Consider the following 144,179-nt stretch of genomic DNA (forward strand, 5'->3'; position numbering starts at 1 on the left):
GTGTTTGAGCCAATCAGTTCTGTTGTGACAAGGTAGGGGTGGTATACAGAAGATAGCCCTATTTGGTAAAATACCAAGTCCATATTATGGCAAGAACAGCTCAAATAAGCAAAGAGAAACGACAGTCCATCATTACTTTAAGACATGAAGGTGAGTCAATACAGAAAATGTCAAGAACTTTCTAAAGTTTCTTCAAGTGCAGTCGCAAAAACCATCAACCGCTATGATGAAACTGGCTCTCATGAGGACCGCCACAGGAAAGGAAGACCCACAGGAAAGGAAGACCCAGAGTTACCTCTGCTGCAGAGGATAAGTTCATTACAGTTAACTGCACCTCAGATTGCAGCCCAAATAAATGCTTCACAGAGTTCAAGTAACAGACACATCTCAACATCAACTGTACAGAGGAGACTGCGCGAATCATGCCTTGATGGTTGAATTGCTGCAAAGAAACCACTACTAAAGGACACCAATAATAAGAAGAGACTTGCTTGGTCCAAGAAACACGAGCAATGGACATTAGACCGGTTAACATCTGTCCTTTGGTCTGATGAGTCCAAATTTGAGATATTTGGTTACAACCACCGTGTCTTTGTGAGACGCAGAGTAGGTGAACAGATGATCTCCGCATGTGTGGTTCCCACCATGAAGCATGGAAGAGGAGGTGTGATGATGTGGGGGTGCTTTGCTAGGACACTGTCAGTGATTTATTTAGAATTCAAGGCACACTTACCCAGCATGGCTACCACAACATTCTGCAGCGATACGCCATCCCATCTGGTTTGATCTTAGTGGGACTATCATTTGTTTTTCAACAGGACAATGACCCAACACACCTCCAGCCTCTGTAAGGGCTATTTGACCAAGAAGGAGAGCGATGGAGTTCTGCAACAGATGACCTGGCCTCCACAATCATCCGACCTCAACCCAATTGAGATGGTTTGGGATGGGATGAGTTGGACCCCAGAGTGACTGAAAAGCAGCCAACAAGTGCTCAGCATATGTGGGAACTCCTTCAAGACTGTTGAAAACTGTTGAATGAGTAGGTGTGTCCAAACCTTTGAATGGTACTGTATACAGTTGAAGTCAGAAGTTTACATACACTTAGGTTGGAGTCATTAAAACTCGTTTTTCAACCACTCCACAAATGTCTTGTTAACAAACTATAGTTTTGGCAAGTCGGTTAGGACATCTACTTTGTGCATGACACAAGTCATTTTTCCAACAATTGTTTACAGACAGATTATTTCACTTATAATTCACTGTATCACAATTCCAGTGGGTCAGAAGTTTACATACATTAAGTTGACTGTGCCTTTAAACATCTTGGAAAATTCCAGGAAATGATGTCATGGCTTTAGAAACTTCTGATAGGCTAATTTACATAATTTGTGTCAATTGGAGGTGTACCTGTGGATGTATTTAAGAGCCTACCTTCAAACCCATTGCCTCTTTACTTGACATCATGGGAAAATCAAAAGAAATCAGCCAAGACCTCAGAAAAAGAATTGTAGACCTCCACAAGTCTGCTTCATCCTTGGGAGCAATTTACAAACGCCTGAAGGTACCACGTTCATCTGTACAAACAATAGTACGCAACTATAAACACCATGGTACCACGCAGCCGTCATACCGCTTAGGAAGGAGACGCGTTCTGTCTCCTAGAGATTAACGTACTTTGGTGCGAAAAGTGCAAATCAATCCCAGAACAACAGCAAAGGACCTTGTGAAGATGCTGGAGGAAACAGGTACAAAAATATCTATATCCACAGTAAAACAAGTCCTATATCAATATAACCTGAAAGGACGCTCAGCAAGGAAGAAGCCACTAATCCAAAACCGCCATAAAAAAGACAGACTACGGTTTGCAACTGCACATGGGACAAAGATCATACTTTTTGGAGAAATGTCCTCTGGTCTGATTAAACAAAAATAGAACTGTTTGGCCATAATGACCATCGTTATGTTTGGAGGAAAAAGGGGGATGCTTGCAAGCCATAGAACACCATCCCAACCGTGAAGCACGGGGGTTGGCAGCATCATGCTGTGGGCGTGCTTTGCTGCAGGAGGGACTGGTGCACTTCACAAAATAGATGGCATCATGAGGAAAGAAAATTATGTGGATATATTGAAGCAACATCTCAAGACATCAGTCAGGAAGTTAAAGCTTGGTCGCAAATGGGTCTTCCAAATGGACAATGACCCCAAGCATACTTCCAAAGTTGTGGCAAAATGGCTTAAGGACAACACAGTCAAGGTATTGGAGTTGCCATCACAAAGCTCTGACCTCATCCTATAGAACATTTGTGGGCAGAACTGAAAAAGTGTGTGCGAGCAAGGAGGCCTACAAACCTGACTCAGTTACACCAACTCTGTCAGGAGGAATGGGCCAAAATTCACCCAACTTATTGTGGGAAGCTTGTGGAAGGCTACCCGAAACGTTCAACCGAAGTTAAACAATTTAAAGGCAATGCTACCAAATACTAATTGAGTGTATGTAAACTTCTGATCCACTGGGAATTTGATGAAAGAAATAAAAGCTTAAATAAATCATTCTATCTGCTATTATTCTGACATTTCACATTCTTAAAATAAAGTTGTGATCCTAACTGACCTAAGACAGGGACTTTTTACTAGGATTAAATGTCAGTAATTGTGAAAAGCTGAGTTTAAATGTATTTAGCTAAGGTGTATGTAAATTTCCGACTTCAACTGTATATACACACACATACACACACACACACACACACACATACACCACACACACACACACACACACACAAAAATAAAGTGCCTTCGGAAAGTATTCAGACCCCTTGACTTTTTCCACATTCTGGTAGGTTACAGCCTTATTCTAAAATTGATTAAATAGTTTTTTCCCCTCATCAATATACACACAATACCCCATAATGACCAAGCAAAAACATGGAATTTAGAAATTGTTGCTAATTTATAAAAAAAATAAAAAAATGTTTTTTAAAAAATGTGTTATATTTACATAAGTATTCAGACCCTTTACTCAGTACTTGGTTGAAGCACTTTTGGCAGCGATTACAGCCTTGAGTTTTCTTGGGTATGACGCTACAAGCTTGGCACACCTGTGTTTGGGGAGTTTCTCCCATTCTTCTCTGCAGATCCTCTCAAGCTCTGTCAGGTTGGGTGGGGAGAGTTGCTGCACAGCTATTTTCAGGTCTCTCCAGAGATGTTCGATCGGGGTCAAGTCCAGGCTCTGGCTGGGATACTCAAAGCCATTCAGAGACTTGTCTCGAAGCCACTCCTGCGTTGTCTTGGCTATATGCTTAGGGTCGTTGTCCTGTTGGAAGGTGAACCTTTGCCCCAGTCTGAGTTCCTGAGCACTCTGGAGCAGGTTTTCATCTAGGATCTCTCTGTACTTTGCTCCATTCGTCTTTGCCTCCATCCTGACTAGTATCCCAGTCCCTGCCGCTGAAAAACATCCCCACAGAATGATGCTGCCACCACCATGCTTCACCGTAAGGATGGTGCCAGGTTTCCTCCAGAAGTGACGCTTTGCATTCATACCAAATAGTTCAATCTTGGTTTCATCAAACCAGAGAATCTTGTTTCTCATGGTGGTCTGAGAGTCTTTAGGTGCCTTTTGACAAACTCCAAGCGAGCTGTCATGTGCCTTTTACTGAGGAGTGGCTTCCATCTGGCCACTCTACCATAAAGGCCTGATTGGTGGAGTGCTGCAGAGATGGTTGTCCTTCTGGAAGGTTCTCCCATCTCCACAGAGGAACTCTAGAGCTCTGTCAGAGTGACCAAGGACCTTCTCCCCTGATTGCTCAGTTTGGCCGAGTGACCAGCTCTAGGAAGAGTCTTGGTGTTTCCAAACTTCTTCCATTTAAGAATGATGGAGGCCACTGTGTTCTTGGGGACCTTCAATGCTGCAGAAATTGTTTGGATACCCTTTCCCAGATCTGTGCCTTGACACAATGCTGTCTTGGAGCTCTACGGACAATTCCTTCGACCTCATGGCTTGGTTTTTGCCTTATATAGACAGTTATGTGCATTTCCAAATCATGTCCAATCAATTGAATTTACCACAGGTAGAAACATCTATGCAATCCGGTTTCCGAGCTGGTCATGGGTGCACCTCAACCACGCTCAAGGTCCTAAACGATATTATAACCGCGATCGATAATAGACAGTACTGTGCAGCCGTCTTCATCGACCTGGCCAAGGCTTTCGACTCTGTCAACCACCGCATTCTTATTGGCAGACTAAATAGCCTTGGTTTCTCAAATGACTGCCTCGCCTGGTTAACCACCTACTTCTCAGATAGAGTTCAATGTGTCAAATCGGAGGGCCTGTTGTCTGGACCTCTGGCAGTCTCTATGGGGGTGCCACAGGGTTCAATTCTTGGGCCGACTCTTTTCTCTGTGTATATCAATGATGTCGCTCTTGCTGCTGGTGACTCTCAGATCCACCTCTACGCAGACGACACCATTTTGTATACATCTGGCCCTTCATTGGACACTGTGTTAACAAACCTCCAAACGAGCTTCAATGCCATACAACACTCCTTCCGTAGCCTCCAACTGCTCTTAAACACTCGTAAAACTAAATGCATGCTCTTCAATCGAACGCTGCTGGCACCCGCCCACCCGACTAGAATCACTACCCTCGACGGGTCTGACCTAGAGTATGTGGACAACTACAAATACCTAGGTGTCTGGTTAGACTGTAAACTCTCCTTCCAGACTCACATTAAGCATCTCCAATCCAAAGTTAAATCTAGAATCGGCTTCCTATTTCGCAACAAAGCCTCCTTCACTCATGCTGCCAAACATGCCCTCGTAAAACTGACTATCCTACCGATCCTTGACTTCCGCGATGTCATTTACAAAATAGCCTCCAACACTCTACTCAGCAAATTGGATGTAGTCTATCACAGTGCCATCCGTTTTGTCACCAAAGCCCCATATACTACCCACCACTGTGACCTGTACGCTCTTGTTGGCTGGTCCTCAGTACATATTCGTCGCCAAACCCACTGGCTCCAGGCCATCTATAAATCACTGCTAGGCAAATCTCCGCCTTATCTTAGATCATTGGTCACCATAGCAACACCCACCCGTAGTATGCATTCCAGCAGGAATATCTCACTGGTCATCCCCAAAGCCAACACCTCCTTTGGCCGCCATTCCTTCCAGTTCTCTGCTGCCAATGACTGGAACGAACTGCAAAAATCTCTGAAGCTGGAGACTCTTATCTCCCTCACTAACTTTAAGCATCAGTTGTCAGAGCACCTTACCGATCACTGCACCTGTACACAGCCCTTTTGAAATTAGCCCACTCAACTACCTCATCCCCATATTGTTATTTATTTTGCTCATTTGCACCCCAGTATCTCTATTTGCACATCATCTCTTGCACATCTATTAATTTCACTGTTAATACTAATTGTAATTATTTTGCACAATGGCCTATTTATTGCCTTACCTCCATAACTTACTACATTCGCACACACTGTATATATATTTTCTGTGGTATTTTTGACTTTATGTTTTGTTTTACCCCATATGTAACTCTGTGTTGTTGTTTTTATCGCACTGCTTTGCTTTATCTTGGCCAGGTCGCAGTTGTACATGAGAACTTGTTCTCAACTGGCTTACCTGGTAAAATAAAGGTAAAAAAAATAAAAGGATGATCAATGGAAACAGGATGCACCTGAGCTAAATTTAAAGTCTTATAGCAATGGGTCTGAATGCTTATAAGGTATTTCTGTTTTTCATATTTTATAAATTTGCAAACATTTCTAAAAACCTGTTTTCGCTTTGTCATTATGGGGTATTGTGTGTAGATTAATGAGGATTTGATTTGATTTAATCAATTTTAGAATAATGCTGTAACGTAACAAAATGTGGAAAGGGGTCTGAATACTTTCTGAATGCACTGTATATCTTTTTAATATATATTTTCCTTGATTATTTTCCCCTAACCCTACCACCCCTCCACTAATTGGAGTGAACTAATGGACAACAACACTTAAACATTTTCTTGTTTGCTTATGGCCCTATACAGCTCGTTGAGTGCTGTCTTAGTGCCAGCGTCGGTTTGTGGTGGTAAATAGACAACTACGAAAAATATAATTAGTATGGTCTACAGCTTATCATGAGGTATTCTAACTCAGGCGAGCAGAACCATGAGACTTAATATTAATATCCTCCTGGAATTATCTGTGCAAATCATTTTGTGATGAGAGGTGTGTTTTATTACTAAGCCTAGTTATCAGATCTTTACCTTGATATCCAGATTGGCTTTCATTATTTTGTTGAACAGCTAATTTACCAAGGGAATGTTGTTATACGAATATGTCACTACAGTATTGTCCTAATACTCTATCATCATTAGTAATAAAAACAGCCCGGAAGTCAGAGAGGAAAATCTAATCATATTCTCCTGGATCTGTTGTGGGGGATGTCTGTCCTTGGGGACCTGACAAGCTTTGTAGAGCAGCCACTCACTCTTTTCTCTCATTACTAACAGCACCACAAGAACTGCTATCCTATTAACATAGCACTGATATATTAACACAAGTTGCACTGATCTCCCAGAGATGGAGTAGGAGGATATAAGAGAAAACAAAAGGACTGTGCACAACGCTAAGACAAGAGACATTCCCTCCAATTTTATTGTCAGCCTACACACTCTCTGTTTGTATTTGAGCAATGACTGAATACTCTTCTAAGAATTTCAAATATGAAAAGACACGCATCATCTTTATTCTTTGGTTAGTGGTGACTAGCCCGTATATGCCCAGCTTCTGTTATTATTGTCATGGGGTCTACTACTTATTGGAGGCTAGGCATATCAGGAACAAGCGTTGACATGGTAACCCCAAAATCCTGATGCAGACTCTGACTTCAGTGTCCCCGTTACAAGTATATAGTGTAATACATACGTCGTTCCAAGGTTGCTACTGATAGAAGGCAAACTGTAGTTATCTATAATGATAACTATCCTTTCTCCTCCTACAGGCCAACCTTCCTCTCTGACCACCAGTCAGCCAGACACAAGTCCCGGGGTTCTTAAGGTTCTCATGACCACAGCTCCACATGGCCTGCATCACCGAGACGCGCGTCCCGTCCCCCTCTCTCTCCGAGTTCAACACCCCCCTCTCAGAACACACCCCTCCCTTCCGGGGACGGCTGGAAGAGTCCCCCGTCTGCACCCCTGAGATGGACCTGACCCCCACCCAGTGTGTCCTGCGGAATGTACTATCCATCGACACCGGGGGTGCTCCGGTGCCTGAGGGCGGGGGAGGTGGAAGAGGTGGCCATAATGAAGAACACACCTGCGGGGGACACAGCCCCACGCCGAGCGAAGAACAGCAGGAGTACTTTGCCAACAGCGTGCTGAAACTCCATGAGAATGGGGAAGGAGGGGGGAGGACAGAGGGAGAGGGCCAGGACGCAGAGGGAGGGGCAGTCCGGAGCAAGGCTGATGATGTGAGACTGCTGTCGGGAGGAAGTGGAGGGTTTCTGGAGGGACTGTTTGGGTGTCTAAAGCCAGTCTGGACCATGATCGGCAAGGCCTACTCCACCGAACACAAACACAATTTGGAAGGTAAGAAGAGAGATAGGGATTGTAGTTAGGGTCAGGAGCTTCTCCTGACCACATGACTTGACCAGGAAACAATACAAATATTGACCCTTCTTGCACACTATTGTGTGTGATCACAATTTGAACAGATGTAATGATAGCTTTTTGGTATGCCTTTTCAGAAAATGCTTGCTTTTAAAGACATGCTCTGGAATTGTGGCGACTAGTAAATATTTTTTCAACCTACCGCTTTGGGCTGGATGTGTCAATGAGTAGTTCATACATGCATAATCTATGAGCAGAATTACTGGCTTACCTCAGCTAGCCACGAAATCCCTAGTTTGAAAGCGACTGTTTACTGGAAGCAGTGCGGCACCATTTTCCCTACATTTTCCCCCAAGTGGGCCAGCCCCCTAGCAATTCGAGTTCCAGCCAATGAGCTTTAGCCCCTTGCCATTTGAGTGACAGCTAGCAAGATGCACACACAGTAGAGTGAGCGAGAGAGTGCAATGATGTGGTGCACATATCTGCACATATGTGACGTAGTACACAATTTTCAGGGATCACTTTTGGCTCGTGAGCATTACTTTCAGAACTACTGGCTAAAAAGAATACAAAAGTACTGAAGAATCTCTTTAAGTATGGATGAAAGCGTTGATACACAACAAAAGTATGTGGACCCCTGCTCGTTAAACATCTCATTCCAAAATCATGGGCATTAATATAGAGTTGGGCCCTCCTTTGCTGCAATAACAGCCTCCACTCTTCTGGAAAGGCTTTCCACTAGATGTTGGAATGAGGGGACTTGCTTCCATTCAGCCACAAGAGCATTAGTGAGGTCGGGCACTGATTTTGGACGATTAGGCCTGGCTCGCAGTCAGCATTCCAATTCATCCCAAAGGTGTTCGTGAGGTTGAGGTCAGGGCTCTGTGCAGGCCAGTCAAGTTCTTCCACACCGATCTCGACAAACCATTTCCGAATGGACCTCACTTTGTGCACATGGGCATTGTCATGCTGAAACAAGAAAGGGCCTTCCCCAAACTGTACAGAATCATGTTGAATGCTGTAGCGTTAAGATTTCCCTTCACTGGAACTAAGGGGCCTAGCCCGAACCTTGAAAAACAGCCCCAGACCATTATTCCTCTTCCACAAACTTTACAGTCGGCACTATGCATTGGGGCAGGTAGCATTCTCCTGGCATCCGCCAAACCCAGATTAGTCCGTCGGACTGCCAGATGGTGAAGCGTGATTCATCATTCCAGAGAACGCATTTCCACTGCTCCAGAGTCTAATGGCGACGAGCTTTACACCACTCCAGGTGACGCTTGGCATCGCGCATGGTGATCTTAGGCTTGTGTGCAGCTGCTCGGCCATGGAAACCCATTTCATGAAGCTCCCAACTAACAGTTATTGTGCGGACAATGCTTCCAGAGGCAGTTTGGAACTCAGTAGTAAGTGTTGCAACCGAGGACAGACGATTTTTAAGCATTGGAAATACTTTTAGCGGATGATCTGCTTCTGTTCTGTGGGTGGCACTGTGTGCTGTTTTCGAAGGATGGGTCCTGGCCCCTCGGGGGGCCTAGGGATCCGGGGGGACGGGAGTGGTCTGCCGGTCACTGGGAAGACGGCCCAACTTGGGATGGGGGATTTAGCGGGTGGAATAGTGGAGAACAATTGGAGGGTTACTTAGTAGCAATGCAAATATCATTGTACAGCTATATGGACACTCAATCACAATGGTACTTTTTAATGGTACATTTACAAACATATAGTATGATAAATAGGTTTTAGGTGAAATAAGTATAGCCAGTTATAATTGTAATGGCTTAGCAGATAATAAGAAAAGAAGAACAATATTTACCTTGCTAAAAGAGAAGGAATATAATATCTATTGTTTACAGGAAACTCATTCAACAATTTTTTGTGTGGAAAAAGGACTGGGGGGCGAAATATACTTTTCCCATGGGAAAGAAACTCGAAAGGGGTGATGATATTAATTAACAGTAATTTTGATCCGAATGTGCAAATTGTCCAAACAGATCCGCAAGGTAAATAGATGATTTCAAAAATGTTATTGGACCATAAACAGATATGGCTCATTAACCTTTACTGACCAAATAATGATGATCCACGCTTCTTTGAAAATATATACACTACTCGTTCAAGGGTGTTTCTTTATTTTTACTATTTTCTACTTTGTAGAATAATAGTGAAGACATCAAAACTATGAAATAACACATATGGAATCATGCAGTAACCAAAAAAGTGTTAAACAAATCAAAATATATTTTATATTTGAGATTCTTCAAATAGCCACCATTTGCCTTGATGACAGCTTTGAACACTCTTGGCATTCTCATTCCATCTCCTTTAACCGAAGCTAATAATATGGATTTTGTTTCTATTCATATTGTAAAATTAACAACCATACAGAAAGACTAATGTGAAGGCGAAATTACAGAGGAGGAACTTCTTGATGCAATTAAATCCTTTAAGTCCGGGAAAACTCCAGGGCTGGATGGCATACCAGTTGAGGTATACCAAACCTTTTTTGATATACTCAGAGGACCGTTATTAGCATGTTTTAACAACTCCTATGTAAATGGTAGATTATCAGACTCTCAACAAGAGGGGCTGATTTAATTATTACTGAAACAGGATACAAGTGGGAAATATAAAGATCCAGTCCATTAAAAAAATTGGAGGCCCCTTACACTTCAGTGTTGCGATGCAAAACATCTAGCAAAATCTATAACGCATAGAATTAAAAGGAATTGTCGCACAATATTCATTCTAATCAGACAGGTTTTATACATGGACAATACATTGGAGATAATATAAGGCAAGTACTGGAAACAATAGAACACTATGAAAAATCTGGGAAACCAGGCCTGCTATTAATAGCTGACTTTGAAAAGGCTTTTGATAAAGTACGACTGGAGTTTATATATAAATGCCTGGAACATTTCAATTTTGGAGAATCTCTTATAAAATGGGTTAAAATCATGTATAGTAACCCTGGGTGTAAAATTGCAAATATTGGCTACTTCTCAGAAAGTTTTAAACTGTCAAGAGGACTAGAACAAGGATGTCCACTATCGGCATATCTATTTATTATGGCCATATTAAAATCAGATCCAACAATAATATCAAGGGATTAGAAATCCAGGGCTTAAAAACAAAGGTGTGGTACGCTGATGATTCATGTTTTCTTTTAAATCCAAAACGTGGGTCCCTCCACAGCCACGTAGAGGATCTAGATAATTTTTCTAACCTCTCTGGATTACAACCAAATTATGATAAATGTACTATATTACGTATTGGATCACTAAAAAATACAACTTTTACATTACTGTGTAGTTTACCAATAAAATGGTCTGATGGTGATGTGGATATACTCGGTATACATATCCCGAAAGAAAGAAATGATCTCACTCCAATAAATGTTTATAGAAAGTTAGCAAAAATAGATAAGATCTTGCTACCATGGAAAGGTAAATACCTGTCTATTTGTGGAAATATCACCCTGATTAACTCTTTAGTAATATCCCAGTTTACCTATTTGCTTGTGGTCTTGCCTACACATAGCGAACCGTTTTTTAAATTATATGAGAAAAAAATATTCCATTTAATTTGGAACGGCAAGCCAGACAAAATTAAATGGGCCTATTTATATAATGAATATGAATTCGGAGAGTATACATTTTTAAATATTAAAGCATTAGACCTCTCACTAAAGGCTTCAGTCATACAAAAGTTATACTTAAATCTGAACTGGTTCTCCAGCAAATTAGTAAGAATGTCTCACCCTGTGTTCAAGAATGGCCTTTATCCCTTTATTCAGATTACAACCTCTCACTTTCAGTTATCTCCCAAAAATTGCTATTTTTAAAACAAGTCATAGAAAGTTGGTTGCAATTTCAATTTCATCAACCAGAAAGGACAGAACAAATAATGCAACAAATATTGTGGTTAAACTCAAATATACTAATTGATTAAAAAAAGGCATAATTTTCGTAAATTATATCATAGGTAGGACTGGTGGAGTTATGTTGCACATGCAGCTAACAAAAACATATGGAAATGTCTGCTCTACGCAAAATTACAACCAACTAATTGCAGCATTACCGCAAAAATGCAAGAGGAAAGTGGAAGGGGGAAAAAGTAAGGAACTTATCTGTCGGCCCTACATTAACGACTATCATTGGTTAAAGAAAATTCGGATAAATAAAAAAGTATACCAGTTTCATTTAAGGACCAAAAAATGGACAGCTGTGCCATATAGATTGCAAAATAGTTGGGAAGAGATTTCTGACGTACCAATTCCATGGCACAGGGTTTATGAACTGATACGCAAAACGACACAGGATTCAAAACTTTGAATTTTTCAATTTACAATATTATACAAAATTCTTGCAACCAATAGAATGTTATTTATATGGGGGATACAACCTTCCCAGCTCTGCAGAGTTTGCTGCGAAGAGACAGAATCATTAGATAATTTGTTTTGGTACTGTAGCTCAGCTGGTAGAGCACGGCGCTTGTAACGCCAAGGTAGTGGGTTCGATCCCCGGGACCACCCATACACAAAAATGTATGCACGCATGACTGTAAGTCGCTTTGGATAAAAGCGTCTGCTAAATGGCATATTTATTTATTTATTTATTTTATATATTTTTTCAAAAAACTAAATGGGGGATTGAAAGTGATGCATTGATCTACACTACAATCTATCTGCAATATTAAAGCTGATCTAACCCCCGCTATGTGCTTCAGCAATCGGCGGTCCCGTTCTGTGAGCTTTTGTGGCCTACCATTCGCGGTTGAGCCATTGTTGCTCATAGATGCTTCCACTTCACAATAACAGCACTTACAGTGAGGGAAAAAAAGTATTTGATCCCATGCTGATTTTGTACGTTTTTCCACTGACAAAGACATGATCAGTATATGATTTAAATGGTAGGTTTATTTGAACAGTGAGAGACAGAATAACAACAAAAAAATCCAGAAAAACGCATGTCAAAAATGTTATAAATTGATTTGCATTTTAATGAGGGAAATAAGTATTTGACCCCTCTGCAAAACATGACTTAGTACTTGGTGGCAAAACCCTTGTTGGCAATCACAGAGGTCAGACGTTTCTTGTAGTTGGCCACCAGGTTTGCACACATCTCAGAAGGGATTTTGTTCCACTCCTCTTTGCAGATCTTCTCCAAGTCATTAAGGTTTCGAGGCTGACGTTTGGCAACTCGAACCTTCAGCTCCCTCCACAGATTTTCTATGGGATTAAGGTCTGGAGACTGGCTAGGCCACTCCAGGACCTTAATGTGCTTCTTCTTGAGCCACTCCTTTGTTGCCTTGGCCGTGTGTTTTGGGTCATTGTCATGCTGGAATACCCATCCACGACCCATTTTCAATGCCCTGGCTAAGGGAAGGAGGTTCTCACACAAGATTTGACGGTACATGGCACCGTCCATCGTCCCTTTGATGCGGTGAAGTTGTCCTGTCCCTTTAGCAGAAAAACACCCCCAAAGCATAATGTTTCCACCTCCATGTTTGACGGTGGGGATGGTGTTCTTGGGGTCATAGGCAGCATTCCTCCTCCAAACACGGCGAGTTGAGTTGATGCCAAAGAGCTCGATTTTGGTCTCATCTGACCACAACACTTTCACCCAATTCTCCTCTGAATCATTCAGATGTTCATTGGCAAACTTCAGACGGCCCTGTATATGTGCTTTCTTGAGCAGGGGGACCTTGCGGGCGCTGCAGGATTTCAGTCCTTCACGGCGTAGTGTGTTACCAATTGTTTTCTTGGTGACTATGGTCCCAGCTGCCTTGAGATCATTGACAAGATCCTCTTGTGTAGTTCTGGGCTGATTCCTCACCATTCTCATGATCTTTGCAACTCCACGAGGTGAGATCTTGCTTGGAGCCCCAGGCCGAGGGAGATTGACAGTTATTTTGTGTTTCTTCCAACTGTTGTCACCTTCTCACCACGATGGTCTTGTAGCCCATTCCAGCCTTGTGTAGGTCTACAATCTTGTCCCTGACATCCTTGGAGAGCTCTTTGGTCTTGGCCATGGTGGAGAGTTTGGAATCTGATTGATTGCTTCTGTGGACAGGTGTCTTTTATACAGGTAACAAACTGAGATTAGGAGCACTCCCTTTAAGAGTGTGTTCCTAATCTCAGCTCGTTACCTGTATAAAAGACACCTGGGAGCCAGAAATCTTTCTGATTGAGAGGGGGTCAAATACTTATTTCCCTCATTAAAATGCAAATCAATTTATAACATTTTTGACATGCGTATTTCTGGATTTTTTGTTGTTATTCTGTCTCTCACTGTTCAAATAAACCTACCATTAAAATGATAGACTGATCATTTCTTTGTCAGTGGGCAAACGTACAAACTCAGCAGGGGATCAAATACTTTTTTCCCTCACTGTACATATGACCGGGGCAGCTCTAGCAGGGCAGAAATTTGACGAACTGACTTGTTGGAAAGGTGGCTTCCCATGACGGTGCCACGTTGAAAGTCACTGAGCTCTTCAGTAAGGCCATTCTACTGTCAATGTTTGTCTATGGAGATTGCATGGCGGTGTGCTCGATTTATTCACCTGTCAACAACGGGTGTGGCTGAAATAGCCGAATCCACTAACTTGAAGGGGTGTCCACATACTTTTGAATATATAGTGGATGTTAATGGGATGATAGGCCTACATGTGTTTATGTATAATTATATCAACCAGTCGGTGGTAAAATTTCTCAATAAAATAGAACACACCAGCATATTGTAAGTACACCCTCGCTCTCTGACTGGAGAGCTGGAGAGAGAAAGAGAGAGAGAGAGGGTGGTAGGGTGGGGTAGAAGATGGAGATAGATCAAAAAGCAGAGGGCAGAGAGAGAGAGGCGGAATAAAACATCCGTGCACCTCTCTGCCAGATAGTGTTTGGGTGTTTGAGTGTGTTTTTGTGTGGGTATGTGCACGCCTGTGTCTATGTGAGAGTGTTTGTGTGTGCGCATGCCTCTGTGTGTGTGTGTGTGTGAGAGATGGTTTGCTGTGGCTGCGCGTGTTAATAGAGATGAGAGGTGCAGGGTCAGTGTGTGGTGTTGAATAATGTATGAGTTAGATTTGGCGGAGGGGTCCCAGGGGAGAGGAGGGCTATTGTAGCAGCCAGACTGCAGACATAAACAGGCCTGTCTCCCTGCCTGCGTCTCACACACACACACACACACACACACACACACACACACACACACACACCACACCGGTGCAGGCGCACACACACACACACACACACACACACACACACACACACTCTGTAGTCTTCTGGGTAATACGTTTTCCACTCTAAATCCTGCCATTGTGGCAAGGTGACTGTAACAAGACTTCTGTGCTCTGGAGGGGACAGAGAGAGGGAACGGGAGAGGAGGGGATGAGAGGAGGAGGAGGAGGAGAGGGGGAAAGGAGTGAGAGAGGGAAGGGGAGGAGAGGGGAAGAGGAGAGGAAGAGGGGGATTTGGGAGGCTATTGTGGAAGAGTAGCAGAGGAGAGGTGAGAGCGAGGGAACATGAGGCGAGTGTTGAGAGGAGGGGAAGAGGGGGATTTGAGAGGCTAATATGGAAGGATAGCAGAGGAGGGGTGGGGGGGATTCCCCAGGGATGGGGGTGATGGGGGTTGGGGATGGGGAGTCTGCCTGATAAGGGGAGACAGACAGACAGTTAACACAGGATGCCGAAATTACTGCTGTTCTGCTGTTCCCTTCCTTCACAGGGAGAATTTTCTGATACATTTATCAAATTAGCCAGGACGCTACGAATGATTATTGATCTACCTTGATGGGATTCGTTTTTCAGAAGTCTATAAATTATTGCCAAATGGTTGCCATGAAGTATGATTATTATATTCTGTTGTTGTTGTAGTTGTCTTTCTTTCATGCATGGTTTGCAGTGCAACTCTATTATTTGTTTATCCGGATCCCCATTAGCTTTGGCAGAAGCAGCAGCTACTCATCCTGGGGTCCACAAGAAACACAAAACATAACAAGTAAGAAAACACTGATACACTGAAAGACAAAGACAGTCACCAAAATGTTAAATACAACAATATAAAAACAATACAACAACAAAAATAAGTGTGTGTTTGTGCGTGTCCCCTCACAGTCCCCACCGTTCCATGAGATGTTGTTTAATCCATTTTTTAAAGGGAATTTTGCTGTTTGCTTGAGTAATTGGAGATGGAAGGGAGTTCCATGCGATCATGGCTCTGTATAGTACTGTGTGTTGCCGTGAATTCGTTTTGGACTTGGGGACTGTGAAGACCCCTGGTGGCATGTCTTGTGGGGTATGTATGGGTGTCTGAGCTGAATGTTATTTCATTATGCAGACAATCTTGAATTTTTAATCACAGTAATATTTCCCATGAAAACTAGATGAGAAGCAGTTAATCTCTCGTCAACCCTCAACTAGGAAAGACTGGCATGCATGTTGTTGATGTTAGTTCTGTGTGTGCAGTTAAGGGCAAGGCATTCTGCTCTGTTTTGAGCCAGCTGCAGCTTTGCTAGGTCTTTCTTTGCTGCACTTGACCATATTAGCGGACAGTAATCAAGATGGGACAAGCCCAGAGCCTGAACAACCAGTACAATGGATTTTTGTGTCAAAAAGGCAGAACATATTTTTATAGCAGACATACCCCTCCCCATGTTCACAACAGTTTTGTCAATATGACTTGACCATGATAATTGACCATCCAATGTTATACCTGGGAGTTTAGCTTCTTCAGCTTGCTCAATGGTCACACCCTTTATGTACAACTCCAGTTGAGGTGTAGGTCTTAGAGAATGTTTTGAACCAAATACAATACTTTTAGTTTTAGATGTATTTAAGACCAGTTTTTTATTAATCTCCCATTCTGATACTGACTGTAACTCCTTATTTAGAATTTCAGTGAGCTCACTGGCTTTGGGTGCTGACATGTAGTGTGGAATCATATTGATAATTTAAAGGTACAGTATGTACATGTATACTGTATGTCAAGGAATGGTGTCCATCCTAGATGCAGTAATATTGGAAATATTTGTTTTCAGTTACTGTCATTCTCAAAGCAGTGACTCACTCACTCATTAACAGGATGTGTCTCACCCCGACCCCTTTTTTTCTGCCAATACTGTTTCGCTGACCTCTCTCTTTTCTCTCCCTTTCTCCGTGTTCTCTCCCCCTTCCTCCTCTCCCCTCTCCTCTCCAGAGTTGTGGGAGGTACCATTTGAGGACATCTCAGAGCTGCAGTGGGTAGGCAGCGGGGCCCAGGGGGCTGTCTTCCTGGGGAAACTCCACGGACAGGAAGTAGCGGTGAAGAAGGTCCGAGACATCAAGGAGACAGACATCAGACACCTGAGGAAGCTCAAACACCCCAACATCATCACCTTCAAGTGAGAATACTAGCAAAAATATCAGGGGTTTTCTTCTTCATCTGCTCATGTCGTCCCCAGTTTCCTATTTTCCTTGCCATTAGTCCCCAGATCTTTGTGTTCTGATCATGTATGCCTGTGTCTGGGTTGTCCATGTTTTTGTCTTATACTGGTGACAAACCACATTTCCCCTCAGAGAATCCGTAAGTTGTATTCATTAATTCCCTCCAGGGGTATGTACAGTAGGTTGTAAATAGTGATGATGTGTTCAGGGTCTTTCTGGCTCATTTCCTCAACCCTTCTATCATCCCACTGTTCCCTCTCTTCCCTACAAAGACGTAGATCGGTTATAAAAATAGATGATATGTTGAGTCATGTCTTTACTCACCCCCCTTCTCTTTTTCTCCTACCTATCCTCCCTCTCTCCCTCTCTAGGGGTATCTGCACCCAGGCTCCGTGCTACTGTATCCTAATGGAGTACTGTGCCCAGGGCCAGCTGTATGAGGTGCTAAGGGCGGGCAGGAAGATCACCCCCTCCCTGCTCATCGACTGGGCCATGGGCATCGCTGGGGGCATGAACTACCTTCACCTCCACAAGATCATCCACAGGGACCTCAAGTCACCCAAGTGAGTTCTACCTACATTGATAACTATACTTTAACTTCATTGTAGATCTGTTTGTGCTTGAGCCAACACCTCTGTTGTGTTCATTGTCATGCAAACATATGGTCATACACAAAGTAAATATCAAATTCTACGACTTATTTCCATTGAGGTTGTTTTAGTGTCCGTGTATCACGGTACCAGACCTCAACACCATATTCTCGTTAATGTCGTTTGAATAGTTATAGGACGGCTGGCGCTGTGGCTACCGTACATTTTCCTGACTGTGCCTGTTCCCTCCAGCATGTTGATTACGTACGACGACGCGGTGAAGATCTCCGACTTTGGCACGTCTAAAGAGATGAGTGATAAGAGCACCAAGATGTCATTCGCCGGTACGGTGGCCTGGATGGCCCCGGAGGTCATCAGGAACGAACCCGTCTCAGAGAAGGTCGACATCTGGTAAGAGTAAGGTCTCTCTCTCTCTCTCTCTCTCTCTCTCTCTCTCTCTCTCTCTCTCTCTCTCTCTCTCTCTCTCTCTCTCTCTCTCTCTCTCTCTCTCTCTCTCTCTCTCACTCTCACTCTCACTCTCACTCTCACTCTCACTCTCACTCTCACTCTCACTCTCACTCTCTCACTCTCACTCTCACTCTCACTCACTTGGATTGGAACCAGGTGCTATGGTCTTTGGCCACGCACACAAGTGGTGGGTTTGGCATCGAAAGCAGGATACATATGCAGAAAATAACCTCATACCTACTGTAAAATATGGTGGTGGATATTTGATGTTATGGGGCTGTTTTGCTTCCAATGGTCCTGGGGCACTTGTTAAGGTCAACAGCATCATGAACTCTACCAAGTACCAGGACATTTTAGCCATAAACCTGGTTGACTTTGCCAGGAGGCTGAAACTTGGCCACAAGTGGATCTTCCAGCAAGACAATAACCCCAAGCACACATAAAAATCCACAAAGAAATGGTTAATTGATTTTAAAAAATATTAACATTTTGCATCACAGTATCCGGACTTGAACCTGTGGTTTTAATTGAAGAGGGCAGTCCATGAGCGCAGACCAAAGGATACCAAGGATCTGGAAAGATGCTGTATGGAGGAATGTTCTAACATCCATCCCAATGTGTTCTCCAATTTCATAAAGCATTATAGAAAAAGGCTTAGTGCTGTTATCCTTGCAAGGGGAGGGTGCACAAAGTATTGAAAATGGGTGGCAATACTTTTGAGACATACTGTATCTTTGAGATTTGTTTTTATTACTTGTTAAACAAAATATATTTCTCTGAGCAATTGTATTAGTATAACATAGTATCATTTTCTCATTTTTGGAGCATTACACAGTCTTTTTTGCTCATCTTTATCAAGGGTGCCAATAATTTAGAAGTGACTGTATGGTCAAAATGTTGGACTCTAAAAGGTTTTAGAACCGGGCAAAGCACCCTTGTTTTTAGCAGTATACTGTATCTGCTTTATCTATCTAATAGCACTACATCTCTTGGCCTCATGGTTATCTGTTCTGAGAGAAGGGATGATTTGAGGCGTTGTGTGTATCCTCTGTCCTGTCTGCACTAACACCTTCTGACATTTGGGCCAGAGAACTGGCTAAATATAAAAGAACATTGGGTTCTTTTTTGTTAGACAATAAAATGGGAGGACTCATTTGAGTGAGTGCTCCTTGTCTTTGGAAATATTAGACATATGCACTGTGACTATATGTGGTAGTGAAACAGCAAGGTTAGAACTTTCCCTCCCAGTACTTTCCTAATCCCTACCCTGTGACAGGTCTAAACTATCGTCCTACTCAGTGCCCTGTGCCAGGTATGTACCAGGTCTCCAGTACCTCCCTGCCCTGTGCCAGGCCTCCCCATGCTGCACCAATAATTGTCTCTCTCCAGATTAAACATTGAAGCACAAATTGAGCTACAGATTTAGGATCTTAAATTGAGCCAGTTTGCTACGGCAGGAAAATAATCCTGCAGCAACAGGAAATGTGAATTATGTGGATTATAATTAATGGACATTTCTGTCAGGGTTGATACATTTGTTGTAAGGTCAAATCAGGTCTGAAATTTCAAAGTGGAAATTACAAACTTTACAAGGCTTTTTCAACCTCAAATACACTACAAGTTTAAAATGTCCTGCACTGCTCTCTCCCTCCCACACAAAGCTATTGGTGCTTTCTCCCTCCCACACAATGCTATTGGTGCGCTCTCCCTTCCACATGATACGATTGGTGCGTACCAGAGTCACCATGGCAATATAAGGTGCCATCAACAACAACACTTCCATAGTCCCTCAGCCTGCGTGTTATCCCCCAGCCTCTCCCCGACGATAGGGGCTGAGCCACACACTGGCCCTGAGCCAACCAAGCACCCTGACACCAGACAGGCTAGGGCATGGGTAGGCAACCCTGTTCCTGGAGTTCCGCAGGTACTGCAGGATTTTGTTCCAACTAGGCACCACACCTGACCAACTGAGCTAATTGATCAGTTCAGTGATTGCCTAAATTCAACACACCTGGTCTTCCAGGTCGGCACTCCAGGACCAGGGAAGGCCAAATCAAATTTTATGTACACATATTTTGCAGATGTTATCGCAGGTGCAGCAAAATGCTTATGTTTCTAGCTTCCACATTGCAGTAATACCGAACAATAAAAAACAATACACACAAATCCCAAAAATAAAAAGAAAGAAATTAAGAAATAGCAGAGTCCGGAATATAAGTATATATGTATATGATGGTGTGTATAGTCAGTATGGACAGTATATGAATAGAAAAGGTTTGTACAGCAGTAGTTATAAAGGATGAGCCTTGACTAGAATACAGTATATACAAACGAAGTGGGTAAAACAGTATGTAAACATTATCAAAGTGACCAGTGTTCAATGACTACAGTGGGGAAAAAAAGTATTTAGTCAGCCACCAATTGTGCAAGTTCTCCCACTTAAAAAGATGAGAGAGGCCTGTAATTTTCATCATAGGTACACGTCAACTATGACAGACAAATTGAGGAAAAAAAATCCAGAAAATCACATTGTAGGATTTTTTATGAATTTATTTGCAAATTATGGTGGAAAATAAGTATTTGGTCACCTACAAACATGCAAGATTTCTGGCTCTCACAGACCTGTAACTTCTTCTTTAAGAGGCTCCTCTGTCCTCCACTCGTTACCTGTATTAATGGCACCTGTTTGAACTTGTAATCAGTATAAAAGACACCTGTCCACAACCTCAAACAGTCACACTCCAAACTCCACTATGGCCAAGACCAAAGAGCTGTCAAAGGACATCAGAAACAAAATTGTAGACCTGCACCAGGCTGGGAAGACTGAATCTGCAATAGGTAAGCAGCTTGGTTTGAAGAAATCAACTGTGGGAGCAATTATTAGGAAATGGAAGACATACAAGACCACTGATAATCTCCCTCGATCTGGGGCTCCACGCAAGATCTCACCCCGTGGGGTCAAAATGATCACAAGAACGGTGAGCAAAAATCCCAGAACCACACGGGAGGACCTAGTGAATGACCTGCAGAGAGCTGGGACCAAAGTAACAAAGCCTACCATCAGTAACACACTACGCCGCCAGGGACTCAAATCCTGCAGTGCCAGACGTGTCCCCCTGCTTAAGCCAGTACATGTCCAGGCCCGTCTGAAGTTTGCTAGAGTGCATTTGGATGATCCAGAAGAGGATTGGGAGAATGTCATATGGTCAGATGAAACCAAAATATAACTTTTTGGTAAAAACTCAACTCGTCGTGTTTGGAGGACAAAGAATACTGAGTTGCATCCAAAGAACACCATACCTACTGTGAAGCATGGGGGTGGAAACATCATGCTTTGGGGCTGTTTTTCTGCAAAGGGACCAGTACGACTGATCCGTGTAAAGGAAAGAATGAATGGGGCCATGTATCGTGAGATTTTGAGTGAAAACCTCCTTCCATCAGCAAGGGCATTGAAGATGAAACGTGGCTGGGTCTTTCAGCATGACAATGATCCCAAACACACCGCCCGGGCAACGAAGGAGTGGCTTCGTAAGAAGCATTTCAAGGTCCTGGAGTGGCCTAGCCAGTCTCCAGATCTCAACCCCATAGAAAATCTTTGGAGGGAGTTGAAAGTCCGTGTTGCCCAGCGACAGCCCCAAAACATCACTGCTCTAGAGGAGATCTGCATGGAGGAATGGGCCAAAATACCAGCAACAGTGTGTGAAAACCTTGTGAAGACTTACAGAAAATGTTTGACCTGTGTCATTGCCAACAAAGGGTATATAACAAAGTATTGAGAAACTTTTGTTATTGACCAAATACTTATTTTCCACCATAATTTGCAAATAAATTCATTAAAAATCCTACAATGTGATTTTCTGGAGAAAGAAAATCTCATTTGGTCTGTCATAGTTGACGTGTACCTATGATGAAAATGACAGGCCTCTCTCATCTTTTTAAGTGGGAGAACTTGCACAATTGGTGGCTGACTAAATACTTTTTTTCCCCACTGTATGTACATAGGGCAGCAGTCCCTAAGGTACAGGGTAGAGTACCGGGTGGTAGCCGGCTAGTAACAGTGACTAAGTTCAGGGCAGGGTACTGGGCGGAGGCCGGCTAGTAGTGACTATTTAACAGTCTGATGGCCTGGAGATAGAAGATGGTAGCGGGGGGAACAGGCCATGGCTCGTGTCGCTGAGGTCCTTAATGATCTTTCTAAAGGCAATTCACAATCCAATTCCAAACTTGCCTTGATGCCACAGGTAGGTGATGCCGTAGTCAGACGAGCTTCCAAAGCAACCACAGAACAGGGACTCCAAAGCTCCAATAGTGTAAAAACAAACATTTAACAAAAGGTAATTTCATAGGCTATATTCCATCGATGAACAAAGTCAAAGCGATCAGATTTAAACTGTAAACAAAAGATATAGACTAGTAGCAGCTTTCTTAGTTCCAAGTCGTAGTGTAACAGTAGAAAACAGTAAGGTACCACCATACCTGAGGCCTAGTAGACCCATACTGCAAAAAAACAGTAAGGTACCACCATACCTGAGGCCTAGTAGACCCATACTGCAAAAAAACTAAAAAGGGAAGGGGAACATGGGGAAAAAAGGGGTGTGTCCAGGAAAGGCTCCATAATGCTTTTAAATACCCATGATAATCATAATAGAAAACCCAAAACATGAGTTCATCAACCATAATTCATAATGAAATATTTATACTTATATTCAATAATATAATTTTTCTAAATGGATTAAAAAAAACAATAAATATAGCACAAAGGAAGAAAATGAGAATTTGGCTCCAACAATCTTCTTGGCCTTCCTTTGACACCAGGTGCTGTAGATGTACTGTAGGGCCAACAGTGCGCCTCCGGTAATGGGTTGGGCTGACCGCACCACCCTCTGGAGAGCCCTGCGGTTGCGGACGGTGCAATTGCCGTACCAGGCGGTGATACAGCCCGACAGGATGCTCTCAATGGTGCATCTGTAGAAGTTTGTGAGGGTCTTAGGGGCCAAGCTGAAATTCTTCAGCCTCCTGGGGTTGTAGCGCCTTCTTCACCACATTGTCTTCAGCCTCTCCACTGCGACCCCGTCGATATAGATGTGGGGTGTGCTTCCTCTGCTGTCTCCTAAAATCCACGGTTAGCTCCTTCATTTTGTTGACGTTGAGGGAGAGATATTTTCCTGTCATCACTCCGCCAAGGCCCTCACCTCCTCCCTGTAGGCTGTCTCGTCGTTGTTGGTAATCAGGTCTACCACTGTTGTGTCATCTGCAAACTTGATGATTGAGTTGGAGATGTGCGTGGCCATGCAGTCATGGGTGAACGGGGAGTACAGGAGGAGGCCCAGCACGCACCCTTGTGGGGCCCCCGTGTTGAGGATCAGCGTAGCGGAGGTGTTGTTGCCTACCTTCACCACCTGGGGTCGGCCCATCGGGAAGTCCAGGACCCAGTTGCACAGGGTGAGGTTCAGACCTAGGGCCCCAATCTTAGTGATGACCTTGGAGGGCACTATGGTGTTGAAGGCTGAGCTGTAGTCGATAAACAGCATTCTTACATAGGTATTCCTCTTGTCCAGATGGGATAGGGCAGTCTGCAGTGTAATGGTGAATGCGTCATCCGTGGATCTGTTGGGACGGTATGCAAATTGTAGTGGGTCTAGGGTGCCAGGTAAGGTGGAGGTGATATGATCCTTAACTAGCCTCTCAAAGCACTTCATGATGACAGAAGTGAGTGCTATGGGGCGATAGTCATTTAGTTCAGTTACCTTCGCTTTCTTGGGTACAGGAACAATGGTGGACATCTTGAAGCAATTGTGTACAACAGACTGGGATAAGGAGAGATTGAACTGGTCTGCACATGCTCTGAGGACACGGCTTGGGATGCCGTCTGGGCCGGCAGCCTTGCGAGCGTTAACACGCTTACATTTCCTACTCACGTCGGCCACGGAGAACGAGAGCTCACAGTCCTCATGATCAGCGGTGGCCTGCGTCAGCGGCCAGGGGAACACAGTACACACATAAACACAGGCTGTCTGACTGACCCCTTTACTACTCACAATCAAACATGTACACCGCTTTATGTTCATTGTGTGTTAGTTCAGAGATGAAAACAACATTGGAAAAAGCACGGAGGGTACATAAAAGAGGAGACAAACACAAGGGGAGGAGTGATGTGTTGTCTTATAAAACGTGTGTACTAGATTGGTTTCAGACTGTCTTTATTGTATAATAATAATTTATTGCATTTACATAGTGCCTTTCCACCTACAGTAGGTGCTAAAAGTGCTTTACATGGTAAGGGGGGAAACTCACATCTTCCACCACCAATGTGTAACACCCACTTGGGTGATGCATGGAAACCATTTTGTTCAAGAACACTCACCACACATCAGCTATCATGGTGGAGAGGTGAGGCGTGATATATGCCAATCAGGAATCAGTGAGATGATTGGGAATTTGGCCAGGCACCCTACGCAGAGCAATGTCCCCTTCACTGCCCTGAGATCTCAGACCAGAGGGAAGAGCCCTCTACTTGCCATCCAACACCACTTCCAGCCCCATCTGGTCTCCCATCCAGGGACTGACCAGGACCAACCCTGATTAGCTTTAGAGACAGTCCAGCAGTAGGATGCAGGGTGGTATGCTGCTGGCATATGCTATGGTATGGAAAGGTTAGTCTTAAAGATTAGTTGGAGCTCATGCATGTCTCTCTCTCTTTCACTCTAGGTCGTTTGGTGTGGTGCTGTGGGAGATGCTAACAGGAGAGGTGCCGTATAGAGATGTGGACTCCTCGGCCATCATCTGGGGAGTGGGCAACAACAGCCTGAACCTGCCCGTCCCAGAGACCTGCCCAGATGGATTCAAAATACTGCTGCGACAGTGCTGGTGAGATAGAGGAATGGGAGGGAGGTAGAGAGGTAGGAAGGGAGGGGGAAAAGGGTGGGAGGTAGAGAAATGGAGAGATGGATGAAGGGGAGGAGGAGGGAGGTGTGGAGGAAAGGCCATAAACATGGCAGTAACTGAGGAGGAGATAAAACATTTTTAAGAGTAGCTTTCATGAAAAAACTGTTTTTTCATCGAAAACCAGATGTTTTAGGCTTAGTTATAGTAAAATATGTCAATTCTGGTCTTCATTTTGACAGTTTGTTGCAAAAGTGATATACACTACATGGCCAAAAGTAGGTGGACACCCTTTCAAATTAGTGGATTCAGCTATTTCAGCCACACCTGTTGCTGACAGGTGTATAAAATCGAGCACACAGCCATGCAATCTCCATAGACAAACACTGGCAGTAGAATGGCCCGTACTGAAGAGCTCAGTGACTTTCAACGTGGCATCGTCATAGGATGCCACCTTTCCAACAAGTCAGTTCATCAAATTTCTGCCCTGCTAGAGCTGACCCAGTAAACTGTAAGTGCTGTTATTGTGAAGTGGAAACGTCTAGGAGCAGCAACGGCTCAGCCGTGAAGTGATAGGCCGCACAAGTTCACAGAACGGGACCGCCGAGTGCTGAAACGCGTAGCGCGTAAAAATAATCAGTCCTCGGTTGCAATACTCACTACCGAGTTCCAAACTGCTTCTGGAAGCAACATCAGCATGATAACTATTCGTCGGGAGCTTCATGAAATGGGTTTCCATGGCCGAGCAGCCACACACAAGCCTAAGGTCACCATGTGCAAGGCCAAGCGTCGGCTGGAGTGGTGTAAAGCTCGCAGCCATTGGACTCTGGAGCAGTGGAAACGCGTTCTCTGGAGTGATTAATCACGCTTCACCATCGGACGGACGAATCTGGGTTTGGCGGATGCCAGGAGAATGCTACCTTCACCAATGCATAGTGCCAACTGTAAAGTTTGGTGGAGGAGAAATAATGGTCTGGGTGTCCACATACTTTTTGTTGGTCTTTCAGTTGTAAATCTAGCTCTTTTTGCCCGTAGCGGTTCAACTCTACCATTGAAATCGTGATGTAGAGGCACCTTGAGATGGTGCCTCTACGTCTGGGTTCAAAAACAGGTCGATTGCAAGCTACCTGCTTTTTAAATATTTTATTTACAATATTCATCCGATGTGCACACACATCTTTTTCTGAAAGTGAAAGCATACCTGTGAGAGGGGTGGTAGTAGTTGTAGGTTGTTATACTGTACCCATTACCAATCTGTGAGTAATTTGACCATTGGAAAAGAAAGCTACTGTGTAAATACTGCGGGTTGGATTGAATTGAGCCCCTAATCTTAATTCTCACAGTGATGATAGCATTTTTCTTCCTAACACAATACTGCAATAAATGTGAGTCCCCAAGATTTTTTTTGCACCCATGGGGCATTCGAATTGGCAATAGATGTCAGGAACTCGCTATATTACCACTGTAAGCTAACTATCCAGAGCCATATTTGCTTGTGACGCACATACGTTTATTATCAGAGTATGCCAGTGGACTTCTGGTATGTATGCTAGTAAGAAACTGTTGGGATCAGGTACAACTACATTTACCCATTCCCAAAATGTGTATTTATGAGCATTTCTCCCCACCCACAACTTCTCACCTGAATGCATTTTTTTTATTTATTTGAAGTGGTTGTGCAAAGGCTGAAATTGGGGTTGATAGTTACCCTTTAAAGGTAGAAGTAGACATGTTCTAATGTTGTTGTTTTTTCTGGTCCCAGGAGCTGTAAGCCCAGGAACAGACCTTCGTTCCGTCAGATCCTCCTACATCTGGACATCGCTTCAGCTGACCTGCTGTCTACCCCACAGGAGACATACTTCAAATCTCAGGTAAAGTAGAGCCCAGTAAAGTACAGTAGATTACTGCTCTCTAACCCTAACCCCACAAGAGACATACTTCAAATCTCAGCTACAAGTAAATAGAACACTAGAATCGACATTGGCATTCCGGCAACATTACTACAGGATGGCCATTTAGAAATTAAACTTTCATTGTACAGTTGAGTAAGTTAGCATTTTGTCCACAAGTGTACCCACATTTCTATTATATGTACATTTTACATTACATTTACATTTTAGTCATTTAGCAGACGCTCTTAACCAGAGCGACTTACAGTTTTAGTGAGTGCATTCATTTTCATAATGGCCCCCCGTGGGAATCGAACCCACAACCCTGGCGTTGCAAACGCCATGCTCTACCAACTGAGCTACAGGGTAAATAGTTTATGTTTAGTGAATGCCATAATATAGTTATTTTGTTAGATACTTCTCCCTATTAGCTGAAATCTCAAAGCCATTTGAGCTGTCGCGATAGCTGTTCGGTCCAAACAGATTCACAAATCATGGGAATTTGTGGGAATTTGTCAGGTTAGAGGCAAATTACCCACAAAATGTATTTGCTAGATTCATGTCGTTTTATTGGGATTCGCAGCTGTTGTTGGTAAGTAATGACTCTTCTGAAATAACTTACTCATCCTTTAAATGCCCACACCAGTAGAAATCTACTTTTTCAAGCTGAAAGACGATGGCCAGAGCTTACCCATGATGTTGCACAACGATTTAAGTCAATTAATCATCATTTTAGTCAACGTATGATATATTTGGGCTTGAAGTGACAAATCCTAACTGCCCACTTCTTGCAAATCCACGTCAATGTTGTGTCTTTTCCTATGAGATGAAATACAAATTATTTTTAGCCTACGTTTTGTTTCAGGGCTGGGTTTTATTTAAATTTTACCACCCACCAGCATGGTCTGAATGTTTTTATATTAATTAGAAACACCTGCAAAGTTATTCCTCTTCACGACTGAGCCAAACAGCCTTTCGATGTCCACTTGCTATTGCTCCTGCTTTATACAGCTACTTTGCACTCTATTTTGCACTCTATATCTATATATCAATCTGTCTATCTGTCTAAATCCATTTGTCTGTTTGTAGCTTTGTCCAAGTTTATCTGTCCACTTCTGTATCTGTTTGTCTGTTTGTAGCTTTATACGTTTGTCTGTCTGTCCATTTGTGCAATGCCCTGCGGCTACGTTGCGTGTAGGGTTGCCGGTTGAAACATCAAAGACTGGGGTTTGTATGAGTTGCCCTCCCCATGTCTCCATCCTCATGTTTACCGCCAGTGGATCACTTTCCTCAGCTTGGTAGAGTCGGAAGAAACTGTACGTGTGTCAGTCTGCAATGCGCATATCACCTGGGATTCCATTTTGAATTACTTGCCGGTGGAGCTGGGCTTTCAAATGAGGCTTTGACTCAATGAAGATGCTGTTCCGACCATCTACCCGGACGGCGAGACTGTAAGTAAAAGAGAGCTTCTCAGCTAGCTAGTTAGCTGATCAAATGTACATTCTAAACTTGCCTCTTCTACAATAGTTAGCTACATCATTACATGAAATGCTTACGTAATAAGCTAGCTAGCTAACGACGTTAGCTCAGCTGTGATAAATGTATGATATCAAAACATCCGAATGAAGTGAGTTCAGTTCAAGTTAGCTAGCTAGCTACCAAACTATTTGGTTTAGGGCAAAACGTATCCAAAACTTTCGAGGTTACAATGTACATATATTTACAGGTTTCTAGCACAAGAGAGATTGCTCCCAGACAGACCCGCCACAGGTTTGTAATTTCTCTGCGAAAGCATCCCCACAAAGGAGGAGCAAGGGTGAGTTTATGACGCTCAAGTAGAAACTACAGTGGTGCTGATAACAACACATCAACAAGAATAATTAACTAGTTGGCTTGGCTATTCCCTTTGCCTCTCCCCACCTATTCAGATGTAATGTTACCTCATGTTACTGTTGTTACTGACATACTTAACATTCAGATGACTTCAAATACAGGCATACTGTGTAATGAAAACCAAATTAAGCAGCAATATCAACACAAATCGCTATCTGAGGTAGGGTTCAGTGGAGCTGTGGAGAGTGTGAGAGGGACAGGCTGCACTCGGGTAGGGAAGGGCTTTGGGGGCAGACAGTTTGACTGGACTTGCCAATGGGAATGAGATAATTAACTGCCTAACTTCTGTAGCCTACAGTTCACCAGATTATCAAACGTGTCATTTTGCCTGTTTATCACCACAAAGAGTTGCATGTGGATGGCAATCCATGATTGGAGTATCACAGAGATACCAAAAAATCAGTCTTTCTGCATAATTTACAGCCACCCAGTTCCAGCCAAAGCAGAAGAGCGTGTCTTGCAATATAGCAAAACTGCTGTGCATGCCTGAAACCTCAGCTCCTTGCATTCCAGTAAAAAGGCCAAGAGTGGACTATTCCAGCGATGACTCCAGTTATCACCCTGATGATGACACAAACACCATCTGCGATGGCGAACTGTAAGATGACACTGTAGTGAGCTTGTAATGTTATTTTTATGATTAGATGTGTTGTAGTACTGACCCATTTGATTAGTGAACTGTATTGCTGTGCCAAAATACTACATGTAGACTAATGTAGACAGGGAAAAAAGTGTACCTCATACCGGCAACTTTTTATCACTATTACAGAGTCCTTAACACACCTGTTCACATGTTGAGGAATTACATTGTGTTCGAAGACTGTCTGCTGCAGCTTTTCCACTCCTGTCCGGTTTGCACCAGAACATACAACATCACAAAGCGGTTCAGAGGCACCCTCATCTCCATTGTCCAGATATGCCCTCAGTGCGACCACACCAAGACGTGGAAGAGTCAACCGTATGTGCCCTGCAGGCAACCTCTACCTGACTGCAGCTATTGCTTTTAGTCCTCTTCTTTTGCTCAGACAAACAAGATAAAGCAAAATATGTTGTAGTGTAATCTAAAACCTTTAATGTAAGTACATAATGCTGAAGTACTTTTTGATGTGCTTTATTTCTGAGCTAGAAGTGCAGACCATATCTGAATCGACTTTCTACAGCCATCAGAAAACGGTCCTGCTTCCAACCATATATTGGCAGTGGAAGTCAGAGCAGAGAGTCGTCCTCCAGAAGTCTGTCGGGGAACCTGTGGATCTTGGAGGGGATGAGAGCAGACTCGCCTGGCCACGGTGCAAAATTTGGTTTGAAAAATGTTTTTGCATGCTGTCCACTATTGAATTCCATGTGGAGAAAGGCACACATGCCTGCATGTCCCACGCATATTTGACCATACGCGCGCATATACAAATGTCCACAATTGTCTTGTGTTGGACTGACATTGATTGTCACAGATCGACACCCCTAGATCCAGAAGTACCTGAGGGTGGAGAGGCCTTACATCAAGCTCAACTACGATGGGTGGCATGTGGCTAAATGTATGTAGTTGTTCAATTCTCATGTTTCAGAAAGTGTGGGTACTGTGGGGGGGAGGGACTGCACAGGCAAAAATTGTGTGTAATACTCTGCCTGTTATTTTGTATCTATTCAGCTGTGGGGGAAAGAGGAAGGAGAGAAACTGTGAGATGGTGAGCGGCTGGTGGAGGTCCATAATCAACCATTATGTACCGGTCGGCCTCAACATCAAAGTGTGGTGAGGAGATAGTGGCAAAGTGGACATCGGTAGCTAACCATATCCAGGAGAGCATGGTGGCTCAGTTGGTAGAGCATGGAACTTGCAACGACAGCATTGTGGGTTCGATTCCCACAGGGGACCAGTACCAAAAAAAAAAGTGTGTTCTAGTCCACTATAATTTTGCTCAGGGGTTAGATTTCCCCATTGACTGGGGATTCATTGATATTTAAGTTATTATAGGGATGTCCAATCTCCCTATAATTAGAACCCTTCCTGTGCTCTAACATAGCATACTTTGCATTTACCTACCCATATATTTCAGCATCCATGTCCCCATGTTCATGCCTGTAAGCATTGCATACAGCCTGCAGGGCATATGGGTTGAGGCATACAGGGCAAAACCTGGGTGGTCAGTAGCATGCCACCAACACATTTCTGCACTTTTCCATCACCTGTACAGTGCATACATACACTACAGAGATCCTATTAAATGACTAATTCCTAATCCTATGGCATACACATTCTGCTACAGGACGACCATTGCTATTACTTTGTAGAACACTAGTTAGCCAACTAATAATGTTGTGTAGGTGCATGAACAGTGTACTCAAAGATTATTATAAACCCTTTACCCATTCATCTGTGTTGTGTGATGGTAGATATATCATTGAAAATAGGTTTATTGTGTGAACAACAAAATGTTCATAACAACAACTATTTGTAATTGATGTGTCTCTGTTATTTTTCCTTGCATGATTGATGACTATGTACTGAGAAGGAAATGCAATCAGCAACATAAGCTTCCTCCTCTACCTCTTTGCAGCACAGATTCTCACTGGCAGTGGACCCAAGAACACGCATTTGGAGTAACATAGATGGCGAAGTCTTCCCTAAATGCTTATGACAAACCATCTCTAGAACCAGCCATAGCCAGTGTTATGGCTAATCTTTTGAACACTAGCCTTAGCCTAAAGATGGAATGTGTTTTTGTTTATCGTTGCCTAGTTATGAGGTCATCACTAGAGCATCATGAGTAGGTCAAGTTCACTCTGAGGTATCTGGACGTACCAGTACCGCCACAGAGTTTCTAAACCTAGAGGTGCTTACGCTTGCGAAACAGACCAAGCAGACAAGGCCGGGGTTTGGAGTTTGAGAAGTCAATGAGAGAAGTGAAAAATGATTCCTTGGTTGTTAATTTTCTTGAAATCTAAAGGCACAACCTAGATTCGAGCCAATGTCTCAAATAGTTGAACATGTTATTACTCCAACCTTGTGACATTGACAAAAACTACTTTATATCGAAGGAGTGTCTTTGAATTGACGGCCTGCACATTCACAGTTCGGCGTGAGACGAACGTTAGGCCCGATGGCTTGTTTCTTTGCAGTAGCTTATCAAGCCAACATCGCCTGGCAACGCCTACAAGTGTAATCAGGGATTTCTATTGGAGAAGCAGTTTCTGCCTATCTTCATACTGTACTGTCTTTGGTACCACTGTACCAAAGGAGCATCTGTATGTGAATAAACCACCAGACTTTGGCAAGTGAAGTTACAACGTGTGTTTATCTTTATGCACATCTACATGGTGTCAAAAGCGACACTCTACAAGCTAATACTTCTTGCTGCTGTCACAAGAAAAATACACCGAACAAAAATATAAATGCAACATGTAAAGTGTTGGTCCCATGTTTCATGAGCTGAAATAAAATATCCCAGAAATGTTCCATAGGTTATTTCTCTCAAATGTTGTGCACAAAATTTGTTTACATCCCTGTTAGTGAGCATTTCTCCTTTAACAAAATAATCCATCCATCTGACAGGTGTAGCATATCTAGAAGCTGATTAAATAACATGATCATTACACAGGTGCACCTTGTGCTGGGGACAATAAAAGGCCACTCTAAAATATGCCGTTTTGTCACACAACACAATGCCACAGAAGTGTCACAAGTTTTGAGGGAGCGTGCAATTGGCATGCTGACTGCAGGAATGTCCACCAGAGCTATTGCCAGAGAATTGAATGGTAATTTCTCTACCATAAGCTTCATCCAACGTCATTCTAGAGAATTTGGCAGTAAGTGCAACCAGACTCACAACCGCAGACCGCGTGTAACCACGCCAGCCCAGGACCTCCACATCCGGCTTCTTCACCTGTGGGATCGTCTGAGACCAGCTACCCGGACAGCTGATAAAACTATGGGTTTGCACAACCGAAGGATTTCTGCGCAAACTGTCAGAAACCGTCTCAGGGAAGCTCATCTGAATGCTCGTCGTCCTCAACCTGACTGCAGTTCGGCGTAGTAACCCACTTCAGTGGGCAAATACTTCCTATTTGGTGTTAGTCGTTTAAGTTTACACTGAAAGCGTTTTTCCATTCTGAAAATGTGTGTGTACAATACCGGTCAAAAGTTTTAGATCACCTACTCATTCAAGGGTTTTTCTTTATTTTTTACTATTTTCTACATTTTAGAATAATAGTGAAGACATCAACACTATGAAATAACACATATGGAATCATGTAGTAACCAGAAAAGTGAATATGTTTTATATTTGAGATTCTTCAAATAGCGACCCTTTGCCTTGATGACAGCTTTGCACACTCTTGACATTCTCTCAACCAGCTTCATGAGGTAGTCACCTGGAATGCATTTCAATTAACAGATGTGTCTTTTTAAAAGTTAATTTGTGGAATTTATTTCCTTCTTAATGCGTTTGAGCCAATCAGTTGTGTTGTGACAAGGTATGGGGAGTATACAGAAGATAGACCTGTTTGGTAAAAGACCAAGTCCATATTATGGCAAGAACAGCTCAAATAAGCAAAGAGAAACGACAGTCCATCATTACTTTAAGACATGAAGGTCAGTCAATCCGGAAAATGTAAAGAACTCCTTCAAGTGCAGTCGCAAAAACCATCAAGCGCTATGATGAGACTGGCTCTCATGAGGAACGCCACAGGAATGGAAGACCCAGAGTTACCTCTGCTGCAGAGGATAAGTTCATTAGAGTTACCAGCCTCAGAAATTGCAACCCAAATAAATGCTTCAAAGAGTTAAAGTAACAGACACATCACAACATCAACTGTTCAGAGGAGACTTTGTGAATCAGGCCTTCATGGTCGAATTGCTGCAAGAAATCACTACTAAAGGACACCAATATGTCAAGGCGTCAGTGTATGCGGTAGACGAAGTCAGGCGCAGGACACAGAGCTAATCGAAAAAGCATACTTTACTCGTAGGTAAATGAATGAATCAAAACCTCCACGCAGGGAGGAACAAACCCGCACACTAACGACCACCAAAACATGAACAAACACGCACAACACACAGTGTGAGACAGAGGGTTAAATAGGGAAGACATAACTACATGATGGGAAACAGGTGTGACCAATGAAAACAAAACAAGTCGAACCTAGACACATGGATCGGTAGTAGCTAGTACTCCGGAGACGACGAACGCCGAAGCCTGCCCGAGCAAGGAGGAGGGGCAGCCTCGGCTGAATTCGTGACACAATAAGAAGAAGAGACTTGCTTGGGCCAAGAAACACGAGCAATGGACATTAGATCGGTGGAAATGTGTCCTTTGGTCTGGAGTCTAAATTGGAGATTTCTGGTTCCAACCGCCGTGGCTTTGTGAGACGTGGTGTGGGTGAACGGATGATCTCCGCATGTATATTTCCCACCTTAAAGCATGGAGGAGGAGGTGTTATAGTGTGGGGGAGCTTTGCTGGTGACACTGTCTGTGATTTATTTAGAATTCAAGGCACACTTAACCAGCATGGCTACCACAGCATTCTGCAGTGATACGCCATCCCATCTGGTTTGGGCTTAGTGGGACTATCATTTGTTTTTTCAACAGGACAATGACCCAACACACCTCCAGGCTGTGTAAGGGCTATTTTACCAAGAAGGAGAGTGATGGAGTGCTGCATCAGATGATCTGGCTTCCACAATCACCCGACCTCAACCCAATTGAGATGGTTTGGGATGAGTCGGACTGCAGAGTGAAGGAAAAGCAGCCAACAAGTGCTCAGCATATGTGGGAACTCCTTCAAGACTGTTGGAAAAGCATTCCAGGTGAAGCTGGTTGAGAGAATGCCAAGAGTGTGCAAAGCTGTCATCAAGGCAGAGGGTGGCTATTTAAAGAATCTCAAATATAAAATATATTTTGATTTGTTTAACACTTTTTTGGTTACTACATGATTCCATATGTGTTATTTCATAGTTTTGATGTCTTCACTATTATTCTACAATGTAGAAAATAGTAAAAATAAAGAAAAACCTTTGAATAAGTAGGTGTTCTAAAACTTTTGACCGGTAGTGTGTATATATATATATATATATATATATATATACAGTACATTCAGAAAGTTTTCAGACCCCTTGACTTTTTCCACATTTTATTATGTTACAGCCTTATTCTAAAATTGATTAAATTGTTTTTTTTTGTCATCAATCTACACACAATACCCCATAATGACAAAGCAAAAACAGGTTTTTTTTAAATAAAAAACTGAAATAACACATTTACAAAAGTATTCAGACCCTTTACTCAGTATTTTGTGGTCCTCTGTAGCTCAATTGGTAGAGCATGGCGCTTGTAACGCCAGGGTAGTGGGTTCGATCCCCGGGACCACCCATACGTAAAAATTTATGCACGCATGACTGTAAGTCGCTTTGGATAAAAGCGTCTGCTAAATGGCATATTATTATTATTATTATTTTGTTGAAGCATCTTTGGCAGCGATTATAGCCTCGAGTCTTCTTGGGTATGACGCTACAAGCTTGGTAAAGGAGATGATTGTGGACTACAGGAAAAATAAGAGGACCGAGCACGCCCCCATTCTCATCGACGGGGCTGTAGTGGAGCAGGTTGAGAGCTTCAAGTTCCTTGGTGTCCACATCCCCAACAAACGAACATGGTCCAAGCACACCAAGACAGTCGTGAAGAGGGCACGACAAAACCTATTCCCCCTAAGGAGACTGAAAATATTTGGCATGGGTCCTCAGATCCTCAAAAGGTTCTACAGCTGCACCATCGAGAGCATCCTGACTGGTTGTATCACTGCCTGGTATGGCAACTGCTCGGCCTCCGACCGCAAGGCACTAAAGAGGGTAGTGCGTATGCCCCAGTACATCACTTGGGCCATGCTTCCTGCCATCCAGGACCTCTATATCAGGTCAGAGGAAGGCCCTAAAAATTGTCAAAGACTCCAGCCACCCTAGTAATAGACTGTTCTCTCTGCTACCCCACGGCAAGCGATACCGGAGCGCCAAGTCTAGGTCCAAGAGGCTTCTAAACAGCTTCTACCCACAAGCCATCAGACTCCTGAACATCTAATCAAATGGCTACCCAGACTATTTGCATTGCATCATTTGATTTGGGGTCTTTCTCCCATTCTTCTCTGCAGATCCTCTCAAGCTCTGAGAGGTTGGATGGGGAGCGTTGCTGCACAGCTATTTTCAGGTCTCTCCAGAGATGTTAGGTCGGGTTCAAGTCCGGGCTCTGGCTGGGCCACTCAAGGACATTCAGTGACTTCCCCCGAAGCCACTCCTGCGTTGTCTTGGCTGTGTGCTTAGAGTTGTTGTCCTGTTGGAAGGTGAACCTTCGCCCCAGTCTGAGGTTTTCATCACGTATCTCTCTGTACTTTGCTCTGTTCATCTCACCCTCGATCCTGACTAGTCTCCCAGTCCCTGCTGCTGAAAAACATCCCCACAGCATGATGCTGCCACCACCATGCTTCACTGTAGGGATGGTGCCATCTTTCCTCCAGACGTGTCACTTGACATTCAGGCAAAAGAGTTCAACCTTGGTTTCATCAGACCAGAGAATCTTGTTTCTCATGGCGGGCTGTCATGTGCATTTTACTGAGGAGTGGCTTCCGTCTGGCCACTCTACCATAAAGGCCTGATTGGTGGAGTGCTGAAGAGATGGTTGTCCTTCTGGAAGGTTCTCCCATCTCCAGAGAGGAACTCTGGAGCTCTGTCAGAGTGACTATCGGGTTCTTGGTCACCTCCATGACCAAGGCCCTTCTCCCCCGATTGCTCAGTTTGGCCAGGTGGCCAGCTCTAGGAAGATTATTGGTGTTTCCAAACTTCTTCCATTTAAGAATGATGGAGGCCACTGTGTTCTTGGGGACCTTCAATGCTGCAGAAATGTTTTGGTACCCTTCCCCAGATCTGTGCCTCGACACAATCCTGTCTCAGAGCTCTACGGACAATTCCTTTGACCTCTTGGCTTGGTTTTTGCTCTGATATGCACTGTTAACTGTGAGACCTTATATAGACAGGTGTGTGCCCTTCCAAATCTTGTCCAATCAATTGAATTTGTCACAGGTGGACTCCAATCAAGCTGTAGAAACATCTCAAGGATGATCAATGTAAACAGGACGCAACTGAGCTCAATTTAAAGTCTCATAGCAAAGGGTCTGAATACTTATGTAAATATGGTATTTATGTTTTTTTATTTTCAATACATTTGCACAGATTTATAAAAACCTGTTTTCGCTTCGTCATTACGGGGTATTGTGTGTAGATTGATGAGGGAAAAATATAATTTAATCCATTTTAGAATAAGGCTGTAACGTAACATAATGTGGGAAAGGTCAAGGGTTATAAATACTTTCCGAACGCACTGTATATTCAAATAATAATTATACTTTTTTGTAATGCACCAACCCACAGTTTGGAAACCACTGCTCTACTGTACCCATAGAGATACACTGTTAACTGTGAGACCTTATATAGACAGGTGTGTGCCCTTCCAAATATTGTCCAATCAATTGAATTTGTCACAGGTGGACTCCAATCAAGCTGTAGAAACATCTCAAGGATGATCAATGTAAACAGGACGCTTATGTCATAAACCTTAAACCAGAGGGCAATGTCGCCCGTATTTCGATATAATTCCTGTCTTACAGCAGAAATGCTTATTTTAGTTCAGCCACCGAAGAATGATGGGGGCTACTAATAGATATGCCTGAATTGGGGGTGTGCACACATATCATTGTTGGGAATTCCACTTGGAGTGGAGAGAAACAACAACAAATAGGGAGGAGAGGGCACTGACACTGATAGCTAGCTGATATGGAGGGCACCATAGAATTAGGACATTGAATACTATTTAGAATGGACATGAACCTTCTTATGATGGGACACAAGTCAGCCATTTTGGTCAGGGTGTTGGTGATAAGATATTGTGTAAAATAATGAATTTGAAGAATATGTCTGCACTGTATGTTTGTTAGCTAGCTAGCCAGACAGTTTTAGAGGAATTAGTCCATTGATTGTTCTAATTAACTGCCAATATGACAACATTCCATTCAAACAATGCAGTAAAGCCACAGCTATACAATGGCTGAAATCAGTTGATGATAGGACTTAGACAAGTTGTTAATGCAACAAGTACTGATATTGTATCATATAATAGCACTCACAGCTTTCCGAGAAAACACAAATGTTGACATTTATGGTCTGTGTACATGGGCCTACATTTTAGAGGCTATTATTTATACAGAAAATGTTTTTCAAACCCATATAAACTGTATTTATAATTACATGACAATATTTGAGCTTGACAATAATTAAATTGCACAATTTCTGATATCACATGCCTTACTTTTATTTTCCTGCATAAGTAAAATCAGGATTATGCATCTACTGCCATTAATTCCAATTAGACTGGTTTGAATTTTCCCTGACCATTATGGCTGCCATTTTCACCCCATTCTGTTACTTTGAGGATTGATGACATAGCCCTTCTTGTAATTTAATAGGATCTATATGGAGGGCACTGACAGCTAGCTAGCTTTCTAGCTAGTAATGTTATCTCTTATTTTCGTCAAAGACGAAAAGATCAATGCGTTTGAGTCCTTATGCCATAGCTAATCTCCGATTGTTTTAATGGGGACAAGAGGCAGGGAGGAGAGGCAGGGAGGAGAGGCAGGGAGGAGAAGAAGGGAAGCGGGGAGGAGAGATGGAGAGGAGGGGCAGGGGAGAAGAGGCAGGGAGGAGGGGAGAGGAGGAAAGGCAGTGAGAAGAGGGGGGGTGGGAGGAGGGGTGGAGAGGCAGGGAGAAGAGACAGGGAGGAGAGAAAGGGAGGAGGGGATGGGAGGAGAAGCAAGGAGGAGGGGAGGAGAGGCGGGGAGGAGGGGCAGGTTAGGGGGGGAGAGGAGAGGCAGGAAGGATGGGAGGGAGGGAGGAGGAGGCAGGCAAGAGGGGAGGAAAGGCAGAGAGAAGGGGAGAAGATGAGAGGCAGGGAGGGACATAGAGGAATGAGGGATGGCTGCATTAGCTTAATAACAAGAGCCACACACACACACACACACACACACACACACAGAGGGACCGTGATGGACGGACATGCACGCGAGCACACACACACTCACTCACTTTCTCTCTCTCGCTCTCTCTCCTTAAAACCTTTCTGTCCTTGTAAAAACAGACAGACAGCAGCTAGAGGGACAGGTCAGAATGATACACAGGCAGGAAAATGTCCACTGTGTCCTTTCAGAATGTTTTCACTGTTTACTGAGCACAGTTGAGATGCTCTGTGCCATGGATTGTTGTATTGACTGACACATGGTATGTCTATGCTGCTGTCTGTCTGACTGTTATGACTGAGATACTATGGTCTGTGTTGCTGAGTTTTAACTGACACATGGTCTGTTGCTGTGTCTGTTGTGCAGGCGGAGTGGCGAGAGGAGGTGAAGCAGCACTTTGAAAAGATCAAGTCTGAGGGGACGTGTATACACAGATTGGACGAGGAGATGATCATACGACGCAAAGAGGAGCTCAGGTACAGGGAGAGTATTATGGATGGATGAATGAATATTTGAGTGAGTGAGTGAGTGAGTGAGTGAGTGTGGCTTAGTGGTAAAGAGCGTTGTGCCAGTAACCGAAAGGTCGCTGGTTCTAATCCCCAAGCCGACTAGGTGAAAAAAATCTGTCGACGTGCCCTTGAGCAAGGCACTTAACCCTAATTGCTCCTGTAAGTCGCTCTGGATAAGAGCGTCTGCTAAATGACTAAAATGTAAATGTAAATGTGAGTGAGTGAGTGAGTGAGAAGGCAAGGGAATGAACATACAGTAATAATCCTACAATAGATACATACAGTGGGGGAAAAAAGTATTTAGTCAGCCACCAATTGTGCAAGTTCTCCCACTTAAAAAGATGAGAGAGGCCTGTAATTTTCATCATAGGTACATGTCAACTATGACAGACAAATTGAGAGAGAAATAAATCCAGAAAATCACATTGTAGGATTTTCAATGAATTTATTTGCAAATTATGGTGGAAAATAAGTATTTGGTCACCTACAAACAAACAAGATTTCTGGCTCTCACAGACCTGTAACTTCTTCTTTCAGAGGCTCCTCTGTCCTCCACTCGTTACCTGTATTAATGGCACCTGTTTGAACTTGTTATCAGTATAAAAGTCAGCTGTCCACAACCTCAAACAGTCACACTCCAAACTCCACTATGGCCAAGACCAAAGAGCTGTCAAAGGACACCAGAAACAAAATTGTAGACCTGCACCAGGCTGGGAAGACTGAATCAGCAATAGGTAAGCAGCTTGGTTTGAAGAAATCAACTGTGGGAGCAATTATTAGGAAATGGAAGACATACAAGACCACTGATAATCTCCCTCGATCTGGGGCTCCACGCAAGATCTCACCCCGTGGGTTCAAAATGATCACAAGAACGGTGAGCAAAAATCCCAGAACCACACGGGTGGACCTAGTGAATGTCCTGCAGAGAGCTGGGACCAAAGTAACAAAGCCTACCATCAGTAACACACTACGCCGCCAGGGACTCAAATCCTGCAGTGCCAGACGTGTCCCCCTGCTTAAGCCAGTACATGTCCAGGCCCGTCTGAAGTTTGCTAGAGTGCATTTGGATGATCCAGAAGAGGATTGGGAGAATGTCATATGGTCAGATGAAACCAAAATAGAACTTTTTGGTAAAAACTCAACTCGTCGTGTTTGGAGGACAAAGAATGCTGAGTTGCATCCAAAGAACACCATACCTACTGTGAAGCATGGGGGTGGAAACATCATGCTTTGGGGCTGTTTTTCTGCAAAGGGACCAGGACGACTGATCCGTGTAAAGGAAAGAATGAATGGGGCCATGTATCGTGAGATTTTGAGTGAAAACCTCCTTCCATCAGCAAGGGCATTGAAGATGAAACGTGGCTGGTCTTTCAGCATGACAATGATCCCAAACACACCACCCGGGCAACGAAGGAGTGGCTTCGTAAGAAGCATTTCAAGGTCCTGGAGTGGCCTAGCCAGTCTCCAGATCTCAACCCCATAGAAAATCTTTGGAGAGAGTTGAAAGTCTGTGTTGCCCAGCGACAGCCCCAAAACATCACTGCTCTAGAGGAGATCTGCATGGAGGAATGGGCCAAAATACCAGCAACAATGTGTGAAAACCTTGTGAAGACTTACAGAAAACGTTTGACCTGTGTCATTGCCAACAAAGGGTATATAACAAAGTATTGAGAAACTTTTATTATTGACCAAATACTTATTTTCCACCATAATTTGCAAATAAATTCATAAAAAATCCTACAATGTGATTTTCTGGAAAGATAATTCTCATTTTGTCTGTCATAGTTGACGTGTACCTATGATGAAAATTACAGGCCTCTCTCATCTTTTTAAGTGGGAGAACTTGCACAATTGGTGGCTGACTAAATACTTTTTTCCCCACTGTACATACAAACATACATACATAGCTACATACATACATTGCTACATACATACATACATACATACATACATACATACATACATACATACATACATACATATAGTGCATTCGCAAAGTATTCAGAACTTTTGACTTTTTCCACATTTTGTTACATTACAGCCTTATTCTCAAATTGATTAAATAAATATTTTTCCTCATCAATCTACACACAATACCCCATAATGACAAAGCGAAAACAGGTTTTTAACATTTTAGCAAATGTATTAAAAATGAAAAACTGAAATACCTTATTTACATAAGTATTCAGACCCTTTGCTACGAGACTCATAATTGAGCTCAGGTGCATCCTGTTTCCATTGATCATCCTTGAGATGTTTCTACAGCTTGATTGGAGTCCACCTGTGGTAAATTCAATTGATTGGACAGTATTTGGAAGGGCACACACCTGTATATATAAGGTCTCACAGTTAACAGTTCATATCAGAGCAAAAACCAAGCCATGAGGTCGAAGGAATTGTCCGTAGAGCTCCGAGAGAGGATTGTGTCGAGGCACAGATCTGGGGAAGGGTACCAAAACATTTCTGCAGCATTGAAGGTCCCCAAGAACACAGTAGCCTCCATCATTCTTAAATGGAATAAGTTTGGAAACACCAAGACTCTTCCAAACTGAGCAATCGGGGGAGAAGGGCCTTGGTCAGGGAAGTGACCAAGAACCCGATGGTCACTCTGACAGAGCTCCAGAATACCTCTGTGGAGATGGGGGAACCTTCCAGAAGGACAACCATCTCTGCAGCACTCCAGGCATAAGCCACTCCTCAGTAAAAGGAACATGACAGCCCGCTTCGAGTTTGCCAATGAGCACTTAAAGGACTCTCAGACCATGAGAAACAAGATTCTCTGGTCAGATGAAACCAAAATTGAACTCTTTGGCCTAAATGCTAAGCGTCACGTCTGGAGGAAACCTGGCACCATCCCTACGGTGAAGCATGGTGGTGGTAGCATCATACTGTGGGGATGTTTTTCAGCGGCAGGATCTGGGAGACTAGTCAGAATCGAGGGAGAGATCCTTGATGAAAACCTGCTCCAGAGCGCTCAGGACCTCAGACTGGGGCAAAGGTTCACCTTCCAACAGGACAACGACCCTAAGTACACAGCTAAGACAATGCAGGAGTGGCTTCCGGACAAGTCTCTGAATGTCCTTGAGTGGCCCAGCCAGAGCCCGGACTTGAACCAGATCGAACATCTCTGAAGATACCTGAAAATAGCTGTGCAGCAACGCTCCCCATCCAATCTGACAGAGCTTGAGAGGATCTGCAGAGAAGAATGTGAGAAACTCCCCAAATACAGGTGTGCCAAGCTTGTAGCGTCATACCTAAGAAGACTCGAGGCTGTAATCGCTGCCAAAGGTGGTTCAACAAAGTACTGAGTAAAGGATCTGAATACTTATGTAAATGTAATATTTCAGTTTTTAGCAAAAAGTTCTAAAAACCTGTTTTTGCTTCGTCATTATGGGGTATTGTGTGCAGATTGATGAATCAATTTTAGAATAAGGCTGTAACCTACCAAAATGTGGAAAAAGTCAAGGGATCTGAATACTTTCCGAAGTCACCGTAGATACATACATACATACTGTGGCAGATCAGGGGGTTGGGTCAAGACGTTTACACAGATCAGACACGGACAGAGTATGATTAGCTCGGTTTCAAGGGTGTTTATTAATAAAATAATCAAAAGAAAAGGTTAGGTCTCCCCCATGAGACCCTCTCCAGGATACCGTCTCCAACTACACAGAAGTTACCTTACTTCCCCCAGTCCTCCCTCATGTGCTGCCCTTCTGTCAGCTTTATGGGCCTTGCACAGCTGGTGAGCAATCCGCCCTTAATTACTCACCAGCTCCCAATCAGCCCCAATTAGTCCTGTCCGGGGAGCCCGTCGAGACCTGGCACGTCCAGCAGATGGAGCCACCGCCTCGTGATGTATACTCCATCTGTTACCAGGCCTCGACGAATCTCCCCCTGGTGACTGACCTGCTGTACACCCCCCCCCCCCCCCCCCCCCCCCCTTTAGCTCTGTCGGGGAGGGGGCGGTCATCTGTGCAACATCTGTCTCCCTTCTCGATAGGGCATCCGCGTTTCCATGCTTCACCCCTGACCTGTGCACAACAGAAAAAGAGAAGAGTTGAAGGGACAAGAACCACCTGGTGACCCGATCGTATGTGTCTTCACTGTGACCAGGGTGAAGTGGGTACCTAACAGGAAATACTTGAGAGTGTCTAGCGCCCACTTCACCGCCAGACACTCTTTCTCAACAATTGAGTATTTTTTTTTGCTCTTGGTATCAGCTTTCGGATGATTTACATGATGGGGTGCTCCTCCCCATCATGTATCTGGGACAGAACGGCCCCTAGTCCCCTGGTTAGATCGGTGAGGGGGGAAGCTATAGCCGCAATGTTGGGGATAAACCGGCTATAGTAACTTGCCAGTCCCAGGAAGAACTTGACCTGTGTCTTGGTGCGTGGAACGGGCCAGTCACGTACCGCGTGAACCTTCCTCTCCTGGGGCTTGACGTCCCCCCGTCCAATCAAATACACCAGGTACTCCACCTCCTAGAACCCTAGCTTGCATTTCTTGGGGTTTGCGGTCAACCCAGCTTGTCTGAGCGCGTCCAGCACCGCCTGGAGGCGCGTCAGGTGCTCCTCCCAACCTTGGCTGTGGATGATGATATCATCCAGATAGGCCGCTGCGTACTGCTGGTGGGGTCGAAGCACTCTGTTCATCAGTCGCTGGAATGTGGGGGGAGGGGGGCTCCGTGGAGACCGAACGGGAGCACCCGGTCCTGGTATAGACCGTCTGGTGTCGAGAACGCCATCTTCTCCCGGGAGGAGACTGCCAATGGTACCTGCCAATATCCTTTGGTCAGGTCAAGGGTGCTGATGTACCGGGCCTTTCCCAATCGGTCGATTAGCTCGTCTACCCTCGGCATGGGGTAGGCGTCGAATATGCTTATGTCGTTCACACCCCAAAAATCATTACAGAACCGGAGGCTACCATCCGGTTTGGGCACCAACACGATGGGGATGCACCATGCACTGTGGGACTCTTCAACGACCCCCATCCTCAGCATAGCCTCCACTTCCACGGCCCTCCTCATCCCGGTCCAGTGGAACCGGGCGGTGACCCGTTCCCGGGTCTTCTCCATTCCCAGGTGCACTCCCAACAGGTGGGTGTGGGCCAGCTGAAGAACGGTTCCTACGTACCGTCGGGGCGGCAACAATACCTCTCGAAGTTCCCCCTGTTGGCACGACACCTGATACAAAAGGTTATTCTTAATTTGGAAATGGGGGTATCGCCAGTCACTCACCCCCGGAAGTAGCTGTCCATCCACCGCTATCACTTGGGCTGCGGCAGCTTTCAATTTCGGATCCTCCCACTGGGCCGTCCCGAATTGTCCCCTCAGTTGGCCCCCAACGGGGGTCTCGACTGGCCCCTCGAAATCGAGAAGGGGGAGGCTTGGCTCCTCCTCCAGTGGTTCCCCAGGGGGTTCGGGTTCCGGCTCCCCCTCCCCCTCCGACTCCGGACCCGTAGAGTCAGGTTGGTTAACTGGTGGTGCCTGGCCGCACTGGCGAGGGGTCGTCCCGCTCTCTTCTTTGGCCGGCTCGTATTTTTTTTCAACTCGTGCCACCATAGGGCCGTGAACAGCGGACAATCCCGTCCCACTAGGATAGGTACCGGCAGCTCTGGTACTGCACCCACCATCATCTGGCAGCTCCCTTGTGGTGTCACGATGTTGGTCCATACGGCGGGATACCGCTTTTTGTCACCGTGAACACAGGAAATGGACATCTCCCTACCCCATTCGGTCTCCTGGTACAGCAGGCTCGTGGTTACGAGCATAACCATGCTTCCGGAGTCAAATAGCGCTTCCGTGTCGTGTCCGTCAACCTTCACCGGGACCATGGGTGCAGTTGATTCATGGTGCGCCCAACAGGAGGTGACATAGTTCACGGCGTGACCCACCTGGCCTCCGGTGCTAGCTGATGGCATCGACTCCTATCGAACAGGGCAATTCCAGGCCATGTGCCCCCGGGCACCACACTCAAAACACCTCCATTGGTCTCCATCTACCTGGGGTCGTCGGTGGCGGGTCGGCCATGCCCCAGCCGTCTCTCCACGGGTTTGCGGTCCCTTGGCCCTGCCGACTGTCGGTTCGGGGTACACCGCGGTGGGGTTGTCCTTCCGTCCCCTCGCACAGGTCGCCGACTCGTCCCGGCTCCCCCTCAGTAGGGCCTGAGTGTTCTGATGCGTCTCCACTGCTTCCAGGAGGCCCTCCAAGGTCTGGGGCGCTCATAGGTTCGCTGCCCTCTTCATGTCGTGGGGCAGCGCCCGTACGAAGCGATCCAGGACCACTTTGTCGAGGAGGGAGAGGGTGGATACGTCGGTTAGGACCCATGCCCTGGTGACGCGCAGAAGGTCGCTCTTCGGGTACGAACCTCCAGTCGTTGAACTGTTGAGCCCGATGGGCCAGACTGTACCCATAGCAGCAGATGGAGCCACCGCCTCGTGATGTATACTCCATCTGTTACCAGGCCTCGACGAGTCTCCCCCTAGTGGCTGACCTGCTGTACGCCACAATACATATATAGCTACATACCTACATAGCTACATACATACATACACATATACGTAGCTACATACATACAGTTGAAGTCGGAAGTTTACATACACTTAGGTTTGAGTCATAAAAAACTTGTTTTTCAACCACTCCAGAAATGTCTTGTTTACAAACTATAGTTTTGGCAAGTCGGTTAGGACATCTACTTTGTGCATGACACAAGTAATTTTTCCAACAATGGTTTACAGACAGATTATTTCACTTATAATTCACTGTATCACAATTCCAGTGGGTCAGAAGTTTACATACACTAAGTTGACTGTGCCTTTCAACAGCTTGAAAAACTGAGTTTAAATGTATTTGGCTAAGGTGTTTGTAAACTTCCGACTTCAACTGTACATACATACATACATACAACAAAAGCTGTTCTGTGTGTGTTGCTTATGGCTGTCCATTGATGTTAATGATGTTGCTCCCAATTGTGGTCATTGCGCCTTTGCAGACAGTAAATGAATAGCTAGCTGTAATGTGTGTAATAACGCTGTCCGTCCCTTCCATTCTCTTTCTCTCTCTCTCTCCCTCTCAGGCATGCCCTGGACATCCGTGAGCACTATGAGAGGAAGCTGGAGAGAGCCAACAATCTCTACATGGAGCTCAATGCTGTCATGTTACAGCTGGAACTAAAGGAGAAAGAGCTACTCAAGTAATATTCATATTTATTGTTGCACACCTTACAATCAATATCCACCTGTGTATACAACATTCATGGTTATCTGCCAAAGACACATGGAGGGAGAGGGAATAGCAGACATAATGTAATACATAATACAGACGTTTGTGATGAATAGTGTTTGTTGTGTTCAGGGAATGAATGAATGAATGAACAAACAAACAAACAAACAATGTTGTGTGTGTGTTTCCCAGGAGGGAGCAGTCCCTGGATAAGAAGTACCCAGGATGCATCAAACACCACAGCTCCAGACAAGAACGCTCACCCAACTCCATGGAGAAACTCATCAAGAAACGCAACGTACCTCAGAAACTGGCATCTCACAGCAAGAGGTGAGACTGAGGAGGGGGAAACCATTGAACCATTCACACTCACTAATCCCACATATTCAATCCCTGTCTGTATATACTGTATGTGTTTTGGATTAAATAGCATGTAACACTTATAGGGCATACAGTTATTATGTATTATTACTTGTTGTAAGCATGCACAGTATGCGCCTTCAATGTATATAGTTTATTTGGATACAAAGGGAAAGGCTGTAGCTGCATCCATTTCTCTTGACTTGACTTTGACTTTATTGATTCAGTGTACAGAAACTATATACTTTACTCACTGTGTGTTCCAGTAGGCCAGACCTGCTAAAGTCAGAGGTGATCCTCCCCAAACTGGACTCCTCCATGACCCAGGTGACCATCCCCTCCTGCCCCCAGAAGGGCTCCACGTCCCCGGGGAGGTCGCGCCGGGCCAAGCCCCGCTACAGGAAGGCAGGGAAGGGCAGCAGTGGAGACCTGGCTGGGCTGAAGGCAGCCTTGTCCTCTACCCTGGGCTTGGCTAATACTATGTCACTGACCACCACCAACACCACCTCCACACCCAGGTATTTACACTGAGTGTACAAAACATTAAGAACAACTTCCTAATATTGAGTTGCACCACCCCCCCATTTGCCCTCAGAACAGCCACAATTTGTCATGTCATGGCATCAAAACCCAGCAGCGTTGCAGTTCTTGACACAAACCGGTGCGCCTGGCACCTACTACCATACCCGTTCAAAGGCACTTAAATATTTTGTCTTGTCCATTCACCCTCTGAAAGGCACACATACACAATCCATGTCTCAGTTGTCTCAAGGCTTAAAAATCATTATTTAACCTCTCTTTCCCTTCATCTACACTGATTGAAGTGAATTTAACAAGTTACACCAATAAGGGATCTTAGCTTTCACCTGGATTCACCTGGTCAGTCTATGTCATGGAAAGTTAATAATGTTTTGTACACTCAGTGTATATTGAAAGCTATCCTCTACTTGATGTGTAGTTGTGTGCATTTGTTTTTATGTGTCCAGTCTGTGTTTCTATCTCAATTAATCTTTCCTTGATTCCTCGCAACCTCTGTCAAAGAAGAAGAAGGTTTGAGGGGAGGGACCTTGGACCTTCTCCTCCAATACAATTGAGAAAAATGTGAGGAATCGCAAAAAGACGCATTGAGATGGAGCCAGGGTGTAATTTTGCTGCAACCAAATCGCCCTTCAGGGCCCACAATAAAGATGTATTCTCCCCCCCAGCAGCAAGCAGCACCTGGACCCCAGCGCAGCCCTAAGAGGTCTCCAACATGACCTGCTGCTGAAGAAGATGTCCTCGTCCAGCCCAGACCTTATCTCCACCACTCTGGAGGCAGAGGGCCGCCACAGGGGACAGGAGAAGCCCGGCCTGGAGAGAGGGGGCAGCCAGAGCGCCTCTGCTGGCCTGGGAGGAGGAGGTGATGAATAGTTATAATAATGTCCCATAGGGAAATTTGCTAGTAATATACAGGGATACATTGCATACATATTATCTACGTCCCAAATTGCAACCTATTCCCTACATAGTGCACTACTTTTAACTAGAGACCTATGGTAGTGCACTATAAAGGGAATAGTGTGCCATTTGGGACACATCCATAATAGATCACATACAACACTTCAGTCACAGGACATAATACACAAGACATGATCAGACAGACATTCGTTATTAAATACACTGTAGATGTTGGGTTATGGTGTATAGTCCTTCTGTATTTAGGAAATAAGGAAACTGACGCTGGTTGGTATGAATGACTTGCAGGTCGAGGAGGAGGTCGAGGTGGAGGAGGGACAGACGATCAGACAGAGACCCCAATTCGTAGTGACACCCCCAGCGAGGAGGCGGCCTCCATCCCGTTCTCCAGTAGCCCAGATTCATCCTGTGGGAGGGGGGCGACAGCAAGTAGGTCGGTGCTGGGAGGCCCAGGGAGAATACCCCAGGATGGGGAGGAGAAGGAGGAGGAGGAGACAGGGATCATAAGGTCACCCAGGAGCCACCTCACACCTGCAGCACTGCTCTACCGGAAACAGGTCACACGCAAACAGGTAGGTCTGTCACAGTACTGTAATAAAGATGCTGGGCCAGAAAAAGCTGTTTCGAATAAGAAAATAATGCATTGTCTGTAGTGCATGCGGTGCTGGTTCTTTTCTTTAAAATATTCCAACAATGTTCCAAATAAATTGAGAAAAAGGTTGTAAGATGAAGCTGATCCCTTTCTAAGTCTTATCATATCTCTTCCCTGTCTCCTCCAGAGACGTGGTGTGTCCTCAGAGGAAGAGGAAGGGGAGGTGGACAGTGAGGTGGAGTTACCACGGAGACGGTGAGAATATACATCTTATACATTATACTGTATATAGTCAAGATTATAGTGTATTATTGGTGTGATAAAAAGAGCTTGTGTCTGAGTTTGAGAGCCCCATTATTTCATCTATTTCCTCTCTTCCCCATGCAGTCGGCCAGTGAGCATCAACAAGTGCCAGTCCCTGTCTACCTTCAGCTCTGAGAACCTGTCAGCAGTGTCCGTGTCGGACGGAGAGGAGGGCAACACCAGCGACCACTCCCACAGTGGCACGCCGGACGTGGTCAGCACCAACACAGATGAACGCCTGGACGACAAGAGCGACGACCTTCTGTCCCAGGGGTCGGAGATCCCTGCCGACCCTGCCCTTGACCCAGCTGAAGGCCTATCAGAGGAGGCCACCATCCGCCAGGTCAAGACCCACCTCAACACAGAGCAGAACTATGAGGTAGGAAGGGACAGGGTTACTATGGGAACTGTAGAACTATGAGGTGGGGTACCGTGACAACTAGAGCTATGACCAAGGGTTACCGTGACAACTAGAACTATTGTAGGGTTACCATGAGAACTGTTATGTTTAGCAATAATCGACCGAGAAATGATGAGAGACGGAATCCCCATTATAATGCATGCTCTGATCATTAAGGCTGCCATCACTATAACAGAATATAGGTCTACATTTGGATTTTGCTCTTGAGTAGGGATCAGTGGCGGCCGCTGATTGGCTGGGGGGTGGGCGTGGGGGTGGTCGTGGTTGAAGTTGTCAACAAAACAGCATGACAGAAATATGGCAAGTTTTAGAAATACTGGTAGTTTCTTTGAGAAGATATTTAAAGCGATCTGTGCATTTGAACAACAGCATAAATACACCTATTTCACTTTTGCATGTTAAAAAACAAATGACCAATGCTGCACATGCTGCCACTGTTTTGAACAGATTATATTATATTATATAGAACGAGCAGCCAGCTCACGAACAAACAAGTGCCCCAGGGAGAACGCAACAAGTATGCAGATGCAATAAGTGAAAACACATGATCTAACTGGGATAGCTAATGTCACAAACCTTGATGTGCTAGCCAGTTAACTTTCATTATGAAATAACTTCACATTTACGAGTAAGTCAGATATTAGTTTAGATAGACTTGAAATTGGCATGGGAGCTAACTAGATAGCAAGCTACCAGCTAGCTATAGCTAGCTAACTACTTATCAAAGGTAGATAACTGGTTAATTTGACCAAAACATTTACCAAACTATTTTTCAATGTTTCTCAAAATTACTGTAGCTGGCTAATTAATTTGATCATGCTTTGTGATACACCGGATTTATGCTGTTTTAGTCCACCCAACATGCCGCCCTGTCACCTACAGTAGAACCTGATGAACACCGTGGGGGGGAAACAATCAAATTGTCTAGCCACAGTCATGCTTTTTTGTCCTACTACATCCGCAATGAGAAAGTTCTAGCAAGTGTATCCATCTGTCCTTGGACTCTTGTTGGATGTAGATGTCCCGTTTATCAGGTCCCAGGCTCCAATGACTGTTATGATTATTTATTTCCAAGTTAATTACAATTAGCTCTTTGTTTTAACGCCATCTGTACCTGATAGAGCAGATCTAGTCTCATGTGCGGAAGAAAGCATTCTGGTGCGAGAGACTCATTAGGAGGGAGGCTAGAGCAGACCCAGAAGTTCTGACTGAGCGCACATTTGAGTGCCCCAGGACGGTCCATTTACCTTGTGCTGTCAAAATTGATGCTATGCGATTTCACAGCTTGTTTTGAACAATATACACTCTATATACAAAAGTACAGTGCATTCGGAAAGTATTCAGAACCCTTGACTTTTCCCACATTTTGTTACGTTACAGCCTTATTCTAAAATTGATTAAATTGTTATATTCCCTCATCAATCTACACACAATACCCAATAATGACAAAGCAAAAACAGTTTTTTTTACAATTGAAATATCACATTTACATAAGTATTCAGACCCTTTACTCAGTACTTTGTTGAGGCACCTTTGGCAGCGATTACAGCCTTGAGTCTTCTTGGGTATGACGCTACAAGCTTGGCACACCTGTATTTGGGGAGTTTCTCCAATTCTTCTCTGTAGATCGTCTCAACCTCTGTCTGGTTGGATGCACAGCTATTTTCAGGTCTCTCCAGAGATATACGATCGGGTTCAAGTCTGGGCTCTGGCTGGGCCACTCAAGGACATTCAGAGACTTGTCCCGAAGCCACTCCTGCGTTGTCTTGGCTGTGTTGTTAGGGTAGTTTTTCTGTTGGAAGGTGAACCTTCGCCCCAGTCTGAGGTCCTGAGTGCTCTGGAGCAGGATCTCTCTGTACTTTGCTCCGTTCATCTTTCCCTCGATCCTGACTAGTCTCCCAGTCCCTGCCGCTGAAAAACATCACCACAGCATGATGCTGCCACCACCATGCTTCACTGTAGGGATGGTATTGGCCAGGTGATGAGCGGTGCCTGGTTTCCTCCAGACATGATACTTGGCATTCAGGCCAAAGAGTTCAATCTTGGTTTCATCAGACCAGAGAATCTTGTTTCTCATGGTCTGAGAGTTCTTTAGGTGCCTTTTGGCAAACTCCAAGCGGGCTGTCATGTGCCTTTTACTGAGGAGTGCCTTCAGTCTGGCCACTCTACCATAAAGGCCTGAATGGTGGAGTGCTGCAGAGATGGTTGTCCTTCTGGAAGGTTCTCCCATCTCCACAGAGGATCTCTGGAGCTCTGACAGAGTGACCATCAAGTTCTTGGTCACCTCTCTGACCAAGGCCCTTCTCCACCGATTGCTCAGTTTGGCCGGGCGGCCAGCTCTAGGAAGACTCCTGGTGGTTCAAAACTTCTTCCATTTGGAGGCCACTGTGTTCTTGGGGACCTTCAATGCTGCAGAACTTTCTTGGTACCCTTACCCAGATCTGTGCCTCGACACAATCCTGTCTCGGAGCTCTACGGACAATTCCTTCGACCTCATGGCTTGGTTTTTGCTCTGACATGCACTGTCAACTGTGGGACCTTATATAGACAGGTGTGTGCCTTTCCAAATCATGTCCAATCAATTGAATTTACAACAGGTGGACTCCAATCAAGTTGTAGAAACATCTCAATGATGATCAATGTAAACAGGATGCACCTGAGCTCAATTTTGAGTCCTATAGCAAAGGGTCTGAATACTTATGTAAATAGTATTCAAAATTGAAAAAACTTTTTTCACTTTGTCATTATGGGGTATTGTGTGTAGATTGATGAGGGGGGAAAAAGTATTTAAGCAATTTTTGAATAAGGCTGTAATGTTTTTAAAAATGTAGAAAAAGTGAAGGGGTCTGAATACTTTCCGAATGCACTGTATGTGGACACCCCTTCAAATTAGTGGATTTGGCTATTTCAGCCACACCCGTTGAAGACAGGTGTATAAAATCGAGCACACAGCCATGCAATCTCCATAGACAAACATTGGCAGTAGACATTCAACGTGGCACCGTCATAGGATGCCACCTTTCCAACAAGTCAGTTCGTCACATTTCTGCCCTGCTAGAGCTGCTCCGGTCAACTGTAAGTGCTGTTACTGTGAAGCGGAAACGTCTAGGAGCAACAACAGCTCAGCCTCGAAGTGGTAGACCACACAAGCTCACAGAACGGGACAGCCGAGTGCTGAAATAATAATAATAATAATAATAATAATATGCCATTTAGCAGACGCTTTTATCCAAAGCGACTTACAGTCATGCGTGCATACATTTTTTTTGTGTATGGGTGGTCCCGGGGATCGAACCCACTACCTTGGCGTTACAAGCGCCGTGCTCTACCAGCTGAGCTACAGAGAAGCGCGAAGTGTGTAAAAAACGTCTGTCCTCGGTTGTAAAACTCACTATCGAGTTCCAAACTGCCTCTGGAAGCAACGTCAGCACAAGAACATGCTCGGGCCATGGAAATGGCTTTCCATGGCCCGAGCAGCCGCACACAAGCCTAAGATCACCATGCGCAATGCCAAGCGTTGGTTGGAGTGTTGTAAAACTCGCCGCCATTGGACTCTGGAGCAGTGAAAACGCATTCTCTGGAGTGATGAATCACGCTTCACCATCTGGCAGTCTGGCGGACGAATCTGGGTTTGGCAGATGCCAGTAGAACGCTAGCTGCCCCAATACATAGTGCCAATGGTAAGGTTTGGTGGAGGAGGAATAATTGTCTGGGGCTGTTTTTCATGGTTTGAGCTAGGCCCCTTAGTTCCAGTGAAGGGAAATCTTAACGCTACAGCATACAATGACATTCTTGACGATTCTGTGCTTCTAACTTTGTGGCAACAGTTTGGGGAAGGCCCTTTCCTGTTTCAGCATGACAATGCCCCCGTGCAGAAAGCGAGGTCCATACAGAAATGGTTTGTCGAGATCAGTGTGGAAGAACTTGACTGGCCTGCACAGAGCCCTGACCTCCACCCCATCGAACACGGATGAATTGGAACGCCGACTGGCCTAATCACCCAACATCAGTGCCTGACCTCACTAATGCTCGTGGCTGACTGGAAGCAATTCCCTACAGCAATGTTCCAACATCTAGTGGAAAGCCTTCCCAAAAGAGTGGAGGCTGTTATAGCAGCAAAGGGGGGACCAACTCCATATTAATGCCCATGATTTTGGAATGAGATGTTCGACGAGCAGGTGTCCACACACCTTTGGTCATGTAGTGTATTTTTTAAACAGGAAAATGTACACATTAACACACTTTTATGAGCATTTAAAACATAATCCATGAATTATTGAATCAATTGTTTTCAATACAATTTATTTTTCAATTAATTTTTCTCCATAACGCCTTAATGGGCAGGCCGCCACTGGTAGGGCCCATCATTTTCCCTGATCACTAGGACCCAGTTTTAGGTGAAATGATATTTCCAGGTCAGGTAATACTCAGGTGGCATGGCTAGGAAAAACTGTATTAATAACCAGTCGCAATGCAGTAATGCCCATCCTCTAACTCTAACTCTGCCTCTCCTCCTCACTCCAGAGTCTGTATGATGACTCTGACTGTGACAGTGCTGAGCTGGACTACTCAGGCTGCACAGAGCCCCAGCCCCAGAGGCCCCCCAGCACCAACTGGTGAGGAGGCCAGGCCCCAGCCTCAGACTGAGACCTAGGCCCACTCCCCCCAGACCTCAGCCCCAGCCTCCTCGACAGACCTATGTACAGCCAACCAAGCCCCCCCACCCTCACCTCAACCTCATTTCCCAGCCCCAGCCTTGCAAAAACACTTCAACAAGCCAACTCACCTCACCTACAGGGACCTCTGCAACACCAGACTACGGATGTAACTTCTACATGTTATAGGGATTCTTTCACTATCCAGACCGTAGTTTGTTACTTCTATTTTTTGTCAAAAAATTGTCAAACTTCATTATCTATTCTATGTAAAGTCTCCCATTCAGATTTTGTAAATATAATATGTCAACATTGTCAGAGGCATCTGGTGTTGTTTTCTGCACTTTGTTTACTTGATTGGTACTGATTATTTTATGTCCAAAATCCTTTGTTTCCTCACAAGCGTTATGCACTGAGTGTCATTTAATTTATTTATTGGGTATTAGAGAGAAAATCAATGTTTACATTCTTCTTCTTTACATTTTCACATGTATTTATAAATGTTTTGCATCAGAGATTTTGTTGTCCTAATCTTTTATACAATCTGTATTTTATTTAACATAACATTAACTGTATGTAAATATTTGGACCTCTTGACACACTTTACAATTAATAGACATATTTGAATGAGTTGAAATGCAAGACTGTATCATCTAATGGTGCTGACTGATGTTTTACACTAGAGGGCGCTATTGAATTGTACCGGACAACAGAACTCAGGAGCATTCAGCAGGGCACAACGTTGTGGATAGTTCAGATAGAAATAGATTATGTAGAACAAACATACCTCTCTGACATGTAGAACAAATTAATCATGTCAGCTCTATTCATGACATTTCTATCTGAAACATTCAACGTTTGCCTACTGAACCTGGCCCTGAACATATATTCTATTGGTATGGTACCGGAAGGCATTAATAAGCATAGAAATAGAATCTAATCTAATAATTATATATATTTCTATGGCAGTAAAGACACAGGTTGAAGGGAACAGAACAATAATAGCTAAAGAACAACACCAAGCAATATGTCCACTAACTCTGAATCATTCCCCTGGCTGCACCATGGAGTACACTCAAACTACAGCCCCTTTCTTTCAGGGTCTGACAGCACTTGTTTTTGTAGATTAACTATTGTATTTATTTGGTATTGCAGTGTTTATACTGTATTAAAATGCAATACTACCTACTAGGATATCTTTGAGAACAAAACCTCAGGTCAAATCTCAAATGGCACCGTAATCCCCACAGCTCTGGGTCAAAAGTAGTGCACTTCATAGGGAATAGAGTGCCATTTGAGACAAAGCCTCAGTCACCGACCATGTGCATTGCCATCTAGAAGTGTAAAGATACTTGAGCAGTTCACTAAAGCATGGTTGTAATATACTTGTATTGTATTTTTGTCCAAATGCAGATGTTAGTCAGAGCATGAGGCTCAGATCAAAGGGACTTAGTCAGCCATAGAAACAGAATCTATAGAAAAAAGGGATTCTACCACTCACTAATTAACTATCCAACTCATGAGCAGCAGACTAGTTTGTTCCTAAACTAACTAATTGTCTGGCAACTAGTTAGTTTCCTGTCAACTAAGGTTGCGTCCCGATTCTAAATCCTTATCACCTAAATGCGCACTTGTTCACTTCCCTTCTTGGATTGAAAAGGAAAGGAATGCTGTAAGAAATATGGTGGAACCACCCTCTGCCAATCCAAATATACTTTTTTTTATCCATGGGGAGGAGTGAGCAAGTGTAAACTTGGGCAGAATTGGGACGCAATAGAGGCCTATGTTTAAACAGCCTCCTTTCCGTCCTCTCCTGTAGTGTTGGCAGAATTCTGTTCTGACTAATCTATCGAATGACTCAGCAGGTTCCATTTGATAAGCTATAAAATGGCAGCTCCTGTGTTCTTTAATCTGTAAGGTTTTATAGATCCACTAGTGTTTATTTTATGTAAAAGCATCGATTTATAAAAAATTTAAAATCTCAGAATCTATTCTGTCCCCTTCAGTCAAACAATTGTTAGACAAATAAGTCTTATACTGGATGTCAACCAGACATATACAGTCAGGGCCATAATTATTGGCACCCTTGATAAAGATGAGCAAAAAAAGACTGTATAAAGTAGATACAAACATTGAGCTATATTGTATGCAACAAAACAATAGTTGAAATGATATTATTTTATAATACAATTGCTCAGAGAAAAATATTTAGTTTAAGTACGGTAATAAATAAACGAAAGTATATATATAGGGGTCAAAATTATTCGCACCCATTTTCAATACTCTAGCACCCTCTCCTAGCGAGGACAGTGAGACGGAGCCTTTTTCTAAAATGTTTTATGAGATTGGAGAACATGTTGGGAGGGATCTTGATATCGTTTGTCTGCTCTTATAGCACCAGTTCCAATCCAATTGCCAATGCCATTTATCAACCTCCAGACAGTGCTTTGGTCAGATAACATGGAAATAGAGCTCTTTGGCCACGCACACCAGTTGTGGGTTTGGCGTTGAAAAACAGAAGCATATGCAGAATACTATGTCATACCTACGGTAAAATATGGTGGTGGATCTTTGATGTTATGGGGCTATTTTGCTTCAACTTCTCCGGACTTGAACCCCATTGAAAACCTGTGGTTTGAATTGAAGAGTGCAGTCCATATCCGCAGACAAAGGATATTAAGGATCTGGAAATATTCTGTATGGAGGAATGCTAAGATCCCTCCAAATGTGTTCTCCAATCTCAAAACATTTTAGAAAAAGGCCAGTGTTGTTATCCTCGGAAAGGGGAGGGTGCTGGAGTATTGAAAACAGGGGTGCCAATCATTTTGACAATCTGAGATTTTGTTTTATTTTATTACCTGTACTTGTTAAACACAATCTCATTCTCTGAGTGATTGTGTTAGTATAAAACATAATTCCCCCAAAAAATTGCACATGCAAAATAGCTCAGTATTTGTATTATTTATTTTAGTCTTTTTTGTTCATCTTTTTCAAGGGTGCCAAAAATGTTGGACCTGACAAATTATTAATTGTTTTGCCAATACAGCAAAATACCACTGCCCCGTTGTGACTGGAGAAAGAGGCTCTTTCTTGTATGTTTCTGATTAGCCTGCTTCCAGATCTGTTGATTTGTCTTATCAAGTCTCTATGGTCAATGTCACGTTAATGTTTGTGCAGAACAACACTAACAGATTTGGCTTCAGGCTAGTTTTCAATATGCTGAATCAAAAACAGACTTCTCGTTCCTTTGAAAGTAAATGTTTGTTTTTATATTGCATTATGTATTGTATCTGTGTACAATAAATATATTTAAGAAACAAATTAAGACAAATAAAAATCACTGTTCAAAAACTGGAAATGTGGGTGTCAGGTTTTAATTCTGGGTAAGTGTTATAGGTTTTCATAAAAGCAATGACCATTCCAATGAACTTCAGAGTGCCCAGTATAATAACTGTATTGCACATTGTGAAAAATGCCACACACACACACGACTGGGAGCAACACAAAGAACGAGAATTTGTAGTTTGAGCATTTCACATTTTATTTCTGTAGTTTTTTTTTTAACAATGTTGTGGCACCCAAGGTCTACATTATTTCCAAAACGTGCACAAAAGTGTTATTATATTTCCTGCAAATAATACAAAATTAAATATGCCTTGAGCAAAGAAAGCAAAGAGCAGGAAATTAATTAATTTATCGCCAGGTCTTAGTTTCAGCTCATCAACGATTCATAATATCTTAGTTTCTCTCCTCACACTCACAGACAGACACACCAGTCAGTCATAGTTCAGGAGTTTCTCTCCTTTGGTAGTTAAAACAAATATTTCCTCCATTTAAGAAACATATGATCACACTGGGGGGGCAAAAGTCAAGGTGGAAAAATAGGAATGACACAAACAAAAAAAGTTTAGGTGACATGAGTACATACAGTTTGAAATTATTTCAACAAATGCAATATCCACGTCTTCTAGTAGTGTTAGAGCTGTTTGTCATACCCAAAATACCAGCAGTGACGACAGCACAAGGTACGTATCCCCCCCCCCCCCTTATATTCTGCGAGCATTGTGACATAACAGGAAGTGACAATCAAATCAAGGTGTGTTTTTGCAGAAATTCAATGGATAAAATTACTAGGGGGATGCAGGATGGTTGGGTGGGAGTGGGGGATAAAAAAGCCCATTAAAAAACAGTCAATCTATTTTTTGTTTGAACTAAACCTATTCAGATTTTCCCCACCTCTACTCTTGTGATGCTGTAAAGAAAGATAGGGAGAAAGTTCTCCATCCAACAAAAAAATTATCTAAGAACAAATCATTAAAAACTTCCAACCGGGACTCAAAGGGACTTAAGAATAATAATTTTTAAACAGAAAAATGAAAGCAGATCAAAATAATCAGGTGGGTGGCGTTGGATAGTTGCATTGACCACTTTAAAAGGAGAACGCTGACTGATGGATCAATTGGTGGTAGAAGGTAAAATGTGGGGGGGGGGGGGGGGGGTTAGTGCAGATCACATCTATGCAGTCTGTTCTATCAGTTGGCCGCCAGTCCTGTCGCTTCAGAGGAGAGCCTGGAGAGAGACACATTGAGAGATCGAAGGGGGAGAGAGTAAGCCATGCTGTGCGTTTCAAATCAGATCGATAAAATCGGAGAATTTAACCTTTTACAAACCTCCACAACCCTTTTTTCAGTTCAGAAAATGTCTACCCAATAGATAAGCCTCGAGGTGTATTAACTATCAATGGATAAGAGGATGTTTCCTTGACATCAACCTCTTCAAGGAGTGTATTCCATGTCCTTCCATATCCCCTTACGGTCACTGACCTCTGATCAGTGCTAAAAAATTGTAGTGCAGCGGTGATTGCCAGCGAAAGGCTAAAGGAAGCAGCTATGGCTCGATTCAAGAGTCCTAATCTAGGCATTACGAGGACATCCATTTCCTGAAATTGTACAGGTCCAACAACCCATGAATAGCGGGGCGATATGATACCTGAGGGCAAACTATTATAGTGATTAAGCCCAACGTCACACCATGTGGCAGTTCGATACATAAACAAAACAAGATTTTAGCATTATAATGAACACTTTACAACAAATACAACTAGCTACCACACACATTATCCAGGACAAAGTTAATATTGAAATAAATGAAATATAGCATGAGATCTTAATATAAAGATGGCATGAAAGGTGCTACCTGAGCTTACAGCAAGAGAGAAAAACCAACCAAAAGCTTTTCAATTAGTCAAGTTGAAGTCTGTCTGAGACAAGGGTGTCCATGCTGATGCAGTGTCCTTAGATAGAAAGAGCAGGGACTCAAGTGTCCTTCAAGAGGGTGAGGGGGGGGGGGTATGGGATAGATAGACGTAAACCAAAGCAGTGGACCCAAAGAACATGGAAGAGAGAGGCCATATCTGGGCGTGTAACCTTTTCTTTTTTGTTGATGAATTGTATAGTTAAGAAGCATGTGGCATAGGGCACAGCCAGGTACAGAGCAGTGCGGACCAAGTACAGACAATGCTAAGCTACATCCCAAATGGCACCTTATTCCCTATAAAGTACACCACTTTTGACAAGGGCCCTGGTCAAAAGTGGGGCACTATATAAGGAATAGTACCATTTGGGACACACTTCACGTCTGTACTGTAGTTTCTATTATGGCCGTAGCTTTAGTAAGGAGAGAGCCTTCGCCTCTTAGACTTGGAGCCCAGCTCCGAGGAAAGCTTTGGCTCGGGATTGGCTGAGTGGGCAGGGTTACTGGAGGAGGTGGGGCCAGTGGAAACAACATGGAGGGCCAGGAGGGGGAGGGACTTAAGACTGAGCAGACTGGAGACACAGGGGACAGCAGGGGAGCTGGGGGAGATTGGGGAGTCAGAGGGTCCTTGAGGAGCCAACAAGGACAGAGAGATGGAGGCGGAGGGGGGCGCCAAACAGGAGGAAGAAGAGGAGGAGGAGGAAGCAGTAGAGGAGGTAGCGGCAGGAGAGGAGGTGGTAGTAGTGGAGAGAGGAGGGCAGAGGAGGCTGGTGCTGTGGGTCTGTTCAGGGTTCGAGGAGGAGAATTTAGAGGACTCTACGCTGTAGAAACGAGACAAGAAGGAAAAAGAGGGACACACAGTCGGGATGGGTTACAGGATAGGCTGGTGAGTATGGAGGGAGGGAGGAGGGGTAGACATCAGGGTTGGGAGGGTGGATGAGGGGGAATAATAAGCACAGACTGACAGTCAGGGAGGGGTGTGAGAGTCGGACAGGTATAACACAACTGACCATAGTGGGCCATCAGTGAGTAAACATCATTAGAAGACTGACTCATGTTTCAATAGACAATGTGCGTGTTTGAGCTCGACTACGTTCCAGCCGGACTGCGCAGGATCGCTGATCTACAAATCACCTTGCATCCCCGAATAACTACTCATTATGTGATCAAGATGAGCGATTCTGTGCCTCATCTTGTTCAAACTGATCCCCTCAAACATGGTGAACTATTCAGAATAGAGCCAGTAGAGTACAACACATGCCATGGATAGAAGTTGGGGGTTAGGCAGTCATCTAACACAAACACTGGACACATTGTACTGTAGGCAGACTAACTGGGAGGTACCCAAATCTCAAAAGGAAGTACAGTGGTGTGGGGTAGATGAGAGTGGTGTGGGGTAGATGAGAGTGGGTGGATTCTCAATTATACAGAAAATACCAAAAGGGGCTTGGTAGAATACTGGGCTACCTTAGTTCTGGAGAGCTGTGTGCTTTTGTTCCAACCCAGCTGTGTTAGTTTGTGTTGGGCTGGATCAAAAGCCTCCTGCACCAACCAACTGTGGTGCTCCAGGACCAGAAACAAAATTACAGAAAGTTCCCAGGTTTTTCAGAAAACTTGGTTGGAGGATTTCCGGAATCAGGAGTTAACATGCAGGGAGGTAATCCTCCAACTGGGAATCATCCATCCCAGGAATTTGGGGGATGTTTCTGGAATTTTGCAACCCAAAGACAATTTATCCCCGACTCTTAAGAGGACAACAGTTGGTAGTTGGTTAAAAAGCGTGTGGTAAACTAATGTTGTGTCTGACCTGGCGTTGATGAGGTACTCTGCCAGGCTGATGGAGGCGGGGGAACCAGTGATGGTGACCTGTCTGTCCGCGGAGCCCTCCACGGAGTTGGCTATCTTTATCTGGGCACCCGACATCTGGCGGATCTCATTGATCTTAGCACCCTGGCGACCGATGATGCAGCCAATCAACTAGAGGAGGAAAAACAGGAAGTCAGTTACGCCAAATCAACTCCAGGGGAGAAAACCAGGAAGTCAGTTAAGCCAATCAACTAGAGTGGATTGGATTGATAGTGTGAAATGTCTAAATCGCTGGAGGGAAATGGAAGGGGAGGGTCAGAGTCATCACTGTGGAAATACTTACATCATTTGGAATGGTCATCTCATGGGAACTAGTTTGGGCAGAGGCATCCATCCCTCCTAAATCAACAAGCCAAAAATACATCAACAAAACAAGGATCAAGAGGAACATGGCACTCTTCATGATATGTAAATGGCATTATTGTAGTGGCATGTTCCATGGAACAAAATCTTAACTGACATTTCAGCAGGTAAAGCTGAAAGTCAAGGAGTTCTCTTTCTATCAGTGTGACACACCAACGATGGCCCGACAGCCAAAACGTTTCTATTTTGCTAGTTGCCTCAACAAATAAAATAAGCATTAAATAACTTTTGAGCGCAGACCTACTCTATGTTTTTATTTAGTCAACACACCAGTTCTGAGCGCAGTAGTTTCAATAACCTTTACAAACTATATTCTCAAGTCCCTAGTACCTTGGAATCCTTGGTTGCTGGGGGCCATTGGGAAGGGGCTCTGCTGCATGGCCAGCTGGTGTAACTTGGTGAGCTGTGGAGAGATAGAGGAAGACTGTGAGGGCAAGAGAGGGGGCAGGGAGGGAGGAGAGAAATGGAGAGAGAGAGACGGGACAAGAAGCATGGTCAGTACGGTACCGAAACCATTTCATTCACCACAACATTCATTCATTATAGTAGTTGGAGTAGTGTTCATTACGTACCAAACTGACTGAAACAGGGAGGGACTACCTGTTGGAAAACTCTGTTGCATGCCCTAATGAACACACGGCCCAGCTATCTTGACCAGTTGTCCTATCTTATTTTCTTTCTCTAAAATGGACAAGTGTTGGGTGGGTTGTGGAATCATTCTTAGTCATTTGTACCCCATGGTCTTTCCACTGTAGCTCAGGAGAACTTGGGACTCAGTTTGGAATGTTTGCTTGTAGTCTTCTGGCAGATGGATATGATCTTTCCTTGCCCCTACCAACCAGGCCCACACATCAACTACAGGCCATGGTATAATCAATACAGTATCACTTAAGACAATAATACAAGATCAATAGTGAACATATACATCATTTCTTAAGCCATAACCCAGTGCTATGTTGAGAATAACATGATTGGTTAATACACTAACTCCTCTAAATTGGAGTGTCTAATAATGTCATCTCTTCACCATGATGCTCGTTGGAGTTTGTGAACAAATCCTTCCTCTTTAGGCGTCACAACTAGGCTGGGTTTGGAGCCTCTGACCTAGTCTATCCCACACCTTTCCCTAGCGCACTGGTTGGAGTGAGGGTAGGTTGGGAATGGTGGGCAGGGAGGTCCATAGGATAGGTAACTGGGGGGCATAAATTGAGAGGTGAAGGGTAGGGATGATAGCGTAAGGTAGGAAAGGTACGGACAGTTAAGGATGTTAGGGAAAAGACAGAGGGTAGGGAGGATACGGACACCAGGAGGAAGAAATTGTGACAACAGCACTTACATCTGGCTGGGGTATCGCATGTTGTCCTTGAACGGCGTACGCCTGAAACAAGAACAAAGTGTTCATAGGCATCCTGTCAACATGTCACAATTCGCAGCCACAAGAGTAGGCAGGACAAACGTATGTTAGAAGGTTCAAAGTATCATTTGTATTCCTAAAACACGTTGAAAATGATGCCGTTGCTGCTTCCTGTTGTCATGGATTTATAGCCCAGTGTCAAAACAATGAATATGCTGAAATAGGTTGTGATATTTTGAAGACCAAAACATAGAAAGTAATCTACACATACAGCACCAGTCAAAAGTGTGGACACACCTACTCACTCAAGGGTTTTTCTTTATTTTTACTATTTTCTACATTGTAGAATAATAGTGAAGAAATAACACATACAGTGCTATGAAAAATTATTTGCTCCATTTCTAATTTTCCCTACTTTTACATATTTGTGATACTGAATGTTATCAGATCTTCAACCTAAACCTAATGTTAGATAAAGGGAACATAAGTGAACAAATAACACAACAATTACATATTTATTTCATAAACAAAGTAATGCAACACCCAATTCCACTGTGTGAAAAAGTAATTGCCCCCTTACACTCAATAACTGGTTGTGCCACCTTTAGCTGCAATGACTCCAACCAAATGCTTCCTGTAGTTGTTGATCAGTCTCTCACGTTGCTGTGGAGGAATTTTGGCCCACTCTTCCATGCAGAACTGCTTTAACACAGTGACGTGTGGGTTTTCAAGCATGAACTGCTCGTTTCAAGTCCTGCCACAACATCTCAATTGGGATTAGGTCTGGACTTTGACTAGGCCATTCCAAAACTTCCAATTTGTTGCTTTTTAGCAATTTTCATGTAGATTTGATTGTGTGTTTTGGATCATTGTCTTGCTGCATGAACCAGCTGCGCTTCAGCTCACAGACAGATGGCCTGACATTCTCCTGTAGAATTCTCTGATACAGAGCAGAATTCATGGTTCCTTCTATTAAGGCAAGTCGTCCAGGTCCTGAGGCAGCAAAGCATCCCCAAACCATCACACCACCACCACGCTTGACCTTTGGTATGATGTTCTTACTGTGGAATGCAGAGTTTGGTTATCGCCAGGCATTACTGGAACCATGTCGTCCAAAAAGTTATACTTTTGAATCATCTGTCCATAGAACGTTCTTCCAAGAGTCTTGATGATCATCCAGGTGCTTTTTGGCAAACTTGAGTCAACTTTTTGGACGAGATGGGTCCCATTATGCCTGGCGAAAACCAAACACTGCATTCCTGCAAGACAAATTAGCGATTTTTGGTTCCAACCGCCGTGTCTTTGTGAGACACAGAGTAGGTGAACGGATGATCTCGGCATGTGTGGTTCCCACCGTGAAGCATGGAGGTGGTGTGATGGTGCTTCGCTGGTGACACCGTCAGTGATTTATTTAGAATTCAAGGCACACTTAACCAGCATGGCTACCACAGTATTCTGCAGCAATATGCCACTCCATCTGGTTTGCGCTTAGTGGGACTATCATTTATTTTTCAACAGGATGATGACCATAAACACACCTCCAGGCTGTGTAAGGCCTATTTGACCAAGGAGAGTGATGGAGTGCTGCATCAGATGACCTGGCCTCCACAATCACCTGACCTCAACCCAATTGAGATGGTTTGGGATGAGTTGGACCACAGAGTGAAGGAAAAGAAGCGAACAAGTGCTCAGCATATGTGGGAACTCCAAGACTGTTGGAAAAGCATTCCTCATGAAGCTGGTTGAGAGAATGCCAAGAGTGTGCAAAGCTGTCATCAAGGCAAAGGGTGGCTACTTTGAAGAATCTCAAATACAAAATATATTTTGATTTTGTTTAACACCTTTTTGGTTACTTCATGATTCCATTGGTGTCATTTCATAGTTTTGATGTCTTCACTATTATTCTACAATGTAGAAAATAGTAAAAATAAAGAAAAACCTTTGAATAAGTAGGTGTCCAAACTTTTGACTGGTACTGTACGTCACACTTGTGTTCAGATTACTTTTATTTTGCTAAATTAGTACCTTAAAAGTGCACACACGCCAACTTTTGCCAAACATCCACTCTAAACTGGAACTGATTAGCTTATTCAACTGTAATAGCACGCGCAAATTAATCACTCGCATCGATATTGCAATCAATGAAACTGGGACAATAACCGCAGCGACATGTACCATTTGCGCTCTTCTTACAGACAAAACCACAACGAACTATACAACGTATACCTGTCGATAGATAAGAACCTGTAGTAGCCATTTATCAACCCATCTCCTTGTGCCAAAGTTTACGGTAGATGGCGAATACAAAAAAAGTAACTGACTGGATAATTTCAACAAATCAGTATATTGTGTAGATCAGTGGGGTAAAATCCCAATTGAATCCCTTTTTAGATAGAAATGTAAGGCAACAAAATGAAAAAACTTTGCACGGGTGTGTAGACTGTCACTAGGCATTGTACATCCATCTCACTCATTCAACAATTTAGAGTTTCAAAATGTTTTGAAACAATTTAACAGACTTGAGCTTCCATAGTGTCTGTGCAGCGCCTGAACGTTTGACGTCCCTAACAAGAGTCTATTTTGCTTCAACACACACAGACCCTATAGGTCTACGTCTAAACGCTCTCAAGTACATTTTAAAGTTACCAAGTCTTGAACAAAGTATCCATATTATCGTGAATGATGCAATTTCTAAAGGGATGTTAAAGCGATTGAAAACAAAGTACGTTTCCATTCTGCCTAGCGCACGTCATAACTTCATTGAACGGTTGTTTTATTGAATTTATAATTTGAAATGTCATGGATATATTAAATTTTGAAAAAGGCTTTTTTCCGTGTTAAAATAAGCCACTACATTCTTGCCCACAAAAAGGAATACTCACGTACGTTCGGATATTCGAATAACAGTGCACATCCCTATTTCTGTTACTAACCACCAGAGATGCCATAACAGTAACATAAAACCAAAGGCTAGGGAAAAGTACCATACACAGAGGTGAAATGGCAAAAACCTACTTGCAAACCCTAACCCTATAAAAATACAGCAAGACAGATAGTCTTATACTCAACTGGCCCTCCACGGATTTTGTGTTAAACGCTCTACAACAAAGCTTTCTTAGTGTCCAACAAGCTTTCTCTGCCCTTAACCTTCTTCTGAACACCTCCAAAACAAAGGTCATGTGGTTTGGTAAGAAGAATGCCACTCGCCCCACCGGTGTGATTACTACCTCTGAGGGGTTAGAACTTTAGGTAGTCACCTCATACAAGAACTTGGGAGTATGGCTAGACGGTACATTGTCGCCCTCTCAGCACATATCGAAACTGCAGGCTAAGGTTAAATCTAGACTTGGTTTCCGCTATCATAATCACTCCTCTTTCACCCCAGCTACCAAACTAACCCTGATTCAGATGACTATCCTACATTACGGAGACGTAATTTATAGATTGGCAGGTAAGGGTACTCTTGAGTGGCTAGATGTTCTTTACCATTCGGCCATCAGATTTGCCACCAATGCTCCTTATAGGACACATCACTGCACTCTATACTCCTCTGTAAACTGGTCATCTCTGTATACCCATCGCAAGACCCACTGGTTGATGCTTATTTATAAAACCCTCTTAGGCCTCACTCCCCCCTATCTGAGATACCTACTGCAGCCCTCATCCTCCACATACAACACCCGTTCTGCCAGTCACATTCTGTTAAAGGTCCCCAAAACACACACACATCCCTGGGTCGCTCCTCTTTTTAGTTTGCTGCAGCTAGCGACTGGAACGAGCTGCAAAAAACACTCAAACTGGACAGATTTATCTCCATCTCTTCATTCAAAGACTCAATCCTGGACACTGACAGTTGTGGCTGCTTCGTGTGATGTATTGTTGTCTCTACCTTCTTGCCCTTTGTGCTGTTGTCTGTGCCCAATCATGTTTGTACCATGTTATGCTGCTACCATGTTGTGCTGCTGCCATGTTGTGTTGCTACCATGCATTTGTCATGTCGTGTTGCTGCGTTAGTCCTAGGTCTCTCTTTATGTAGTGTCTCTCGTCGTGATGTGTTTTGTCCTTTATTATACCCCCCACCAGTAAGTTGATGAAATTATCCAAAGAAAAAATAATGTATATAAATAAAAAAGACCAAAACATACCTGTCCTCCGGCGAAGATGACAGGGGATCCTGAAGGTTTTGGTCGGTATGGGATGGTGACCCCCTTAGGGGGAGACTGGAGAGAAGGAGGGACGGGAGAGAAGGAGAGACAGGAAAATGGGTTTAATTCAGACGTTTTCAAAACACTTTTGTATAAGTGAGTAAAAGATGGGAACCAAAGAGGTTGCAGGGGTAATTTGATCAATTAAGAAAATGATTCATATTTAAACTGAATAAAAATAGATCAACGATCTGAGGATATTACTTACACTTACCTCAAGCATAACCACGCAGATTTGCTTGACACACTCGATTATGGACTGGGGGGTCCCTGCAATGGTGATGGCCCGTTCTGTAGAGTTAGGAAGCATGTCCCCTGCCACCTGTACCTGAGCACCTGTTGACTAGAGAGAGAGGAAGGGGAGAGGGAGAGAGAGGAGAGATTGACTGGTCTGGACTTACATTTTACAGTAACATTTTAGTAATTTAGCAGACGCTCATATCCAGACAAACTTACAATTAGTGCTGGGAACTAAGGTAGGTAAAACGACCACCGATCACAATCACTGCAAGTCAAACCTTCCAAATAGCCACTTTCTGCTAAATCTGTGCTAGTAAGAAAAGACAAGTGCAAATGTGAGTACATTTGTTCTCCCACCCACCTCTCTGATTTCTTTGATCTTGCAGCCTCCCTTGCCGATGAGGGACCCACACTGGCTGGCTGGCACCACGATGCGGAGGGTGACCGGGGGCTTGCTGGTGGCCGTGCTGTTCGTCATGGAGCTGCTGATGTCCTGGGAGAGAAGAGAGGAGAGTGATTGATCAACTAACTTACTCCAGAACTTCCACTTGACAACATCATTGATGGATATGCGAGAGGTGTTCAGCCACTCTTGGAGGACAATTGGAAACAAATGTATTGTTAATAAATAACCTTTTTTCAAATCAACTTCTAATAGTCCTCTAGGATTAGCTGAACACAGCACACATCCAGTCGGTTCCTCTATTCATGCACCTTGGCTGTACTGAGAGATAGAGTGAATCAGTTTCGTAAAAGCAGCCAAATCACATTCCATACAGATGCCAAAGTGACAAATAAACAGTTGGGCCTGGACAAGACAGGGTAACTAAGTTACCTCTTCCAGCTTTTCGATGATCATGGAGAATGCTTTGAAGATGGCGGTCGTGGGGCCTGCCAAAGTGATGATCCTCTCAGGACAGTTGCCCTCTGAGATGTTGATGCGAGCGCCGCTCTGGACACAGGGGGAGGGGAAATTCACCATTAGTTATATAAGACGTGCAACTAACAGAACACAAAAAGCTTTACTGTCTTTCAGAAACAGAAGGCATCTGTTCCCACCTCTTCTCTCATCTTCTTCACAGATTCACCTTTCTTGCCAATGATGCTTCCAACTTCCTAAAAGAGAAAAGGAAAAAATATGCATTTAGAAATGTAATGCCTTAGTCACCTGCTGTGGGAGCTCACTCACCTTGCATCAGCAATCTAATGGTTAGCATGACATTACCTAGCCTTTAGCTCAGTGGGCTAACAGTCTCACCTGCTGTGGGAGCTTACTCACCTTGCCGTGCATTAGCAATCTAATGGTCAGGGTGACATTGAGTCCTCCTTCAATCACACCGGAGTCCATAACTACCACTGGATGGGAGAGTAGCTGCTGCAGAAGGGTCAAAACTGGAGTCTGGTCACAAAGATGGGATCTGGAGGTCAGACAAGAGAACAGTAAGAAAAGTAGAAAAAGTTAGAATAGTGCATAGGAAGATGAGTAAAGAGGCTGAGGGAAGAGCAGGAGAACAATTGAATATAGAATGTGAACAGAATATGACCGCTGGTTTTGGTTTTTAATTCAGCCTATGACTTTGTGCAATAATACTAAATGGCTAGCGAACTACTGAACTCATGAAACTTGATAGGAAGGTAACATAATATTACTGTACAAGTAAACGATACAAGCTGCTGAAACCATCCAAATAATGCTATGTTTCTTCAAACAGTAGCTGCTTTAAGTTCAATGGAGGAGATTATCTGTGGACACTGATGTTCTTACAAACTAATCAAATACATGCATAACACCTGACCTAAACTGATTATATTATTATAAGAGTGATAAAATTCAATTTGCAGCGCGTGAACTAGCTAAGTAAACTCAACTATGTCCATACAGCCTGCACCTCTACGGTGTAGAGTTGCGATAAGTGTTGGCGGAGAGTACCACCAACTACATCGAATCATGGATGTAAAAATGTACATTATTCTAATGCTTACCTTGTACCTATGTTTGTCCTATGTAACTGTGGGCTTATCTTTGGCTGTTGAATTCCATTGTTTTTTATTAAAAAGTCATTTTATGTGAGGTTGTCATATTGCGCCCTTTAATCCACGGTGTGTCCCTTGCCAAAACTAGAGTAAGAATCTGCAGTGAAATGACGGTCTGCTCCTTCTCAACAACAGCTACCTCTGCAGAGGTCGCATCAAATGCTACTTATATCTATTTTTTAAACTACGGATTTCAGCACCCAAAGAAAAGGTAGTACAAGGTAAGTATTAAACAATATATATTTTTACGAGTATCGACTGATAGCATGGTACACTCCGCCAACACTCAACTCCGTAGAGATATAGCTAACTTTATATGGACAAAGTCGAGTTTACTCAGCTACTAGTGACCCAAACAAGAATGGGGCCTTTTGTGAGGTTGCGTGCATGATCATCATTAGTACTGTATCATGATTCATGCAAAGTAACCTGCCATTAGACTAAAAGTAACAATCAAACTTAGTTGGAGTGGTCATCATAGCAATGATTCACGTGCATCTTTTAGCTTGCTAGTACTAGTAGCACACTGCTGGCTAGTCAGATCAATTTCAATGGATAGCTAGCTAGCATGCTAGACTAACTAACAAACAGGTTAATGGTCCCAAGAGTGAATCCCGAGCGAAACTAACTTGGGGTTCAGTTCGTAAATGAATGAACAATGTGTCCGATTACTTGGCTGCAATGAATTTAACTTAACTCATAACTAATGCATGTAGTTTAGCCTCACCGGCCGGCTCTAGTCTAGCGTTTAGTTAGCTAGATTTACGACCTAGCATAGCGCGCTAACTAGCAAGTTAACTGGGTGGCTAGCATCTGTATGTGGAGCATGTGTACATTGTATGAATGGCTGTCCAGTTGTCATTCACGCTAACAATGTTTCAAGAATATATCGGTTACAAACACCAACACTGGTCATTTACAAATGTACACGCGTAAATAGCAGCCATTTGACTGACAAATAAGCTCGTGTGAGCTGCGTGCAAGTAGTGCGGCCTGGCAAATTCACGTGAAGCCTGACTGTGTGTACTAGTTAGCCAGATCCAAGATGCGGTGTGGGTTTATTTGAGATTTTATTGCACACAAATATATAAGATGCTCTTACCTGATCCGTGTTTTGGGATGTGTTATCGGGGGGAGGGTGGGGTTGTGAGGGTAGAAGGGGAGAGGTTCGGGAGGGTAGAAACCCGGGGGAGAGTTTTAAAAGGATTCGGGGAAGAGGGAAGTGTGAGATGATGATCGGGTTCTCTTCTTCTTCTTCTATGATGTATTGGTGATCCGCAAACAAACGTTAAAGGTGCATGCTGCCACCTACTGTTTTGGAGTGTGTGGTCAATCACGGTTTACAACATTAGCTCCACATTTCTAAATCCTCCTACCTAACTCAGTTCTAATGAGAAAATAAAAAAAGAGCCCTACTAACTAAATTACCCTACATTTCAATCTTAACCTCTCTCCCGAGTGGCTCAGTAGTCTAAGGCCACTAGAGATCCTGGTTCGAATCTAGGCTCTGTCGTAGCCGGCCGCGACCGGGAGACCCATGGGGCGGCACACAATTGGCCCAGCGTCGTCCAGGGTAGGGAATGGCCGGCAGGGATGTGGCTCAATTGGTAGAGCATGGCGTTTGCAACGCCAGGGTTGTGGGTTCGATTCCCACGGGGGGCCAGTATGAAAAATAAATAATGTATGCACTGGATAAGAGTGTCTGCTAAAAATGACTACAGTTTCATCGACCATACACAAACCATTCGCTTGCCAACCAGATGTAATGACGAGTTCAATGTACAATGTCCTAGGCGCAATCGAACATACACCACCTGTTCCTTCCTAATGACCTTTGAATCTTGGTCCACTGACCTTTCTTCGGAGGCCCATCTCTTCTACCACACATCTATCAAAATTACTCTGATCTTACATTTGGCCTCACCTCTACCCAGTGGAACATTAATATCAATTATATCTCGTTTTAAAGCTATTTTGGCTATCTGGTCTACAATTGTATTCCCTTCCAAAAATGAAAAAAAAAATGAATAAAAACATCTACTAACGTAATTGTCAACCAGTTTCCCTATATCACTAACTTCTGACCAATCTTTTCTCTACTAAAGTTAGATCAACAACAAGATCTGAGAGTAACCACGGAGGAACATCTATCACCACAGAAGGGCCAACCTCCAACTAGGGCTGTTAAGGTGAACGTATTACCGCCACACCGGCGGCGACGAGTTATGACGGCAGTCAAATTCCACGTGACCGTTTAGTCACGGTAATTAGGCTTCTCCAAGCTCTGATGCTGCTAATGGTCATTAGTAGCCTACCAAACTTGCTAACTGCCTGGTACTCAGCACTCTATTGTCCCTCTAATCACTCTGACATCAATGCAAATGTTATCAAAAATCTATTCAAACACTTCATGAGTGCCCATGAGCTCATGTTGCGCAACATTTTTATTGGCTATCAATACAACAATACAGTCATTTAGCAGACGCTCTTATCCAGATCTCTAGTGGCACAGCTAGCACTGCGATGCAGTGCCTTAGACCACTGCGCCACTCGGGAGGCTATGCAATTGCTTGAGAGTTGATGGCCTCTATTAAAAATAGCTTTCTATAGGCTAAGCCTACTATATTTATTTATCAACATTCCTAATATTAAGGACATTGCTTTGCTTTACAACAGGAGTATAGCCTACCTGGATCTTATGAAAATGAACCATGGGTAAAGCGTCCTCTATTTGCTATTTAAGTGCATAGATTACTTGTATTTCCCCCCCCCCCATGTCTCTGTTCCGAGACAGTTGCATGATAATGGTCCATTCTAAATAAAAATAAATATCACATATATAAAACAAACAAAGGATAACTATTGTAAAATACATTGTGTCCGTAAAATGTATATAGTATGTATAAGCTGGAAGTAGAAGCTTAAGTGTTGTTGTCCATTAGTTTGCTCCAATTAGGGAAGGGGTGGTAGTCTTAGGGGAAAATAATAAAGGAAAACATATTTTTCAAAGATATGTACAGTGCCTTCGGAAAGTATTCAGACCCCACTTTTTCCACATTTTGTTAAGTTACCTCCTCATTCTAAAATGGATTAAATAAAACAAAAATCCTCAGCAATCTACACATAATACCCCATAATGACGAAGCGAAAACAGGTTTTTAGAAATGTTTGCATATTTAAAAAAAAAAAACGTAAAAACAGAAATAACATATTTACATAAGTATTCAGATACTTTGCTATGAGACTCGAAATTGAGCTCAGATGCATCCTGTTTCCATTGATCATCCTTGAGATGTGTCTACAACTTGATTGGAGTCCACCTGTGGTACATTTAATTGATTGGACATGATTTGGAAAGGCACACACCTGTCTATATGAGGTCCCACAGTTGACAGTGCAATCCGAGAGGATTGTGTCGAGGCACAGATCCGGGGAAGGTGGCAGCATTGAAGGTCCCCAAGAACACAGTGGCCTCCATCATTCTTAAGTGGAAGAAGTTTGGAACCACCAAGACGCTTCTTAGAGCTGGCCGTCCGGCCAAACTGAGCAATCGGGGGAGAAGGGCCTTGGTCATGGAGGTGACCAAGAACCCGATGGTCACTCACAGAGCTCTAGAATTCCTCTGTGGAGATGGGAGAACCATCCAGAAGTACAACCATCTCTGCAGCACTCCACCAATCAGGCCTTTATGGTAGAGTGGCCAGACGGAAGCCAATCCTCAGTAAAAGGCACATGACAGCCCTCTTGGAGTTTGCCAAAAGGCACCTAAAGACTTGCAGACCATGAGAAACAAGATTCTCTGGTCTGATGTAACCAATATTTAACTCTTTGGCCTGAATGCTTCTGGAGGAAACCTGGCACAATCCCTATGGTGAAGCATGGTGGTGGCAGCATCATGCTCTGGGGATGTTTTTCACTGGCAGGGACTGGGAGACTAGTCAGGATCGAGACAAAGATGAACGCAGCAAAGTACAAAGAGATCCTTGATGAAAACCTGCTCCAGAGCGCTCAGGACCTCAGACTGGGGCGAAGGTTCACCTTCCAACAGGACAACAACCCTAAGCACACAGCCAAGACAATGCAGGAGTGGGTTCGGGACTGAATGTCCTTGAGTGGCCCAGCCAGAGCCCGGACTTGAACCCGATCAAACATCTCTGGAGAGACCTGAAAATAGCTGTGCAGCAACGCTCCCCATCCAACCTGACAGAGCTTGAGTGGATATGCAGAGAGTAATGGGAGAAACTCCCCAAATACAGGTGTGTCAAGCTTGTAGCGTCATACCCAAGAAGACTCGCGACTGTAATCGCTGACAAAGGTGCTTCAACAAAGTACTGAGTAATGTGTCTGAATACTTATATAAATGTAATATTTCAGTTTAGATTTTTTTTATAAATTAGCAAGAAATTCTCAACCTGTTTTTGCTTTGTCATTATGGGGTACTGTGTGTAGATTGAGGAGGGGAAAAAAACGATTTAATCAATTTTAGAATAAGGCTGTAACCTACCTGTCACGACCGTCTAATGAGGGAGACCAAGGCGCAGCGTTGCGAGTGAACATATTCTATTTATTAAATGCTCACACGAACAAAACAATAAACAACGAATGCGTGACGTCTATGGTACAACACGTACACACACGAACAAAATCCCACAACCCGAAAGAAAAACAGACAGATTAAATATGGCTCCCAATCAGAGACAACCAGCCGACAGCTGACACTCGTTGCCTCTGATTGGGAGTCACACCGGCAAACATAGAAAATAGACAACCTAGAACACCCACCAAAGAAACAGAAAACATAGAATGAACACACCCTGGCTCAACATAATGAGTCCCCGAGCCAGGGTGTGACAGTACCCCCCCCTAAAGGCGCGGACTGCGACCGCGCCTAAATACGAGCAAAAACAGGGGAGGGCTGGGTGGGCATTCCTCCTCGGCGGCGGCTCCGGCTCCGGGCTTGATCCCCACTTCCTCTCCAACCCCCCAAAGTACCCCTGGTCCTGTCTAGCCCCGCTGGCCGGAGCCGGACTGACGACACGCGCCCCTGGCTTGGTGCGTGGAACAGGAACGGACCGGACCGGGCTGACGATACACACCCCTGGCTTGGTGCGTGGAGCAGGAATGGACCGGAATGGGCTGGCGACGCGCACCACAGACTTGGTGCGGAGAGCAGGAACGAGCCGGACAGGGCTGACGAAACGCACCACAGACTTGGTGCGGGGAGCAGGAACAGGCCGGGCCGGGCTGGCGACGCGCACCACAGGTTTGGTGCGGGGAGCAGGAACAGGCCGGGCCGGGCTGGCGACGCGCACCACAGACTTGGTGCGGAGAGCAGGAACGGGCCGGACCGGGCTGGCGACGCGCACCACAGACTTGGTGCGGGGAGCAGGAACAGGCCGGGCCGGGCTGGCGACGTGCACCACAGGTTTGGTGCGGGGAGCAGGAACAGGCCGGGCCGGGCTGGCGACGCGCACCACAGACTTGGTGCGGAGAGCAGGAACGGGCCGGACCGGGCTGGCGACGCGCACCACAGGTTTGGTGCAGGGAGCAGGAACAGGCCGGGCTGGGCTGGCGACGCGCACCATAGGCTCGGTGCCGGAAGCAGGAACAGGCCGGGCCGGGCTGACGACACGCACCACAGGCTCGATGCGAGGAACAGGAACAGGCCGGACCGTACTGGGGACACACACCACTGGCCCTACGCAGGGATCAGGAACGGGCCGGACCGGACTGGTAACACACCCCAGTACCTCTCGCCGTGCCTCCACACTTTCCCTCTCCTCTGTGACCAGTGGCCCCCTTAACCTGGCGGCCTCCTCTTCACACCCGCTGGACCGCTCCCTCGCGGCCTCCTGCTGCCCCGTCGTCCACGTCGTGAGCCCCCCCTAAACATTTTCTGGGGTTCTCTCCTCCCCGTGGACCAGGCCTCCCTAGCTCTCGCCAGACTCTCACTCTTCTGCTTCCAACTCCCGCTATTCAGCTCCTCAATTGGCTTGACCCAGTCGAAACTCTTGATCCATTGCTCCATAGACCAGCCTCTCTTCTCTTCACTTAGCGGGGCCCAGCCAAAACTCCTACTCCACTGATCCCAGGTCCTTCCTCTCTCCTCTTCACGCTGCTTGGTCTGGTTTAGGTGGGATTTTCTGTCACGACCGTCTAATGAGGGAGACCAAGGCGCAGCGTTGCGAGTGAACATATTCTATTTATTAAATGCTCACACGAACAAAACAATAAACAACGAATGCGTGACGTCTATGGTACAACACGTACACACACGAACAAAATCCCACAACCCGAAAGAAAAACAGACAGATTAAATATGGCTCCCAATCAGAGACAACCAGCCGACAGCTGACACTCGTTGCCTCTGATTGGGAGTCACACCGGCAAACATAGAAAATAGACAACCTAGAACACCCACCAAAGAAACAGAAAACATAGAATGAACACACCCTGGCTCAACATAATGAGTCCCCGAGCCAGGGTGTGACACTACCAAAATGTGGAAAAAGTCAAGGGATCTGAATACTTTCCTAAAGTTTTAGAACACCTACTAATTCAAGGGTTTTTCTTTATTTTTACTATTTTCTACATTGTAGAATAATAGTGAAGACATCAAAACTATGAAATAACACATATGCAATCATGTAGCAACCAAAAAAGTGTTAAACAAATCAAAATATACTCTATATTTGAGATTCTTCAAATAGCCACCCTTTGGCTTCATGACAGCTTTGAACACTCTTGGAATTCTCTCAACCAGCTCTACCTGGAATGCTTTTCCGACAGTCTTGAAGGAGTTCCCACATATGCTGAGCACTTGTTGGCTGCTTTTCCTTCACTCTGCGGTCCGACTCATCCCAAACCATCTCAATTTGGTTGAGGTCGGGGGATTGTGGAGGCCAGTTCATCTGATGCAGCACTCCATTACTCTCCTTCTTCGTAAAATAGCCCTTACAGAGGCTGGAGGTGTGTTGGGTCATTGTCCTGTTGAAAAATAAATGATAGTCCAACTAAGCCCAAACCAGATGGGATGGTGTATCGCTGCAGAATGCTGTGGTAGCCATGCTGGTTAAGTTAATTTAAAATAAATTGAATAAATCACTGACAGTGTCACTAGCAAAGCAACCCCACACCATAACACCTCCTCCTCCATGCTTTACGGTGGGAAATACACATGCAGACATCATCCGTTCACCCACACCGCGCCTCACAAAGACACGGCGGTTGGAACCAAAAATCTCAAATTTGGACTCCAGACCAAAGGACACATTTCCACTGGTCTAATGTCCATTGCTCATGTTTCTTGGACCTAGCAAGTCTCTTCTTCTTATTGGTGTCCTTTAGTAGTGGTTTCTTTTCAGCAATTCGACCATGAACGCCTGATTCATACAGTCTCCTCTGAACAGTTGATGTTGAGATGTGTCTGTTACTTGAACTCTGTGAAGCATATATTTGGCCTGCAATTTCTGAGGCTGGTAACTCTAATGAACTTATCCTCTGCAGCAAAGGTAACTTTTATTTATTTATTTATTTTTTATTTCACCTTTATTTAACCAGGTAAGCCAGTTGAGAACAGGTTCTCATTTACAACTGCGACCTGGCCAAGATAAAGCAAAGTAGTGCAATAAAAACAACACAGAGTTACATATGGGGTAAAAAACATAAAGTCAGAAATACAACAGAAAATATATATACAGTGTGTGCAAATGTAGCAAGTTATGGAGGTAAGGCAATAAATAGGCTATAGTGCAGAATAATTACAATAGTATTAACACTGGAATGCTAGATGTGCAAGAGATTATGTGCAAATAGAGATACTGGGGTGCAAAAGAGCAAAATAAATAACAATATAGGGATGAGGTAGTTGGGTGGGCTAATTTCAGATGGGCTGTGTACAGGTGCAGTGATCGGTAAGGTGCTCTGACAACTGATGCTTAAAGTTATTGAGGGAGATAAGAGTCTCCAGCTTCAGAGATTTTTGCAATTCGTTCCAGTCATTGGCAGCAGAGAACTGGAAGGAATGGCGGCCAAAGGAGGTGTTGGCTTTGGGAATGACCAGTGAGATATACCTGCTGGAGCGCAGACTACGGGTGGGTGCTGCTATGGTGACCAATGAGCTAAGATAAGGCGGGGATTTGCCTAGCAGTGATTTATAGATGGCCTGGAGCCAGTGGGTTTGACGACGAACATGTAGTGAGGACCAGCCAACAAGAGCGTACAGGTCACAGTGGTGGGTAGTGTATGGGGCTTTGGAGACAAAACGGATGGCACTGTGATAGACTACATCCAATTTGCTGAGTAGAGTGTTGGAGGCTATTTTGTAAATGACATCGCCGAAGTCAAGGATCGGTAGGATAGTCAGTTTTACGAGGGCATGTTTGGCAGCATGAGTGAAGGAGGCTTTGTTGCGAAATAGGAAGCCGATTCTAGATTTAACTTTGGATTGGAGATTCTTTATGTGAGTCTGGAAGTTGAGTTTACAGTCTAACCAGACACCTAGGTATTTGTAGTTGTCCACATACTCTAGGTCAGACCCGTCGAGAGTGGTGATTCTAGTCGGGTGGGCGGGTGCCAGCAGCGTTCGATTGAAAAGCATGCATTTAGTTTTACTAGTGTTTAAGAGCAGTTGGAGGCTACTGAAGGATTGTTGTATGGCATTGAAGCTCGTTTGGAGGTTTGTTAACACAGTGTCCAATGAAGGGCCAGATGTATACAAAATGGTGTCGTCTGCGTAGAGGTGGATCTGAGAGTCACCAGCAGCAAGAGCGACATCATTGATATACACGGAGAAAAGTGTCGGCCCAAGAATTGAACCCTGTGGCACCCCCATAGAGACTGCCATAGGTCCAGACAACAGGCCCTCCGATTTGACACACTGAACTCTATCTGAGAAGTAGTTGGTGAACCAGGCGAGGCAGTCATTTGAGAAACCAAGGCTATTTAGTCTGCCAATAAGAATGCGGTGGTTGACAGAGTCGAAAGCCTTGGCCAGGTCGATGAAGACGGCTGCACAGTACTGTCTATTATCAATCGCGGTTATAATATCGTTTAGGACCTTGAGCGTGGCTGAAGTGCACCCGTGACCAGCTCGGAAACCGGATTGCATAGCGGAGAAGGTACGGTGGTATTCGGAATGGTCGATGATCTGTTTGTTAACTTGGCTTTCGAATACTTTCGAAAGGCAGGGCAGGATGGATATAGGTCTGTAGCAGTTTGGATCTAGAGTGTCACCCCCTTTGAAGAGGGGGATGACCGCGGCAGCTTTCCAATCTCTGGGGATCTCAGACGTTATGAAAGAGAGGTTGAACAGACTAGTAATAGGGGTTGCGACAATTTCGGCGGCTAGTTTTAGAAAGAAAGGGTCCAGATTGTCTAGCCCAGCTGATTTGTAGGGGTCCAGATTTTGCAGCGCTTTCAAAACATCAGCTGTCTGAATTTGTGTGAAGGAGAAGCGGGGGGGGCATGGGCAAGTTGCAGCAGAGGGTGCAGAGTTGGTGGCCGGGTTAGTGGTAGCCAGATGGAAAGCATGGCCAGCTGTAGCAAAATGCTTGTTGAAATTCTCGATTATTGTAGATTTATCGGTGGTGATAGTGTTTCCTAGCCTCAGTGCAGTGGGCAGCTGGGAGGAAGTGCTCTTATTCTCCATGGACTTTACAGTGTCCCAAAACTTTTTGGAGTTAGTGCTACAGGATGCAAATTTCTGTTTGAAAAAGTTAGCCTTTGCTTTCCTGACTGCTTGTGTATATTGGTTCCTAACTTCCCTGAAAAGTTGCATATCGCGGGGCTATTTGATGCTAATGCTGTACGCCACAGGATGTTTTTGTGCTGGTCAAGGGCAGTCAAGTCTGAGGAGAACCAGGGGCTATATCGGTTCTTAGTTCTGTATTTTTTGAATGGGGCATGTTTATTTAAGATTGAGAGGAAATTACTTTTAAGGAACAACCAGGCATCCTCTACTGACGGAATGAGATCTATATCCATCCAGGATACCTTGGCCAGGTCAATTAGGAAGGCCTCCTCGCTAAAGTGTTTTAGGGAGCGTTTGACAGTGATGAGGGGTGGTCGTTTGACCGCGGACCCGTTACGGACGCAGGCAATAAGGCAGTGATCGCTGAGATCCTGGTTGAAGACAGCTGAGGTGTATTTAGAGGGTATGTTAGTCAGGATGATATCTATGAGGGTACCCATGTTTACGGATTTAGGGTTGTACCTGGTAGGTTCGTTGATAATTTGCGTGAGGTTGAGGGCATCTAGCTTTGATTGTAGGATGGCTGGGGTATTAAGCATATCCCAATTTAGGTCACCAAGTAGTACAAACTCTGAGGATAAATGGGGGGCAATCAATTCACATATGGTGTCCAGGGCACAGCTGGGGGCTGAGGGGGGTCTGTAGCAAGCGGCAACAGTGAGAGACTTATTTCTGGAAAGGTGGATTTTTAGAAGTAGAAGCTCAAACTGTTTGTGCACAGACCTGGATAGTATGATAGAGCTCTGCAGGCTATCTCTACAGTAGATTGCAACTCCACCCCCTTTGGCAGTTCTATCTAGACGGAAAATGTTATAGTTGGGGATGGACATTTCAGAATTTTTGGTGGCCTTCCTGAGCCAGGATTCAGACACTGCTAGAACATCAGGGTTGGCAGAGTGTGCTAACGCAGTGAATAACTCAAACTTAGGAAGTAGACTTCTGATATTTATGTGCAAGAAACCAAGACTTTTGCGATTACAGAAGTCATCAAATGATAGCGCCTGGGGAGTAGGAGTGATACTGAGGGCTGCAGGGCCTGGGTTAGCCTCTACATCACCAGAGGAACAGAGGAGGACTAGAATAAGGATACGGCTAAAGGCTTTAAGAACTGGTCTTCTAGTGCGTTGGGTACATAGAATAAAGGGGGCAGATTTCCGGGTGTTGTAGAAAAGATTCAGGGCATTATGTACAGACAAGGATATGGAAGGATATGAGTAAAGTGGAGGTAAACCTAAGCGTTGGGTAACAATGAAAGAGATAGCATCGCTGGAGGCATCAATTGAGTCGGTCTCCGCGTGTATAGGGGGAGGGGCAAAGGAGCTATCTAAGGCAGGTTTAGCTAGGCTGGGGGGTCTACAGTGATATAGTACAATTAGAAATAACCGAAACAACAATAAACTAACCATGTTTGGGCTGAGGCTAAACATAAACAGGATGTAGTACCGTAAAAAGGAACAGTCCAGCAGATATCAGCTGTATAGCCAGGGGCGGTGTGTTCAATAGGGCGATATGGGCGACGCACTGCCAAACGGGAAAAGGAAGGGATTTTTTTTCTAATCAATTATATCACGGCAACAGTAGTTATCAGTGTTCTAATCTGATCTGACTGCCACTAAATGTCAAATCAGGCTAAAGTCGTGCTTCAAATGGCCCCGCCCGTTTTTGGGGCGATTTCAGTCAAGTTGAAAATCGCACAGAAGTCTGTCATAGACTCTGATGTAAAATCTATTTTTTTCAAATTTCAAAGCTTTCAATACAATCTCTATGTGTTTCTGAGGGCTTGCACTTACGCGCTTTCGTCATACGTGACGTAACCATGAACGTAACTAAGAAAATAGCGGCTAGCAGCGTCTCTGTTGCGACCTGCAGTGTGGCGTTATCTTATGTTTTTAATTTGTACACTTAGTGGCGTTATTTTATGTTTTTAATTTGTACACTTAGTTTACAAACATTCTGCCAACCATGGATTTCCAGTGGTGGGTTTTGGACTGATCTTGTTGATCGTGTACATACCCGCTACGAACGGACTAAATAATGAAAACGCTGCTGGCAGCGGAATCCAATACAGCTGGGAGACTTGGCTGGATGACAGAGACAGTCACAGGGAAAATCGATCCTGGTAAGAGAGCGACTCTGTACCCCCGACATTGAACTGCTTTCTGTGTCACTGCGACCTTACTATCTGCCCCGTGAGTTCCCCCAATTGTTTGTTACCGTTGTGTACTGTTGATAATCACAAGTTTACTGGAGAACTGAGACCAAGTAGAGACTTTGGACAGGGTGGATATGGTATAATAAAGGCAGTTTATTCAGAGGTAAAGATATCTGGAATCGCGTGCACGGACTCGTTCGTCAAACTCTTAGGGAGCTATCTGAAGAGAGCCCCGAAAACATTGTGTGCAGACATTTTATACAATAAATGATGTAGGTTGAATCTAGTAGTTCTGATCTTCTGATTGGTCCTGATGAGTTGGGCGAGGTCCCCTCCACTGTTGCATTGGCTCTGAGTCGGGTTCTCTGTCTTCAAATGTTCAGCCTAAAGAGAGGGGATTTTTGTGTGTGTGTGTGTGTGTGTTTAACAGTGATGATGTGTGTGTGTGTTATCAGTGATGATGTGTGTGTGTGTGTGTGTGTGTGTGTGTGTGTGTCCTCAGAGCAAGAACTCGTGAGTTGGAAGAACTGAGAGACCTATGGCGTGGGTGTTGTCCTTGGCCACCTGCTGACAAGGCTGACAAGATAGTACTCTTTTGTCCATTGTTATAGGATAGGAACAGCATTGATTGAAAACAAACGCCCAACACAAAATGGGTCATGCACAAGATTTTAGTCAGACCAAGCTATAACATTATATATTTACTACGACAGTACATTCAACCAAAAGCTAATATAACAAAGGCATCAGAGATTATTTATAATCTGTCACAGAAACTGGAATCCATCTCCCCAGATCAGTCAATAAATGCTTCTGGTATTGACTTATATGCTGCCCCTGTCTTCATGTTGTTGCTGGACATATCTTTTTTAAAATGTGTGTAGGTCACCTAAATCATCAGAAAAATTGCCCCTCCTGAGAATTTTTTCAGGAGCCGCCACTGTGTATAGCTGAGTTATCATAAGGTCCGGTGGTGAAGCACTAGTGAGTAAGAGGCCACGGCTAGCGTGTGCTAGCGGGCCAGGGCTAGCAGATGGATGGAATCTTCGTGGTTAACGTCGTAACCACATCAGACGATTTCGTCGGCAGACCAGTCGTGTAGGATCGTTTTTTTAACAGACATACGATAAAAACACAACTGCACTACTACGCCATCTTGGAAAGCCTGGGTCTTCCATTCCTGTGGCGGTCCTCATGAGAGCCAGTTTCATCATAGGACTTGATGGTTTTTGCGACTGCACTTGAAGAAACGTTCAAAGTTCTTGAAATGTTCTGTATTGACTGACCTTCATGTCTTAAAGTAATGATGGACTGTTGTTTCTCTTTGCTTTTTTGAGCTGTTTTTGCCATAATATGGACTTGGTCTTTTACCAAATAGGGCTATCTTCTGTATACCCACCCTTCCTTGTCACAACACAACTGATTGTCTCAAACGCATTAAGAAAGAAATACATTCCACAAATTAACTTTTAAGAAGGCACACCTGTTAATTGAAATGCATTCCATACCTCATGAAGCTGGTTGAGAGAATGCCAAGAGTGTGCAAAGCTGTCATCAAGGCAGAGGGTGGCTATTTGAAGAATCTCAAATATAACATACAGTGGGGAAAAAAAGTATCTAGTCAGCCACCAATTGTGCAAGTTCTCCCACTTAAAAAGATGAGAGAGGCCTGTGATTTTCATCATAGGTACACGTCAACTATGACAGACAAAATAAGAAAAAAAATCCAGAAAATCACATTGTAGGATTTTTTAATGAATTTATTTGCAAATTATGGTGGAAAATAAGTATTTGGTCAATATCAAAAGTTTCTCAATACTTTGTTATATACCCTTTGTTGGCAATGACACAGGTCAAACATTTTCTGTAAGTCTTCACAATGTTTTCACACACTGTTGCTGGTATTTTGGCCCATTCCTCCATGCAGATCTCCTCTAGAGCAGTGATGTTTTGGGGCTGTCGCTGGGCAACACGGACTTTCAACTCCCTCCAAAGATTTTCTATGGGGTTGAGATCTGGAGACTGGCTAGACCACTCCAGGACCTTGAAATGCTTCTTACGAAGCCACTCCTTCGTTGCCCGGGCGGTGTGTTTGGGATCATTGTCATGCTGAAAGACCCAGCCACGTTTCATCTTCAATGCCCTTGCTGATGGAAGGAGGTTTTCACTCAAAATCTCACGATACATGGCCCCATTCATTCTTTCCTTTACACGGATCAGTCGTCCTGGTCCCTTTGCAGAAAAACAGCCCCAAAGCATGATGTTTCCACCCCCATGCTTCACAGTAGGTATGGTGTTCTTTGGATGCAACTCAGCATTCTTTGTCCTCCAAACACGACGAGTTGAGTTTTTACCAAAAAGTTATATTTTGGTTTCATCTGACCATATGACATTCTCCCAATCCTCTTCTGGATCATCCAAATGCATTCTAGCAAACTTCAGACGGGCCTGGACATGTACTGGCTTAAGCAGGGGGACACGTCTGGCACTGCAGGATTTGAGTCCCTGGCGGCGTAGTGTGTTACTGATGGTAGGCTTTGTTTCTTTGGTTCCAGCTCTCTGCAGGTCATTCACTAGGTACCCCTGTGTGGTTCTGGGATTTTTGCTCACCGTTCTTGTGATCATTTTGACCCCACGGGGTGAGATCTTGCGTGGAGCCCCAGATCGAGGGAGATTATCAGTGGTCTTGCATGTCTTCCATTTCCTAATAATTGCTCCCACAGTTGATTTCTTCAAACCAAGCTGCTTACCTATTGCAGATTCAGTCTTCCCAGCATGGTGCAGGTCTACAATTTTGTTTCTGGTGTCCTTTGACAGCTCTTTGGTCTTGGCCATAGTGGAGTTTGGAGTGTGACTGTTTGAGGTTGTGGACAGGTGTCATTTATACTGATAACAAGTTCAAACAGGTGCCATTAATACAGGTAACGAGTGGAGGACAGAGGAGCCTCTTAAAGAAGAAGTTACAGGTCTGTGAGAGCCAGAAATCTTGCTTGTTTGTAGGTGACCAAATACTTATTTTCCACCATAATTTGCAAATAAATTCATAAAAAATCCTACAATGTGAATTTCTGGATTTTTTCCCCTCAATTTGTCTGTCATAGTTGACGTGTACCTATGATGAAAATTACAGGCCTCTCTCATCTTTTTAAGTGGGAGAACTTGCACAATTGGTGGCTGACTAAATACTTTTTTTCCCCACTGTATATTTTGATTTGTTTAACACTTTTTTGGTTACTATATGATTCCATATGTGTTATTTCATAGTTTTGATGTCTTCACTATATATCTACAATGTAGAAAATAGTAAAAAATAAAGAAAAACCCTTGAATGATTAGGTGTTCTAAAACTTTTTACCGGTAGTGTATATATTTACAAAACATATATAGGGGTTTGGAAATGATGCAGACAATTACATTGATGGAAATGACAATCTAATCAAATCAAATCAAATGTCACATGCGCCAAATACAACCTTACCATCAAATGCTTACTTACAAGCCCTTAACCAACAATGCAGTTCAAGAAATAGATAAGATAAGACGGACGCTTGCAGTTGCGTCTTCATTCACTTGTAGCCTACTTCTTAGCTGAAATGCCTGTGAGAAGGACCCGATCACGTTACGGGCATTGGGTACATCTGAGAGAGCCATGTGAGTGAGAGGTGCTTCGGAGCACGGCAGCCGGGAGAAGGGAATTGTAATTAGCCTATTATATTCAGCCCAAGGGCCAAAGCCATTGATTTTTTAGGGGGCATTACGGCCACACAAGGGGAATTCTAAGCAAATCTTGTCTGCTAAATGAACTAGTGTAGCCCACAGCCATATGGCATAGCTAGATCAGGGCCTAACATAAGATCAACTCAGAGTATGCTATTCTGTTCTTCTGAAATAGACTACATTTTCTTCATATCATGTTTCTTTAGACCTGTCTAAAATAAATAATGGATTTATTGTGACGGTGTAGGCTATATTAAATTGATTTATTATACTTTTTTAAATGTAGATGTTCTAAAAGGTCTGCATCAGTGGCTTGGAGGCTATGCGTGGAAGTCAGGAGATGTTAAACGTGTTTATGCTAATTAACGGTCAATTACCGTGAGACTGGCAATTATTTGCTTGACAGTCACCGGCTGACAAAGTTTCATGACCACTAAAGCCCTACCTCCAACTCCCTCAAACCACTCTCATCAGCAAGCTTTCCAACTGTCCAACCAAAATCACTGCCTTGTCTACTAGTATATTCCCAACAGTCATCTAGAGTAGTAGCAGTGGGATGATCAACCTCACAGCCTTTCAGCCTAACCCAATAAGCTAATGACACTTTTTTACACTGTATATCCAAAGGCATCTCACCTGCCTCCACTAGTAAGGCACATACAGATGTTGATTTAAATGCACCAATACATATCCTTAAAGCTATATACTGGATTCTGTCCAGCCTCTGAAGCCAAGTCTTCGCCGCTGTTCCATAAACTATACACCCGTAATCAATTGTCGTCCTGATCAGAGCTCTATAAATATCAATCGATTGTCTGTCAGCACCCCATTCATAACCAGAGACCGAGCGCATAAGTTTCTTACACTTTGTTTCAACATTTATGACATTATGTACTCTGCGCCATCGTCTTGGAACACCTTACAAAATAATTTTAAATTGGAAGAACTTGTCCCGATTGGTGTTTTTAAATCTCTGATGAAGGATTTTGAGGCTGATTCCCTGACCTGTCAATGTTTTTAATTTGCTGTTTTTGATATTGTTATACTCTTGTGAATTCATGAATGGTTTTTACTAGATTACTTGTAGTTTTTCATGTTGTCTGTCTGTAATTTTTTGTAATGACTTGGTGCTGCCTATCTTGGCCAGGACGCTCTTGAAAAAGAGATTTTAAATCTCAATGAGCCCTTCCTGGTTAAATAAAGGTTGAATAAAATAAAAAATAAAAATAATCTTTCCATGTATATCGCTCATTGAACCATATACCCAAACATTTCTATTTAGAAACCCCATAGGATGTCCATATAGAAACAACTGTATATTATCAGCAACTTTCTTCATATAGCAAGACTTCACCACTGATAATTTAAAACCCAAGTCAATCGACCATAGCTTGTTGAATAGATTTGGTCACATGAGAGCCATTCAATCCCCTCTTCCAAATAGCTCCATCATCAGCATATAGGGAAGCCCCAATACCCCTACCTACATTCGAAAACACATTGTTAATCATAATATTGAACAAAATAGGTCTGATAGCACTGCCTTGAGGAATATCATTGTCAACTCCATAGGCATCAGATAAAATGGATCCTATTTTAACTCGAAAGGAGCGATTTAAATAAGAAGGCCAAAACTCAGTTATATAAACTCCAACCGATACCAAGTCTTTCCAAAAATAGGATCCATTTTAATCAGTAGGCCTTCTCTCCACATAGTGTCATATGCCTTTTCAATATAAAAAAAGACAGTAGCCATTACTTCCTTCATGACCAGAGTTTTTTCAACTTCATTGCTCACCTTTACTAATGCATCCAAAGTAGACTCAATAAACCTCTATGTTCCAGGAAATATGACAATCATCTTTTCCATCAGTTTACACAAGTAAGAGGTCAGTGCTATTGGTCTGTAACTATCAGCACATGAAGGGTCCTTACCAGGCTTTACAAAATATAATATTACTGCACGTTTCCAACCAGAAGGTATAACCCCCTCACTCCAAATCGTATTAAATAATCCCAGGAGAACATTCATGACCTCATCAGGTAGAAGCTTAAACATTACATAGCACAACTGATCATGACCTGGGGCTGTATATCCACAGCCTATTAAGGCTGAACGCATCTCATGTATGGTAAAATCAGCATCCAAAGAAGAGTCAACAGTATCCCTTTTCTTATACACATTAATACAATAATTTAAAATCTCACACCTGAATTGCTTATATACTTAGTCTAAAGTAACCCACATATGTATCCTAGCAAATGTCTTCCCCAACAAGTCAGCTTTTTTTTAACCCACACCCAAAACTGGAATTCGAGTGGACTTGCTTCTTCCAGTCATCTTGTTCAACATAGATCATACATCCTCCAGCTCAGTACCCCTGCCTATTGTAGAGCAGAATTGTCTCCATGCATTTCTCTTGACAGACTTAATGACCCTACGCAATAGAGTTCAAAGCCAGTGTGAGGTCTAGGCAGGATGTAACGCCTCTAACAACATCAACTCTTGTACCACATCCATTGTTAAGACATACTAATGCTCTTGTTTCCATCATATCTTCCATAATAATACCATTAGCATCTGTATGTGTGCTTCCTCATAAACTATTATGTGCATTAAAGTCGCCGCACCATATCTCTCTAGAGACCAATTCTCCTGATATTTCATCAAACATCGCTACATATAGTTAACAAGGTTTGTAAAAGTATTGCAACTTAATATTACTACCTGCACTGTTGATTTCCACCATCACACATTCATATTCAGATGGTACAGGTATATTACGATATACAAGACCTTCCCTTATGAACGTAGCACAACCACCACACTGTCCAATTGAGCTATCCGATCTGATTGAACAATAACCAGGAATAATAAAATCAACGTGGTCCAAGTCACGTTTCTTGAACACATATCACTTCAGATCTTTGATCTAAATCAATTACATATTTCTTAATCTCCTGACCGTTTGCAATAAGGCTTCTGGCATTCCACTGAAGGATGACAAAAACCATAACTAATTATCATCATACTGAGACAATCCATCATTAGTATTATTAGGATTAAATATAACAATCATGGCGACAGTAACATCTGTTACTCCTAAAAACTCTGTTGCTGCTTCCACAATGATCTTCAACTTGGCAGTTCTCCTTTCCACAAAGGCAGTCAGGTTGATAACCTTTCCAATGAATGCTATTGTCACGGAATCAGCCGAGGCTGCCCCTCCTCCTTGCTCGGGCAGGCTTCGGCGTTCGTCGTCCCCGGAGTACTAGCTGCCACCGATCTATGTTTCGGTCTTTGCCTAGTTTGTCCTGATTGTTTTCACCTGTTTCCCATTATGTTATATTGTATTCCCTTTATAACCCCCTGTCTCTCATTGGTTATTGTGTGTGATTGTTTTCCGTGAGGTCGGCAGTGTTTGGGTGTATGCGTATTTTGTTTCCTCCCTGTTTGGAGGTTTTGTTTGTATTTTGATTACTGTGCTAGTAAAGTTTGTCTGCCAGTAGCTCGGTGTCCTGCGCTTGACTTCGCTCACCGCATTCACGTCGCCCTGACAGAATCACACACCATTCATGGAGTCAGCAGGAGCGGCGGTGCCAGCTGGATCAATGGAGGAACGCGTCGAACACCAAGCGGCCATGATCCAGGCTCTCGGCACCGCCATGGAACGGGTGGTGAGCACTATTGAGCACTCCAACGATACCACCACCATCGGCGATGCCCATCGCTTCACCTCCGGGGTCCAGTGGGATTCGGCTCTCACTCCTGAGGGCTTATGATGGCACTGCGGCCGGGTGTCAGGGTTTCCTGCTCCAGGTTGAACTCTACCTAGCAACCATCCACCCGGTGCCCTCGGGATACGAGAGCGTGTCCAACTATGCGTAGTTCACCCGCCGCTTCAGGGCAGTATTCGATCATCCACCAGAGGGTAAAGCGGCGGGTGAGCGTATATTCCACCTTAGACAGGGGAGGAGGAGTGCACAGGAGTTCGTGCTGGACTTCCGGACGCTGGCTGCCAATGCGGGATGGAATGAGAGGGCCCTCATCGACCACTACAGATGTAGCCTGAGGGAGGACGTGCGTCGAGAATTGGCCTGCAGGGACACCAACCTCAGCTTCGACCAACTAGTGGACATGTCCATTCGCCTGGATACCCTGTTGGCTACCCGCGGACGTCCGGATTCAGGGCCGTCCATTCCATCCCCCAGCACTTCAGAGCCGACCCCTAAGGAGCTCGGAGGTGTTGGTGCTAGGGAGACCAGGAGAGAGACCAGGAGGGAGGCCGTCCCCTGCACCAACTGTGGCCGCAGAGGACACACTGCTGGTCGGTGCTGGGGAGGGTCTCCTAGGAATCGAGGCAGTAGGCAGCGCACTGATGAGTCATTCCAGGTGAGTAGGCACCCAACTCACCCAGAGCTCTCTGTTGCGCATATGTGTATTAAAGTTGTGTTTCCCGAGGTTTCTCCTCACTCCCAGCATAAGGCGCTAGTAGATTCAGGCGCAGCTGGAAATTTTATCGATCGCCAATTCACCTATAAGTTAGGGATTCCTATTGTACCTGTTGATGTGCCCTTCCCCATCCATGCCCTAGATAGCCGCCCTTTGGGGTCAGGATTGATTAGGGAAGTCACAGCGCCGCTCAGGATGAAAACGCAGGAGGGCCATGAGGAGATACTACGTTTGTATTTGATTGATTCTCCTGCGTTTCCCGTGGTGTTGGGGCTTCCCTGGTTAACATCTCATGACCCCAACATTTCATGGCAACAGAGGGCTCTCAAGGGATGGTCTGATCAGTGTTTCGGGCGGTGTGCAGGTGTTTCCGTAGGGACAACGACGGTGGAAAGCCCGAACCAAGTTCCCACCATGCACATTCCACCTGAGTATGCCGATTTGGCACTCGCCTTCTGTAAAAAGAAGGCGACTCAATTACCACCTCATCGACAGGGGGATTGTGCGATAGACCTCCAAGTAGGCGCTGCGCTTCCGCGTAGTCATGTGTATCCTCTGTCTCAGGAGGAGACGGCGGCTATGGAGACATACGTCACCGAATCTCTGAGACAGGGATACATACGGCCATCCACTTCCCCTGCGTCCTCAAGTTTATTTTTTGTGAAGAAGAAGGATGGGGGTTTACGCCCGTATATTGATTACCGTGGTCTCAATCAGATCACAATCAAATACAGCTATCCTCTACCTCTGATTGCTAGTATGACGGAGTCATTACACGGGGCGCGATTCTTCACAAAATTGGATCTCAGGAGCGCGTACAACCTGGTGCGCATTAGGAAGGGAGATGAGTGGAAGACAGCATTCAGTACCACCTTGGGTCACTATGAGTACCTCGTCATGCCATACAGTTTAATGAATGCTCCTTCATTCTTCCAATCATTTGTGGATGAGATTTTCCGGGACTTGCATGGACAGGGTGTAGTGGTGTATATTGATGACATTCTAATATACTCCGCTACACGAGCCGAGCATGTGTCCCTGGTGCATCGAGTGCTTGGTAGACTGTTAGAGCATGACCTGTATGCGAAGGTGGAGAAATGTCTGTTCTTCCAGGAGTCCATCTCCTTCCTGGGACATCGGTTGTCCGCGTCAGGGGGGAGATGGAGATTGACCGCGTTTCTGCCGTGCGTAATTGGCAGACTCCCACCACGGTGAAGGAAGTGCAGCGGTTCTTGGGTTTTGCCAATTACTACCGGAGGTTTATCCGGGGCTTTGGACAGGTAGCAGCTCCCTTTACCTCCCTGCTAAAGGGGGGTCCGGTGCATCTGCAGTGGTCGGCTGAGGCGGACAGGGCGTTTAGACATCTGAAGGACCTGTTTACCTCGGCTCCGGTGCTGGCACATCCGGATCCCTCTTTGGCGTTCCAAGTTGAGGTGGATGCGTCCGAGGCTGGGATCGGCGCTGTGCTGTCTCAGCACTCGGGTACGCCACCAAAACTCCGCCCCCATGCTTTCTATTCTAAGAAGCTCAGTCCGGCGGAGCACAATTATGACGTGGGGGACAGGGAGCTGTTAGCTGTGGTTCAAGCCCTGAAGGTGTGGAGGCATTGGCTTGAGGGGGCTAAACACCCTGTTCTCATTCTGACTGACCATCGTAACCTGGAGTACATCCGGGCAGCGAGGAGGCTGAACCCTCGCCAGGCAAGGTGGTCTATGTTTCTCTCCCGATTTGTATTTAAACTCACCTATAGACCAGGGTCACAGAACGCTAAGGCAGACGCCGTGTCCCGACTATATGACACAGAGGAGAGGTCCATTGAGCCCACTCCCATACTCCCGGAGTCTTGTCTGGTGGCACCGGTGGTGTGGGAGGTTGATGCGGACATCGAGCGGGCGTTACGTACCGATCCTACTCCCCCACAGTGTCCAGAGGGTCGGAGGTACGTGCCGCTCGAGGTTCGCGATCGATTGATATATTGGGCTCACATGTCACCCTCCTCTGGTCATCCTGTTATTGGTCGGACAGTGCACTGCCTTAGTGGGAAGTACTGGTGGCCCACTTTAGCTAAGGACGTGAGGGGTTATGTTTCCTCCTGCTCGGTGTGCGCCCAGTGTAAGGCGCCTAGACACCTGCCCAGAGGGAAGTTACAACCCCTACCCATTCCACAACGGCCGTGGTCTCACCTATCGGTGGATTTTGTCACGGACCTTCCCCCCCTCCCAGGGGAACACGACGATCTTGGTCGTTGTGGATCGGTTTTCGAAGGCCTGCCGTCTCATTCCTATGCCAGGTCTCCCTACTGCCCTACAAACTGCTGACGCCCTGTTCACACACGTTTTCCGGCACTACGGGGTGCCTGAGGATATAGTGTCTGATCGGGGTTCCCAGTTCACCTCTAGAGAAGGAACGTCTGAGGGTCTCGATTAGCCTTACCTCAGGTTTTCACCCCGAGAGTAACGGGCAGGTGGAGAGAGTGAACCAGGATGTGTGTAGGTTTCTGAGGTCCTATTGCCAGGACTGAGTGGTCAGGATATATTCCCTGGGCAGAGATAGCCCAAAACTCACTCCGCCACTCCTCCACTAACCTTATGCCTTTCCAGTGTGTGCTAGGTTATCAGCCGGTCCTGGTACCTCAAGCTGAACCTTGGCAAGACAGAGCTGCTCTTCCTCCCGGGAAAGGACTGCCTGTTCCATGATCTCGCCATCACGGTTGACAACTCTGTTGTGTCCTCCTCCCAGAGTGCGAAGAGCCTTGGCGTGACCCTGGACAACACCCTGTCGTTCTCCGCTAACATCAAGGCGGTGACCCGATCCTGTAGGTTCATGCTCTACAACATTCGGAGAGTACGACCCTGCCTTACACAGGAAGTGGCACAGGTCCTAATCCAGGCACTTGTCATCTCCCGTCTGGATTACTGCAACTCGCTGTTGGCTGGGCTCCCTGCCTGTGCCATTAAACCCCTACAACTCATCCAGAATGCCGCAGCCCGTCTGGTGTTCAACCTTCCCAAGTTCTCTCACGTCACCCCGCTCCTCCGCACACTCCACTGGCTTCCAGTTGAAGCTCGCATCTGCTACAAGACCATGGTGCTTGCCTACGGAGCTGTGAGGGGAACGGCACCTCCGTACCTTCAGGCTATGATCAGTCCCTACACCCAAACGAGGGCATTGCGTTCATCCACCTCTGGCCTGCTGGCTCCCCTACCTCTGCGGAAGCATAGTTCCCGCTCAGCCCAGTCAAAACTGTTCGCTGCTCTGGCACCCCAATGGTGGAACAAGCTCCCTCACGACGCCAGGACAGCGGAGTCACTCACCACCTTCCGGAGACATTTGAAACCCCACCTCTTTAAGGAATACCTGGGATAGGATAAAGTAATCCTTCTACCCCCCCCCCCCCCCCCCCTTACCCCAACCCACCCCCCCCAAAAAAAACAACAACAACAAAAAAATATATAAAATAATAATAATAATAATAATAAACAAATATAAATTAATATAAAAAAACTTTTTTTTTAAACATTGTAAAGTGGTTATCCCACTGGCTATAAGGTGAATGCACCAATTTGTAAGTCGCTCTGGATAAGAGCGTCTTCTAAATGACGTAAATGTAAATTCGATCTGGCATCAGAGCCAGATCGAAGCCCCTGCGGTGGACGAGTGGTTTCGGTGCTTGGAATAAACCTGGAACGCTGCCCATGTCCATCTGCAGCGAGCTATCAGGCGGCAAAAGGCGAGCGCCGATCGCCACCGCTGTGAGGCTCCGGTGTATGCACCGGGAGATCGGGTCTGGCTCTCGACCCGAAACCTACCCCTTTGCCTGCCCTGCCGGAAGCTGGGTCGGCGGTTTGTGGGGCCATTTAAAGTCCTGAGGAGATTGAACGAGGTATAATATAGGTTACAACTGCCCATTAATTACCGCATTAACCCCTCGTTCCATGTGTCTCTCCTCAGGCCGGTGGTGGCTGGTCCACTCCAGGAGAGTGAGATACGAGAGGCTCCTCCGCCCCCGTTGGACATCGAGGGGGCTCCGGCGTACTCAGTCCGTTCCATCTTGGATTCGAGGCGTCGGATGGGGGGCCTGCAGTATCTCGTGGAGTGGGAGGGGTACGGTCCGGAGGAACGGTGCTGGGTCCCTAGGAGGGACATCCTAGATCCCTCCATGTTGAGGGACTTCCACCGGAGTCATCCGACTCACCCTGCACAGCGTCCTCCTGGCCGTCCCCGAGGCCGGGGTCGGTGCACGGCTGGGGCCGCGCGTCAAGGGGGGGGGATACTGTCACGGAATCAGCCGAGGCTGCCCCTCCTCCTTGCTCGGGCAGGCTTCGGCGTTCGTTGTCCCCGGAGTACTAGCTGCCACCGATCTATGTTTCGGTGTTTGTCTAGTTTGTCCTGATTGTTTTCACTTGTTTCCCATTATGTTATAGTGTATTCCCTTTATAACCCCCTGTCTCTCATTGGTTATTGTGTGTGATTGTTTTCCGTGAGGTCGGCAGTGTCCGGGTGTATGCGTATTTTGTTTCCTCCCTGTTTGGAGGTTTTGTTTGTATTTTGATTACTGTGCTAGTAAAGTTTGTCTGCCAGTAGCTCGGTGTCCTGCGCTTGACTTCGCTCACCTTATACACGTCGCCCTGACAGCTATAAAGCCAATTTGATTAACTATCAAGGTGTCCTTTGACACAAGACATTTGTGAGAGCAAGATTTCTGAACAGGTCTCATAACCATGTCAGGACTAGCATAAGCAACATTTCCTACAGTAGGTCCAATTTTTCCAGGAGTAACCCTATTATCGCCATCATTCTGCCTAATAGTTCCACCAATCTGCCTTGCAGCCTCTGCATAAGATACGTTATGAGGGATTTTATATATTTGGGCCTCTCTAGCCTCTTTCTGGCATCAACCAAATGTTGCACTGTCCAATAACAACAGTTAGCCTTGACATTGTTCCCACATTCACCATAATTATGTTCCCCTCCACACTTGGCACATCTTTTCTTTCCTTTGCACAGAGCCACTACATGTCCCATTCCTTGGCATTTAAAACACCTTAATGGAGGTGGGACAAACCCTAACAGTGAAAGCCAGGAAGCCCATCTGTACTTTCTTAGGCAAAATCTTCTCAAACATGAATAGTACTGACAAGCTTTCACTTCTCTGCCCCTCTTTCTTACTGAACAGCCTTTTGGCTTCAACCACTATGCCCCCCTCTAAATTGTATTTATATATTCTATGAACATAGATAGTGGAACCCCAGAAATGACCCCCCCTCAGCTTAGCCGATTGTGATTTTCTTCCCATTGAGAGTTTTCATTTTCAAAATCTTCCTTTGCTGAACATGGTCAGCACAGAATATTAACAGTCTACCATTACCAATGAACTGGGCTAATGTGACTTAATCTATCTCTTTCCTAACGGCATTGGTTAATCGAATAGGGTGTAGATGAGACCACTCAGTGAGCTATACCAGAGACACTCTATATAATGACGAGATGGTCTTGTCTCCGCCCTAACTATGGGCTCGTTTGAGTGGTAAGGCAAAATCAACCGACTGTAGACTAAAGCCTTTTTATTTTTTAAATGTAACCTTTATTTTATCAGGGAGTCATACTGAGACCAATGTCTCTTTTACAGAAAAACAAACCCATTAATCAGTAATAAGGTCCTCAATCAGCTTTTTGAATTGCCCTAGAGGCACCAGAACATCAAATGTAAAAACATTTTGAAGATTGTTCAACAAAAAAAATGCAAGAAAACTCTAAGCTGATTTACCTAACTCAGTAGAGCAAATTAATTTCCAGAGACTGAGTGTGGTAACTTGCACGTCTAAAGTTGATTAATGATGTTAGGTACAGTGAGACTTTCTGTAAAAGGGCTTTATAAATGAAAACATAGCAATGTATCAACATACGTTACATCAAAGAGGGCCAACCAACTTTCTGGTAGAGAATGCAGTGATGAGTACAAAAATTGTCGCCCGTAATAAAGCTACGATAAAATGCATCTAACGGCTTTAATGAAGTGGTAGCTGCGTTCATATAGATGATGTCGCCATAGCCTAGAACCAATAGGAACGTCGACTAATCTGCTTTCCAATATTTAGCGAGAGGCAGGACCTATTTCTATAGAAGATGCCCATTTTTATTCTCAGCTTCTTAACTAACTAATCAATATGCTTTTTAAAAGACAGCTTTTCATCTATCCAGATGATAAATTTAATTTAATTGTTGTTGTTTTTTGGGGGGAGATGCCAAGATATTTGTAAGCAGGGACACGATCAATATGGACACCATCAAAAGTACATATGCTTAAATCATCAGACTTATTTCTACCTGCATTCAGTACTAATTTTACATTGACATTTTAGTCATTTAGCAGACGCTCTTATCCAGAGCGACTTACAGTTCGTGAGTGCATGCATTTTCATACTGGCCCCCCGTGGGAAACGAACCCACAACCCTGGCGTTGCAAGCGTCATGCTCTACCATGAAGGCAGACTGTAGTTCAGATAGAGCCTGGTCAACCGTGGGGGCAATAGCATACACAACAGTATCACAGGAGGTTGGTGGCACCTTAATTGGGGAGAACGGGCTTGTGGTAATGACTGGAGCGGATATGTATCAAATACATCAAACACATGGTTTCCAGGTGTTTGATGCCATTCCATTTGCTCCATTCCGGCCATTATTATGTGCCGTTCTCCCCTCAGCAGCCTCCTGTGAACAGTATGATCGGCATACAAATGCTGGTTAATTTTATTTATAGACAAGTCGATATTGTTAATGTAAACGGTAAAAAGTACAGGACCCAGAATCGACCCCTGCGGGACACCTTTTGTAATATCCAGGAAACTGATTTAACATCATCAGTAAGTAAACATTGACTTCTATCTGTCAAGTACTTTTTTAACAGTTACATACAGCCTGGTCTAGGCCTATTGAGGAAAGCCTCTGAATTAGCAGTGAGTGATCAACAGTATCGAAAGCCTTTGACAGGTCAATGAAGAAGGCAGCACAATGTTGCCTTTTATACATACAGTTAACCACATCATTTATAACTAGAGATGTAGCAGAGATAGTGCTATGACCTGGTCTAAAACCCGACTGATGTACATTTAGAAAACATTTCAAAGATAAGAAAGTTCTTAGCTAAGAATTAATCAAGGATTCTAATATTTTAGCTAGGCAAGAAAGTTTAGAAATAGGCCGATAATTATTTCAGTCACAAGGGTCACCACCTTTGTGAAGTGGGAGTATATGGGCTGCCTTCCAAACCTTGGGGATAGTACCAGATATAATTGTCAGGTTAAAGATATGAGTTAATGATTCAGCAATCAGGGGGGCAGAGAGCTGCAGAGAAAAATGGATCAAGCATATCAGCCCCAGTGGATTTCTTTTTACATCAATCTAAAGCAAGGCATCTAGCACATAACTGATAGTAAATTGTTGAAATGAAAACAAAGATTCACTAGAAGTTGACGGGTCAACCGTTGAGTCAGCTAGAGGCTGGCAGAGGGAAGAGCAGTCGATTGACTGACCAGGGTCAATTAAACCACAGTTTCTCTCAAATAAAAAAGCCTGCTGAGATAAAATGTAGATTAAAAGCATAACTTTTCCCATTCTTCTCAGTTATGCCAGAGTCAGACAGAACTTGCTGACGCAGGGAAGAAGAGGAATTTGTACACTTCAGTGCATTTACTGTTTTCCAACATTTTGAAGGATCACCAGCAGAGTCAGAGATAGAGCTTAAAAAGTAGCTTGACTTAGCTTTCTTAATCGAGATAGTATATCTGTTTCTCAATTGTCTGAAAGATTACCTGTCCACTACAGAGTCGGTTTTCCTTGCTTTGGCCCAGGCCTGATTTCTCATCTGAATGAGCTCAGATAACTCTGAAAGAACCAGGGGTAAGATCTATTTTGGACTCTGAATTGTTTAAAAGGGGCATGTTTATCTGCCAGAGGAATACATATGGAGGAGATCTTTTCTAGAGCCAACTCGGGGTCAGGAATACAGGAATACAGGAGACAGTGGCTAAATCAGAGTAAAACATGTCATGTAAAAACCCATGAGGAGAAAGCTTTTTAAAAAAATTATCTTGTATTTTGCTGTTTCGTATCTCTAACACATACTATGGGACAATGATCACTAAGATCATATGCAAATACTCCACTAGACAAATATTTATGGGGGTTATTAGTAAGAATTAAATCAATCAACAAATAGTTAACCGGGTTTTTCACATTTAGCCGTGTGGGTTTTGAGATCAATTGAGTCAGATTAAAATCAATGTGTATACTCTTAAATTGATCTGAGGCTGGGGATAGCCAATCCAGATTCAAATCCCATAAAATGACAAATTCCAAGGATAGAAAAGTTGTTAAACACTCACATATAACACTCACATCAAAAAAGAAACGTTTTTTCGACAGAATCGGCGGAATGAATACACCCCTAAACACAGTTCACTTTCATAGCAGTCACATACAAACAGCATGATCACTTTGCTTGTATAATTACTTCTGGCATCTACACGCTCTCCTCCTCTCACCCTTTCCCTTTGCTTGTGGACGTCAGTGCACAACACATCAGCTGTTTGTGACCAGGCAAAAAAAACTTTCCAAGGCAAACCTTCATATCATTACATTTACATTTTAGTCATTTAGCAGACGCTCTTATCCAGAGCGACTTACAGGAGCAATTAGGGTTAAGTGCCTTGCTCAAGGGCACATCGACAGATTTTTCACCTAGTCGGCTCGGGGATTAGAACCAGCGACCTTTTGGTTACTGGCACAACGCTCTTAATCACTAAGCTACCTGCCGCCCCGCGGCATCATAACCGCTAACTACTACATCATAACCGGCATCATAACCGCTAACTGCTACACACATCATATTGTCACCATATTAGCTAACATCATAGTCAACATAGCTACTAGAACTAACGTGTTTGTAAACCCACTACAATCATGCAGTACAGTAAGCAGTTTAGCAGTTACACCGGAGGGCCCCGGTGTAAATTAATAAAACCAAAAGCTTACCTTGACTTGGAAGAGTTCCAGTGTTGGATAGCCATAGCCAGCTACCTAACATAGCATCCCTCTCTGTTTGAGCCGGGTGTTTGAGTAGGCTAAACTGGCTAGCTGCATTCGCTAGCTAAGTGTAAGTGTACAGAAATGCAACAAAATATAGCTAGCTATCTCTCTCGCTTCTCCTTCATTTTTAAATAAATAAATTTGTTCAAAACTGTTCAACTATTGTCTTTCTCTCTCTCTTTGAGTCAACTACTCACCACATGTTATGCACTGAAGTGCTAGCTAGCTGTAGCTTATGCTTTCAGTACTAAATTCATTCTCAGATCCTTTGATTGGGTGGACAACATGTCAGTTCATGCTGAAAGAGCTCTGATATTGGAGGACGTCCTCCGGAAGTTGTCATAATTACTGTGTAAGTCTATGGAAGGGGGAGAGAACCATGAGCCTCCTAGGTTTTGTATTGAAGTCAATGTACCCAGAGGAGGACAGAAACTAGCTGTCCTCCAGCTACACCATGGTGCTATCCTACAGAATGCTGTTGAGGCTACTGTAGACCTTCATTACAAAACAGTGTGTTTTTATAAATTATTTGGTGACGTGATTACACATTTATTTAGTATAGTTTTATCTAAAAAGGATAACTTTTAAAAGTTTCACTATTTTTATTGTTATGAAATCCTCACCTTCCTCCTCTGAGGATCCTCCACTGCTTACCCTCGTCTCCTGTGCCCAATGCTGCCTCTGGATTATTGCCTCTGGAATCTATCAACTTTGGATTTACCTCACTATATTGCTATTGGATTAGTTTACTCTTCCTCGGCTGGTTAAACGGCCTCTCCATCTGAAGTGCCTATTCTTGGCTCTTCTTTGGTAGATAACTCAGTCGTCAATTGGTAAGTCTCCGCTCTCTCTACTTTTTATTTGCTGACTTTTTGTTGTTGTTGTGTTCTGTGTGTTCCTGCCTGTGCTAGACTAGTTGGTGTTGTTCTCCGGCTTACTATTTAGCTATGTCGATCATGGTGGATGGCTAGCTAGGCTAGTTAGCTGGCTAGGCTAGCTAATAAACTAAAATAACTACCTTTAGCTGGCTGGCTTGATGGCTAAGATAACTGCATATACCGGTAACATATTTGATAATGGTTAGATACTGTTAAGTATTTCCAAAACTTTGGTTTAGTTGAATGTAGCTGTAAGCTAAGTGTTGATACCAACTGCCTGACTCATGCAGTCACGCAACGTTCACAGGCTGGTAGGGCTAACATTAGCAGACTAGTTGGCTAGCAACCTTGCAAGCCGATTTGTAACAATAACTTAATAAAGTATTTACTTGTAAGTTGGCTGAAAATGTAATTGAAACTAATAGTCATGAGTGCAAACGATTTGGTTTAATTTGAAGTTATACATTTGAAGTTATTTCTGTTGGAGTTTACATATAGCTTGCCGGGTCCACCATATTACGTCACACGGCACAATTTATTTTTTACAGCATGACTTCGTCATTCTTCTGAATTCTGATCGGTTGTATGTAATAACTTTTGATGCAAATACTAAAGCAAATTCATATTTTACATGTGGTTGTGTTTATGCTACCTACCCTTTAAGCAGAAGCAAACGGAATGAAACGGGGAGGGACCTACCTGAATTTGTCCAATAGAAACTCTTGTTGCAACTGTAAGCGTGTTTTGCACCGGCTGAAAGATGATTGCATTAGATTTGGAACCAGGTGTGAGCCAGGTGCCCCACTTTGTCCGATGGCGAAGTCGGTTTAAAAAAAAAGTGACGTAATTAAGCAGATGTAGTAAATAGTAAGCTTCTGTGTTTTCCCATGCAAAAGTGATTGATATAAACGCTCTGTCTTCCCAATTAAAACTAGTTAGAAAATTCTAACATTTATTTAATGGAAAAGAGATGTTGTATGTTTCTGGACGATACACCATGCTGTCTTGTTGACAAAATGACAGAGCGGCACAGATTAGCCTACTGTTAGATTTGAGAAGGGCACTCCTTCCTCCCCGCTTTCACTTGATGACGTGATGGGCCTTTTCCTTGTTCTCCGCTGCTCAGCATAATCGAATCCACCCAATGATTACACCCCTGCATTGTGGGAGGCACTATTTGTCAACCAATCATTAGGGCGTTTTTGTTTGAACCATGCGAATGTGGCCAAAGCCGTGTGCTGAGGAGGAGCTAGAGGGAGAGACAGTTGTGATGCAGAAAACTTTAGAGTCAAGGAGAGTTTACTGAGGACGCACCACTAACCCGCTGAAATTCAAAGTGTAGTTGGAAAGGCGTCAAATAAACAAAGTTGTTTGAATCTTCTCCGCAGATCCGATTGCGACATGATGGGCGCAGACAGCCAGTAATGTTGACAAACGGAGGCGGATTGGCATTCTGCCCATGTTGAGTCGGAGGAGAAATGGCGTCCCTAGACAAGGCAAGAACTAGATGTATGTCAGGAGAAGTGTAGTACTATCATAAGGAGAGTTATACTTGGAATACGGAGGAGGAATGGAGGGGAAAAGAGAGGCAGAGGAGGTCTAAGAGAGAGAGGGGGGAAGAGGGTGAGATTGAGTCAGTTAAAAATGGCGTGAAAAAGGGAGATGGTTTGTTAAAGAAGAATGGTAGAAAGTGTTAGCAAAGTGAGTTAAAGACAGGAGGAGAAATGGAAGTGAATGAGGGCTAGGTATCAGAGGTGGTAGGTGTGGTGAAGTTCTCGGAGCCCGAGGTTTGCACAGAGGGTCAGGATAAAGAGGAGTCTGTGACAATAGGAGTGAAGTTTTTGGTAAAAAGTGAACCCTTGCCTTTTGGCTGATTCATTTGTGCTTTCAGGGTGGGTGACAATAGCGTTGGGTGCTGTGGAATCGGTGAGGGTAACCAGAAGTGGTCTAGTGATAATTGTTTGTGTTTCTGCTGGTCAGAGCGAGCAGGCGCTCCATGTTAAACGAATGGGGGCAAGAAACGTGAATTGTATTGCTCTCAAGAAAAGGGCGCCATTGAAAGGCGTGATTACTGGGGTAGCGGTAGATGTGAAAGCTGATCAACTGAAGGGGAAGATTCCCGGTGTTTATGAGGCTCATCGTTTGGTGCGACGCAAACAGGGTGGCGTGGGTGGAGAAACAGAAGAGTCATTGTCTGTTCTTTTGAGTTTTAATGTTGAGTATTTGCCCGACAAAGTGATGTTAGGATATATAAGTTATCCGGAACGAGCTTTTGTACCGAATACATTACGCTGTCAAGATTATGGGCATGTGGCAGCAGTGTGTAGGAGGGAGGTTCCTAGGTGTGAGAAGTGTGCAGAAGAGCATGAGACAAAGGAATGTGTAGCATTGGGGAAAGTAGTGGTATGTGTTAATTGTAGGGGTGACCATGGGGCTGGGGATCCGAAATGACCGGTGCGAGAGAGACAGGTTGAGGTTTCCAGGGTTAGAGTAGTGCAGAAGTTGTCATATGCGGAGGCAGTGAAGAAAGTAGAGGAAGGTGTGTCAAGGGGGAGGGATCCTGAGAGGAATGGTGTGAGTAGTAGATCTGTACCAGTACAGATTGATAAACCAACAAGGGATACTGTTGAAGTTGAAGTGTACATACACCTTAGCCAAATACATTTAAAGTCAATTTTTCACAATTCCTGACATTTAATCCTAGTAAAAATGTCCCGTCTGAGGTCAGTTAGGATCACCACTTTATTTTAAGAATGTGAAATGTCAGAATAATAGTAGAGAGAATTATTTATTTAAGCTTTTATTTCTTTCATCACATTCCCAGTGGGTCAGAAGTTTACATACACTCAATTAGTATTTGGTAGCATTGCCTTTAAATTGTTTAACTTGGGTCAAACGTTTCGGGTAGCCTTCCACAAGCTTCCTATAATAAGTTGGGTGAATTTTATAGGTTTGTAGGCCTCCATGCTCGCACACGCTTTTTCAGTTCTGCCCACACATTTTCTATAGGATTAAGGTCAGGGCTTTGTGATGGCCACTGCAATACCTTGACTTTGTTGTCCTTAAACCATTTTGCCACAACTTTTGAAGTATGCTTTGGGTCATTGTCGATTTGAAAGACCCATTTGCGACCAAGCTTTAACTTCCTGACTGATGTCTTGAAATGTTGCTTCAATATATCCACATACTTTTCCTTCCTCATGATGCCATCTATTTTGTGAAGTGCACCAGTCCCTCCTGCAGCAAAGCACCCCCACAGCATGATGCTGCCACCCCCGTGCTTCACGGTTGGGATAGTGTTCTTCGGCTTGCAAGCAACCCCCTTTTTCCTCCAAACATAACGATGGTCATTATGGCCAAACAGTTATATTTTTGTTTCATCAAACCAGACGACATTTCTCCAAAAAGTACGATCTTCAGTTGCAAACCGTAGTCTGGCTTTTTTATGGTGGTTTTGGAGCAGTGGCTTCTTCCTTGTTGAGCGGCCTTTCAGGTTATGTCGATATAGGACTTGTTTTACTGTGGATATAGATACTTTTGTACCTGTTTCCTCCAGCATCTTCACAAGGTCCTTTGCTGTTGTTCTGGGATTGATTTGCACTTTTCGCACCAAAGTACGTTCCTCTCTAGGAGACAGAACGCGTTGACTGAGTTTGAAGGTAGGCCTTGAAATACATCCACAGGTACACCTCCAATTGACTCAAATTATGTCAATTAGCCTATCAGAAGCTTCTAAAGCCATGACATCATTTTCTGGAATTTTCCAAGCTGTTTAAAGGCACAGTCAACTTAGTGTATGTAAACTTCTGACCCACTGGAATTGTGATACAGCGAATAATAAGTGAAATAATCTGTCTGTAAACAATTGTTGGAAAAATTACTTGTGTCATGTACAAAGTAGATGTCCTAACCGACTTGCCAAAACTATAGTTTGTTAACAAGAAATTTGTGGAGTGGTTGAAAAATGAGTTTTAATGACTCCAACCTAAGTGTTTGTAAACTTCCGACTTCAACTGTATATGTTTCAGTAAGATTTGATTTTTGGCATTTATAGCAATGGTTATTAACTGTACTGCAGGGATGGAACGTTAGCCAAAGAACATAGAAGTTGTGGTGGCAGCTGCAGAGAGGTATTTGGGTGTGCGATACTTGACATCAGAAGAGTTACAGGGTGTGTTAAGTGGTGGTGTCCCATCCTTTCAGGCTGATGGCATGAAGTAGGAATAAATATATTTAAAAAGGAGTATGGTAGTTATTATTATTATTATTATTGTTAATTTGTATTTATTTGATTTTTTTGTGAGTGTAGTGTTAGATGGTAGGGTATTTGTTTTATTTTATTTTTTATTTTTTAAAGCAAAGTATAAGGGAGTTATACTCCAGTCTAGTAGGTGGTGGTAATGCAACATTTATTGGATGTCAACTGCCGTTAAACCTCATCGAAGAAGAAGAAGAAGAAGAAGTGGCCAAAGACGTGACTACCAGTTGGGAGAGACGGTGACAAGAAGAAGAATAAGAGTGTTACACACTTTAGTTGGACGTTTGTTGTTGAAAGTTGCATGTGGACAGAAGGCTCATGCGCTCAAAATGTCGGTGCTCGGAGAAGACAAGTTTCTGAGGTGAGCAGGACGATTATGGGATGGAGTTACGTCGGGATGCCATCGGGCCGCAAGCAAATTTGAAGAAGAGGAATATTGGGACAGGGACACAGAAAGGTGGATTTCTGAGGAGGAATGGAGGGGGGAAAAGAGGAAGAAGTGGTCAAAGAAAATGAGGAAAGCAGAGGTTGGATTTTAATTTGAGGAAGATGGCGATAAAAATGGAGATGAGGTGTTGAAGAAGAATGGTGTCAAGTGCAAACAGAGTGAGCTGAGCGCCAGACCGAGTTCTGGAGTTGAAATGGAAGTGAATGAGGGCGAGTTAAGTGAGGTGGAAGGTGTGGTGAAGAGCTCAGAACCTGAGCCTAGCATCAATGGACATGATAAAGAAGAATCTGGTCCAGTAGGAGTGACATTTTTGGAGAAAGTGGATCCTTGCCTTTTGGCGGATCCATTTGTGGTATCAGGGTGGGTGGGAAAGGAGTTGGGTGCAGTTGAATCAGTGAAGGTAACCTGTAGTGGACTTGTTATATTTGTTTGTGTTTCTTCTGACCAGAGAGAGTGGGCGCTCCATGTCATATAACTTGGGTCAATATCTGTTTCTTGCTTTGCTCTTAGGAACAGGGCACCGTTGAAAGGAGTGATTTCTGGGATAGCATTAAGTGTGGAGGTGGAGCAATTGAAGTTGAAGATTCCTGGTGTTTGTGATGCCTGCCGTTTGGTGTGACGCAGACCCAGTGGTAAGCGTGGTGAAACAGAGGAGTCGCTGTCGGTCCTTTTGAGTTTTGAGTCAGAGTCTTTACCCGACAAAGTCATGTTAGGATGTTGTCCTGTTAGAGCTTTTGTGCCGAATCCACTGCGCTGTTTCAGGTGCAATGTTTATAGTCATGTCGCAGCAGTTTGTAGGAGGGAGATTCCAAGATGTGGAAAGTGTGCAGGAGGGCATGGGATAGAGGACTGTGTAGTTTCGGTGGATAAAGTTGTGTGTGTCAACTGTATTGGTGCCCATGTTGCTGGGGATCGGAAGTGTCTGGTGCGAGAGAGGCAGGTTGAGGTGGCTAGAGTCAGAGTACTGCAGAAGGTGTCGTATGCTGAGGCAGTGAAGAAAGTAGAGGAGGATGGGTCAAGGGTAAGGGATCCTGAGAGTATCCGTGTGAGTAGTATATCTATGCCAGCACAGAGGGATAGGCCAATGAGTGATAAACTTTATGCTTCAGTAAGGTTGGCTTCTTAGCGGTTAATGCAATGGTTATCAACTGTACCGCAGAAGTGGAACGTAAATCACAGAAAATACACTGCTCAAAAAAATAAAGGGAACACTAAAATAACACATCCTAGATCTGAATGAATGAAATAATCGTATTAAATACTTTTTTCTTTACATAGTTGAATGTGCTGACAACAAAATCACACAAAAATTATCAATGGAAATCAAATGTATCAACCAATGGAGGTCTGGATTTGGAGTCACCCTCAAAATTAAAGTGGAAAACCACACTACAGGCTGATCCAACTTTAATGTAATGTCCTCAGTAGTGAGGCTCAGTAGTGTGTGTGGCCTCCACGTGCCTGTATGACCTCCCTACAACGCCTGGGCATGCTCCTGATGAGGTGGCGGATGGTCTCCTGAGGGATCTCCTCCCAGACCTGGACTAAAGCATCCGCCAACTCCTGGACAGTCTGTGGTGCAACGTGGCATTGGTGGATGGAGCGAGACATGATGTCCCAGATGTGCTCAATTGGATTCAGGTCTGGGGAACGGGCGGGCCAGTCCATAGCATCAATGCCTTCCTCTTGCAGGAACTGCTGACACACTCCAGCCACATGAGGTCTAGCATTGTCTTGCATTAGGAGGAACCCAGGGCCAACCGCACCAGCATATGGTCTCACAAGGGGTCTGAGGATCTCATCTCGGTACCTAATGGCAGTCAGGCTACCTCTGGCGAGCACATGGAGGGCTGTGCGGCCCCCCAAAGAAATGCCACCCCACACCATGACTGACCCACCGCCAAACCGGTCATGCTGGAGGATGTTGCAGGCAGCAGAACGTTCTCCACGGCGTCTCCAGCCTCTGTCACGTCTGTCACATGTGCTCAGTGTGAACCTGCTTTCATCTGTGAAGAGCACAGGGTGCCAGTGGCGAATTTGCCAATCTTGGTGTTCTCTGGCAAATGCCAAACGTCCTGCACGGTGTTGGGCTGTAAGCACAACCCCCACCTGTGGACGTCGGGCCCTCATACCACCCTCATGGAGTCTGTTTCTGACCGTTTGAGCAGACACATGCACATTTGTGGCCTGCTGGAGGTCATTTTGCAGGGCTCTGGCAGTGCTCCTCCTGCTCCTCCTTGCACAAAGGCGGAGGTAGCAGTCCTGCTGCTGGGTTGTTGCCCTCCTACGGCCTCCTCCACGTCTCCTGATGTACTGGCCTGTCTCCTGGTAGCGCCTCCATGCTCTGGACACTACGCTGACAGACACAGCAAACCTTCTTGCCACAGCTCGCATTGATGTGTCATCCTGGATGAGCTGCACTACCTGAGGCACTTGTGTGGGTTGTAGACTCCGTCTCATGCTACCACTAGAGTGAAAGCACCGCCAGCATTCAAAGTGACCAAAACATCAGCCAGGAAGGATAGGAACTGAGAAGTGGTCTGTGGTCACCACCTGCAAAACCAGTCCTTTATTGGGGGTGTCTTGCTAATTGCCTATAATTTCCACCTGTTGTCTATTCCATTTGCACAACAGCATGTGAAATGTATTGTCAATCAGTGTTGCTTCCTAAGTGGAGAGTTTGATTTCACAGAAGTGTGATTGACTTGGAGTTACATTGTGTTGTTTAAGTGTTCCCTTTATTTTTTTGAGCAGTGTAGTTGTTGTGGTGGCAGCTGCAGAGAAGTATTCGGGTATACGAGATTTGACTTCAGAAGAATTACAGAGTGTGTTGAGGGCTGGTGTCCCGTCCTCCCATGCCATTGGCATGGTGCAAGAGCAGATAGGGTCAAAGTAGTGGAATTGGGTAGTGGGTTTTAATGAGTCTAGGTGGCAGATGGAGAGAAGTACTTGGGTGTATGAGATTTTACTGCAGAAGAGTTAATGGGGTGGTGAAATAGTTGTATATAGGTGTAGTTGGGTTGATGGTGTAATTATTTTCTTTTTAGGAACAGGAATAATTAAGAGAATTTAATGTAGATAGGCTGTGACTGGCCTCACACTTTAGTACAGTAGGTGGCGGTGTATGCACCTTTAAGTTAGATGCGAACTGCCAACTCAATCCCAGCTCGATGGGTGTTTGATCATAACATTCGGTTTCGGAAGTGAAATCTGTGATGCGTTTGGTTGGCGGATCTGCACATCTGTACTGAGACTGAGGTAGGCATGGCAGGTAGCTCAGATGGGAGTAAGTCTGAGATGGATGAAGGTAGTAGGATCAGTGATGAGTCTACCTACATGACAGTACAGAAAGAAATAGGAAAAGGTTCAGAAAAGGGGATGAGGGTGGATTTTCCACAGATGGGGACATAGATACAGTGGGGGAAAAAAGTATTTAGTCAGCCACCAATTGTGCAAGTTCTCCCACTTAAAAAGATGAGAGAGGCCTGTAATTTTCATCATAGGTACATGTCAACTATGACAGACAAAATGAGAAATTTTTTTCCAGAAAATGACATTGTAGGATTTTTAATGAATTTATTTGCAGATTATGGTGGAAAATATGTATTTGGTCACCTACAAACAAGCAAGATTTCTGGCTCTCACAGACCTGTAACTTCTTCTTTAAGAGGCTCCTCTATCCTCCGCTCGTTATCTGTATTAATGGCACCTGTTTGAACTTGTTATCAGTATAAAAGACACCTGTCCACAACCTCAAACAGTCACACTCCAAACTCCACTATGGCCAAGACTAAAGAGCTGTCAAAGGACACCAGAAACAAAATTGTAGACCTGCACCAGGCTGGGAAGACTGAATCTGCAATAGGTAAGCAGCTTGGTTTGAAGAAATCAACTGTGGGAGCAATTATTAGGAAATGGAAGACATACAAGACCACTGATAATCTCCCTCGATCTGGGGCTCCACGCAAGATCTCACCTCGTGGGGTCAAAATGATCACAAGAACGGTGAGCAAAAATCCCAGAACCACACGGGGGGACCTAGTGAATGACATGCAGAGAGCTGGGACCAAAGTAACAAAGCCTACCATCAGTAACACACTATGCCGCCAGGGACTCAAATCCCGCAGTGCCAGACCTGTCCCCCTGCTTAAGCCAGTACATGTCCAGGCCAGTCTGAAGTTTGCTAGAGTGCATTTGGATGATCCAGAAGAGGATTGGGAGAATGTCATATGGTCAGATGAAACCAAAATAGAACTTTTTGGTAAAAACTCAACTCGTCGTGTTTGGAGGACAAATAATGCTGAGTTGCATCCAAAGAACACCATACCTACTGTGAAGCATGGGGGTGGAAACATCATGCTTTGGGGCAGTTTTTCTGCAAAGGGACCAGGACGACTGATCCGTGTAAAGGAAAGAATGAATGGGGCCATGTATCGTGAGATTTTGAGTGAAAATCTCCTTCCATCAGCAAGGGCATTGAAGATGAAACGTGGCTGGGTCTTTCAGCATGACAATGATCCCAAACACACCGCCCGGGCAACGAAGGAGTGGCTTCGTAAGAAGCATTTAAAGGTCCTGGAGTGGCCTAGCCAGGGGATCATTGTAGAAATATGTAGGAATAGAGGTAACATTGTAATAGTTAATTTTTATAACCCCTGCAAACCTCTCATGTTAGCACAGTTAGAAGGGATTGATAGGACGTGTAGGGGTAGGAAGGTAATATGGTGTGGTGATTTTAATGCCCATAATGAAATCTAGGGAAGTACGCATAAAGATAACAATGGGAGTATAGTTGAAGAATTTATGGATAACAGGGGATTAGTATGTGTTAATGATGGGAGGGGGACGATAATTCATGTGGTGACGGTTACAGAGTCATGCTTGGACTTGACATTGGTATCTGCGGCGGTGGCAGGGAGTGTGAATGGGAAGTGATGAGAGAAACCACGGTAGGAAGTGATCATTTTCTGGTTCGATGTAAGTTCAATGAGGATGTGTGGATGCAGAGTAGAGGCAATAACATGACGTGATGTTTTGAGAAAGCTAACTGGAAGATGTTCAAGTACCTGTGCGAGTGGGCGGGACAAAAGTTATCAATTGAGGGGTCTGTGGATGAGTGCGCTGAGGCAGTAACGTCTGTAATTAGATCAGCTGCAGATGTGACTGTTCCAGTGTGATCCGGGGGGAGGAAGACGGCGGGTGGTGCAATGGTGGACAGATGAGTGCTCAAAGGTGGTGCAGGAAAAGGGTACGCAAGAATGGCTTGACAGAAAGGAATCTCATGGAGTATCAAAGGAAGAGAGCGATGGTGAGAAGAACGATTAAGACTGAGAAAAGGGAGGCATGGCGGGAATTTTGCTCCACTATTGGTAGAGGGTACCGAAATTGGCGCGGTTTGGGAAATGTTTTAAATAATGACTCACAGCTGTATCAAGTAAAGAAAAAGGCAAATGTCCTTGGTGGTGCATTTGCAGCGGTTCGTAGATGTGAGCACCTGTGTGATGAGAGTAAGAGGAGACGTAGGGAAAAGTTAAAGGAGCATGGAGATGTTTTAAAGAAAAAAGGGGAGTCAGGATAAGTTATGGATGCAGAGTTTTCTATGTATGAAATGACAAAGGCGTTGGAGGGATGCGAGCGTACTGCTCCTGGAGAAGATAACATTTTACATTTTAGTCATTTAGCAGACGCTCTTATCCAGAGCGACTTACAGTTAGTGAGTGCATACATTATTTTTTATACTGTCCCCCCGTGGGAATCGAACCCACAACCCTGGCGTTGCAAACACCATGCTCTACCAACTGAGCTACATCCCTGCCGGCCATTCCCTCCCATACCCTGGACGACGCTGGGCCAATTGTGCGCCGCCCCATGGGTCTCCCAGTCACGGCCGGCTACGACAGAGTCTGGATTCGAACCAGGATCTCTAGTGGCACAGCTAGCACTGCAATGCAGTGCCTTAGACCACTGCGCCACTCGGGAGATAAGGTGTGTTATCAGATGTTATGCATGCACCAGTGTGTTGGAAAGCAGTGTTAGGGTTGTGTAATAAGGTGTGGAGGACTGGGGTGACACCTGCTGGGTGGAAACGTGCGGTGGTGTTGCCGTTTGTAAAACCAGGTAAAGATCCCGCTAGGGCAGGCAGTTATAGGCCTATCGCATTGACATCTAATATGTGTAAGTTGATGGAAAAGATGATAGTGAGTAGGATGATGTATTTCTTGGAAGTTAGGGGTTTGTTGAGCGTACCACAGAGTGGGTTCAGGAGAGGGAGGTCTGCCATGCATGCCCTGGTGACAGTTAGTACAGAGATAGCCAAGGCCCTGACAATAAAAGAGGTGATGAGTGTTGTGTATTTTGACATTGAGAAAGCTTACGATACCATGTGGAGGGAAGGGTTGTTGATCAAGTTGAGTGCATTGGGCATTGGGGGACATCTGTTTAACTGGATCATGGAATTCCTGTTCGATCAAAAACACTTCCGAAACCCTCTGGTCCCCCTGCCGATCATCGGGGTGCCTTTTGAACGCATCGCCATGGACATAGGCTCGCTGCCCTCTTCATGTCGTAATAATATTCACAAATACAAAAACGAAGTTAAGGGCACTTATTGTTGTCCAATGAAAATAAACGATTAACAATTGCTAGAAAGGATAGGAGTTGACAACCAAATACTGTAGAACACTTAAAAATATATTTCCCATACAACTTGTAGTTGATCTAAACCTCAAGCCCCAACAGGACATGTTATAGTCAATAAAAGGTCCAATGCTGCCTTAATCTCAATATCAAATATTTCTGTGTACTTGGGCTGCGGCAGCTTTCAAATTCGGATCCTCCCACTGTGCCGTCCCGAATTGTCCCCTCAGTTGGCCCCCAACGGGGGTCTTAACTGGCCCCTCGAAATCGAGAAGGGGGAGGCTGGACTCTGGACCCATAGAGTCAGGTTGGCTCTTATCTTTTTTTTCAACTCGTGCCCCCATAGGGCCGCGAACAGCGGATAATCCCATCCCACTAGGATAGGTACCGGCAGCTCTGGTACTGCACCCACCATCATCTGGCAGCTCCCTTGTGGTGTCACGATGTTGGTCTATACGGCGGGATACCGCTTTGTGTCACCGTGAACACAGGAAATGGACATCTCCCTACCCCGTTCGGTCTCCTGGTTCAGCAGGCTCGTGGTTACGAGCGTAACCATGCTTCCGGAGTCTAATAGCGCTTCCGTGTCGTGTCCGTCAACCTTCACCGGGACCATGGGTGCAGTTGCTCCACGGTGCGACCAACAGGAGGTGACATAGTTCACGGCGTGACCCACCTGGCCTGGTATACGTCAATGTTATTCTCAGAGGCAACCCGGAACATATCCCAATCCACGTGATCAAAGCAATTTTGAAGCATGGATTCCGATTGGTCAGATCAGCGTTTAATAGACCTTAGCACGGGTAGTTCCTGTTTGAGTTTCTGCCTATAGGAAGGGAGGAGCAGAATGGAGTCGTGATCTGATTTGCCAAAGGGAGGGCGGGGGAGGGCCTTGTAGACATCCCGGAAGGGAGAGTAACAGCGGTCGAGAGTTTTTGAAGTGCGAGTACGAAAGGATATGTGTTGATAGAACTTCGGTAGCAGTTTCCTCATATTGGCTTTGTTAAATTGTCTACAATAAATAAATGGTGCCTCAGGATATCCGGTTTCCAGTTTGCACACATTTCAGTGTAGTTGCTTGAGAGCCGTCGTGGTATCGGCTTGAGGGGGAGTATAACGATAACCGAAGATAATTATCTTGGGAGGTAATGCGGTCTGAATTGGATTGTGAGGTATTCTAGGTCGGATTAACAAAAGGACTTGAATTCCTGTACATTACCACAATCACACCATGAGTAGTTAATCATGAAACCTACACCTCTGTCTTTCTTCTCCCTGGAGAGTTCTTTGTTCCTATCTGTGCGATGCACTGAGAAACCAGCTGGCTGTATGGATGGGGATAGTATATCCGGAGAGAGCCATGATTCCGTGAAACAGAGTATGTTACACTCCCTGATGGCTCTCTGGAAGGAGATCCTCGCCCTGAGCTTGTCTACTTTATTGTCCAGGGACTGAACATTAGCAAGTAATATACTCCGAAGCAGTGGATAGCAGTGGATAGTGTGCACGCTGATAATGTGAGAAATAACAAAAATAAATAAAACAAATACTGCAAAGTTGCTTAGGACCTACAGTAGAAACAGAGCTGCCAGGTCTATCAGCGCCATCTTCTGTGTGTGTGTGTCTGGGTCTGTGTGTATGTCTGGTAGTTTTGCCATTGGCTGGCCATTGATAAGCTGGAAGAACCCAACACAACAGTGCGTGTCCCATTGACCTGACCTGCCTCCCTCTCCATGGAGTTGCGTGGACTAGTCAGGAACACACACACCTCCTTCCCTGCTGCACCACTGGAGCACACACACACTAAAATACATCCTATAAGAAAGAAAAGGATATACACAAATAAATGCTTCAACTAGGAATAGAATAATACATGTCCTATAAATAGGAGTTTTTTCCTGGTTAGGTTATATCAGGGAAAAAGTCCTGGCTCTATCTATTAATCAGGCACAACATCCATTTTCATTTCTACAAAGATGCACTACATGGTATATGGATTTGGCTATTTCAGCCATACCCGTTGCTGACAGGTGTATAAAATCGATCACACAGCCATGCAATCTCCATAGACACACATTGGCAGTAGAATGGCCCAAACTGATGAGCTCAGTGACTTTCAACATGGCACCGTCATAGGAAGCCACCTTTCCAAGAAGTCAGTTCATCAAATTTATGTCCTGCTAGAGCTGCCCCGGTCAACTGTAAGTGCTGTTATTGTGAAGTGGAAACGTTTGAGAGCAACAACGGCTCAGCCGCAAAGTGGTAGGCCACAGAAGTTCACAGAACAGGACCACCGAGTGCTGAAGCACGTAAAAATCGTCTGTCCTCGGTTGCAACACTCACTACCGAGTTCCAAACTGCCTCTGGAAGCAACATCAGCACAAGAACAGTTTGTTGGGAGCTTCAAGAAATGGGTTTCCATGGCCGAGCAGCCGCACACAAGCCTAAGATCACCATGCGCAATGCCAAGCATCGGCTGGAGTGGTGTTAAGCTCGCCGCCATTGGACTCTGGAGCAGTGGAAACGCGTTCTCTGGAGTGATTAATCAGGCTTCACCATCTGGCAGTCCGACGGACGAATCTGGATTTGGCGGATGCCAGGAGAACGCTACCTGCCCCAATGCATAGCGCCAACTGTAAAGTTTGGTGGAGGAGAAATAACGGTCTGGGGCTGTTTCTCAGGCCCCATAGTTCCAGTGAAGGAAAATCTTAACGCTACAGCATACAATGACATTCTACACGATTCTGTGCTTCCAACTTTGTGGCAACAGTTTGGGGAAGGCCCTTTCCTGTTTCAGCATGACAATGCCCCTGTGCACAAAGCGAGGTCCATACAGAAACGATTTGTCGAGATCAGTGTGGAAGAACTTGACTGGCCTGCACAGAGCCCTGAATTTGTATCACAAAGAATAGATCATACACATTTTGTATTCATCATTTTAATCCAGCTGTTGGCATTTGTAGTAATAATATTCACAAATACAAAAATGAAGTTAAGGGCACTTATTGTTGTCCAATGAAAAGAAACGATTATCAATTGCTAGAAAGGATAGTAGTTGACAATCAAATACTGTAGAACACTTAAAATATATTTCCCATAAAACTTGTAGTTGATCTAAACCTCAAGCCCCAACAGGACATTTTATAGTCAATAAAAGTTCCAATGCTGCCTTAATCTCAATATCAAATAATTTCTGTGTAACAATTAAAAAGTTATGAAAAAGAAACAAAACTACAGTAGCTTCTAAGCAAAGATCTATTACTCAACCAAGAATTTAGCTTGGACTGTCGGAGTGGTCTGAGTGGGGGGGGAAAACTTGCTGTTATTGGCAGAGAGGTTTGGAACTCTTTCCTATTGGTCTGTCTATTAACCAATTTACCAAAACTCCATCCCACCAAAACAGGCTGACATTTTTCAAACAGCTCTTACACTAAAAGGGCATTATCTTTTTTACAATATTATTCCATCATTGTGCTGTGGAGATTTTTTTATATAAATAAAAAACAGCTAAATCACATTGACTGCACTGGCCCTTTAACATCTTTCAGAAATCCTCAGATACCCTTCAGAAAATCTGTGGCAATTTACTCTACACATTTTCTGAATGTAAAGCTTGTACTTTTCATTCCAATGTATATAATCCATTAATAAAAACGTATCTTCATACAGTATGGTAAGTTCTTATCAAAGGAGAGTAGAGTGTAGTTCAGTACAGTATCGTTCAGTGCGGTACTCCTGTACTCTACTGGACTACACCCTCAAGTTTACAATTCACTGGGTCTATATTCTGACATTAAATATTTTAGATTAATTACCAGCCTTGCTATTTTCATGTTTCTGATAGGTCGATATTTCATTGGGGCCGGGAGTGGAGAACCTCATTCATTTGACACAGTAACAACGGGAGATCAACGGATCTGCTGGTTTATTCTTGTGGGATTTTTGGTTGCAATCAAGTCGTTTTTTTAACATGCAGGTGCACATAATCTCCCGTTAGTAGCGTTTTAAGAAATCCAGTCTTAACCTGCAGCTGCGCAATACTGTAAGTTAAATTGACCCTAAACGTTTTTGTTAGACCTTGGCTTTCAGTTTCTGAGGTACAACATATGATACTGTGATATTGTTATTGTTATTCAAAACTCATAACTTCCTTCCAAAACATGCAGGGCTGTACCGTTACAGGAATAGGGTTGTAAAATTCCAACAAAGGTGACTTTCCCAAAATGCCCTGGTTTTCCAGAAATCCCAGTTGGAAGATTCCTTGAATCAGGATGGAATAAGCAGGAAATCTGGGAATCCTCCAAGTCCAACCAGGATTTATGGAAAACTTCAGAATTTGAGAAAGTTACTGACATTTGGCAACTCTGTACAGAAACACAAGCTGTAATAGAACCATGGCTTGGATGGACGTGGCCGGAGTCAGGTTATCGTTGCGTTCCTCTGCTCAGACATTGCATGCATCAACCAATGTTTGCGTGCCACTTCATCGGCTTTGCCGTCAGATTGCTATAACATGTGGTTTGCGGATACTTAAAATACACTAATGACGGCAGTATCATTCCAAAATCATGGGCATTAATATAGAGTTGGTCCTCCCTTTGCTACTGTAACAGCCTCCACTCTTCTGGGAAGGCTTTCCGCTAGGTGTTGGAACATTGCTGCGGGGACTTGCTTCCACTCAGCCACAAGAGCATTAGCGAGGTCGGGCACTGATGTTGGGCGATTAGGCCTGGCTCGCAGTCGGCGTTCCAATTCATCCCAAAGGTGTTCGATGGGGTTGAGGTCAGGGCTCTGTGCAGGCCAGTCAAGTTCTTCCACACCGATCTCAACAAACCATGTCTGTATGGACCTCGTTTTGTACACGGGGGCATTGTCATGCTGAAACAGGAAAGGGCCTGCCCCAAACTGTTGCCACATCTAGAATGTCACTGTATGCTGTAGTATTAAGATTTCCCTTCACTGGAACTAAGGGGCCTAGTTCGAACCATGAAACAGCCCCAGACCATTATTCCACCTGCACCAAACTTTACAGTTGGCACTATGCAGTTGGGCAGGTAGCGTTCTCCTGGCATCCGCCAAACCCAGATTTGTCCATCGGACTGCCAGATGGTGAAGCGTGATTAATCACTCCAGAGAACGTGTTTCCACTGCTCCAGTGTCCAATGGTGACGAGCTTTACACCACTCCAGCCGACGCTTGGCATTGCGCATGGTGATCTTAGGCTTGTGTGCAGCTGCTCGGCCATGGAAACCCATTTCATGAAGCTCCTGACGAACAGTTATTGTGCTAACGTTGCTTCCAGAGGCAGTTTGGAACTCGGTAGTGAGTGTTGCAACCGAGGACAGACGATTTTTACACGCTACACGCTTCAGCACTCGGCGGTCCCATTCTGTGAGCTTGGGTGGCCTACCACTTTGCAGCTGAGCCGTTGTTGCTCCTCGACGTTTCACAATAACAGCAGTTACAGTTGACCGGGGCAGCTCTAGCAGGGCAAAAATATGACGAACTGACTTGAAAAGGTGGCATCTTATGACGGTGCCACGTTGAAAGTCACTGAGCTCTTCAGTACAGGCCATTCTACTGCCAATGTTTGTCAATGGAGATTGAATGAATGTGTGCTCAATTTTATATACTTGTAATATAATTACAAACATTCCATAAGTGTCAATGGCTTTAATTGACAATTACATTAAGTTTATGCAAAGAGTCAATATTTAAGTGTTTACAGTGTTGACCCTTCTTTTTCAAGACCTCTGCAATCCGCCCTGGCATGCTGTCAATTAACTTCTGGCAGACTGATGGCAGCCCATTCTTGCATAATCAATGCTTGCAGTTTGTCCGAATTTGTGGGTTTTAGTTTGTCCATCCACCTCTTGAGGATCGACCACAAGTTCTCAATGGGATTAAGGTCTGGGGAGTTTCCTGGCCATGGACCCAAAATGTTGATGCTTTACTGTTGGCATGACACAGGACTGATGGTAGCGCTCACCTTGTCTTCTCCGGACAAGGTGTTTTCCGGATGCCCCAAACAATCGTAAAGGGGATTCATCAGAGAAAATGACTTTACCCCAGTCCTCAGCAGTCCAATCCCTATACCTTTTGCAGAATATCAGTCTGTCCCTGATGTTTTTCCTAGAGAGAAGTGGCTTCTTTGCTGCCCTTCTTGACATCAGGCCATCCTCCAAAAGTCTTCGCCTCACTGTGCGTGCAGATGCACTCACACATGCCTGCTGCCATTCCTGAGCAAGCTCTGCACTGGTGGTTCCCTGATCCTGCAGCTGAATCAACTTTAGGAGACAGTCATGGCGCTTGCTGAACTTTCTTGGGCACCCTGACGTTCAATTGTTGTGAAGTTCTTGATGATCCGATAAATGGTTGATTTAGGTGCAATCTTCCTAGCAGCAATATCCTTGCCTGTGAAGCCCTTTTTGTGCAAAGCAATGATGACGGCATGTGTTTCCTTGCAGGTAACCATGGTTAACAGAGAAAGAACAATGATTTCAAGCACCACGCTCCTTTTAAAGCTTCTAGTCTGTTATTCTAACTCAATCAACATGACAGAGTGATCTTCAGCCTTGTCCTCGTCAACACTCTGACCTGTGTTAACGAGAGAATCACTGACATGATGGCAGCTGGTCCTTTTGTGGCAGGGCTGAAATGCAGTGGAAATGTTTTTTTTTTGGATTAAGTTCATTTTCATGGCAAAGAGGGACTTTGCAATTAATTGCAATTCATCTGATCACTCTTCATAACATTCTGGAGTATATGCAAATTGACATCATAAAAACTGAGGCAACAGACTTTGTGAAAATTAGTATTTGTGTCATTTTCAAAACTATTGACCACGACTGTACACTGGCAATTTTATAGGCTTAATCTGTGTCCAGGAAACTAGCCCTTGATGAACAAGTACCCCAGACACCAGTCGTGGGGTCAATACCAAGTGTATTTGACTGCTTGGCATATTGTTAACCCAGTAAGTTATGTGAACTGATGTACATGTATAGTCTAATCCTTTTCTGTACAGTGAGTGTTTGGTCCTTCATGTGATTTAATCAAATTCTGTTCTTTACATGTTTTACTGACAAAAGCAACATAAAGGTTGAGAATTAAATAAATACACTCCAGACTTTAGTGATGCTGCCATTGTCACATTTCCTAGAAACAGCAGAAGTTGTCCAACTTGCTGTCAGTGCAGGGTTGCCAGGTCAAGTTAACATTTTTAGGCCAATGACCACTCAAAACCTGCCCAAAAGGCCTGAAAACTAGCCACAAAACATTGTTCTCAGCAAGAGAGTTGCCATATCTATACAATAAACCCTTTTTCCATAACATTATTGAGCCAATTAAGAAGGGATATCATAGTAACTTGTAACGACATTAGAAGCAAAACGTGGGTTTCCTCAAAATAATAATTATTGCAAGCTATGACATGGAGTAATAAAGGAATTTGAATATGTGGCAAGAGAAAATATAATTTGCCCTTATTAAACTCACCAGATCATTTTCCATCAATGGATGTCGATTTAACTTGTTTGACTGCTATGATTAAGCAATAAGTCACAAGGGGGTATGGTATGTGGCCAATATACCACGGATAAAGGCTGTTCTGAAGCACCACGCAACGCGGAGTGCCTGGATACATTGGCCATATACCACAAACCCCTGGGTTGCCTTATTGCTATTATAAACTGGTTACCACCGTAATTAGAACAGTAAAAAGTAATGTTTTGTCATACCCATGGTATATGGTCTGATATTCCATGGCTTTCAGTCAATCAGCATTCAGTGCTCGAACCAGGTTTATAATTGTAAATAAATCCCCTTTGTGCATTTGCATACCTATAGATAAATCCAACAGGAGAGTTTGAGTGATGAAAGTTGGACAGAGGACCTCGAAATCTTTGAGCAAGAAACACTTGGATGAACATAACAAAACTAATGTTAGGCTATTTTCTGGCAATTGTGCTGTTATTATGTGCCAGATGTTAAGACTACAAACCGTTATAAATGGCCCATTTGCGAGATTGACTTGTCATGTCAATAGGCATAGGTTACAGACTAAAATCTGGGTTTATGATTCAAATTAAATTTGGCCAAAGTTTCCTTAGATAAATGAAGGTAGCCTATAGCCCCTGATAGGCCTACATCTCATAGGCAAGATGTAAACTGAACTGAACTGAACTGAATTTAGCAGCTTGCTTAGTTCAAATTAACAGATTCATTTAAGAAGTGCTTGTGTTTCCCAATAGCCTGCTGGAATAGGCTACTGAGGATGGGGTCATCATTTCTATCACTGCATTAAATACAAATAATATCAAATCAAATACAACAGGTGTAGACATTACAGTGAAATGCTTACTTACAAGCCCTTAACCAACAATGCAGTTTTTTTAAGAATCATTAAAAATATTTTTTTTAAAAATTAAAGCAAATAACTAAAGACCAGCAGTAAAATAAAATAACAGTAGGGAGGCTACAGTGAGGGAAAAAAGTATTTGATCCCCTGCTGATTTTGTACGTTTGCCCACTGACAAAGACATGATCAGTCTATAATTTTAATGGTAGGTTTACTTGAACAGTGAGAGACAGAATAACAACAAAAATAAGTGTACTTATTTCCCTCATTAAAATGCTAATCAATTTATAACATTTTTGACATGCGTTTTTCTGGATTTTTTTGTTGTTATTCTGTCTCTCACTGTTCAAATAAACCTACCATTAAAATTATAGACTGATCATGTCTTTGTCAGTGGGCAAACGTACAAAATCAGCAGGGGATCAAATACTTTTTTCCCTCACTGTATATACATTTACATTTACATTTACGTCATTTAGCAGACGCTCTTATCCAGAGCGACTTACAAATTTGTATTTTTTTTATTTTTTTTGGGGGGGTGGGGGTGGTAGAAGGATTACTTTATCCTATCCCAGGTATTCCTTAAAGAGGTGGGGTTTCAAATGTCTCCGGAAGGTGGTGAGTGACTCCGCTGTCCTGGCGTCGTGAGGGAGCTTGTTCCACCATTGGGGTGCCAGAGCAGCGAACAGTTTTGACTGGGCTGAGCGGGAACTATGCTTCCGCAGAGGAAGGGGAGCCAGCAGGCCAGAGGTGGATGAACGCAATGCCCTCGTTTGGGTGTAGGGACTGATCAGAGCCTGAAGGTATGGAGGTGCCGTTCCCCTCACAGCTCCATAGGCAAGCACCATGGTCTTGTAACAGATGCGAGCTTCAACTGGAAGCCAGTGGAGTGTGCGGAGGAGCGGGGTGACGTGAGAGAACTTGGGAAGGTTGAACACCAGACGGGCTGCGGCATTCTGGATGAGTTGTAGGGGTTTAATGGCACAGGCAGGGAGCCCAGCCAACAGCGAGTTGCAGTAATCCAGACGGGAGATGACAAGTGCCTGGATTAGGACCTGTGCCGCTTCCTGTGTAAGGCAGGGTCGTACTCTCCGAATGTTGTAGAGCATGAACCTGCAGGATCGGGTCACCGCCTTGATGTTAGCGGAGAACGACAGGGTGTTGTCCAGGGTCACGCCAAGGCTCTTCGCACTCTGGGAGGAGGACACAACGGAGTTCATGGAACGGGCAGTCCTTCCCCGGGAGGAAGAGCAGCTCCGTCTTGCCAAGGTTCAGCTTGAGGTGGTGATCCGTCATCCATACTGATATGTCTGCCAGACATGCAGAGATGCGATTCGCCACCTGGTTATCAGAAGGGGGAAAGGAGAAGATTAGTTGTGTATCGTCAGCGTAGCAATGATAGGAGAGGCCATGTGAGGATATGACAGAGCCAAGTGACTTGGTGTATAGCGAGAATAGGAGAGGGCCTAGAACTGAGCCCTGGGGGACACCAGTGGTGAGAGCACGTAGGAGCGACCGGTCAGGTAGGACGCAATCCAAGAGTGAGCCGCGCCGGAGATGCCCAGCTCGGAGAGGGTGGAGAGGAGGATCTGATGGTTCACAGTATCAAAGGCAGCAGACAGGTCTAGAAGGACAAGAGCAGAGGAGAGAGAGTTAGCTTTAGCAGTGCGGAGAGCCTCCGTGACACAGAGAAGAGCAGTCTCAGTTGAATGACCAGTCCTGAAACCTGACTGGTTTGGATCAAGAAGGTCATTCTGAGAGAGATAGCAAGAGAGTTGGCTAAAGACGGCACGCTCAATAGTTTTGGAAAGAAAAGAAAGAAGGGATACTGGTCTGTAGTTGTTGACATCAGAGGGATCGAGTGTTGGTTTTTTGAGAAGGGGTGCAACTCTCGCTCTCTTGAAGACGGAAGGGACATAGCCAGCGGTCAAGGATGAGTTGATCAGCGAGGTGAGGTAGGGGAGAAGGTCACCGGAGATGGTCTGGAGAAGTGAGGAGGGGATGGGGTCAAGCGGGCAGGTTGTTGGGCGGCCTGCAGTCACAAGTCGCGAGATTTTATCTGGAGAGAGAGGGGAGAAAGAAGTCAAAGCATAAGGTAGGGCAGTGTGAGCAGGACCAGCAGTGTCATTAGACTTAACAAACAGACGGAGTCATCCACAGAGAGGGAGGGGGGGGGGATTCAGCAGGGAGGAGAATGTGGCAAAGAGCTTCCTAGGGTTAGAGGCAGATGCTTGGAATTTAGAGTGGTAGAAAGTGGCCTTAGCAGCAGAAACAGATGAAGAAAATGTAGAGAGGAGGGAGTGAAAAGATGCCAGGTCCGCAGGGAGTCTAGTTTTCTTCCATTTCCGCTCAGCTGCCCGGAGCTCTGTTCTGTGAGCTCGCAATGAGTCATCAAGCCACGGAGCTGGAGGGGAGGACCGAGCCGGCCGGGAGGATAGGGGACACAGAGAGTCAAAGGATGCAGAAAGGGAGGAGAGGAGGGTTGAGGAGGCAGAATCAGGAGATTGGAGGGAGAAGGATTGAGCAGAGGGAAGAGATGATAGGATGGAAGAGGAGAGAGTAGTGGGAGAGAGAGAGCGAAGGTTGCGGCGGCGCATTACCATCTGTGTAGGGGCAGAGTGAGTAGTGTTGGAGGAGAGCGAGAGAGAAAAGGATACAAAGTAGTGGTCGGAGACATGGAGGGGAGTTGCAGTGAGATTAGTAGAAGAGCAGCATCTAGTAAAGATGAGGTCAAGCGTATTGCCTGCCTTGTGAGTAGGGGGGGACGGTGAGAGGGTGAGGTCAAAAGAGGAGAGGAGTGGAAAGAAGGAGGCAGAGAGAAATGAGTCAAATGTAGACGTAGGGAGGTTGAAATCCCCCAAAACTGTGAGGGGTGAGCCATCCTCAGGAAAGGAACTTATCAAGGCGTCAAGCTCATTGATGAACTCTCCAAGGGAACCTGGAGGGCGATAGATGACAAGGATATTAAGCTTAAATGGGCTAGTGACTGTGACAGCATGGAATTCAAATGAGGAGATAGACAGATGGGTTAGGGGAAAAATTTAGAATGTCCACTTGGGAGAGATGAGGATTCCTGTGCCACCACCCCTCTGACCAGATGCTCTCGGGGTATGCGAGAACACATGGTCAGACGAGGAGAGAGCAGTAGGAGTAGCAGTGTTTTCAGTGGTAATCCATGTTTCCGTCAGCGCCAGGAAGTCGAGGGACTGGAGGGTAGCATAGGCTGGGATGAAGTCAGCCTTGTTGGCAGCAGAACGGCAGTTCCAGAGGCTGCCTGAGACCTGGAACTCCAGGTGTGTGGTGCGTGCAGGGACCACCAGGTTAGAGAGGCAGCAGCCACGCGGTGTGAGGCGTTTGTGTAGCCTGTGCAGAGAGGAGAGAACAGGGATAGGCAGAGGCATAGTTGACAGGCTGTAGCAAATGGCTACAATAATGCAGAGGAGATCGGAATGAAATGAACTAAACATCTGGGAAAGTAGAGAGCGGGGCCTCCCTCACCACAACTCCCAAATATAACTTTCCCAACTTCCACCTCAGAAACTATAATTGTTTCACTGAAACACCCGAATAAAACTCTCCCAACTTCCACTTTAGAAATTAGAATTGTTGTAAAATACAGCGGTTCAATGTTTCAAGGAATAGACTCAACTTACTTTATTCAGCTAGCTAACTATGACGCCATAGCTAACTAGCATGCTAGCATCCAATAACACACAGTTTAGCACCAATACTTGGTTACAACAAACTACCAATAGTGTGTTAACACACTAAACAGATAATTTGTGTCCGTGTCTAGTTCCTTTCATAACGCAGCAATAATTAAACGTTGGCTAGCTAGCACAAAGATATTGTATTTAGCTGCTACAGTCCTGCTAGCTGGTAGTGTTGGCTAGCTAGCAATGGCTGCTGTGTTGACTTTGTTTGAAAAACGGCGTCGCTGCGAACGAATGTAGCTGGCTAAAATTATATTGTATTTAGTTGCTATAGTACTGCTAGCTGGTAGCGTTGGCTAGCTAGCAATGGCTGAGGTGATGACTTTGTTTGAAAAACGGCGTCGCTGCGAACGAATGTAGCTGGATAAGTGCGGGGGCACCGGCTAGTCGTATTGTGGGTAGATATAAAGTGACTATGCATAAATGATAAACAGAGAAGCAGCAGCGTAAAAGAGGGGGATGGGTGGGGGGGGGGCAGTGCAAATAGTCCGGGTAGCCATGATTAGCTGTTCAGGAGTCTTATGGCTTGGGGATAGAAGCTGTTGAGAAGCCTTTTGGACCTAGACTTGATGCTCCGGTACTGCTTGCCGTGTGGTAGCAGAGAGAACAGTCTATGACTAGGGTGGCTTGAGTCTTTGACAATTTTTAGGGCCTTCCTCTGACACCGCCTGGTATAGAGGTCCTGGATGGCAGGAAGCTTGGCCCCAGTGATGTACTGGGCCGTACGCACTACCCTCTGTAGTGCCTTGCGGTCGTAGGCCGAGCAGTTGCCATACCAGGCGATGATGCAACCAGTCAGGATGCTCTCGATGGTGCAGCTGTAGAACATTTTGAGGATCTGAGGACCCATGCCAAATCTTTTCAGTCTCCTGAGGTGGAATAGGTTTTGTTGTGCCCTCTTCACGACTGTCTTGGTGTGTTTGGACCATGATAGTTTGTTGGTGATGTGGACACAAAGGAACTTGAAGCTCTCAACCTGTTGCACTACAGCCCCGTGGATGAGAATGGGGGCGTGCTCAGTCCACAGTCATCTCCTTTGTCTTGATCACGTTGAGGGAGAGGTTGTTATCCTGGCACCACACGGCCAGGTCTCTGACCTCCTCCCTATAGGCTGTCTCATCGTTGTCTGTGATCAGGCCTACCACTGTTGTGTCGTCGGAAAACTTAATGATGGTGTTGGAGTCGTGCCTGGCCATAAAGTCATGGGTGAACAGGGAGTACAGGAGGGGACTGAGCACGCACCCCTGAGGGGCCCCCATGTTGAGGATCAGCGTGGGAGATGTGTTGTTACCTACCCTTACCACCTGGGAGAGGCCCGTCAGTAAGTCCAGAATCCAGTTGCAGAGGGAGATGTTTAGTCCCAGGATCATTAGCTTAGTGATGAGCTTAGCGGGCACTATGGTGTTGAACGCTGAGCTGTAGTCAATTAATATTATTCTCACGTAGGTGTTCCTCTTGTCCAGGTGGGAAAGGGCAGTGTGGAGTGCAATAGAGATTGCATCATCTGTGGATCTGTTGGGGCGGCATGCAAATTGGAGTGGGTCTAGGGTTTCTGGGATAATGGTGTTGATGTGAGCCATGACCAGCCTTTCAAAGCACTTCATGGCTACAGACGTGAGTGCTACGGGTCAGTAGTCACTTAGGCAGGTTATCTTAGTGTCCTTGGGCACAGGGACTATGGTGGTCTGCTTGAAACATGTTGGTATTACAGACTCAGTCGGGGACATGTTGAACATTTCAGTGAAGACACTTGCCAGTTGGTCAGCACATGCTCGGAGTACACGTCCTGGTAATCCGTCTGGCACTGCGGCCTTGTGAATGTTGACCTGCTTAAAAGTCTTACTCACATTGGCTATGGAGAGCGTGATCACATAGTCATCCGGAACAGCTGACGCTCTCATGTATGCTTCAGTGTTGCTTGCCTCGAAGCGAGCATAGAAGTGATTTAGCTCGTCTGGTAGGCTTGTGTCACTAGGCAGTTCGCGGCTGTGCTTCCCTTTGTAGTCTGTAATAGTTTTCAAGCCCTGCCACATCTGACGAGCGTCAGAGCCGGTGTAGTACGATTCAATCTTAGTCCTGTATTGACTCTTTGCCTGTTTGATGGTTCGTCGGAGGGCATAGCGGGATTTCTCATAAGCTTCCGGGTTAGAGGCCCGCTCCTTGAAAGGGGCGGCTCTACCCTTTAGCTTAGTGCGGATGTTGCCTGTAATCCATGGCTTCTGGTTGGGGTATGTACATACGGTCACTGTGGGGACGACGTCATCGATGCACTTATTGATGAAGCCAGTGACTGATGTGGTGTATTCCTCAATGCTATATGAAGAATCCCGGAACATATTCCAGTCTGTGCTAGCAAAACAGTCCTGTAGCTTAGCATCTGCGTCATCTGACCACTTTTTTATTAACCGAGTCACTGGTGCCAGTCACTGGTGCCAATATGTATATTAACTGAATATGCTTGTCAACAACAGCCAGTGTTTATTTTTTTGAATTTGTTTTACCTGTAGCCTATTCTGACTACTGTTACAGTCAATCTAATGCGTTCATAATAACACAAGGCTACAAAAACAAACTGAAGTTATAGGCTATTTATTACATTGGTTTTCCAGCTCCAGGTAGGCTACACAAGTGGCACAAATTGATTTGCAATGACTCCAATGATATCGTCATTTCAACATTTTTATTGTATCAAATGGTAGCCTACAATGGCATATACATGTATTTATAGGCTACTTGATGGCCAACATAGGCAAATGTATAATTCTCCACATTTAGCCTAATGTCAGTTTCATTGAGGACTTTTCCCCATGAAAAGAACCACGCAATGGAGTTCCAAGAACTGAGCATGCATAAAACACTTTGCTTGATACCGTTTTCTTTAAGCAATCAACATTAGAATGCAGTTTAAACCACCTCGGAGCGGATTTATGTAAAGCGCTCTACAGCGTCCAAAGTTGTTTTCCAGTGCTTTGTCTCCATTATGAATGCAAAGAAGCCAACCTTACTGAAGCACAAATTCGTATCACTCTTTATTGGTCTAGGCGTATTAATCACTCTTGACCTGTCATCCTCTACTCTCTTCACTGCCTCAGCATATGACACCTTCTGTTCTACTCTGACCCTGGCAACCTCAACCTGTCTCTCTCGCACCAGGCATTTCTGATCCCCAGCAACATGGGCACCCCCACAATTGACACACACTGTTTTTTCCACCGATACAACACATTCCTTTGTCCCATGCCCTCCTGTACACTTCTCACATCTCAGAATCTTCCTCCTACACAACATGCTGCAACATGACCATAAGCTTGGCATCTGAAACACCTTAGTGGGTTCGGCAAAAAAGCTCTCACTGGATAACTGACATATCCTAACATGACTTGATCAGGTAAAGACTGCTTCAAAACTCAAAAGGACAGACAGTGTCTTCTCAGTTTCACCACGCTTGCCACCGGGTCTGCATCACAACAAATGGCGGGCGTCACAGACACAAGGAATCTTCAATTTCAGTTGCTCCACCTCAACACTTAACGCCACCCCAGTACTCACTCCTTTCAAAGGCGCCCTGCTCTGGAGAGCAAAGCAAGTCACAGGTCTTGTCCCTAGTCGCGTGGCGCGAAGCGTCAGTTCCCTTTTAACGGGCGTAACAAAGAAAATGAAGTCCATCTTCGCCGATTTAACAGTACCAACTTATTTTCTACCCAGCCTGAGCTGACATATGGATCAGCCAAAAGGCAGGGATCCACTCCCACTGGGCCCGAATCATCCTTTGCATGACCATCGCGGCTTGGCTCAGACTCGGAGGTCTTCACCACACCTGCCACCACAAGTAATTCACCCTCACTCTCGTCAGGTTCAATTTCTGAGCCATCAGAGACAGCAGAATACGGTTTGTACTTGGCACCATTCGTCAACAACTCATAGCTTCCCACTGCATTCGGCTCTTCTCCTTCTTCCTCACGATCCATAACCACGTCTGTCCGTTCACCACGCTCACGCCGCACCTTCATCCGATGTACTGCTTGCAGAAAATGCACTGATGGCCTTTCTCCAATACCCACCTTCTGTTCCTTAGTCAAATTTACTAGTCTAGCTATCTCTGGCCTCTCCATGTTCCCAAAACGTGCCACAGTCATCAGCCAGGTCTCCTCCTCGTCATCCATCTTCCAAACAAGCATCTCGCTACACCCGCACCAGCATTTCGCTACACCCGCAATAACATCTGCTAAACATGTGTATGTGACAAATAACATTTGATTTGATTTTGATTTGAAACAACCGAATCGGCGTAATAAATACCTCCCTGGGCTATGTCTTCTAGATTTGGCACACACTCTTTACACAGCATTTCGCCCAGTGGGCGGTCCTGAACGGAATCCATTAGTCTCCATCTCACCTCTAAGCTGTGCGACATACGTCATCAATTTGTGCACCATGCGTGTCAGTTTAGCATCCCTCCCCCTCCCCCCCAACTTTTCTCCTTCAAGCACAAATGTTAGGTATCCAGAAGCACCTAGACACTGTTTTATTCGCCTTTTTTATGTCCTCACACTGGATATTGAGAACAATAATTAGGGTAACAGGTTATAATGGCCATATCATTTGATTGTGCCACCACCAACCTCCAAGTTTAGCAGAACACCTGTCATCACATCACATTGCCCTACTGATCTATGTCTAACCCTACTGCAGGAAATGATTGTAATGTAAAAGAAATCAAATAAAACTTTGATAAGATTATGGCTCCAGTAGCATCGGCCTAACTCAGATTTCAGTCTTGTTTGAGGATCATCAAAATATTGCTGTTATTATAGGGATTTCCTATAATAAAAATGAGTTTTGCATAGTTGTTAAGTAAGTAAAGGAATTGAAGGGATAAATAATAGATAACCTGTCTGCACAGCCTCTGCCCACACAGGCAGGAGAGCCTGTTGTCTGGTGTCTGTCTGTCCAGCCTGGTCTCATAGACTAGACGTAACATAGTACATGTAAATCATTCAAATTAGTATGGTATGTTACATTTGGTATGGTATGTTACATTTACATTTTAGTCATTTAGCAGACGCTCTTATCCAGAGCGACTTACAGGAGCAATTAGGGTTAAGTGCCTTGCTCAAGGGCACATCGACAGATTTTTCACCTAGTCGGCTCGGGGATTAGAACCAGCGACCTTTCGGTTACTGGCACAACGCTCTTAACCACTAAGCTACCTGCCGCCCGTATGGTTAGATAAGACAGATGGTTACTTGTTCTGGGTGGCTGGGTGGGTGTATAACGCGAAGTCTAGCAACCCAAAGGTTCCAGAGTTCAAATCTCATCACGGACAACTTTAGCATTTTAGCTAAATAGCAACTTTTCAACTACTTACTACTTTTTTGCTACTTTGCAACTACTTAGCATGCTAGCTAACAATTCTCCTAACCCTAACCCGTTTAGCTAACCCTTCCCCTAACCTAAACCCTTTAACTCCTAAACTTAATCCTAACCTTAAACCCTAATCCTAAATCCTAGCCTAGCTAACGTTAGCCAATTGGCCACCTAGTTAGAATTCGTAACATATCATACGTTTTTCTAATTCATAACATATTGTACGTTTCGCAAATTCATAACATATAATACGAATTCTAATTTGTAACGTTTCATAATAAACGGAGTGTCTCGGATTTACATACAGAATAATACAAAATGCACTGAAACCAGGTTGGTCAACTGTCTGTGTGGCTCTCCAACTTCGATGTCATGTCTAGATGGAATACAGCTTTTGTCAAATTGACCTCAAAATAAAAAATAAAACATTTCATTTTAGCTAACCCTAACTCTTTCCCTAACCTTAACCTAATTATCTTAACCTGCAGCATAAATTCTCCTGAACCTGCTACGAAAAGACAATTTTAACAAAAGCTATATTCCTTCTAGACAAAACCAACTTCGAGTGACGACTCCCATGAAGTCACAATCACTAGCCTTGTTTACACCATGCGCTAACTATCATGTGAGTTACGTGATCTGATCAATATGATCCAATCACTATCTGATGAAGCACAATATGAATGTGGACAAGATCAGAATGTGGACAATATCAGGGCGCATGTTAGCACCAGCAGGTATAAAGAGGGCTACTGTCAGCTCTTCTTCATTAGACTATCTACAGTGTGTCTGTGTCGGCTTCTGTTTCTGCGGGGAGGATGTGTCGCAATGTTAATTAGTTTCTGTTGAAGCCACACTTCCCTTTTTACCTTCTTTGTATTTGCGCCTAAAGAGACAGTTGAAAGAGAGAACCACGAACATGTAGCCTAGGTTTTGCGTTGATAATCTCAACATTTATCCGTTTAAATAAATTGTCATCAGAAAAACAGAAGAAAACCTGGATGAAGTATGCAGTGCTATTCTGATAACAAGATACGAGTCGAGAATGGTGAGCGCAGTGGGAGAAACCAGAATTGAAAACTGCGGTGCGAAGTGAAGGTAGGCTTGAGATGAAAATGTGCTTGTCTCTACATTAGTCCTTGAAATAGAATACTGTAGGCCTACTTTGGTATCAGCATCTGCATGCGTTTGGATTGTCAGCCATGTTTTCTTAAATATGTCCTTGTTTTTGCTTGAGCAGTGCAATAAAGTTTTATCAAATTTGACATGAGTAATTATGTGCACTGAAAGGCTTCTACAAATATTGGCAGTTGTTAGGCTATATAACATAATAACTTTATTTTTCCAAGAGGGAACTTCTAATGTGATTGTCATGTAGGCTATGATTTTTCAGTACATTAACATAATTGCAAGCATTGTGTGAGTTTGTGACTATTATGATGATTACCTACTTATGGATTGATTTGAGTTAGTGTGTGGTGTCAATAATTTTCAAATTGCAGCTGTTTATTTCAATTATGTAATAATTTGCTATTCCAACCAGCTGTACTAGATTATAAAGAGGGGTTACATGTTCCTGCATGAAATGCCCTGTAGGTTACAGTAGCTTCACTGAAACTATCATTTGGATGGACCTGGTTTGGAAGTATTATGTCTATATAAGCCTACTGATGATATAATACTTACGTCATGATTTGGGTTCTCCCAGCTGATAATTATTGACGTAGGCTATTCAATTAATAGGTGAGCTGTTGAGTGAATAGGTGAGCAGTCTGATGGAGAGCCCGTCTTCTACGACCAGGCGTCAGGCCTGGGTCCAGACCAGTCGACAGTGGCTCAACCTGGAAGAACAAGATCCACAGGGACCAGGACCGTACATCCATCCCTCTGCCCACCGCTCTACCCTACAACGACCAGGATATACCAGTCCTTCTGTCCCACGGGGACCACCATACACCCATCCCTCTGATCCACACCAGTCTGCATCAGAGGATGACGTTTTCTCAGATGGTCAGTTCTCATTTTGGTAGCTTGATAAAGAATTTACATTTGAGTGACATTGATGCATTACTATATGATATCTATGGGATAAAGTAATCAACAACAGGCAGAGGGTTAAAACTCCCTAACAACAACAACACTGCTTAGTCTGGTATTTACATTTGAGTCATTTAGCAGACACTCTTATCCAGAGCGACTTACAGTTAGTGAGTGCATACATTATTTTATTTTTTTTCATACTGGTATATTTATAACTCATAATATGTGGGCGGTTGGCCACTGCATGATGCATCACACATCTTTGTGACAAAGCACAGAAAAAAGAGTGTAAGAAGTCTTAATTTTCTGAATGCTGAATGCTCACCCAGACTGTTCTATGTCTACTGTTTCCACAGGATGCTCTGCAGGAAAGATTGAGAGCTGGCTTCTGGGCTGTGGGTGAGTGAGCATGCTGTGAAAGGTTTGACTTTGAAATTAAACTTACAAGAAAGACTCAATAGGATGATGTGTCAGTCAGTGGCAACTGGCAAGTAAAAAAACAAAAGGTGAAGGGAAACCGCCCACCGTTTGGGGAAATATTACAGATGTGAATTCTGTTTAGAATATGGAGACAGGTCAATGGTCAATGCTCCAAAACAACTTGGTTCTAGAACTAGTTTGGTCCTATTTATACTATAGGGCGTTCTATTTTAGTACTTTGTGTTTATAGTCAAAAATTTGCATCATAGGAAATGGTACAAAAGTAGTGTTTGTTCTGTTGATTGGATGCAAACATCACTATTGTGCAATTTCAAATGTATTACTAATGATCATGGCTAACTTGGCTGTGACTGTATTGATCAAGTTGAGTCTGAAAATGTGGCTAAACTGGTGTGTGAACTTGGATGACCAGGCTGCTTTGTGGGCTTTATAGAATCTGATTTAAAATAATGTCAGATAAGAAATGTTGGGGCGTTCTTAAAACATATGTGGTTAACGTGACTTGATAATCTGACTGCTAATCACTCAGCCTGAGAGCATCTCCTATGTAGGAAGTGAACTGACTTTTAAAAGCTGTAGCTTTACTGGATAGACTGAGAGGATAGCTAGCTAGAAATAATGCCCATAGGTTTGATCCAGAGCCGTATAGTATACTGTGGGGTGCGAAATGATTGACACCCTTGATAAAGATGAGCAAAACTGACTGTATAAAATAGATGTATAGGGCGGCAGGTAGCCTAGCGGTTAGAGCGTTGGGCCAGTAACCCAAAGGTCACTAGTTAGAATCCCCGAGCCGACAAGGTGAACATCTGTCAAAATAATCTGTAAAAAATAGGTCACTTAACCCTTATTGCTCCAGGGTCGCCGTTGATAATGGCAGACCCTGGCTGTGACCCTACTCTCCGAGGGTGTCTCAGGAAGAGTTGGGATATGCAAAAAACACATATCTAAAACAGGGCAAATAGAAGCACCCACCAAATTATTATTATATATATTGTATGCTCAAAACATTTGGGAAATTATATTATTTTATACTAATACAATTGCTCAGAGAAAGAGATTTTGTTTAACTAGTAATAAAAAAAATCTCAAAAAGGTAGGGGTAAAAATGATTGACACCCCTGTTTTCAATACCTTTCAACACCTCACCTTGCAAGGATAACGGCACTGAGCCTTTTTCAAAACATGTAATTTTAGTTTTATGAGTTGGAGAACACATTTGGAGTAATCTTAGGCTATTCCTCTGTACAGAATCCTAAGATGTTGTTTTGGTGTACGTTATATATTTTCACTAGGCTGGAGACAGGCTCACAGAACTCGAGTCATCATCTGACTGTTGGTAAGTCTGACAAAGCCACCGTCACTGCAATCTACTATCAGCATGGATATCATGATATAATGTCCTATTGGTCCATATAAAACACTGATTATAGTCTCTCCTCTTCTTCTATTTGATCATCTATTCTCCTCTTCCAGAGTCTCTGCTGAAAGCCAACAGTTTTGAAGATGACCTGAGTCTGGGTGCCGAGGGTGAGGACAACAGAGTACATAAACCCAATGACACACACACCATAGTAAATAATCCAAGCAGGAAATAGCTTTGTAGGAAAAGTAGGAGACCATCATGGATGTTTTGGAAAAGGCTTTGTTCCTGCTTCTGTGCAACAGCCTCCCTCTTTGTTTTTGTTATTCCTATTTGAACTCATTTTCCATTACCAAATATGTTTAAAGAACATAGGCCTTTTATCCAATACTGAAGTCCATTATACCTGTTTGACTAGTGGACGCCTTCATAAAAAAAAAACAAGTCTGTACATGTTGGTGACATAGCACATCCTCATGGCTAAGGACTGCTTCTCCACTGCCAGTACACCAGGGACATGTACTGTAGCCTACTGTAGTTACACTGCAATAAAACAGTAGGCTCATTGTAGCATCAAACCTTAAGCCTTCACCTCTTCCATGAGCGACTGACATCCTGGTGCATGTGATTTAGCTGTTGACTGACGGACACTCTCCCAAAGATTGGACCAATATACAAAGAAATAATGAGAGCGTGTCTGCAAATAGAGGCGCCATCGCTCACTGGAGCCTCACAACACAAATGGCCAAATGTCACAGAGGTCTGGGAGGAAAACGCGCACACATAAGCATGAATGCAAACGCACGCACGAATGCGCACACACACACACACAGTGTTCTCTTTCCACTCAAACTTTTATTTTATGTTTTACAGCTAAAGCATTAAATGTTGAAGGAGTCTCAGAACTGGGGTAAGATAAATGGAATATAAACAAGAAGAATGTGTGGATTCATTACATCAATTATGCCCAAAAGTCCTTCCTATTCAGAGGGAGGTTTAGATTAGTCATGTTTGGTTGACGTGACATGAGCTTGACCTGCTTTTATCTTCCCACGGTGGTGCCTGCTGACTGTGTAGGGTGCTGCTTCCGCCACCCAAACATCTTCACAGAGGAGGAGCCACCACCAGGTCAGTTAGAGCAACCCACAAACTTTGGCATATGGCAAGCTATATTTCTGTTATAGAGTTTCTTTTTATAATCCCTCTTTATGCATTTTCCCAGCTACTAGTACATTAAATACGGTTACATTAACATATATCTGTTGAATACAGGCATGCTTCAACCATTATTACTATAATAATTCTGGTTAGTTTTTTAAGTTGTTTCATTGTTTATTTTTCGCCTGTCGCATGTTGATCTCATGTCTTTGTTCCTGCAGTACTCCCCGTCAGATGCTGGCTCTGCCCTTACTCCACCTCTGCCACAGTATTGCCTCCAGTGGCCTCTCCAACAGCACCAGTAAGACGTCAAGGTGAGTTAGGACCAACCACTATTAACCGTATGTTACACAGTCTTAACTATCATATAGTATATCAAATCTGTCAGTAAATCTCTCACTCCCCTCTCTCTCTTTCTATCTGTCTCTCTGACTCGTCACCTACACCCCCCCAGTGTGTCTGAGGTGCTGCAACTGTGTGCAGAGGATGCAGAGGAGACTCTGTACCAGTTGGGGTTCGGATGTGACGAGCCTAAGGTCACCGACCGCATCCCCACCCGTTTCCTCAACTTCCCCTCCCAGCTTCACGGTATCAACTTCCGCCTCTTCCTCCAGTCCCAACTGTACCGCCTCCGACAGGAAGACCCAGGACTCTCTCTAGCCAGTAAGACACAAACGTACACACGCACACAAACACACACACTCACACCAATGTGTCGGACTCCCACACACTACTGTGGTAATCACCATCATCATACACACCCACAACCAGGTATAGAGAGTCTCTGTACATGATTCAGCTTTCATTTACATAATAACTTGAGTTATGCAGCACTTTCTATGCAGTTCAAAGAGCTTCATCTCTAAATAGACACCTACATCCACAGACAGTGTCTATATGACTACATTTACATAGCACTGTCAGTATAATATGTTTCTCCACCAAGCAGAGTCTTAACATACAATAAATACATTATACTCAGTCTTTGCTATGAACAAGACACGTTAATGCATCTCTCATTGTCCTGTGTGTTAGGCAGCCAGCACATTCAAAACAAATGGTTATTATCTCTTTCAATTGCCCTGATGAACGTTTCTTCCCCCCTGCAGGTCGTTTCAGGCAGGTAGAGGTGCTAACAGCCATGGCCAATGCCTTCTACTCCCTCTACTCCCACGTGTCCCGCACACCCCTCCAGAAGCTCGCCCCTCCCGAGTTCAGCTTCTCCCCCACCGCCGACAGGCAGACTGGACGGCGCTTCATGGGAAGCGTTCGCAGCGAACCGAGGTCTCCAGTGGAGCGACTCAAGGACACGGTTTCTAAGATGTGCCTGTATACTGGCTCTGGTGGTTCCGCCCGGCTGGGCTCGGACTCTGCCTGCCGTGGTCCAGGACTCTCTTCCGGACCTGGGTCATCCCCCAAGAAGAGAAACAGCCTGCCTGACTTGGTGGGACTGGTCCTGGAGAACGCCAAGGCAGAGGCTATATCCAGAGACATGGAGGAGGATAATCAGGATACAGGGGACAGTAATGGGATGAGTGCTGCTGTGGACATGAGTGCTATCGTGAAGGACAGAGGGACAGAGACACAGGGACATAGAGACACAGTCAGAGGCAAGGAGTTGGACCAGGGATCGTCATCAGACAGGGATGGGGCTGATTTAGAGAGCGAGAGAGACACCGACAGAACTCGCAATCTTCGAGCATCATCACTTTCAGAATCAGGTCAGCTAGAACCCAGTAGTAGAAAGAAACGGGACTTTTGCCTTACGACTCCAAGTCCTACTTGTGAGGTTGGAGAAACTCAAAACACAATTCATCACACAGACTGGGCAGCGGTGGTGGCACCGGTTGCCAAGGTTACCCATGAAGTCACATGTCCTCAGATCGTTGAGAGTCTGCACCAGGCACTCTACAGCAGTCAACTACAACAGTGGAATAATAACACACAGATGGCGACCATTTTGTCATCTGTTGTGTCCTGTGAGAATGTCAGATCTGACCGATCCTTCACCACATCAGACACACTACACAAACCCAGGGAGGAGGAGCATTTAACTACCAGGAACTCAGCCAAGAGTTTAGAGGTCGTCATAACTCCCATTCCAAAGGCTGAGTCTGAGGGTGACTCCAGTTTGGGAGAAACTGGGACACTGGTGGAGTCAACGATCGTGCCCATAGAGCTCCCTAGTGGAAGGAGGTCCCCTTGTCTAATCACTGTAGCTGATGTGATTTGTAGTTTTAGTTCTGCAGACACACCTGAGATGGTTCTCACTCCCAGTGGTGGTACCACAGCAGTGCCTACAGCAGCCCAGTATTATCCAGGTGTATGGGGGATCAAGAGGTACCAGAGTCCTCTGAACCCTCCACCAATCCGGGCCCAAGGGGAGGCCTCCCACAGTCTTCAACAGGCCAACTCCTTTGAGCTAGAGGAGGTAAGTGACATAATTGTTTTGGATTTAACCTATATGGCACACTCTACTCCAGTCTCTGATTTCCTAGGGCTTATACACACATCTAGGTGGCGTAGTCGATTAGCTATCCACCCTTGGCTGCCTGACATTTAAAAAAAAAAATTTATTTCACCTTTATTTAACCAGGTAAACCAGTTGAGAACAAGTTCTCATTTACAACTGCGACCTGGCCAAGATAAAGCAAAGCAGTGCGATAAAAACAACAACACAGAGTTACATATGGGGTAAAACAAAACAAAGTCAAAAATACAACAGAAATACATATCATATACAGTGTGTGCAAATTTAGCAAGTTATGGAGGTAAGGCAATAAAATAGGCTATAGTGCAAAATAATTACAATTAGTATTAACACTGGAATGATAGATGTGCAAGAGATGATGTGCAAATAGAGATACTGGGGTACAAATGAGCAAAATAAATAACAATATAGGGATGAGGTAGTTGGGCGGGCTAATTTCAGATGGGCTGTGTACAGGTGCAGTGATCGGTAAAGTGCTCTGACAACTGATGCTTAAAGTTAGTGAGGGAGATAAGTGTCTCCAGCTTCAGAGATTTTTGCAATTTGTTCCAGTCATTGGCAGCAGAGAACTGGAAGGAATTGCGGCCAAAGGAGGTGTTGGCTTTGGGGATGACCAGTGAGATATACCCGCTGGAGCGCAGACTACGGGTGGGTGTTGCTATGGTGACCAATGAGCTAAGATAAGGCGGGGATTTGCCTAGCAGTGATTTATAGATGGCCTGGAGCCAGTGGGTTTGGCGACGAATATGTAGTGAGGACCAGCCAACAAGAGCGTACAGGTCACAGTGGTGGGTATTATATGGGGCTTTGGAGACAAAACGGATGGCACTGTGATAGACTACATCCAATTTGCTGAGTAGAGTGTTGGAGGCTATTTTGTAAATGACATCGCCAAAGTCAAGGATCGGTAGGATAGTCAGTTTTACGAGGGCATGTTTGGCAGCATGAGTGAAGGAGGCTTTGTTGCGAAATAGGAAACCGATTCTAGATTTAACTTTGGATTGGAGATTCTTAATGTGAGTCTGGAAGGAGAGTTTACAGTCTAACCAGACACCTAGATATTTGTAGTTGTCCACATACTCTAGGTCAGACCCGTCGAGAGTAGTGATTCTAGTCGGGTGGGCGGGTGCAAGCAGCGTTCGGTTGAAGAGCATGCATTTAGTTTTACTAGTGTTTAAGAGCAGTTGGAGGCTACTGAAGGAGTGTTGTATGGAATTGAAGCTCGTTTGGAGGTTTGTTAACACAGTGTCCAATGAAGGGCCAGATGTATACAAAATGTTGTCGTCTGCGTAGAGGTGGATCTGAGAGTCACCAGCAGCAAGAGCGACGTCATTGATATACACAGAGAAAAGAGTCGGCCCAAGAATTGAACCCTGTGGCACCCCCATAGAGACTGCCATAGGTCCAGACAACAGGCCCTCCGATTTGACACATTGAACTCTATCTGAGAAGTAGTTGGTGAACCAGGCGAGGCAGTCATTTGAGAAACCAAGGCTATTTAGTCTGCCAATAAGAATGCGGTGGTTGACAGAGTCGAAAGCCTTGGCCAGGTCAATGAAAACGGCTGCACAGTACTGTCTATTATCGATCGCGGTTATAATATCGTTTAGGACCTTGAGCGTGGCTGAAGTGCACCCATGACCAGCTCGGAAACCGGATTGCATAGCGGAGAAGGTACGGTGGGATTCGAAATGGTCGGTGATCCGGTTTGTTGACTTGGCTTTCAAAAACTTTTGAAAGGCAGGGCAGGATGGATATGGGTCTGTAACAGTTTGGATCTAGAGTGTCACCCCCTTTGAAGAGGGGGATGACCGCGGCAGCTTTCCAATCTCTGGGGATCTCAGACGTTACGAAAGAGAGGTTGAACAGGCTAGTAATAGGGGTTGCGACAATTTCGGCGGCTAGTTTTAGAAAGAAAGGGTCCAGATTGTCTAGCCCAGATGATTTGTAGGGGTCCAGATTTTGCAGCTCTTTTAGAACATCAGCTGTCTGGATTTGTGTGAAGGAGAAGCGGGGGGGGCATGGGCAAGTTGCAGCGGAGGGTGCAGAGTTGGTGGCCAGGTTAGTGGTAGCCAGATGGAAAGCATGGCCAGCTGTAGCAAAATGCTTGTTGAAATTCTCGATTATTGTAGATTTATCGGTGGTGATAGTGTTTCCTAGCCTCAGTGCAGTGGGCAGCTGGGAGGAAGTGCTCTTATTTTCCATGGACTTTACAGTGTCCCAAAACTTTTTGGAGTTAGTGCTACAGGATGCAAATTTCTGTTTGAAAAAGTTAGCCTTTGCTTTCCTAACTGCTTGTGTATATTGGTTCCTAACTTCCCTGAAAAGTTGCATATCGTGGGGGCTATTTGATGCTAATGCAGTACGCCACAGGATGTTTTTATGCTGGTCAAGGGCAGTCAAGTCTGAGGAGAACCAGGGGCTATATCGGTTCTTAGTTCTGTATTTTTTGAATGGGGCATGTCTATTTAAGATTGAGAGGAAATTACTTTTAAAGAACAACCAGGCATCCTCTACTGACGGTGACATACACTACCGGTCAAAAGTTTTAGAACACCGACTCCTTCAAGGGTTTTTCTTTATTTTTACTATTTTCTACATTGTACAATAATAGTGAAGACATCAAAACTATGAAATAACACATATTGAATCATGTAGTAACCCAAAAAAGTGTTAAACAAATCAAAATATATTTTATATTGAAGATTCTTCAAATAGCCACCCTTTGCCTTGATGACAGCTTTAAACACTCCTGGCATTCTCTCAACCAGCTTCACCTGGAATGCTTTTCCAACAGTCTTGAAGGAGTTCCCACATATGCTGAGCACTTTTTGGCTGCTTTTCCTTCACTCTGCGGTCCGACTCATCCCAAACCATCTCAATTTTGTTGAGGTCGGGTGATTGTGGAGGCCAGGTCATCTGATCCAGCACTCCATCGCTCTCCTTCTTGGTAAAATAGCCTTTACACAGCCTGGAGATGTGTCGGGTCATTGTCCTGTTGAAAAACAAATAATAGTCCCACTAAGCACAAAAGGGATGGCGTCCTTTAGTAGTGGTTTCTTTGCAGCAATTTCACCATGAAGGCCTGATTCACACAGTCTCCTCTGAACAGTTGATGTTGAGATGTCTCTGTTACTTGAAGCATTTATTTGGGCTGCAATTTCTGAGTCTGGTAACTAATTATCTTATCCTTCCATTCCTGTGGTGGTCCTCATGAGAGCCAGTTTCATCATAGCGCTTGATGTTTTTTGCGACTGCACTTGAAGAAACTTTCAAAGTTCTTGAAATGTTCCGTATTGACTGACCTTCATGTCTTAAAGTAATGATGGACTGTCATTTCCCTTTGCTTATTTGAGCTGTTCTTGCCATAATATGGACTTGGTCTTTTACCAAATAGGTCTTCTGTATACCACCCCTACCTTGTCACAACACAACTGATTGGCTGAAACGCATTAAGAAGGAAAGAAATTCCACAAATTAACTTTAAACAAGGCACACCTGTTCATTGAAATGCATTCCAGGTGACTACCTCATGAAACTGGTTGAGAGAATGCCAAGAGTGTGCAAAACTGTCATCAAGGCAAAGGTAGCTATTTGAAGAATCTCAAATCTCAAATATATTTTGATTTGTTTAACACTTCTTTGGTTAGTACATGATGCCATATGTGTTATTTCATAGTTTTGATGTCTTCACTATTATTCTACAATGTAGAGAATAGTAGAAATAAAGAAAAACCCTTGAATGAGTATGTGTTCTAAACCTTTTGACCGGTAGTATATACTTAGAGCCAGGAGTTTTCCTGACCACCTGTTTTCAAATTTTGTTTAACAACAGGTACATAGTGCAGGGGAGGAAGACTTTGGACAGCAAGAAACCATAAGATCAACGTCTTTGTCACTGTCTACTGTCAATCAAAACACTGGTGAGTTCATAGTCTTGATTGATTGATACATCATGGTCATATTCAGCTGAACCAAGTGATATTAACAGTGTATCTGCTCACTACCAAAGTAGTTGTTTAGTGGAAGATGACTGACTAGCGCGATTCGGAGCAGCCAATGTGCTTAATTTCACAGGAACACAAACACGTTTCAAGTTACAGTTTGAAAGTGAATGTGGTTGATACTGTACCTCAAATGGGCAGTGCTGTTGTCACATTAGCTGTGAATGAGTTGCAGTGTGTATTTGTGCATGCATGTACACTTAACTCATGTCACTTAACCCTTGAACCACCACCAGGCCTACAACATACACAGTCATATTCTATTCAAGGATTTAACACGTCAGGCCTGCAGTACTGTACTTCCCAGAATAAAACATGCAGGGTTGGCCAGAAATCAGCCCACACTTTTCTCAACATTTCCAGTTAGCTGACAATCTTAAAAAACAAGAATGTGAGAAAATATTAATACGAGAAACTGTGGTGAACGCACCCCTTTCTTCACACACACATACAGTGGGGGAAAAAAGTATTTAGTCAGCCACCAATTGTGCAAGTTCTCCCACTTAAAAAGATGAGAGAGGCCTGTAATTTTCATCATAGGTACACGTCAACTATGACAGACAAATTGAGATTTTTTTTCACCAGAAAATCACATTGTAGGATTTTTTATGAATTTATTTGCAAATTATGGTGGAAAATAAGTATTTGGTCACCTACAAACAAGCAAAATTTCTGGCTCTCACAGACCTGTAACTTCTTCTTTAAGAGGCTCCTCTGTCCTCCACTCGTTACCTGTATTAATGGCACATGTTTGAACTTGTTATCAGTATAAAAGACACCTGTCCACAACCTCAAACAGTCACACTCCAAACTCCACTATGGCCAAGACCAAAGAGCTGTCAAAGGATACCAGAAACAAAATTGTAGACCTGCACCAGGCTGGGAAGACTGAATCTGCAATAGGTAAGCAGCTTGGTTTGAAGAAATCAACTGTGGGAGCAATTATTAGGAAATGGAAGACATACAAGACCACTGATAATCTCCCTCGATCTGGGGCTCCACGCAAGATCTCACCCCGTGGGGTCAAAATGATCACAAGAACGGTGAGCAAAAATCCCAGAACCACACGGGGGGACCTAGTGAATGACCTGCAGAGAGCTGGGACCAAAGTAACAAAGCCTACCATCAGTAACACACTACGCCGCCAGGGACTCAAATCCTGCAGTGCCAGACGTGTCCCCCTGCTTAAGCCAGTACATGTCCAGGCCCGTCTGAAGTTTGCTAGAGTGCATTTGGATGATCCAGAAGAGGATTGGGAGAATGTCATATGGTCAGATGAAACCAAAATAGAACTTTTTGGTAAAAACTCAACTCGTCGTGTTTGGAGGACAAAGAATGCTGAGTTGCATCCAAAGAACACCATACCTACTGTGAAGCATGGGGGTGGAAACATCATGCTTTGGGGCTGTTTTTCTGCAAAGGGACCAGGACGACTGATCCGTGTAAAGGAAAGAATGAATGGGGCCATGTATCGTGAGATTTTGAGTGAAAACCTCCTTCCATCAGCAAGGGTATTGAAGATGAAACGTGGCTGGGTCTTTCAGCATGACAATGATCCCAAACACACCGCCCGGGCAACGAAGGAGTGGCTTCGTAAGAAGTATTTCAAGGTCCTGGAGTGGCCTAGCCAGTCTCCAGATCTCAACCCCATAGAAAATCTTTGGAGGGAGTTGAAAGTCCGTGTTGCCCAGCGACAGCCCCAAAACATCACTGCTCTAGAGGAGATCTGCATGGAGGAATGGGCAACAGTGTGTGAAAACCTTGTGAAGACTTACAGAAAACGTTTGACCTGTGCCATTGCCAACAAAGGATATATAACAAAGTATTGAGAAACGTTTGTTATTGACCAAATACTTATTTTCCACCATAATTTGCAAATAAATTCATTAAAAACCCTACAATGTGATTTCCTGTTTTTTTTCTCTCTCATTTTGTCTGTAATAGTTGACGTGTACCTATGATGAAAATTACAGGCCTCTCTCATCTTTTTAAGTGGGAGAACTTGCACAATTGGTGGCTGACTAAATACTTTTTTTCCCCACTGTATGTGTGTGTGAAGAAAGGGGTGCGTTCACCATAGTTTCTCGTATTAATATTTTCTCACATTCTTGTTCTTTAAGATTGTCAGCTAACTGGAAATGTTGAGAAAAGTGTGGGCTAATTTCTGGCCAACCCTGCATGTTTTATTCTGGAAAGTAATGTACTGCAGGCCTGACGTGTTAAATCCTTGAATAGAATATGACTGTGTATGTTGTAGGCCTGGTAGTGGTTCAAGGGTTAAGTGACATGAGTTAAGTGAGTATGGCTGTGTAACTAACTCTGCGTTTGACCTGACTGTGTACTTCTCTGCCTACAGTATGTAGGCCTGGGAGTTCGAGGGTTACGCGGCATGTAAGAGTGTGGCTGTGTTTCTCTCTGTGTAGACCTGTCAGTGTACTTGTCTTTGTCTCTGTGTAGGTCTGGTGATTCGAGGGGACAGCATGCAGTCAGACAGTAGTGGCTACGCTGATGAAGACGTCAACTCTGCAGTCTACTCCACTGAAGGAGACAAGAGCTGACAGACAGACAAGGGTTGAGTTCCTGCCTGACTAGAGTCACAGGCATTGCTTTGCATCAACCAACGGTTGCGTGCCATGTCATCGACTGTGCAGTGGGGAATCAAATTGCTATATCATATGATGTGGTTAGGTGATGTGTTAAATACCTGTCAAGGCATTGTAGTCTGGCAGGAACTCGACCAAGGCCCTCTGGGAACTAGACTCAGGGAACTCTGTGAGTATTATTTGTATGAGTCACACTGAGAACATCTTCAGCCACTGGAGGAATATTCAACAGATCCTGATTGTTTGATTATGAAGTAAGAGGTTTGCCTCTCTGTTAATGTTAGTGTTAATGACATTATGAATCAGGTGGCATCAGTCAGTGCATTGTGAATGCTGCCACTCCTATGCAACAACAGTCCTTTGACTGAGTGCAGACAGAGTTGCGTTATCCGACGGAAGGCATTGACCTGGAGGGATAGTCCACAGCACTGTTTCATTGTGAAGAGATTGTCCTCTCTCCAAGCATAGTGTTGCTGTTGATGACAATCATTATTCGATGTACTGTACAGAAGATGCTACTGCTATGCCTTTGTGAAAGCTTTGTGAAAGTCGTTATTTATTTATTGGATGTTAATAAAGATAATTTAAACACATGCCCTCTTCTTCAACAGTTATCCAGGTGAAGTGACAATGGGGGGAGAAATGTTTTTGGTCGACAACAAAGTTTTTGGTCGACGACAAGGCCATTTTTCAATCAATGAGAACTATTTTAGGTTGAAAAAGGGTAAATGTCTTCTGCCCTTTCCCTGCAGAGTCTATGTCTCTAGGCATGTTACACCAGAGCAGGTGGGTGACTGACCATCCAAATGAATGACCAGGGTAGGCAATCAAGAGGGCATTGAGGGCTATGGGGGATATCTTCAGAGAGCGAGTTGGTCTGGGAGACAGAATCACTTCCTGGTCACTTCCCCCCCCCGGCCATGATTTTAATTTACTGCAGTGCATTGTGGAATGCGCTGGCACGGGCAGCGTCCTGATTGGGTGCGAAGCCATGGCACACTGTGATTGGCTGAGTGGATAGCTCTACCAGACACTGACATAGACCGCTCAGACTACGCTCCTCTTGAACAACAAGTCAACAAACCTACGTTAGGTTCAATACAATAAAGACCACCCATCTCTAGTCTGGTTGCCAGATCTGTTTAACTACCAAATCCTCTATTGTTTGTTGCCAGCGTCAAGCCATACATGTAGGATACTAAATACTGAGGAGCAATGTTCCCTCTCAACTGCGTGGTAGCCCCGAGACTGCCCAGGGACTGCTGCGCAGAAATATCAGCCCACAGAGAGAAGCACGAGATTGAACTTCACTCAACTTTCTAGAGCAGTGGTCACAAACCGGTTGATCTCCAAGGCATTCCTAGTCGATCGCCAAACATTTCTGTAAAAAACCCAACAAAGCCTTGTGTTCCTATTTTTTCTAATCGTCTCTGGGTGTTGGCAGTAGGTGCACCCAATTCAGCTGCCCTGCGTGCCGGGTAGGCGAACTGTTGCCATTTGAACCATTTAATCGGTCTGAAGGTACAAACTCTGTCTTCCTGGCAGGCCCAGAGAGCAAATCAAGTGCACTCTAGGCGTACCGCTGGCCAATCGGTTGGCTCAGATGACCGTGTCTGCAGTA

At 44.4% G+C, this 144,179-nt stretch overlaps 3 protein-coding genes across 7 annotated transcripts; 2 read left to right on the plus strand and 1 right to left on the minus strand.

Moving 5' to 3' along the window:
- Positions 1-7,079: 7,079 nt before the first annotated feature.
- On the plus strand, positions 7,080-54,289 carry LOC311133692 (mitogen-activated protein kinase kinase kinase 12-like; the record flags this gene model as incomplete). Its single annotated transcript, XM_084167228.1, has 15 exons — positions 7,080-7,590; positions 16,809-16,992; positions 17,407-17,598; positions 17,878-18,036; positions 24,802-24,960; positions 26,738-26,846; positions 39,171-39,280; positions 46,393-46,509; positions 46,731-46,868; positions 47,168-47,416; positions 48,104-48,297; positions 48,642-48,925; positions 49,133-49,200; positions 49,333-49,627; positions 54,194-54,289. The coding sequence occupies 15 exons, from the start codon at positions 7,080-7,082 to the stop codon at positions 54,287-54,289; spliced, it is 2,865 nt and encodes a 954-aa protein (XP_084023354.1).
- A 3,394-nt stretch (positions 54,290-57,683) lies between these two features.
- On the minus strand, positions 57,684-70,900 carry LOC311134327 (poly(rC)-binding protein 2-like). 5 transcript variants are annotated; one of them, XM_084167974.1, is made up of 12 exons: positions 70,742-70,895; positions 68,885-69,023; positions 68,665-68,721; positions 68,441-68,557; positions 67,967-68,098; positions 67,574-67,708; positions 67,306-67,380; positions 63,143-63,184; positions 62,137-62,209; positions 61,727-61,782; positions 61,385-61,554; positions 57,684-58,893 (listed from the first exon to the last, which is right to left on the minus strand). In XM_084167974.1, exons 2-12 carry the CDS (start codon positions 68,951-68,953, stop codon positions 58,857-58,859), a joined length of 963 nt encoding a protein of 320 aa, XP_084024100.1. In that variant the 5' UTR covers positions 68,954-69,023; positions 70,742-70,895; the 3' UTR covers positions 57,684-58,856. The 5 variants fall into 5 exon arrangements, with proteins under 5 accessions (XP_084024100.1, XP_084024101.1, XP_084024099.1 ...); XM_084167975.1 differs by having other exon boundaries at positions 57,844-58,893; positions 67,580-67,708; positions 70,742-70,900; XM_084167973.1 differs by having other exon boundaries at positions 57,846-58,893; positions 62,137-62,230; positions 67,580-67,708; positions 70,742-70,900.
- A 58,571-nt stretch (positions 70,901-129,471) lies between these two features.
- On the plus strand, positions 129,472-143,151 carry LOC311133418 (uncharacterized protein). The gene is made up of 9 exons (XM_084166911.1): positions 129,472-129,556; positions 130,202-130,468; positions 130,855-130,897; positions 132,235-132,278; positions 132,416-132,483; positions 133,832-134,123; positions 134,570-135,891; positions 139,787-139,874; positions 142,413-143,151. The coding sequence occupies exons 2-9, from the start codon at positions 130,234-130,236 to the stop codon at positions 142,511-142,513; spliced, it is 2,193 nt and encodes a 730-aa protein (XP_084023037.1). The 5' UTR covers positions 129,472-129,556; positions 130,202-130,233; the 3' UTR covers positions 142,514-143,151.
- Positions 143,152-144,179: the final 1,028 nt, after the last annotated feature.

This window comes from Coregonus lavaretus (genome assembly GCF_964263955.1).
Source record: "Coregonus lavaretus genome assembly, chromosome: 8".
In the NCBI taxonomy this organism is placed as follows: domain Eukaryota; kingdom Metazoa; phylum Chordata; class Actinopteri; order Salmoniformes; family Salmonidae; genus Coregonus; species Coregonus lavaretus.

Bases quoted from the DNA above. Each gene is read 5' to 3' on its own strand.
- LOC311134327 (XM_084167976.1), bottom strand. From the start codon at position 68,953: ATGGACTCCGGTGTGATTGAAGGAGGACTCAATGTCACCCTGACCATT. The intron at 68,722-68,884 runs GTGAGTAAGCTC...TTTCTCTTTTAG, and splicing joins GATTGCTAATGCACGGCAAG to GAAGTTGGAAGCATCATTGG. The intron at 67,709-67,966 runs GTGGGTGGGAGA...CTCTCTCTCTAG, and splicing joins AGATCAAAGAAATCAGAGAG to TCAACAGGTGCTCAGGTACA.
- LOC311133418 (XM_084166911.1), top strand. From the start codon at position 130,234: ATGGAGAGCCCGTCTTCTACGACCAGGCGTCAGGCCTGGGTCCAGACC. The intron at 132,279-132,415 runs GTAAGTCTGACA...CTCCTCTTCCAG, and splicing joins GAGTCATCATCTGACTGTTG to AGTCTCTGCTGAAAGCCAAC. The intron at 135,892-139,786 runs GTAAGTGACATA...GTTTAACAACAG, and splicing joins ACTCCTTTGAGCTAGAGGAG to GTACATAGTGCAGGGGAGGA.